This window comes from Eleutherodactylus coqui, chromosome 1 (genome assembly GCF_035609145.1).
Source record: "Eleutherodactylus coqui strain aEleCoq1 chromosome 1, aEleCoq1.hap1, whole genome shotgun sequence".
Lineage (NCBI taxonomy): Eukaryota > Metazoa > Chordata > Amphibia > Anura > Eleutherodactylidae > Eleutherodactylus > Eleutherodactylus coqui.
The window spans coordinates 231,403,869-231,548,047 of NC_089837.1; positions in this window are offsets into that span (position 1 = coordinate 231,403,869).

Consider the following 144,179-nt stretch of genomic DNA (forward strand, 5'->3'; position numbering starts at 1 on the left):
AGGTGTGTTTTTAAGGCGCATCTGAATTTCAGTGCATCGGGGATTGTCTGGATATGTTGGGATAGTGCGTTCCAGAGGATCGGTGCTGCTCTAGAGAGATACTGGAGGCGAGCATGTGAGGATCAAATTAGAGGGGCATTTAATTTCAATGTGTTGGCTGATCGGAATGTGCGGGCTGGGTGGTGTACAGACAGGTGCAACAGTGCGAAGACATCTGAGAAGCAGCTGGATAGGAAAATTAGTCTAGCTGTCACATTTAGTATGGATTGGAGAGGGGAGAGTCTGGTGCACAGAAGGCCAATGAGCAGCTAGTTACAGTAATCGAGTTGGGAATGGATGATGGCGATAAGTGTCTTTAGCGTGTCCGTGGTGAGAAATGGCTGGAGATGCAGGTAGCATGGTTCAGCCAAGGATTGGATGTGGGGCGGGAAGGAGATGTCGTAATCCAGTGTGACCCCAAGACTGCGGGCATGCTGTTTGGAGGTTAATATGATGTCAGATACTGGAATGGAGATGTTGGGCATAGATCAGTTGGAAGGCGGAAAGACAAGGTGGTCAATTTTTTGAGAGGCTAAGTTTGAGAAAAAGGGTGGACATATTATTAGAGACAGTAGACGGACAATCGGTGATGTTTTGGAGGAATGGTTCAGAGATGTCGCAGGAAGAGGTGTCATCAGCATAAAAATGTAATTGGAGGCTGAATTTGCAAATGGTTTGTCTGATTGGGGCTGTGTAGATAGAGAAGAGGATGGAACCGAGGACTGACTACTGAGGGACCCCAACAGTGAGAGGAAGTGGAGAGGAGGTAGAGCCAGGGAATGGATATGCTGAAAGAGCGGTCATAGAGATAGGGAGAGAACCAGGAAAGAGCAGTGTCCTTAAGGTCAATAGAGCACAACATCTTATTCTGAAAAGTTAGGTATGCCTTAACCACACAAGGAAGACTTTGGTTTTATGTGAAATAACTCCACGGATTCTTGCAAAATCAGGTTGCTATTGGAGATTACTGTAGACTGTGGAAATGTACCATAGATTAAAAATAGTTGCAGCTTCCATTCTCAGTTAATGATCAGAAATATAAACCTTTCTGCATGGAAACCTATGCAAATGTGTTTGCATGAATAATCATCAATTTCACACATGAGAAGCAATAATGTTATAGTTTATTGTTTTGAAATTCACAAAGAAATCGTTGTTACATTTAATTTTTATGGAAATTTAGCAAATTTAGCAAATTTGCTGCATGTGCAAAGTACCTTAAAGGAAATGTTATCCCCTTTATATTTTTTTACTGATTAAAAGCAAATAGGACACCATATTCCATTTCTCTAATCAGTTTTTATTTTTTGATTGTAAATTCTTCTATTCTATTGTCTATATATGACTATGGACTATTCAACTCATCCTTTCCATGCCGGCGAAGATGGCAGAAGACCATACTACACAAACCATAAGGATGTTAATGATTTGGTAAGAGATCTGAGTCTTACAAAAGCTAAAGCATAAATTTGGACATCCAGACTGAAACTGTGGAACTTGCTGGTAGATAGCGTGCAAATTACAAGTCAAAGAAAACCTCATCAAATGTTTTCTACCTTCTTCAACCTTCAAGATGTACTCTGTTACTGCCATGATGTGACCAGTCTATTCAGTGAAATTAGGATACATTGTAATGCACAGGATTGGCACCTTTTTATCGACAGTTCTCCCAAGACCCTTAAAGCAGTTCTGCTCCACAATGGAAATCAACTCCCATCCCTTTCAGCGGCTCACTCTGCACATCTCAAGGAGGAGTACAGTAGTGTCAAACTCCTGTTGCAGGTTCTGAAGGACGATCAGTAGAGTTGGGAGGTAATTGGAGACTTCAAGATGGTTGGTTTCCTAATGAGTCTTTAAGGTGGTTTCACAAAGTTTTCTTACTATCTTTGTCTTTGGGATAGCAGAGCCAAAACTGAACACTACCATCGTGACTAGCTTGAACGTATTGAGTTCATTGTCGGACGAAGCAGCATCAAGTGGGAACCCCTAGTAAATCCTAAGATTATTCTAATGCCACCTCTTCACATAAAACTCGGGCTTATTAAAAAAAAGTTTGTCGCAGATGAAACATCTACTAAACCTCTTCCCAAAGCTGACTGAGTCCAAGGTAAAATCTGTCAAATTTATGGGACCACAAATCAAGAATATCATAGAATTTCTGAAATATCCTGACATGCTCACAGAAGTACAGAAAACAGCTTGGAACAGTTTTGTTGCTGTGGTTTAGGGCTTCTGGGTAAACACAAAGCAGACACCATGTGGAGTTAGTGGAAACAATAATGAAGAAATACCACGCTATGGGTTGCAGGATGTCGCTAAAGGTTCATATACTGAATTCTCATGTACATAAATTCAAGCAGAACATGGGAGCATACTTCATAGAAACAAGGAGAAAGGTTCCATCAAGATTTACAGCAGTTTGAGTGTTGCTATCAAGGACAATACAATGAGAATACAATGGGGGCTGGTACGTGAAAGGGACCAAGTACACAATCGTCAATCAAAAAGAACCAGACTTTTTCATTAATTTTGAACTGCATGGATATACTCTGTATTGTATAATGACTTAGGCTCATGACTGTAAGTAATTTCTTTTCTCACTGTGTATGTCCTTGAAACATTCGAAATTCAAAATCATATATTTTAAATTAACAATGTCCTGACCACAAAAGCAAACTTTTTTCAAAATAAAAAGTTATTTTCCATTATATTTTACAATAAGCTAACAGGAACAAATAAACTTTTCTTAGACACAAAAATTGTGTTGCCCATTGTTATTATTGTGAATGGTAGATTCAGTGTTATCTACTGTATATGTACAAGTGGATATAAGAAGTCTGCACACCCCTGTTAAAATGCCATGTTTTTGTAATGTTAAAAAATCAAACAAAGATGAATCACTTCAGATTTATTTCCGCCTTCAGTGTGACCTGTTATCTGTACAATTCCATTGAAAAAAAACTAACTGAAATCTTTTAGGGAGGAAAAATAAAAATAACAAAACTAAAATAGTGTGGTTGCATAAGTGTAAACACCCTCTCATATTTGGGGATCGTATAATAGCCAATCGCATTTAAACTCATGTTAAATAGTAGTCAGTACACAGCTGCTATTATTTAATGTGATTCTGATTTGCCCCGTATAAAGTTCAGAGTTCTAGTAAGATTTGCCTGATGTTTTCTTAGTTGCATTTTTCAGCAAAAAACATGGCCTGTAAAAAGCTTACAATACATCAAGGGGATCTGATTGTTGAAAGGTATCAGTCAGGAGAAGGGGACCAGCCAAAAGATTTCCAAAGCATTACATATACAATGGAATACAGTGAAGACGGTCAAGAAGGTGCGTAAATTTGGCACAACAGGGACATTACCAAGAATTGGACGTCCCTTAAAAACTGATGAAAAGACCAGAAGAAAATTGATCCAGGAGGCTGCAAGGTGCTATAGAAATTCCTGACAAGTACTGGTTGTGTAGTGCATGTGACAACCATCTGACATATTCTTCATATGGGCTATGGGATTGGATGGCAAGATGGAACCCTCTTCTAACAAAAAAAAACATCCAAGCTCAGCTATGTTTTGCCAAAAGTTACATCTGCCAAAAGTATCTGGGAGAACGTGTTATGGTCTGATGAGACCAGGGTTGAACTTTTTGACCATAATTCCAAAAGGTATGTTTGGTGCAAAGCCAAAACTATGCATCACTAAAAGAACATCACACACATAGGGAAACATGGTGGAAGCAGCATTATGCTTTGGGGCAGTTTTTCTGCTGCTGAAACTGGGGCTTTAGTCAAGGTGCAGGGAATTATGAACAGTTCCAAATATCAGTGCAAATTTGATATAAAAACTTCAGCTCTCTGCTAAAATGCTGAAGATGAAGAGAAATTTTACCTCTCACGACCCAAAACATACCTTTAAATCAACAAAAGAATGGATTCGCCAGACGACATACAAGATGCCCTTGCAACCTGACAGATTTGGAGTGCTTTTACTAGGAAGAGTAGGCAAAGATTACCAAGTTAAGGTGTGCCATGCTCATAGACACTGACTCAAAAAGACTGAATGCTGTCATCAAATCAAAGGCTTTATCAGCAAAGTATTACTTTTGGAGTGTTCATATTTATGCAACCATATAACTATAAACCTCATTCACCCTCAAAAAACGATTTCAGTTTTTTATGGAATTGTATGGATAATGGGTCACACTGAAGGTGGAAATAAATCTGAAATTATTCATCCTTGTATGATTTTTGAACATGTTAAAAACACGGCATTTTAACAGCTGTGTGCAGACTTTTTATATCATGTGCAGGTTGTGCCTTTAATTGTAATCCAGCATATGATGGATTACACTACATGTCCGGACACCTGCACAGACACACAGAACACGTCACTGTTCACATCAATACACAGTGAACAGGACTGTTCACTTCATGCCTGGCCACCTGCACAGACACACAGAACACGTTGCACCTATACTAAACCATGCATGGATGCAATTGTAAGAGTACTGGGGTGGAAATCAGGGGGGCTGTTTTTTATGTGCAGCAGACCGGTGGTGATTGGCTGGCTTGGAAACTCCACACTCAGCCAGCTAAAACATCCCACACCTGTGGCTCCTGGAAACCCATAGAACTATAGGTCTCAGGAGCACAGTGAACAGTGTTCACTTTATTTGTTGGCTTAGTATGAGTACAGTGATACAAAATGTATGTGTTACTAGTACTACTTTAATATAAATGAAAAATAATAAAAACTTTAAAAAAAATAAAAGTGCTTTCTGTCACCATATTCTGAGACCCCTAACTCTATTTTTTCATCAACCATATAATACAGTGTGCGGGCTTGTATTTTGTGGGGCAATCTGTAGTGTTTATTGGTACTATTTTAAAGTACATGTGTTCTTGATCACTTCTTATTCAATTTTTAAGGGTGATAGGATGAGCCAAAAAAATGCAATTCTAATATTTAGTATTTTTTTCACAATGCTCATCGTGTGAGATAAAAAGTGCAATAATTTAATAGTTTAGACTTTTATGACCGTGACAATATGATTTTTTTAATTGCATAGATTTCAATGAGAAAAAGATTTGGAAAAAAAAGGGGACCCTCCTCTTGCTAACTGCCTAGATACCATAGTCTATGACAGGGGCTGATCATCCAGAAGGCCATCCACCATCTTCTGCAGGAGATTCAGGTATCAATTTGTGTTGAGAGACCCTGGAATGAATGCAGGTCCAAAATGTCTCTACGCATGTGTCAGAAGGAGGCCACTTTGAGTATGCTTTCATAACTTCAGTCATAGCAGCAGTCCCACGGGACTTATAGAGATGTGGAAAATGGATTTCTGCTTCACGCATGCTACTCTTCTACTTTTCAATTGAGTTTTACTTCCTATATCTTACAGGGGAGACAACACAAGGTTGAAATAGATGTTTCTGGGCACCCAGCCTACCATCGTGTAGTGCATCCATGCCTGTCGACTCAAGTACGCAATTGTTATATTAATTTAGTCTTTTTGACTAAGCCCCATATAATACACTCTATAAAGTACTAGCTGATATACCAAATTAACTTGGGCAAAGCTGGGTATAGGTATTTACCTGTTGTTCGCATTGAAAATTTTATGAAGTCATGATTACTTCAGATGAACTGAGGAATAAAATATGTATACACTTAGAGGAGCATTAGATTCTCCTCAGACTGCATGTACCAATGTCCCACTGCAGAATGTGACACCCCTCCCACTCTCCTCACTTTTTACCCTTAAAGGTAACCCCCCTTTTAATTCAAATTTAAGACCAGAATGGATGCTGCAGCCCCTTCTTAGCCTCAAAGGCTTGCTCCATCCCTGAAGTCCATGACCGCTTCCTTATACACTTTACAGCCTTTCAGTGTATGCACACAGAAGTCTAATATTTTCTCCTCAGTATATACACGTAGAGGTGAGGTACATTTTTCCCAGTATATGCACACAGAGGTTAGTTAGATTCTCCTTAGTATATATGCAAAGAGGAGCATTAGAGTCTCCTCAGTATATACACAGAGAGGTGAGGTAGATTCTTCTAAGTATATACACATAGAGGTAAGTTAGATTATCCTTAATATTTACACACAGAGATGAGGTAGATTCTTCTCAGTATACAAATCATTTCCCTAGGCTTTATAGTTGCCGAGAAAAGAACTATGTTATGCATTGTGGATTTTCACAGTTTTTCACGCTTACAATTGAATATTGAAGTTGCAACCACTGTATTTTTCCTATAAGGGCTCAGTCACACTGGCATCTGTACGCGCATAGTTTGAATTCAATGAATGGCTAAAGCGATGTCTTTGATTGGCTGAGCGCTGTGACCAATCACAGGCAGCGCTTAGCTGTCATTCAATGAATGGCTGAGCTCTGCCTGTGATTTGCTGAACACTCGACCAATTAGAACAGCCCTTTCTGGAGGCGGGGATTATTAAATCCCCGGCAACCAGAAAGTGCATCAGAGCAGTGCCAGCATGAAAGAAAGAAGATGTGCCAGAGCCCCAACAATGGCGGAGCGATGATATATATATATATATATATATGTATATATTTTTTTTTTTTATTTTTTTTACAACAGCTAGGTGTAAAGTCCTTACCCGAAAATAACTGGGGGGTTGTCTGTATCCCATTATTTTCAATGGGGCAGGCTACAGTAGCGCCGGCCCCATTGATAGCAATGGGCACAGAGCTTCAGTCACACACATTGTTAACATACGTGAGCGTTTCTTTTTCCGTGCACATAGGTGCGCAAAGAACATCACATGTTTGAGTGCTTAACATGTATGTATAATCTGCTATCCTTTTAACTGATGAAGAAGTTCTCTGACGTTAAAACACATTTTATTGCTAGCTTTATTGAAATAAAACCTGACTCTTATTTGTTGTATAAGCACTTTTTTGAAGGCTTGCTCTGTGCACCAGGATTTTTGTTCAGTGTTTTAAGTTGTCTCTCATGCCTCCTTAGGGGAAGGTGTTTCACCCTGTTGGCAGCACCTTTGTTTTACCCCTGACTTTATCTACTGCCAAGGGCACAACTGACACAACTGTATGAGGGCCTGTTTTTGCAGAAAAAAATTGTGTTTTAAATGGTGCCATTTTGGGGTACATAAATTGTATTGTATAACTTTCATTAACTTTTTTTAGGGGCATTGGGGGAAATAAGAAATTCCGCAATTTTTTTTTTTTTATTTAATTTTGGCAGAATTTAGCATGTAGAATGAAGAATGTGATTATTTTTTTTTCTCTGGATCAGCTAATTCTGGTGGTGCAAAGTTTATACATTGCTTTTAAGTCTTGCTATTTTTGTGCTCTAAAACCATCTTTTTTAAAGATGTGCTTTTGAGATACTGCATTCCAAGAGCCAGAACATTTTTATTTTTCCATCGAGTTCTATGAGGGATTGTTTTTTTAGGGATGAGCTGTAATGTTAATTTATCCCATTTTTGGGAATTTATAACATTTTGATCACTTTTTATTCCATTTTTTTCTAGAAGAAAGGTCAACAAAATCTGAAATTCTGGCACTTTTTCATGGCATTCACAATGCAATATAAAAAATTTGCTATTTTCTCCATTATTTCCACAGTTTGCCCTATATGGGTTAAATAATATGCTAATTTTTTATTTGGATTATCATTGATTCCTCTCAGTGTACTGTAATCCAGTATAACTAGATCCATCACTTCAATCATATATATGGGAGTATAATCTTTTATATGCACCACACCTGTCATATTACATTGCATCAATGCAAGATTAGACATCAAAGAAGTTTTTCATCAAATATGGATATCTTTATTGTTATATTTTATTCAGTACAGTGCAGAAACCATATCAAATCTTATAAGTACATAGCCGCATTATATTCCTGATTGAATCCCCTCAGGGTCATTGTATCCAACAGAAATACCCATTGCAATTCTTTTTTCTTGACATCTTTAGCCCTATCACCACCTCTTACCAAAGAGGGGACCCATCAATTACCCGAAATTTGAGTTGGCTGATTGAGTGTCCCCTCTCATGAAAATGTTGCAGTATCGGTAAATCTAAATTTTTTTGTTCGAATGGTGCTTTTCAGTTTAACTATCCTGCTCCTTACCTCCATGGTGGTTTCACCCACATATTGTAGTTCACATGGAAATGTTATTAGATACATCGCATGTAGAGATGAGCGAGCATACTCGCTAAGGGCAATTGCTCGAGCGAGCATTGCCCTTAGCGAGTACCTGCCCGCTCGAGAGAAAAGGTTCGGCTGCCGGCGCGGGTGACAGGTGAGTAGCGGCAGTCAGCAGGAGGGAGTAGGGGGGAGGAGGGAGAGAGAGATCTCCCCTCCGTTCCTCCCCGCTCTTCCCCGCCGCTCCCTGCCCGCCGCCGGCACCCGAACCTTTTCTCTCGAGCTGGCAGGTACTCGCTAAAGGCAATGCTCGCTCGAGCAATTGCCCTTAGCGACTATGCTCGCTCATCACTAATCACATGAGATGAGGAGCAGGCATAGCAACTTTTGATCTGAAAAACAGTACCTGTTTGCGAACGATGAAATTTGTTCCCCTTTAATAAATTCCCGCAGCATGAGCAGCCCAAACATGGGTAACTGCCCATCCTGCAGGGAAAAATGTCCTCTGCTTCAAATTCTCCCCCTTGTCGAATAATAATGAGTGTACTATCTTGTCTCATAGGTTATGGCACTGCTTATAAGACATGATTGGTTGATTCTGAAACTCATCAATATTATTCTTCAATTGCAAGATTAGCCAGTGGGTTCTCAAAATCTTTGAAACCTGCCTGCTCATTGGGCAATAGGTTGACACAAACGGTATCTGATTAAGGGTCTCGTCTTTTTGTTTTGGTACCAGGAGCATCTCCTTTTCAATATGTTTAGCCTTTAAAGCAGCATTCATAACTAAGACCTTAGGATAACCCCTATCCAAGAACTTATTACACATCTTTGTCAACCTATCATCCAATTTGCTATCCTTTGTAATACGTTTTACCCTTAAGAATTAACTCAATAATAATAATAATAATGCTCAATAATAACTCTTATACCTGAGTGTCTCCCAATTGCCTGAGGATTTCTGCCTCATATTTACTAGAATCCATCGCCACCACAGCCCCATGTTGATGGTCGGCTTGATGGTGATGGCTTTATCTTGTGACAGTGTACGCAATGCAAGATGTTCATTTCTGTTTAAATTACATTGTTTAGGATTTAAATTACTCTGCAACCACAATTTCCTAATATCTCTATTCACCAACTCAACGTACGTCTCTATAGTAGCTTACTCCCTCTGTCACCCTTTTCAATGCTGTGGTTGTCGTGACCACAGCATATAAAGGGTTGAATAGCAGGGAGCAGTACTGGGGTGTTATTAGGCATCTGGGTCCCTGCTGATACCGGCATGGTAGACCTGTGTCAGTATTCTGATGCAGTGATGTAAAAGGGCATATGCATGAGAATAAGGCCCCTTAATAACTGCCATAAGAGGTTCTTAAGGGATTAAATGGTTATATTGGAGTCTCTTCAATCAGTAATTCTACAGTCTACACTCTGTGGCACCTCTTTGTATATCCTAGTTTGTTAGAACAATGGAAGGCAGTTCAGGGGAACCATTACATCTTGTGCATCACCTTCTATAGATGTAGGTAATATTGACCTCCGGAAGATGAGATGTATTCAAAAAAAGTGCACAACGTCAATCAACTTAACGCATAGAGCCACCCTTGGTTAAATCTGTACAACTATAATGTACATTTAAAAACTGCAGGAATTATAGCACCTTCCCTACCCACCCACCCCACCCCATAAGTCATATCCAGCTACACTGATCACACTCAAAGCAGCCAGAATAGTCCATAGTCAATATATTTCTAATCAGGAACAAAATTACAGCAAAATGATCTCCATCATCAACCAAAGTAGCTATACCTCACTATTAGTTTGGGATGGGGTTCTTTGGTCCTACTAATATAATGGATTGTGATGGACACCCTACAGCTGTAATGGATCTATGCTTATCCTCTTTTACTTGCACCATGAACATTGTTGTCATAATGGCACACACATAACATCTGATGTTAATCAACCCATAAGAAATAGACCCTGGTGGAAAAGTCAACTTTGTTTTTTGTTGAACCACTAGATTCCAGTATAGTGTTAGAGTGTGGGCTCATTAGAGAGGCTCCTCTAGTACTGTGGTGAGCCGGGCTGACTTGGCTTCATCCTGATGCCTACAAGAACATTAAAAGAGTTATCCAATTCTATTGCCTTAAGAATAGGCTATTGGTGGGGGTCAAACTCTTGCCCCTGCTGCCGATCAGCTGTTGGAAGAGGCAGTAGCACTCTGGAAAGTACCATATCCAATGTATTGCTTATTAGACAGAACTGTACTTTACATAGTAGCCGTGCCTGATATTTTGGTTCAATCCCATTCTCTTGAATGGGGCATAGCTGTAATAAACTGCAATACCAGGCATAGCCTCTACTAAAAGTACACAGCTGTTTTTGATAAACAACGAGAGGTATGCAGTCTTTGCTGAGGCGCTGTGACCCCTACCATCTAAGGCAGGGGTGTCGAGATATGGACACCCACCAGTCTTCTGTTGATAGCCTACGCTAAAGCTAGGCCTCAATTTAAAAGAATGTGTACCTCTTTAATACAGCAGGGTCACAAGTTATGATCACTGCATATAATCACAGCCTCAGCTGCTGGTGACAGATTCTCTTAAAGTTCACCTCTATCTCTTTAATTTCATCAATACTATACAGGTGCGAAAAATCATATTACATAACAAATCTGTATTCATGAAAGGTTAAAAATTAGTTAATAAAACCTAAATTGATTTAGCTAGAAAAGTTGAACCCTAAACATGTCAAGCCATTCCTAAAATATCACAGCATCAATATTCATATATTTATGTATACAAAATAATGCTGGAGAATGAATCTCAGTCTGACATAACACTTAGATGTAATCCAGAGATTCTTTACTCTGACTAATTTATACGTTCTCTCTGAAAGTGATTTCTCTGCTATAGAAAGAATGATAGATTTCACGATGTTATGATTTTCTTTTCAGATGAAACCTATAACTCATTGGAACCAGCCCTTGCTCTGCTGAGCGCATGTGTGCTCTGCATCTAAATTTAGTATCTGAATCACATAGAGCACAGTGATAAAATACAAAGTAGTAGATACCATGAATTGCAAGTCATGTTACAGTATATACTATACAAGTATGCACAGTGTTAATACCATCATGGTACATACGCAAGTATCACTTTCCATGGAGAAATTTAAAAAAAAAACTTTAAAAACTCTAAAACTTTTAAAGAACTTCAAAAAAGAAATGACAATTATAGAAAAGCATATACAATTTACCTGCAACAATAGAGGACTTCAAGGAAGATAAGTAAAATTAAAACACTAATTTCAAATATTCAACTATGTTGTTGTTGTCCTCAAGCAGAAAAGTTGTGCTAATAAACTTGGTACCGCTACTCTTTCCACTGCGTCTGTTCTTGCAAAATTTAAGACTATGTTGTGGAGTATCGGATGCCAGATTAAAGAAATTTATGCAATCATAGCGTCTAAAGGGGAATATCTAAAATTTGTACATTTACTCTGCATGTACAATCGATGCTTCCCAGAAATAACTGAGATTCCTAGAAAAACAGTTTCTTACTGTAGTGGAGAAAAATATGAATCAGTATTTGCCCAATAGCAAATATAAATCAATGACAGCAAATATGGAGTCACATACCGATCAAATATGGAAGATAATATGGATGACATACAGTGTGAATATTATCTGTAATACAGGTGTGTTACAACACACTCCTGTGAAACTGGCCTTAAGGATTCCCTGTCACTAAACGGCATCACAGGCTGTTCTGATGCTGAAGCCTTTAACAATTGGTTATAATTCATGGGAGAGTTTAGCAAGTATTTTGTTAAAGTGACCCTACAAGAGAAATTAAACAGGACACTGTGCCCATTCATATAACTGGTTGTCCATGTCATGAATGAACATGCAGCAACTCTTCAGTCTCTGGCTAATATATAGAGTTCTTCAATTGGGAACCATATCTATTAAGCTAGAACTCCCTAAAACAGTATTAGAAAATGGGTTGTTAAACCAAACAGCCACTTCAATATGAATGGCATAACAAGACATTATTGGAGTCAAAATCTGTGTATAACTAGAAAAATTCTAAGCATTTCAAATATAGTGCAACATCTAATGTACAATTATAGTATGTAAGGAAGAAAAAGAAAATATATATTCATCCAGTTCAGTGTATTATCCTGCAATGTTAATCCAGAGGAAGGTAAAAAAAAAAAAAGGTAGAAGGCAATTTTCCTAATTTAGGGAAAAATTCCTTTCTAACTCCATGAAAAAAGATGAACTGGAAGCTGTTATCTAGATTGCATTCACATAAGAGAGAAAAACAAGTCAGAGTTTGTTAACACTTTTCGGACAATAGTCCTTACTAGAGATGAGCGAACACCAAAATGTTCGGGTGTTCGTTATTCGGAACGAACTTCCCGCGATGTTCGAGGGTTCGTTTCGAACAACGAACCCCATTGAAGTCAATGGGCGACCAGAGCATTTTTGTATTTCGCCGATGCTCGCTAAGGTTTTCATGTGTGAAAATCTGGGCAATTCAAGAAAGTGATGGGAATGACACAGAAACGGATAGGGCAGGCGAGGGGCTACATGTTGGGCTGCATCTCAAGTTCACAGGTCCCACTATTAAGCCACAATACCGGCAAGAGTGGGCCCCCCCTCCCAACAACTTTTACTTCTGAAAAGCCCTCATTAGCATGGCATACCTTTGCTAAGCACCACACTAGCTACAACAAAGCACAATCACTGCCTGGATGACACTCCGCTGCCACTTCTCCTGGGTTACATGCTGACCAACCGCCCCCCCTCCCCCCCACAGCGCACGCCAAAGTGTCCCTGCGCAGCCTTCATGCCACGCCACACTCATGTCTATTTAGAAGTGCGTCTGCCATGAGGAGGAACCGCAGGCACACACTGCAGAGGGTTGGCATGGCTAGGCAGCGGCCCTCTTTAAAAGGGGCGGGGCGATAGCCCACAATGCTGTACAGAAGCAATGAGAAATAGAATCCTGTGCCACCGCCATCAGGAGCTGCACACGTAGGCATAGCAATGGGGAACCTATGTGCCACACACTATTCATTCTGTCAAGGTGTCTGCATGCCCCAGTTAGACCGGGCTTTTTAATTCATAGACACAGGCAGGTACAACTCCCTATTGTGAAGTCCCTGTCGACCCACAGCATGGGTGGGTGCCAGGAAGCCACCGGCGGTACATAGAAATATCCCATTGCATTGCCCAACACAGCTGAGGTAGTAATGTCGTGCGTAATACAGGTGGGCTTCGGCCCACACTGCATGCCCCAGTCTGACCGGGGTTCTTTACAAGTGGACACATGTAGGTTACACTCCGTGTGCACCTACAGCATGGGTGGCTCCCTGGAACCCACCGGCGGTACATAAAAATATCCCATTGCATTGCCCAACACAGCTGAGGTAGTAATGTCGTGCTTAATGCAGGTGGGCTTCGGCCCACACTGCATGCCCCAGTCAAACTGGGGTTCTTTAGAAGTGGACACATGTAGGTTAAACTCCCTGTGGACCCACTGCCTGGGTGGGTGCCAGGAAGCCACCGGCGGTACATAGAAATATCCCATTGCATTGCCCAACACAGCTGAGGTAGTAATGTCGTGCGTAATACAGGTGGGCTTCGGCCCACACTGCATGCCCCAGTCAGACTGGGGTTCTTTAGAAGTGTACAGATGTATTAAAAACTCCGTGTGCACCTACAGCATGGGTGGCTCCCTGGAACCGACCGGCGGTACATAAAAATATCCCATTGCATTGCCCAACACAGCTGAGGTAGTAATGTCGTGCTTAATGCAGGTGGGCTTCGGCCCACACTGCATGCCCCAGTCAGACTGGGGTTCTTTAGAAGTGGACACATGTAGGTTAAACTCCCTGTGGACCCACTGCCTGGGTGGGTGCCAGGAAGCCACCGGCGGTACATAGAAATATCCCATTGCATTGCCCAACACAGCTGAGGTAGTAATGTCGTGCGTAATACAGGTGGGCTTCGGCCCACACTGCATGCCCCAGTCAGACTGGGGTTCTTTAGAAGTGTACAGATGTATTAAAAACTCCGTGTGCACCTACAGCATGGGTGGCTCCCTGGAACCCACCGGCGGTACATAAAAATATCCCATTGCATTGCCCAACACAGCTGAGGTAGTAATGTCGTGCTTAATGCAGGTGGGCTTCGGCCCACACTGCATGCCCCAGTCAAACTGGGGTTCTTTAGAAGTGGACACATGTAGGTTAAACTCCCTGTGGACCCACTGCCTGGGTGGGTGCCAGGAAGCCACCGGCGGTACATAGAAATATCCCATTGCATTGCCCAACACAGCTGAGGTAGTAATGTCGTGCGTAATACAGGTGGGCTTCGGCCCACACTGCATGCCCCAGTCAGACTGGGGTTCTTTAGAAGTGTACAGATGTATTAAAAACTCCGTGTGCACCTACAGCATGGGTGGCTCCCTGGAACCGACCGGCGGTACATAAAAATATCCCATTGCATTGCCCAACACAGCTGAGGTAGTAATGTCGTGCTTAATGCAGGTGGGCTTCGGCCCACACTGCATGCCCCAGTCAGACTGGGGTTCTTTAGAAGTGGACACATGTAGGTTAAACTCCCTGTGGACCCACTGCCTGGGTGGGTGCCAGGAAGCCACCGGCGGTACATAGAAATATCCCATTGCATTGCCCAACACAGCTGAGGTAGTAATGTCGTGCGTAATACAGGTGGGCTTCGGCCCACACTGCATGCCCCAGTCAGACTGGGGTTCTTTAGAAGTGTACAGATGTATTAAAAACTCCGTGTGCACCTACAGCATGGGTGGCTCCCTGGAACCCACCGGCGGTACATAAAAATATCCCATTGCATTGCCCAACACAGCTGAGGTAGTAATGTCGTGCTTAATGCAGGTGGGCTTCGGCCCACACTGCATGCCCCAGTCAGACTGGGGTTCTTTAGAAGTGGACACATGTAGGTTAAACTCCCTGTGGACCCACTGCCTGGGTGGGTGCCAGGAAGCCACCGGCGGTACATAGAAATATCCCATTGCATTGCCCAACACAGCTGAGGTAGTAATGTCGTGCGTAATACAGGTGGGCTTCGGCCCACACTGCATGCCCCAGTCAGACTGGGGTTCTTTAGAAGTGTACAGATGTATTAAAAACTCCGTGTGCACCTACAGCATGGGTGGCTCCCTGGAACCCACCGGCGGTACACAAAAATATCCCATTGCATTGCCCAACACAGCTGAGGTAACGTCATCTGTAATGCAGGTGGGCTAAAAATTAATTTGATTACACTGTAGGCGAGGGCCCACAAAAATTGCTGTATCAACAGTACTAATGTACATCCCAAAAATTGGCCATGGCCAGCCAAGAGGGCAGGTGAAACCCATTAATCGCTTTGGTTAATGTGGCTTAAGTGGTAACTAGGCCTGGAGGCAGCCCAGTGTAACGAAAAATTGGTTCAAGTTAAAGTTCCAACGCTTTTAAGCGCATTGAAACTTATAAAAATTGTTCAGAAAAATTATTTGAGTGAGCCTTGTGGCCCTAAGAAAAATTGCCCGTTCAGCGTGATTACGTGAGGTTTCAGGAGGAGGAGCAGGAGGAGGAGGAGGAATATTAGACACAGATTGATGAAGCAGAAATGTCCCCGTTTTGGATGGTGAGAGAGAACGTAGCTTCCATCCGCGGGTGCAGCCTACGTATTGCTTACGTATCGCTGCTGTCCGCTGGTGGAGAACAGAAGTCTGGGGAAATCCAGCCTTTGTTCATCTTGATGAGTGTTAGCCTGTCGGCACTGTCGGTTGACAAGCGGCTACGCTTATCTGTGATGATTCCCCCAGCCGCACTAAACACCCTCTCCGACAAGACGCTAGCCGCAGGACAAGCAAGCACCTCCAGGGCATACAGCACTAGTTCAGGCCACGTGTCCAGCTTCGACACCCAGTAGTTGTAGGGGGCAGAGGCGTCACCAAGGATGGTCGTGCGATCTGCTACGTACTCCCTCACCATCCTTTTACAGTGCTCCCGCCGACTCAGCCGTGACTGGGGAGCGGTGACACAGTCTTGGTGGGGAGCCATAAAGCTGGCCAGGCCCTTAAAGACTGTTGCACTGCCTGGGATGTACATGCTGCTCGATCTACGCACATCCCCTGCTACCTTGCCCTCGGTACTGCGCCTTCTGCCACTAGCGCTGTCGGCTGGGAATTTTACCATCAGCTTGTCCGCAAGGGTCCTGTGGTATAGCAACACTCTCGAACCCCTTTCCTCTTCGGGAATCAGAGTGGGCAGGTTCTCCTTATACCGTGGATCGAGCAGTGTGTACACCCAGTAATCCGTCGTGGCCAGAATGCGTGCAACGCGAGGGTCACGAGAAAGGCATCCTAACATGAAGTCAGCCATGTGTGCCAGGGTACCTGTACGCAACACATGGCTGTCTTCACTAGGAAGATCACTTTCAGGATCCTCCTCCTCCTCCTCCTCCTCAGGCCATACACGCTGAAAGGATGACAGGCAATCAGCCGGTGTACCGTCAGCAGCGGCCCAAGCTGTCTCTTCCCCCTCCTCCTCATCCTCCTCATGCTCCTCCTCCTGTACGCGCTGAGAAATAGACAGGAGGGTGCCCTGACTATCCAGCGGCATACTGTCTTCCCCCGCCCCCGTTTCCGAGCGCAAAGCAGCTGCCTTTATGGTTTGCAGGGAATTTCTCAAGATGCATAGCAGAGGAATGGTGACGCTAATGATTGTAGCATCGCCGCTCACCACCTGGGTAGACTCCTCAAAATTACCAAGGACATGGCAGATGTCTGCCAACCAGGCCCACTCTTCTGAAAGGAATTGAGGAGGCTGACTCCCACTGCGCCGCCCATGTTGGAGTTGGTATTCGACTATAGCTCTACGTTGTTCATAGAGCCTGGCCAACATGTGGAGCGTAGAGTTCCACCGTGTGGGCACGTCGCACAGCAGTCGGTGCACTGGCAGCTTAAAGTGATGTTGCAGGGTGCGCAGGGTGGCAGCGTCCGTGTGGGACTTGCGAAAATGTGCGCAGAGCCGGCGCGCCTTTACGAGCAGGTCTGACAAGCGTGGGTAGCTTTTCAGAAAGCGCTGAACCACCAAATTAAAGACGTGGGCCAGGCATGGCACGTGCGTGAGGCTGCCGAGCTGCAGAGCCGCCACCAGGTTACGGCCGTTGTCACACACGACCATGCCCGGTTGGAGGCTCAGCGGCGCAAGCCAGCGGTCGGTCTGCTGTGTCAGACCCTGCAGCAGTTCGTGGGCCGTGTGCCTCTTATCGCCTAAGCTGAGTAGTTTCAGCACGGCCTGCTGACGCTTGCCCACCGCTGTGCTGCCACACCGCGCGACACCGACTGCTGGCGACATGCTGCTGCTAACACATCTTGATTGCGAGACAGAGGAGGAGGAGGAGGAGGAGGAGGAGGAGGGTGCTTTAGTGGAGGAAGCATACACCTCCGCAGATACCACCACCGAGCTGGGGCCCGCAATTCTGGGGGTGGGTAGGACATGAGCGGTCCCAGGCTCTGACTCTGTCCCAGCCTCCACTAAATTCACCCAATGTGCCGTCAGGGAGATGTAGTGGCCCTGCCCGCCTGTGCTTGTCCACGTGTTCGTAGTTAACTGGACCGTGGCAGTAACCGCGTTGGTGAGGGCGCGTACAATGTTGCGGGAGACGTGGTCGTGCAGGGCTGGGACGGCACATTGGGAAAAGTAGTGGCGACTGGGAACTGAATAGCGCGGGGCCGCCGCCTCCATGATACTTTTGAAGGACTCCGTTTCCACAACCCTATACGGCAGCATCTCAAGGCTGATGAATTTTGCTATGCGGACGGTTAACGTTTGAGCGTGCGGGTGCGTGGCGGCGTACTTGCGCTTGCGCTCCAACAGTTGCGCAAGCGACGGCTGGACGGTGCGCTGAACTACACTGCTGGATGGGGCCGAGGACAGCGGAGGTGAGAGTGTGGGTGCAGGCCAGGAGACGGTAGTGCCTGTGTCCTGAGAGGGGGGTTGCATCTCAGTGGCAGGTTGGGGCACAGGGGGAGAGGCAGGGGTGCAAACCGGAGGCGGTGAATGGCCTTCGTCCCACCTTGTGGGGTGCTTGGCCATCATATGTCTGCGCATGGTGGTGGTGGTGAGGCTGTTGGTGTTGGCTCCCCGGCTGAGCTTTGCGCGACAAAGGTTGCACACCACTGTTCGTCGGTCGTCAGGCGTCTCTGTGAAAAACTGCCAGACCTTAGAGCACCTCGGCCTCTGCAGGGTGGCATGGCGCGAGGGGGCGCTTTGGGAAACACTTGGTGGATTATTCGGTCTGGCCCTGCCTCTACCCCTGGCCACCGCACTGCCTCTTGCAACCTGCCCTGCTGATGCCCTTGACTCCCCCTCTGAAGACCTGTCCTCCTGAGTAAGCGTTGCACACCAGGTGGGGTCAGTCACCTCATCGTCCTGCTGCTCTTCCTCCGAATCCTCTGTGCGCTGCTCCCTCGGACTTACTGCCCTTACTACTACCTCACTGCAAGACAACTGTGTCTGATCGTCATCGTCCTCCTCACCCACAGAAAGTTGTTGAGACAGTTGGCGGAAGTCCCCAGCCTCTTCCCCCGGACCCCGGGAACTTTCGAATGGTTGGGCATCAGTGACGATAAACTCCTCTGGTGGGAGAGGAACCGCTGCTGCCCAATCTAAGCAGGGGCCCGAGAACAGTTCCTGGGAGTGTTCCCGCTCCTGAGCAGGTGTCATTGTAGTGGAGTGAGGAGGCTGGGAGGAAGGAGGAGCAGCAGACAGAGGATTCGGATTTGCAGCAGTGGACGGCGCAGAACTGTGGGTAGACGATAGGTTGCTCGAAGCACTTTCTGCCATCCAGGACAGGACCTGCTCACACTGCTCATTTTCTAATAACCGTCTCCCGCGTGGACCCATTAATTGGGCGATGAATGTGGGGACACCAGAAACATGCCTCTCTCCTAATCGCGCAGCAGTCGGCTGCGACACACCTGGATCAGGAGCTCGGCCTGTGCCCACACCCTGACTTGGCCCTCCGCGTCCTCGGCCGCGTCCACGTCCTCTCGGCCTACCCCTACCCCTCAGCATGCTGTATTACCAGTGATTTGATTTCACGGGCAGCTAATAAATTGGCGCAAGACTGCAGGCCAAATATAATTTTTTCCCTTTTTTGAAAACGAAAGGCCCCACTGCCTCTAGTGAATGTATAATCTAAGTTTAATAACTGTGCTGTGTCCCTGCTAATGTGTCACAGAACGTGAGGGTAGCAGAGTTATTAACTGTGGCAGAGCAGGTATTTCTTTTCCCAATTAAGGAAAGCAAATGGCGAAGCCAGGAGTAAAACGTAGCTGGGTGCGTCTGATTTTTACAGGTTGCACACGCAGCCGACACGTGTCCACCGCCCTTAGGACGGACAGAGGCAGGACAAATAGAATTATTTTCCGTTTTTTGGCACCAAAAGGCAGCACTGCGTATATTCTATGAACATGAGAAGTTTAATAACTGTGCTGTTTTCCTGCTAATGTGTCACAGAACGTGAGGGTAGCAGAGTTATTAACTGTGGCAGAGCAGGTATTTTTTTTCCCAATTAAGGAAAGCAAATGGCGAAGCCAGGAGTAAAACGTAGCTGGGTGCGTCTGATTTTTACAGGTTGCACACGCAGCCGACACGTGTCCACCGCCCTTAGGACGGACAGAGGCAGGACAAATAGAATTATTTTCCGTTTTTTGGCACCAAAAGGCAGCACTGCGTATATTCTATGAACATGAGAAGTTTAATAACTGTGCTGTTTTCCTGCTAATGTGTCACAGAACGTGAGGGTAGCAGAGTTATTAACTGTGGCAGAGCGGGTATTTTTTTTCCCAATTAAGGAAAGCAAATGGCGAAGCCAGGAGTAAAACGTAGCTGGGTGCGTCTGATTTTTACAGGTTGCACACGCAGCCGACACGTGTCCACCGCCCTTAGGACGGACAGAGGCCGGACAAATAGAATTATTTTCCGTTTTTTTGCACCAAAAGGCAGCACTGCGTATATTCTATGAACATGAGAAGTTTAATAACTGTGCTGTTTTCCTGCTAATGTGTCACAGAACGTGAGGGTAGCAGAGTTATTAACTGTGGCAGAGCAGGTATTTTTTTTCCCAATTAAGGAAAGCAAATGGCGAAGCCAGGAGTAAAACGTAGCTGGGTGCGTCTGATTTTTACAGGTTGCACACGCAGCCGACACGTGTCCACCGCCCTTAGGACGGACAGAGGCAGGACAAATAGAATTATTTTCCGTTTTTTTGCACCAAAAGGCAGCACTGCGTATATTCTATGAACATGAGAAGTTTAATAACTGTGCTGTTTTCCTGCTAATGTGTCACAGAACGTGAGGGTAGCAGAGTTATTAACTGTGGCAGAGCAGGTATTTTTTTTCCCAATTAAGGAAAGCAAATGGCGAAGCCAGGAGTAAAACGTAGCTGGGTGCGTATGATTTTTACAGGTTGCACACGCAGCCGACACGTGTCCACCGCCCTTAGGACGGACAGAGGCAGGACAAATAGAATTATTTTCCGTTTTTTTGCACCAAAAGGCAGCACTGCGTATATTCTATGAACATGAGAAGTTTAATAACTGTGCTGTTTTCCTGCTAATGTGTCACAGAACGTGAGGGTAGCAGAGTTATTAACTGTGGCAGAGCAGGTATTTTTTTTCCCAATTAAGGAAAGCAAATGGCGAAGCCAGGAGTAAAACGTAGCTGGGTGCGTCTGATTTTTAAAGGTTGCACACGCAGCCGACACGTGTCCACCGCCCTTAGGACGGACAGAGGCAGGACAAATAGAATTATTTTCCGTTTTTTTGCACCAAAAGGCAGCACTGCGTATATTCTATGAACATGAGAAGTTTAATAACTGTGCTGTTTTCCTGCTAATGTGTCACAGAACGTGAGGGTAGCAGAGTTATTAACTGTGGCAGAGCAGGTATTTTTTTTCCCAATTAAGGAAAGCAAATGGCGAAGCCAGGAGTAAAACGTAGCTGGGTGCGTCTGATTTTTAAAGGTTGCACACGCAGCCGACACGTGTCCACCGCCCTTAGGACGGACAGAGGCAGGACAAATAGAATTATTTTCCGTTTTTTTGCACCAAAAGGCAGCACTGCGTATATTCTATGAACATGAGAAGTTTAATAACTGTGCTGTTTTCCTGCTAATGTGTCACAGAACGTGAGGGTAGCAGAATTATTAACTGTGGCAGAGCAGGTATTTTTTTTCCCAATTAAGGAAAGCAAATGGCGAAGCCAGGAGTAAAACGTAGCTGGGTGCGTCTGATTTTTAAAGGTTGCACACGCAACCGACACGTGTCCACCGCCCTTAGGACGGACAGAGGCAGGACAAATAGAATTATTTTCACTTGTTTTACAAGCAAAAGGCAGCACTGCGTATATTCAATGAATAATAACTGTGTTGTGGCCCTGCCTATACAATTCTTTCCCTGCAGTATCAATGGAGGGTGCAATGCTCTGCAGAGGCGATTTTGAGAAGCAAAAAAAAATGCAGCACAGCTAACAGCAGCCTGGACAGTACTGCACACAGTTAAATATGGCCCTAGAAAGGACCGTTGAGGTTCTTGAAGGCTACACTCACTCCTAACACTCTCCCTGCCTATGCAGCACTTCTGTCCCTAATGCCGGGTGCAACGCTCTGCAGAGCCGATTTTGAGAAAAAAAAAAATTGCCACTGCTAACAGCAGCCAACACACAGCTATCAGTGGCCCTAATAAGGACCTTTGGGGGGTCTTGAAGCCTACACTAACTACCAATTCTTTCCCTACAGCAGCTCCGGTACAAACAGCACTGTCCCTCATCTAACTCACACGGCATCTGAGGCGAGCCGCGGGAGGGGCCGACTTTTATATTCGGGTGACACCTGATCTCCCCAGCCACTCACTGCAGGGGGGTGGTATAGGGCTTGAACGTCACAGGGGGAAGTTGTAATGCCTTCCCTGTCTTTCAATTGGCCAGAAAAGCGCGCTAACGTCTCAGGGAAGGAAGTGAAAGTAACCAGAACACCGCATGGTGTTCGTTACGAATAACGAACATCCCGAACACCCTAATATTCGCACGAATATCAAGCTCGGAAGAACACGTTCGCTCATCTCTAGTCCTTACTCATAACATAAATTGTCTAAGAAAACCAAACCCTTTTATAATGTAATATAAATCATTTGATAATTAAAATCTGTTTGGAAAAAAAACCTTATTGCAATAGTAAAGCTAATAATGATAAATAATATCCTCTTTTATGTTCATACCGTTGTCAGGCTTCCAGCTGCCATGGGAACCCATTGGTACTTTGCAATCGCATTGCAGAGTACTGATGAATGACAGAAGGAGCCTCCTCACATTGTATTCTGCTTACATGCTTCAGTTGCTATTGCTTGTGGCATGTAAGGAGTTAAACTGGAAAGATCTGAAGTTTCTCAGCTGCTTTAATAGGTTTAAGCTAATTGGTTTAAAGCCCAGTAGTGAGGTCAGTAAAAAGGCGTATTGCTTTCTCCTCCTGACCCTCTACAGTTCTTCCCTCATTACTTTTTAAAGGGCCAACACTTTTAGTTTTCATCTTTTTACTATTAATATAGTTGAAGAACAGTTTAGGGTTAGTTTTACTCTCTTTGGCAATGAGTCTCCAACTTTACTGCTTTTATTTGCTTTTACACATTTTTTTTTTAGATTTTTTTTTAGTGCTTCTTCTCTGCCATCTTGTTTTAGTAGTTTAAGTGTTCTTTCTATTGTTGTTACTTGCCACCTTTACATCTTTATTGAGCACATTATTCTCTAGTTACTAACCCTTTTATCCCTGCAAGGTATAAACTGCTCACAGTAAGTATTTAAGATACTTTTAAAACATTGCCATTTTCTTTTTGGTAATTAAAAAAAAAAATTGAAAACAAAAGCAGTACAACGGTAGACATAAATGTACATACATTTACATATTATTTAACCATTACACATCATGATAAGAATAAAATTCAGTTTTCAAATTTCTAAGAATAGGTAAATAATGGAATAAATGAGGATAAGGGGCTGAGTAATGGATTCGGGTGTTAGGGTGAGAGTGATGAGGAGGTACTATAATGAGTTGGGGGATGAGACAATGAGTATCAATATGGTTGAGGCCCCTGCCAGAATAGTAAGTGTCAATCCTCTGACATAAGGTTATTATGAGCGCAATATAATTAGCAATAATATAAACCCAAAGACTTCTCACTTCACTTAGGTTAAGATGTTAAGATAGATTCAAATTTATTGTGAGATCAGTTGGCCCAGTTTAACAGTTCCTCAAACCTGCAAATTTTGTTAACCTTCGCTACCCATTGACTAGAAGATGGAGCTATAGGTTGAAGCCATAGGAGTTGAATTAATAGCTTAGTTGCAGTAATAGGATGTGTGATAAGATTACTCCTAGAGGGCCTATAAGAAGAGGGTTTGGAAAGGATCACACATTCACGAGAGAGTCTGAAAAAGCTATCAGATATGTTACATATAGTTTTTTCAATCTGGTTCCAAAGTGGTATTAAAACAGAGCAGGCCCACCAAATATGTGTCAAGGAACCTACTTGTTCATTACACCACCAGCATATATTAGATTTGGAAAGTTTATGCGAACAACCACTCAGGTGATTTATACCATCTAGTCAGCAGCTTGTAGAAGTTTTCTTGTAGTCTAATGCATTTAGAGTGACTATGTGAACTGCTTAGGATAGACTTTACCTCTTTATCTGACAACTCAACACCAAACTCCCTTGCCCACAATATAATGAAGGTCAGTTTGGAGTCGACTCGTGGAATAATAAATTTCCTTTTAAGGAGTGCAATCTTCCTACTGGTAGTGCATTAAGCTACTGTAATTCGTTCCAGTTCTGTGAGAGGACGGGATGACGGGAACTCAATATTTACGGAACGTGTTATAGAAGATGTTGAGAAATTGAGGATGTCTCAATTATGTAAGGGTAATAAGATCCAGTATAATCTTTCTATATCTGAGAATTTTGCCCTGAAGACTAAATCGGTGGTTATTAAGCCAGTAGATAAGGGGGAGCAGTGGTCATTTTGGATTTTGAGCAATACCCAGTCAAAATATACAGACAACTTGATGATAGTGATGTGTACAAGCAATTGAATGAGAATCCAAACAGTCACTTTCAAACACAACTATGCATCATGTATAATCATGCCCTGTTAGATGGTGTTATAGACAATGCATTGCTGCGGTTCTTAGATGTCCAGCATCCTTCCACAATTATTTTTTTGTTCGAGGGGGTTACTACCGACAGCAACAGGGCACCGCAATGAGCTCTAATGTAGCTCCGACTTACGCTAATGTGTACATGCGTAGGTTCGAGGAAGAGTTTGTGTATTCCTCAACATTCGCAAACCGAATTAAAAGCTGGCATTGTTACATAGATGACATTTTCACGCTCTGGGAAGGGTCCACTGTAGATCTTCAGATGTTCTGTGTGGCCTTGAATGGTATATACCCTGAATTAAAATTCACTTTATCCCATTCAATTTTTGGATGTTTTAGTCAGAAAAGTGGGTGATCGTCTACTGACTGACTTATACATCAAGGATATGGATCGTAATAGCCTTCTTCTTTATGACAGTGCACATCCTGCTTCAATAAAAAATTCACTTCCTTGGAGCCAACTTTTACAGGTCGGAGGGTTACTCATGATGACAGAGTTGATACCAGGTTTAATCAGATGTGCGAGAAATTTTCTACTAGGGGCTATCCAAAACCTCTTCCTAATAGGGCTAGGATGGAAGTTCAATCCTTTACCCAACAGGATTTGATAACCCCAAAACTTCTCACTAAGGCATGTAACATGATTGCTTTTATCTCTACCTTTAACAATCTTAGTCCAAGGGTCTCATCAATTATCCATAAACATTGGCCATTGGTAGTTGAGGCTAATGTGAATGTACCTGAATTTAAGAGATTTCCTTTACTGGCATATAAAAGGGGCCCTTGTATTGGCTCCAAGGTGACATGCGCATTTCTAGATAGTGGACAAGGTTCTACGCAAGTAACGCTGGCAGCTACCAAGAAGGGGAATTTCCCCTGTCTTGGGTGCTCAGTCTGCAGCAACCTCCTGAAAGGGGAAAGCTTTAGACATCCCTTTTGTGGTAATAAATATCCTATATGTGGGCGGTTTACCTATACTTCAAGCTTTGTAATATATTTGATAACATGCCCGTGCGGTCTCGTTTATGTGGGCAAGACTACTACAGAGGTCCGCTCACGTATAGTTAAACATAAATCCACGATCTGCAAGGGTTATAAGGATTTACCACTGCCTAAACACGTTAAGGCTGAAAATCATGCGATATGCCAGTTGAAATTCCACGTGATAGACCATGTCCCTGCATTCCCAAGGGGAGGCAACAGAGTGGTGCTGTTGAAAAGAAAGGAATTATACTGGATCTATGAGTTAGATACCATGTCAACTAAAGGATTGAATCAAGAATATCATTTTATGCCTTATATTTAGTGGTGACTGCGATGGACCTTGCACATCTAGTATCTATTAGAAAGATCTGTAAGCACTTGATATGTATTGTCTTAATGTTTCTTTTTTGTTTTTGCTCATAGATCTCGAATCACATGTCATTCGCTGTATCTGCCCAGGTATCTGGACTCTTCTTTCTGCATTTTTCTGTATATCCACACCTATTTTCATTGGGATTTGTATAAATAATTTTTTTGAGCATTATGGATATTGTACTGTGTTGTATACTATATAATTGATTAGTACTACACTTCTAAGGGGGTATATTCATATTATGTATATTGGGGTGATAGATATTATGGTGTGGTCTCCCTCATATTATTGTCTTCATTTTACACTATATTTTCCCTGCTCAACGGGATATAATAAGTATATATTTTTTTAAATAATGAGATCTTACCCATAGAAGTGAAGTGGGGTTATCCATTTTTATTTACTATGACATTTGAATATTATTGATACAGTTTTGATCAGTCTGGTAAACAATTTATGTGGAGTGGCCGCTTCAGCCATGAGGCTCAATAAGCTGATTGAAGTTGATCTTCTTCAGCAGAGGGGACACTGGGCGCATGCACTCTGGCCATCTGTATTGTCCGTGAGATTGATGCTCATCTTGTGAGACTTGTAGAGTCTCGCTCATATGCAGTTGGTCTATGAAGACGCCGGCGTTATGCCGGTATGATATAGTCCACTGATCTATACATCGGATGCCTGGAGCAGATTAGCCTTACTGCATGCGACCTATTCTATGTATGTATATATGTTGCACATGTTTTCATGTATGTCTGTAATTAAGGGTTAACAGGAAATTGGTGGGTGTGTCTTTTTAGTACTTGTTGCTATTTAAACTGTGCTTGTACTAGTTATGGTGAGCTTGACAAAGATCAAATTGGGAACTGAAACATCGCACTTTTTTGTACTATGGGAGAATAAATTTACTTTTATTTTCTAGACCCATTGATGCTGCTACGTCTTCTACATATAGGGAACTCAATATTGAATCTGTCCAAATTTCAGCCCAAGTATACTGGGAGGATAATTGCAATTTTTTTGCTGTGTGTGGGGAAAGTGTAATTATAAGGGCCGTAGTGTTACCATGCAGGGCAGCGCAGGGTCCCGCGGTCAGCGCGCGCCACCCCGGCGTCGGCTCCGGCGTCCTGGAGCCCTGACGTCGGGGCTCTACCGACGACGTGGAACGGCTGGTGTGCAGCGGTGTGGGCGTGTCCTCCCATAGCGCGCCGCCCGCACTCCTCCCTCTCTCTTGTGCAGTAGTGAGGGAGCTGGCTCCTCCCACTCTCCGGCACGGGGCGGAGTCTTTCGTTTATAAGGCTGGCTATTACCTGAGCTCACTGCCAGTTATTGGTTCTGTTAGCCACTAGTCAGTTCTGCCTGTGTCAGTCAGTCAGTACTAGTTGCTAGTCAGTCTCTTTCTAGTGTGCCTTTTACTCAGTCTGTTCTGCTTCTGTCTGCTGCTAGCTAGTCTGTCTGCAGCTACCCTCAGCTAGCCCTAGTTTGCCAGTCAGTTTCCTTCAGCAGGGACAGTGGGGTGCGGGAAGTTCAGGGCACCCAACCTGGCGCTCGGGGGTCAGAGTGCAGTAACACATAGACTTCGACACGTTGACTTTAAAGTTAGAAAAGGAGGCATAGGTTTGTAGGATCGCATCGAGATTTGACAGGCCCTGCTCTGGGTTAGTTATTATAAATAAAATATCATCTACAAATGCTGCAGACTTTATAAAGTCGCTGTGATCGCAACGAAACGCGTTGTACAAAATTTTAATGTTTTGTTATGGAATTAAAGGAAAAGATTACTGCTAAATTGAGGATTACAGTGGCTCTCTCTTGTTGTAGCGCCAAGCCTCTTTTTTACATTTTTTTCCATATTCCCATACTAAAGAGGGTTTGTCTGGGGATAGTTTGTTTCTAAATGAGAAGATATACTTTTGACTGCTGCTTGACTATCAGGGAGAGACTCGTTTAATCTCCAACTCCATGCTCCACGAGATGAGGAGGTGGGGCTTTATGAAATCGAGACAGGGGCATGATCAGACACCATTATATTGCCTATGTTTGAACACCTAATCTGGTTTCATGATAGAAGAGGAGGTGAATATATAGTCTATTCTTTGGTACAAACCATGCACTGGAGAATAAAAAGAATAATCCTTCACTTTTGGATTTAGCATTCTCCAGACATCTGAGATTTGTAGGCTCTGTAGCAACTTATGGAGTTTTTTGTGAGCTTGTTGAGAGATCTGAGACTTCCCAGAGGAGGAATCCAATAAAGGATTTAGTGTGAAGTTTAGGTCAGAGCCTATCACTATTTTACCCTCTTCAAAGGGTGAGAGTTTATTTAGGGCATTTGTAAGCCAAGATACCTGATGTTTATTTGGTGCATAAAGGTTGACTAGGGTATACGTTTCTGCGAAAATTTTGCCTTTTAGGAAAAGCATATGCCCCTCTGAGTTGGACAAGCTGCGGTCCAAGACGAATGGGACAGATGGGTGTATCGCTATGGCCACTTCTTTTGCAGCACAGGTGGGATGGTTGCTAAAATACCAACTGTCATAACACTCTACTCTTCTTTTGCAGGGAATTTAAGCCTTTTGTGTTCAGAGATGTGAGGATGATTTCGTCCATCATTCTAAATTGGGCGAGAAGCTAGTGTAAAAATTGTGGTAAGACCAGTAAGAGTATCTCACTGCAACCTTCAAGAGAAAACAACTCTCTTCAGTAAGGGTTAGAGAATTGGGTAAGGGGTAAATTACGAGGTTTAGAAAAAGATAAAGCATTGCGACACAAGCCAAAACTCAAGGAGCTTGAAATGTTTGCAACGTTTACTGACGACGACTTAGTCGAGGGATTAACTTAAAGTTTAATCAAAACATAGCGTGCACCTACTATAACAGCAAGCGATTACTTTGAGTTAATTATTTGTATCTGTTTTTGTATTTCTTTGGTGATAAAATAAAATTTGCTTGCACTCCTCTCCTACTCTTAACAAGTCACACAAGCAAAAAGTAAGTGGGCAGCTTAACAAAAAAAACATTTCAACTGGCTACCAGCTATACATCAATATCGTTCATAGGCAGTGAGGCAACACTATTAACCACATAAACCAAGGGGATCAAGTTGCTACAAAATAGCAAGGTTAGCATGTTTTCGCCCCTGAACACTTTGGCGCAAGTGCCCAAACTTCTCCCCACCTCTGCAACTGCAGCATAGCAGATATAATCAGGATGACACAGGGGGAACAAAAAGATACCCCATGAGCTGACATGAGCCAGCCCGAAACCAGAGGAAGGAAGGGGGGAAGAGGCCAGACACAGCTGTCCACTTCTTCAACAGCTGAATCCCGTAGGCCATCAGTACAGACCCCCAGTGAATTCTGGTAAGAATAGCATAACAGAACATGATACATCAATAATGAAGACTGATGCTTATCATAGGAAACAGTCCATAAGTCAGGTCCACTGCTGTAAGATGGACAGTTCTCCAAGAGGTAGGAATGTTATCTGTAGCAGATGAAACTTGGTTTTTTTAACTGTAAAAGAGATAATAAGAGCATATAGATATAAAGAGAGAAATATGACCAACGAGGTCACCTCCCAGCATCGGAAACAAGCATGAGGTCAGGTCTTCTGTCTGGTAACAAACTATTTCAGTTTTAGAGGGGTGTACTACCGGCAGCGTCAGGGTACAGCAATGGGCGTGAACATTGCGCCAATGTACGCTAATGCGTACATGAGGTCATTCGAGGAGGAACTTCTACAGTCATTAGAACTTTGGCCGCTAGTCAGCAAATGGTATCGATACATAGATGACATTTTCCTAATATGGACAGGTAATGATGAGCAGCTTCACAGATTCTGTGATGAAATTAATACCCTGGACACTGACCTAAGGTTTACCGTGAATTATTCACTCACCAACATCCAGTTTTTGGACGTTATGGTGATCAAAAGAGCGGGTAGACTTTGTACAGATTTATTCGTGAAAATAACGGACAAAAATAATATCCTCAGATTTGAGAGTAATCACCCGAGAAGAACGCTTGAATCTCTCCCCTGGAGCCAGTGCCTTAGGGTAAGAAAAGTAACTGATGATGAGTTTGTCGATACACGCTTGCAGCAAATGGCCAAAAAATTTCTAGATAGAGGGTATCCGCAATCCTTAATTAATAAGACGGTTGAGAAAATTAAAGCCACACCAAGATCTGAAGTACACAAAATACAGAAGCGTCAGGATAGTAATAGGATCCCTCTAATTTCTACTTTTGGCCCTGAAAGCGAGAATATCAGGAAAATAATCAAGAAACATTGGCCCATCATTGAGAAAGGATGCGACATCAGGGAATTCTCATCTCCCCCAATTATGGCCTATCGTAGAGGCCGTAATTTGAGGGATCATTTAGTGAAACCCTTTATCCCACAGAAAGAAGGCCCAACCCAAGTGTTAGCGCCAATTAAAAAAGGCAACTTTCCATGCTTGTCATGCGCATGCTGTGGGAATATGGTGAAAAGGGATGAGTTCTCACACCCCCTTACAGGGAAAAGATTTAAAATCAAGGGTAGATTCTCCTGTAGGTCATCATACGTGGTGTACCTACTTACCTGCCCATGCGGGATGGGTTATGTGGGTCACACCACTAGAGAGGTCCGTGAAAGAATCAATGAGCATAAAAGCACCATTCGGACAAACAACAAAGAGCTCCCCATCCCAAAACATTTTTACATTGGACACAATGTCACCAAAAGGTCTAAATTTGGACTATGATTTCATGCCATACATTTGACTCCCATTCCGCCTCAGAATAGGAATATGGGATACTGAACACTTATATAACATCTACCACATTATCCTTTGATGATTAATTTCTAATTGATATGTTCTTTTATATTACAGATCCTACATGATATGTTACCAAGGCTCCCTTTATCCGTATTGGTCTTTTTGGATACGGACATAGACGTCCCCCACGGTTCTCTCCATGTGCACGAAAATAGGAGAAGATAGAAATTTTTGAGATAAAGATATACACTTATGTATTAATAAATTTATATGCTAGTGATTATACACTCTTTCAGGACTTGCTAGTTTGCTTTACTCTGGTCAGTGTTCTTTTGATATGATATACTCTGTATTTAAAAAAAGGAAATCTCAGAATATTATGATAATATATGAAGGGGGAAGATCCCTTTAATAAATTTGAATAAGCATAATGAATGTGGTTGGAGTACTTTTCCTTTAACAGTCCTGATAAGTAAAAAGTATGGTAAAAATTCCCATTTATATAAAGGGTAGAGGTAATTTTTAACCTTAGGTCTGGTAATTGTGGTGAGTTTGGTATGTTGGATTACACCATAGAAGTTCTGCACACACGCATTGCAATTAGCCCGATATAGTATAACTAGCTGATATACCCGGCTTCGCCCGAGTTAATTTGGTACTGGTGTTTATCTGGTGTTCACACGGAAAATCTTATGAAGTCGTGGTTACTTTAGAGATACTGAGGAAAAACATATGTTCACCATTTTGCATAGTTCTCTGCGTTACCTAGGAAACACCACGTGGAGGTAACCATGCGACGTTTCCTTCATATAAAATGACATCAGGAAGTGAGAGAATTAGATTACGTACATAAAATTTGGACACTAATTCTTTTGCGCTTAGAATTGAATAATCGAGTTGGGACCCATTAACTTTTCCTATTTATGACATAATCAATGCTCGTGCCAAATTTCCCATTTCTATGACACCGGAAAGAGAGAAAATTACATTCCGCACGTAAAATTTGGACGCTAATTCTTTTGCGCATAGAATGGAATAATGGAGTTGGGACCCATTAGCTTTTCCTATTTATGACATAATCAATGCTCGTGCCAAATTTCCCGTTTCTATGACACCGGAAAGTGAGAAAATTAGATTCCGTACGTAAAATTTGGACGCTAATTCTTTTGCGCATGGAATTGAATAATCTAATTGGACCCATTAGCTTTTCCTTTTTATGACATAATCAATGCTCGTGCCAAATTTCCCGTTTCTATGACATTGGGAAGTGAGAGATTTAGATTATGTACGTAAAATTTTGACGCCAATTCTCCTAGCGAGAGTGGAGGGAGATAAGTCCTGATAGATCTGAATTGTTGATCCTTGATAACTCAGTTGGTCTCTGTCTCTGGAAGAGAGAAGAATTGCCTGTGTGTCATTGAAGGAGAGAAGCCCATAGATTATATCCCCTCGTAGATCTCCCAATTTTGATTTTGGGGCACAGCACCCTGTGATTTCTCGCAACAATGACAGTGCCAGCTTTCTCCTCCCCCAAGAGATCTGCAAATATAGTAGACACCATCTTCCTAAGCTCATCTGATGAATGTATCTCAGAAAGACCTTTGATCCTGATATTGCACTTTCTACTCCTGTCCTCTTGGTCCTCTATTAAGGTCAGAGCTCTATTAATTTGGTCTCTCTGAATCTCCACATGGTCCGATCGCTGGTTTGTGATATGATGGTGGCGTAAGAGTTCTCTAATTCCTCTACTCTATTCCCTATGTGTAGGATTTCTGTTTTTATTTTATTCAGCTCTGAAATAACTGGTTGAATAGTTTGAGCCAGAGCTTTTTTGACAAATTCTTTTGATATGTCTGCTCTGTGAGGATTATCTTGTTCTCTCTCATTTTCATTCTCTATATCTGAATCTTTTGGGGCTTCCTCTTCATTTGAGAATGATGGGTTCTTTTTGGAGGTGCCAGCAGGGGAGTTTGTGCTTCTCTTTTTAGGTAGCGTTGTAAGTCCCCTTGGTTTTTTGCTAATGACTGAAGCCCAGAGGCTAGGCTGGATCTCTCCTTCCCTGTCTTCCCCATCTTACTTCCTGATAAATCAATGCAGCTGTATAGGGTGTGTAAGGAGATCAAAGCCTTATTGATCTGTAACACAGTTATTGAGTAGATATAGAGTGTGGTTGTCTGTCAGTTCTCTCAACCTTAGCGAAATGCGTTAAAGCTAAAAAGTCTCTTAGAGCAGAAGGGACATATTGGTGGGTCCCAAAAGCCGCTACCTTCCAGAGTGAATCTTCCTCTATCAGAGTCGGTGGTGCAGGGTCGCAGATAGACAGATGTATTTTTAAGCTTTTATACTGCTGTTTGGGCATGATGCATGAGGAGAAGTCACCTGATTCATAACATCACTGCTATGTAGGGCACAATGTTTTGGGAGTCGTAAAACATTCTTCCCTGCTTGCTAAGTGCTGTTCAGAATTAATTCCCTGCACTCTTTAGCCAGTAAGGTGTTTCAGTATCTTCACTTTTATGGGTGACAGTGCTCTGTATTGAACAAGTGCAGGGTCAAGTTGAAAAACTGCTCCCAGGGTCCTAGGATGGACAGACCCAGTACTCCTCAATACACTTCTATGAGGAGGGAGTTGTGAGGGGTAGGCTATGAGCAGCACTGGGATTTATCTCAACAGGTCACTTGTTTAGATCCAGTCATAGCATCTGTCTCCACTGCTCTCACACTTAACAGTCAGCTCAGGCTTCGCTCCTGTCAGCCTCCCTGCCATGAGAGATTCTTACCTGTCCTGTGCTGCTCTGCCTTAAGGAGCTCTTCTTACCAGTGACCTCTGGCAATGCTCCTAGAGTCTCAGAGTAGAGTGCAGGACCACGGACACCTCCACTAAACTCATCACCTCATCATAAAGACAGTACTCAGGTAGGGAGCACCGTTACTCCCCGGGTAGTCTGCGTCTGCTCACCTCGAATTCTGTGACCATTTTGTGGCCTGTTTGTTGTGCTATCCTGTGGCCTCCTCCAAATTGAGTTCCCGGGTTTCTGCTGAGCAAGGCCTAAAGTGCCACAGGTGTTCCGAGCAGCCGGAGATGGCTGTAAAGCCCTCTCTCTGTAGCTTAGTAGCTCCATAGGTAATCTGCTTTATCCTCAGCAGGATTTAGAGTCTGAAAAAACCCTAAATAGTAGGGTTTAGTGAATCCTGCGGGAGTGCTCTATCCCTGCACGTCTGACCTCATTGAAGGCTTAGCCACACCCCCAAATATTCCTATTTTTGTTTGAACTCTTGTTTTTAAGTACATTGCTCCAGTCAGAACAATATAGGACATATCTAAGCTGATCAAGATTTGCATTGGCCCTCTGACAGAACTCCCTATTGAAAGACGAGTGGAAATATTTTACATTGCGTTCACTATTTCCCAAGTCCCCTCTGACCTACACATTTATTATTCTTTCAGGTCTGTTGGTTAATATTAAGTCCAAAATGACCGTCCCTCTAGTTGGATTCAGCACAAGTTGGGAAAGATAATTATCTTAAACCCCATTTTAATACCCATGCAGTGGGCACACTCTAGTATTAAAACAGCCCTGCAGAAAGCCCTAGTGTCCTTCAATAGACCCTGGACTGTCTGCCCATTCAAAGTATGTCCCTTATCACATAACACAGAGCATACTCGTTAAACATATAGCAAAATACACAAATTTAGTTGTGCAATAACTTATTCACTAATGATTATATCCTAGAACAATTCTGCTGCATAGGATTTATTTTTAGTGTTACTAAATGAGAATGTTCCCATGTGTTCTAACAGTACATTATATTGGATGTGTGAAATGTAAAGTACTTTAAAATGAATTAAACATATTACTGTAATGGTGGCACATGTAGGCTGAGTAGAGTATGACTGGTGGTTACTACAAGATGTCCCACTCGCTTGAGAACAGGAAAAAATTGTCTATAGCCCCAACACATTTTAATGAAATTTGGTCAAAGCATACCTTGCCCAATGAGAATTAAGAACCCCTCATAACATGTGCTGGGAGTTTCCTCCATTTGTGGACAAACACACCTGCACCCAATGCTCCGTATTGCTGAATATTCTCGTAAGCATGTCACTGCAGTAATTTCTTGTGCGATGTTAATTTTCAGTTCTGGGATAGTTCAGGGCTTACTCCAGTAAACTTTCCACTTCAGGAGGCAGCACAGGTTCCTATTAACTACATGACTGAAACCAAATGTGACTGTCAGGGTGGCATGGTATGCCGAGCAAGACAGCCATGCAAGTTGCAAAGACTAACCATTCTGTCTCCCTTGCCAGTAGCTAGCACTGTGTGGATGGTGGGAGTGGGGTTATGGAGTGGTTTACAAACACTTTATGAGGGGTTCATAATTTTCATTAAATAAGATATGTTTGTATTGATAAGAAATTGTATTGAAATGTGTTCTTGTAGTCTTGCAATTATAGCTGATTTTTCTGGACCTCCAGCAAGTATAATACCCTATATCAGCATGTGGATTTTTGAGATGTCAGAGACACTGTCCAAAAGTCCCAGAAGATACATATATTCCAGTCCTATACTGGGTGGGGTTGGTGTACAGTATGGTAAAGACCAAGAGCAGACCACATCAGCCATGTGCACTATAGTTGAGAAGCAGAGTAAGTTACCAACGCACTCAAGTAAACAAGGTGCCACCACACTATCAAGACCCTTGTAACCTATGTAACCATAAATTGGAATTAATTGTTCATTGAGTTGGCACACTGGCCTGGAAAAAAGTGCATTCCAAAGATGGAGTCCAAGAGATCCTATTTCCTGGCTTTGACTACCCATCCTGAGGCTGAGTATTTGCTTAGTCTGAGTACATTAGAAATGAAACAGTTATGCCTAGAAATAAAAAAAAAGCTTTATAGATAGCTTTGTAATAAAAACTAGTTCTATTTTGTAGTTTACTAATGTCATATAGTATATCTACCTCGTAGTATATGTAATAGGAACCCATAGGAAAAATAATAGTTAATTAAAGGGATTATCCAGGCAGTGCCCACCAGGATACATTGGGGTCAGAGCAGAAGCATTGGCTCCACGCCTGTGTAGTGGCCAAAGCTCGTAATTGCAAGCAGATTTCTCATTGAAATCAATCAATTGAAATTAATGATAGCAGCGCCTGGAATTACATGCACTGACCACAACACAAGGGTTGGAGCAGTGTTTCCGCCCTGACTCGGTGTATCCAGGTTGGCGATGGCTGGATAACCCCTTTACATTTAGGCAAGATCAAAGCAATAAAACAACATTCAGATATTCCATGAACTTTTGTGTACCTGCAAACATTGAATTGTCCAGATTGTAAGAGCAGGTTACAATTTTATCAAGTAACGCACCAACATGACAGCAATACAAGTACATGTAAATATTCATTAAATCTAGGCTACTTGATGCAGACATCGCAATAATAAACAAAAGTCAAAACATCCAATATATACATTATTATATTAGAGAACTTTATGATGGAACACTGTAGAAATGAGTTTAATATGACAAGCCGACATCTTTTTGTGTGTTAAAGGGGTTGTCTCGCGAAAGCAAGTGGGGTGAAGCACTTCTGTATGGCCATATTAATGCACTTTGTAATATACATCGTGCATTAAATATGAGCCATACAGAAGTTATTCACTTACCTTCCCTGCGCTGGCGTCCCCGTCTCCATGGCTCCGTCTAACTTCAGCGTCTAATCGCCCGATTAGACGCGCTTGCGCAGAAGGGTCTTCTGCCTTCGGGTCTGTCCGGCAGCAGCGGCGTTCTGGCTCCGCCCCCTTCTACGCATGATCGCATAGCTCCGCGCCCATCACGTGTGCCAATTCCAGCCTCCTGATTGGCTGGAATCGGCACACGTGATGGGGCGGAGCTACGCGATGACGCGTAGAAGGGGGCGGAGCCAGAACGCCGCTCGTGCCAGACCGAGCCGAAGGCAGAAGACCCTTCTGCGCAAGCGCGTCTAATCGGGCGACTAGACGCTGAAGTTAGACGGAGCCATGGAGACGGGGACGCCAGCGCAGGGAAGGTACCGTATATACCGGCGTATAAGGCGACGGGGCGTATAAGACGACCCCCCAACTGTCACCTTATACGCCGGTATTCAGTGGAGAAAAAAAAAAAATTTTATTACTCACCTCCCCCGGCGTCCTGTCGCGCTCCGGCAGGATGTCGCTCGCTCCGGCAGGCTGTCGCTCGCTCCTCGTCCCCGCCGCAGCATAGCTTTCTGAATGTGGGGCTTGAAATCCCCGCTTCCAGAAAGCTAATACACACGCCGGCAGCCATGACATCATTGAATGGCTGTGATTGGCTAAAGCACACGTGGCTTCAGCCAATCACACTATTCAATGACATCATTGAATGGGTGTGATTGCTAACACGTGCGCCTTCAGCCAATCACAGCCATTCAATGATGTCATTGAATAGTGTGATTGGCTGAAGCCACGTGTGCTTTAGCCAATCACAGCCATTCAATGCTGTCATGGCTGCCGGCGTGTGTATTAGCTTTCTGGAAGCGGGGATTTCAAGCCCCGCATTCAGAAAGCTATGCTGCGGCGGGGACGAGGAGCGAGCGACAGCCTGCCGGAGCGAGCGACATCCTGCCGGAGCGCGACAGGACGCCGTGGGAGGTGAGTAATAAAATTTTTTTTTTTTACACTTTTTTTTTTTGTATTACCGGCGCATAAGACGACCCCCGACTGCAGAGCAGATTTTTCGGGGTTCAAAAGTCGTCTTATACGCCGGTATATACGGTAAGTGAATAACTTCTGTATGGCTCATATTTAATGCACAATGTATATTACAAAGTGCATTAATATGGCCATACAGAAGTGCTTCACCCCACTTGCTTTCGCGAGACAACCCCTTTAAGACTGAATAGGCTTTGTGTGCCAAATAGTTTAGAAACCTTTAATTATCTGGCTTATTATGCATCACTAATCGTCATAAGTATATATTTTCAGAAAGCATCATCCCATTCAAACACACTAGTTTGCTTATTTGTAGTACAAGCTGCACAAAAACTTTGCAGTCAGACGATTTACATACAGCTGAATATATACTTTCTAAGGAATGTTTCCAACAACATCAGAAATCATAGACTCATAAAGGCTTCACATAAAACTTTCCAACACCAAACCTAATTTAAGGTATGCGAGAGAGGCATCTGCTACTCTATCCTGTTAATGCTTAACAGCAGTGGATAATGCAAAATCAGCTGCTTTTCTGGTGTCTGGGTATTATTTGTAATCCTTGTTATGAAACACAACACTGTTTTAATTGAAAAAAATAATGAGGATGTGCTGTGAGGAAAACGAATAAATGGATCCTTTGCAAAACAAGGTCAAACTGAACAGGCTTAAATGCCACATTTCAGTGCTGCTTGGTCCAGATTGTCTTTCATCTTTCATGCACACTAGGGATGGGCGCATTTGCAAAGGCTTGACATTAACAATGAACTGTGTAATGCAGAGCCTCCACCACTGCAATTTATAGCCAACATACATAGCGTATTAATAATGCTTAATAATTCTAACAGTTGTTAGAGTGATGGCTCATTTATTTAATTACTGTGCACCTAGCGTTTCTTTCCCCATCTGTGCTTAAATAATACTTGAATAGTTTATTGAGTTTTATTTCAAAAATGTAATGTAGCCATATTTTAGAATCTCTGTTATGGTCAGAAAACTTTGACCCCACATTACTTTACAGAACCAAGTTCAACCACCCTAAAACACTAGAGAGATCAGAGTTTGGCTCATTAGAACCATGGTAGTCAGGGCGTTGTGGACATAAGATAAGAGATTTTTATTTGTTCCAAAACATCTAAAATAAAAACATAGCGCTGCGGAATAAGTTGGCGCTATACAAATAAAGATTATTATAAAAATTAAGCAAATTTGTCAATAAGTATAAATAAAACAGAAAAATCCTACTGTTCTGGATCCAATGGAGACCTCTATACCTTTGAAACTATCCCACTTCTACTTTTTGTAGGTTAGGAAGAAAAGCATTTGGATGGAAAAGAGTATCATTTGACTGCAGGATAAGACTGCACAGAGTTTGTTTGTAGTCTGCAACCATATAGATCCAACTACTGCATCTGCAAAATTTCTTGAGGTTTTTTGAGTCATTTGAAGCAATAGTTAAAAAATGATATATATTCTTTCTGGTACATAAATATTGTGTTAGTGCCAAATCATACAATGAACTTTAATTTTTGTATTTTTTGCTTAATCCATACCCTTCATTTAGTACTTTATGTGTATTTGTAGTTAGCCGCTATACTTTTCTATTTGTATTCATAAGATAACACTGAAGAAGCATACAAACTTGTTTCCCTATGATGATGCCTTTAAGCTTGAGTACATTCTTTTTACAAACACTGAAATGCAGAATAGAAAATAAGTAATTTCTCTGACCTGCTATGGCATATAAGTAAAACTATTTCACAGGTTTCTTTGCTACAACGATACCAATTCTATCTGTTTTTGTTTGCAATTTAAGTCATTGTAATGAATATTAAGGATAATTTAAAACAACTTAAGAGCAAAGAAAAACATAGAATCAAACAAAACGAAAACTTTTAAGACTATACTGTGAGTTTTCACCTAAGGGGTCTATGATTGGTCTCAAAGATTGTAGATTCAAACTATTATCTGAATATGAATTACTTAATTGTGATTAACGAATGCAGTTTCAAGGAAAAGTAAAGGCACCCTTTGGAATTTCCTGACTTTCAGCATTGATTACTCATAAAATGTAGTCAGATTATCATCTAAATTACAACTGTAGATGTAGTTTGAGAGCAAGTGAAACACGTGGGCTGAGGGCACAGCACTTCTAGTTGCTAAATGATTAAACAAAGGAATTATCCTGTTCTTTATTATTATATAAAAAGAGCCTTCTAATGCATTTTGAGGACGCAGCCCCTTCAGAAACGGTTGTGAAAGTACTGAACACATTTGCTTTGCTCAATTAATTTTCTTTAGTTTTGTTGTGCTATTGTTTTTTAATGTTTTGGTGCATAGTTTATATTTATGTTTTTGTCATATTCTGTAGTATGCATTATTTTGATTTTGTCCTAGTATTTATATTGTATTTTTGTTTCTCTTCCTTTTCTACTCATTTTTCTATTTTCCCTCTCGTATTTCGCTTTTAATGTATTTATTACTTTTTCAGCTGTTTCAAAAATGCACCAAAAGCACAAAGTGTCAATGCACCCTAAGGGCTCCTTCACACTGGCTGAGGCGATATCAGGCTGTGCAGGGATGAAGGGAATCCCCCTCTGCAGCTGTCACAGCCACAGCAGAGGATTATAGAGTTATCCCATTGTTTTTAATGGGGCTGGTGCTGCTGTTGGCCTCACTGAAGACAATGGGCGATCTTGTAGAAAGATAGGACATGCAGTGTTGTGTTTTTGGCATCGCATCAAGGTGCCATGCGGGAAAACATTGCTAACATGAATGAACCCATTCAAAAGAATAGGTTTCATATTCGTGCAAAACTTGTGCATCTCGCAACCCACAAATCTCGTGTGATATTCTCACCAGTGTAAAGGCAGCCTAACTGTCTGAAAGAGCAGTTGTGAAAATGAACTGAAATCATAGATTCATGGCAGGGTATTCTTACTGTAAAATTTCATCCGCTCCACTGTTGGAGCCTCTCCAGGGCATAATGTATTGCGTTACTGCCTTTAGCCATCAGATGGCACTGTTGTACAATGGCAGAAAAAAAAAGCCTCCCCTAGGACACCCTGAATCAAAAATTGAATTAGAAATGGTTTAGGAGGTTTCAGGTAAAAGTCACAATGTGTGCGGCAGCTATCATTACTGAAGGGGTTGCCATGGGTCCTGTTGGCCTGGGCACACAGAGTTTGCACCCCCATTACATACTAAGGCAGCAGCACATGACACTGCCTTATTTTCTAGCTAACTCATTTGGTAGTAGTACACCATAATTGCCTATTTAAATGGCTTAAATTAGCCTTCGAATCTGCATAAAACAGTTATGCCTTTGGATTTTGGTGTGGATTTCCACAGCTGTGGATTTGGCTGTGTTTTGTGGCATAATTTCATCCAGTGTGAGAGGTCCCTAATTGCCACAGGCAGAAGGGAATAAAAGACTGTCATTCTTACATATACAGTTGTATACTTTTTCTTTTATTTAGAAAGTATAATACTGGGACTGTTTATGTTGTTAGAGCAGCAGATAAAATTAATCTCACATTTATGCACTGTATATAACCCATAACTGAGTCTCATTTATACTTGTTTGCCAAGTAAGACAAGAATAATTTCCCTTTGCTATGATTACTATTAGCATTTTCAACGCAGTTTTAAATTAGATATTTATAACATCAACATTTTGGCTGCGGCAGAAAAGTAATTTCCTGTCTTATCTATCCATGCTTTAATTTCCATCTAAACATTTCTTTGCTTACATTGGAAGCGCAATCTGTTAATTAGTTTTTTACTTTGTAATATTTGCATGTTTTTTTAGTGCAGCAAGGAAGAGACATTTTTACATACAGACAATATCCCATATATCATATTATGAGAGACATTTAGTACTAAAATTGAAATGTCTACTTACATACAATAATCCTGCTCAATCCTCTGTTGTATTATCAGGTGCACTTTGGTCCCCTAAGTAACGCCTCAATTTCTTTGCCTAGGTATACACCAGCAGATAGCTGCGACCTTTTGACTCTACCCCCCCCCCCCCCCCCCCCGCTCCTCCCTGCTCACCGCCGCAACTCACCCACGCCGGCAGACGAATCTTTAGAGACGAGCAGGCCGGTACTCGAATAAGGCAAAGGCGGTACTCGAATAAGGCACTACTCGCTCATCTCTAATCCTTACTTCCAATTCTATCCGTCCAGTTTTGTCTGACTCTTGGATACTTTGTAGGCCAGTCCTCTCCATGCTTTTCTATTTTTTATGCCTGATGTCTATTCCTGTGTCCTTCTTGATGGTGTCTTTTGTCTCCCCTGTTCCCTTTTACCACTGACCATTCTAAGTAGCATCTTTTTCTCTAAAAAGTTTACCCTCATCATGTGTCCAAAGTAAGTCAGTCTCTGTCCTATGATCTTGCCTACCTGGGACACCTCTGGGTTGATATGGTCCAGGACAACTCTGTTGGTGATCCTAGCTATCCAGGGATTTGTAGAAGTTTTCTCCAATACCACAGCTTGAAAACAATTTTTCTTCCAACTGCTATCCTAAATATCCATGTCTCACAACCATATGTTGCAATTGGGATGGCTGTGAATAACCTTCATTTGTTGGTGACTGAGACATTCTTGCACTTCTATATTAGGTCCATGCTCACCATGGCCGTATGCCCCAATGCTAATTGTTGCTTTATCTCAGCTGTCAAGCTGCCACTATGATTGATGAGGAACCCAAGGAATACAAAACTATTAACCACTTCAATTTCCTCATTGTTGACCTTTATGTGGACTACATTGTTGGCAGTGGTCATGATCTTTGTCTTTTTGAGGTTAAGGTGAAGTTCCATCTTTTCACTTTCTTCTTTTAACTTCAGGATCAAGGTCTTCAGATGCTCTCCTATCTCTGATAACAGGGTTGTATGGTTTGCGTATCTTAGAATAATGATGGTTTTTCATCTATTTTAAACCCAATACCCTGAACATTTTTAAGTCCAACTACCTTGTCTCATTCAGCCTTCTCTTAGCCTTAGCCTCTCTCCTTTTATCAGCAATCTGGAGGGTGGTTGCAATTAGCCAGCTCCCACTTTGAACTGGCTTTTTGTATTGCACATGTTCTTGAGCGATTTCAATGGTTTCCTTTTAGCTCTGCACACAGTTTGTTTGGGTCCCCACTTTCCTGCCTGAGCAAGTCAAACCGGTTTCTCACCTCAACTGCATATTGTGCAGGGATCTTGCTTGTCACAGATGGGAGAGGAGTCTCACATACACACGCTGCCACCACCAGCTGTTAAGGGAAGCTGGGACCCAGACTATAAATTATGAACACAATCTTTAGAGTTTATGGTCTGTTTAAAATGGACAAGGCTTAACTAGCTAGTCTGGCATAGCTTGACTAGCTAGCATAGTCTGACTTTGACTATAAGGAGTTGATTATCCAGTCTGCACCTGGTAGTGTTTTTACAGAGAAAATTTAACCTTTCCATTTCTGCTGACAGAGAATATAGTTGATTGGTTGTGATGCTGCCCATTTGGGGATAGCCAGGTGTAGAGGCATTGTTTTGGCTGGGTGAAGAAGGAATGGGTGATTTTAAACTTGTTCTCCTGGCAGAACTGCACAAGGCGTTCCCTAGCATCATTCCTTACCCGTAGACTGTGTATGCCGACCACTCCAGTATCCCCTCCTTCTCCAAAAGAAAATCATCCATGATGTAGATAATATCCTTTTTGGGGTTCTGTCAAATGCACTCTGGACCTGGGCATAGAAGTCCTCAATGTCCTGCTCTGATGCATCTGCTGTTGGTGCATAGACTTGGATGTTGGTCACATTCAGAGGTTTTCCTCTGATACAGATGGCATGACCCTATCATTGATGTACTTGGGGATCTCTATGCACCGTGCAATTTTTTTGTTTGCCATAATGTCAACCCCTTTTCTTCTTTACATCTAGTTTCCCAAGTAATCAATAGTGTAGTCATCTGAGCTGTGGTCCCCAAATCCAGTCCAATGCAGTTCACTGACTCCCATTAGATCCGTACTCATTCTTTCTCTGTTGATAATGTCCAGTTTTCCAATGCTCATCCAACTCATGTTCCATGTTCCAATGGTACACTGTTATTTGCATCTCAGATAATTCTTTTCACCATGGACTATATCAGCAATTGGACTCCCTTTGGGTTTTCCCTTCTTGTGTCATTCTCATTGTCCTGACTAGAGATGAGCGAGCACCAAAATGCTCGGGTGCTCGTTACTCGGAACGAACTTTTCGCGATGCTCGAGGGTTCGTTTCGAATAACGAACCCCATTGAAGTCAATGGGTGACCCGAGCATTTTTGTATTTCGCCGATGCTCGCTAAGGTTTCCTTGTGTGAAAATCTGGGCAATTCAAGAAAGTGATGGGAACGACACAGCAATGGACAGGGCAGGCGAGGGGCTACATGTTGGGCTGCATCTCAAGTTCACAGGTCCCACTATTAAGCCACAATAGCGGCAAGAAGCGGCCCGCCCCCTCCCAAAAACTTTTACTTCTGAAAAGTCCTCATTAGCAATGCATACCTTAGCTAAGCACCACACTACCTCCAACAAAGCACAATCACTGCCTGCATGACACTCCACTGCCACGTCTCCTGGGTTACATGCTGCCCAACCGCCCCCCCCTCCCCCCACAGCGCACACCAAAGTGTCCCTGCGCAGCCTTCAGCTGCCCTAATGCCTCACCACCCTCATGTCTATTTAGAAGTGCGTCTGCCATCAGGAGGAACCGCAGGCACACACTGCAGAGGTTGGCACGGCTAGGCAGCGACCCTCTTTAAGAGTGGCGGGGCGATAGCCCACAATGCTGTACAGAAGCAATGAGAAATAGAATCCTGTGCCACCGCCATCAGGAGCTGCACACGTGGGCATAGCAATGGGGAACCTATGTGTCACACACTATTCATTCTGTCAAGGTGTCTGCATGCCCCAGTCAGACCGGGCTTTTTAATTCATAGACACAGGCAGGTACAACTCCCTATTGTGAAGTCCCTGTCGACCGACAGCATGGGTGGCTTCCTGGAACCCACCGGCGGTACATAAAAATATCCCATTGCATTGCCCAACACAGCTGAGGTAGTAATGTCGTGCTTAATGCAGGTGGGCTTCGGCCCACACTGCATGCCCCAGTCTGACTGGGGTTCTTTTCAAGTGTACAGATGTAGTAAAAACTCCGTGTGCACCTACAGCATAGGTGGGTGCCAGGAAGCCACCGGCGGTACATAGAAATATCCCATTGCATTGCCCAACACAGCTGAGGTAGTAATGTCGTGCTTAATGCAGGTGGGCTAAAAATTTATTTGATTACACTGTAGGCGAGGGCCCACAAAAATTGTTGTATCAACAGTACTAATGTACCTGAAAAAAATTGGCCATGGCCAACCAAGAGGGCAGGTGAAACCCATTAATCGCTTTGGTTAATGTGGCTTAAGTGGTAACTAGGCCTGGAGGCAGCCCAGTTTAACGAAAAATTGGTTCAAGTTAAAGTTCCAACGCTTTTCAGAGCATTGAAACATATAAAAATTGTTTCGAAAAATTATGAGTGAGCCTTGTGGCCCTAAGAAAAATTGCCCGTTCAGCGTGATAACGTGAGGTTTCAGGAGGAGGAGCAGGAGGAGGAGGAGGAGGAATATTAGACACAGATTGATGAAGCAGAAATGTCCCCGTTTTGGATGGTGAGAGAGAACGTAGCTTCCATCCGCGGGTGCAGCCTACGTATTGCTTACGTATCGCTGCTGTCCGCTGGTGGAGAAGAGAAGTCTGGGGAAATCCAGGCTTTGTTCATCTTGATGAGTGTTAGCCTGTCGGCACTGTCGGTTGACAGGCGGGTACGCTTATCTGTGATGATTCCCCCAGCCGCACTAAACACCCTCTCCGACAAGACGCTAGCCGCAGGACAAGCAAGCACCTCCAGGGCATACAGCGCTAGTTCAGGCCACGTGTCCAGCTTCGACACCCAGTAGTTGTAGGGGGCAGAGGCGTCACCGAGGATGGTCGTGCGATCGGCTACGTACTCCCTCACCATCCTTTTACAGTGCTCCCGCCGACTCAGCCTTGACTGGGGAGCGGTGACACAGTCTTGCTGGGGAGCCATAAAGCTGGCCAGGCCCTTAAAGACTGTTGCACTGTCTGGGCTGTACATGCTGCTCGATCTACGCACCTCCCCTGCTACATGGCCCTCGGAACTGCGCCTTCTGCCACTAGCGCTGTCGGATGGGAATTTTACCATCAGCTTGTCCGCCAGGGTCCTGTGGTATAGCAACACTCTCGAACCCCTTTCCTCTTCGGGAATGAGACTGGGAAGGTTCTCCTTATAGCGTGGGTCGAGCAGTGTGTACACCCAGTAATCCGTAGTGGCCAGAATGCGTTGAATGCGAGGGTCACGAGAAAGGCATCCTAACATGAAGTCAGCCATGTGTGCCAGGGTACCTGTACGCAACACATGGCTGTCCGCACTAGGAAGATCACTTTCAGGATCCTCCTCCTCCTCCTCAGGCCATACACGCTGAAATGATGAGAGGCAACCAGCATGGGTACCGTCAGCAGTGGGCCAAGCTGTCTCTTCCCCCTCCTCCTCCTCCTCCTCATCCTCCTCCTCCTCCTCCTGAACGCGCTGAGATATAGACAGGAGGGTGCTCTGACTATCCAGCGACATACTGTCTTCCCCCGCCTCTGTTTCCGAGCGCAAAGCGGCTGCCTTTATGCTTTGCAGGGAACTTCTCAAGAGGCATAGCAGAGGAATGGTGACGCTAATGATTGCAGCATCGCCGCTCACCACCTGGGTAGACTGATCAAAGTTTCGAAGGACCTGGCAGATGTCTGCCAACCAGGCCCACTTTTCTGAAAAGAATTGAGGAGGCTGACTCCCACTGCGCCGCCCATGTTGGAGTTGGTATTCCACGATAGCTCTACGCTGCTCATAGAGCCTGGCCAACATGTGGAGCGTAGAGTTCCACCGTGTGGGCACGTCGCACAGCAGTCGGTGCACTGGCAGATTAAAGCGATGTTGCAGGGTGCGCAGGGTGGCAGCGTCCGTGTGGGACTTGCGGAAATGTGCGCAGAGCCGGCGCACCTTTACGAGCAGGTCTGACAAGCGTGGGTAGCTTTTCAGAAAGCGCTGAACCACCAAATTAAAGATGTGGGCCAGGCATGGCACGTGCGTGAGGCTGCCGAGCTGCAGAGCCGCCACCAGGTTACGCCCGTTGTCACACACGACCATGCCTGGTTGGAGGCTCAGCGGCGCAAGCCAACGGTCCGTCTGCTCTGTCAGACCCTGCAGCAGTTCGTGGGCCGTGTGCCTCCTATCTCCTAAGCTGAGTAGTTTCAGCACGGCCTGCTGACGCTTGCCCACCGCTGTGCTGCCACGCCGCGCGACACCGTCTGCTGGCGACGTGCTGCTGCTGACACATCTAGATTGCGAGACAGAGGTTGAGGAGGAGGAGGAGGAGGGTGCTTTAGTGGAAGAAGCATACACCGCCGCAGATACCAGCACCGAGCTGGGGCCCGCAATTCTGGGGGTGGGTAGGACGTGAGCGGTCCCAGGCTCTGACTCTGTCCCAGCCTCCACTAAATTCACCCAATGTGCCGTCAGGGAGATGTAGTGGCCCTGCCCGCCTGTGCTTGTCCACGTGTCCGTAGTTAAGTGGACCTTGCCACTAACCGCATTGGTGAGGGCGCGTACAATGTTGCGGGAGACGTGGTCGTGCAGGGCTGGGACGGCACATCGGGAAAAGTAGTGGCGACTGGGAACTGAGTAGCGCGGGGCCGCCGCCGCCATCATAGCTTTGAAGGACTCCGTTTCCACAACCCTATACGGCAGCATCTCCAGGCTGATAAATTTGGCTATGTGGACGGTTAACGATTGAGCGTGCGGGTGCGTGGTGGCGTACTTGCGCTTGCGCTCCAACACTTGCGCTAGCGACGGCTGGACTGTGCGGTGCGAGACATTGGTGGATGGGGCCGAGGACAGCGGAGGTGAGGCTGTGGGTGCAGGCCATGAGACGGTTGTGCCTGTGTCCTGAGAGGGAGGTTGGATCTCAGTGGCAGGTTGGGGCACAGGGGGAGAGGCAGCGGTGCAAACCGGAGGCGCTGAACGGCCTTCGTCCCACCTTGTGGGGTGCTTGGCCATCATATGTCTGCGCATGCTGGTGGTGGTCAGGCTGTTGGTGGTGGCTCCCCGGCTGATCTTGGCGCGACAAAGGTTGCACACCACTGTTCGTCAGTCGTCAGGCGTCTCTGTGAAAAACTGCCAGACCTTAGAGCCCCTCGGCCTCTGCAGGGTGGCATGGCGCGAGGGTGTGCTTTGGGAAACACTTGGTGGATTATTCGGTCTGGCCCTGCCTCTACCCCTGGCCACCGCACTGCCTCTTGCAACCTGCCCTGCTGATGCCCTTGCCTCCCCTCTGAAGACCTGTCCTGAGTAGGCGTTGCACACCAGGTGGGGTCAGTCACCTCATCGTCCTGCTGCTCTTCCTCCGAATCCTCTGTGCGCTGCTCCCTTGGACTTACTGCCCTTACTGCTACCTCACTGCAAGACAACTGTGTCTCATCGTCATCGTCCTCCTCACCCACAGAAAGTTCTTGAGACAGTTGGCGGAAGTCCCCAGCCTCTTCCCCCGGACCCCGGGAACTTTCGAATGGTTGGGCATCAGTGACGATAAACTCCTCTGGTGGGAGAGGAACCACTCCTGCCCAATCTAAGCAGGGGCCCGAGAACAGTTCCTGGGAGTGTTCCCGCTCCTGAGCAGGTGTCATTGTAGTGGAGTGAGGAGGCTGGGAGGAAGGAGGAGCAGCAGACAGAGGATTCGGATTTGCAGCACTGGACGGCGCAGAACTGTGGGTGGATGATAGCTTGCTCGAAGCACTTTCTGCCATCCAGGACAGGACCTGCTCACACTGCTCATTTTCTAATAAAGGTCTCCCGCGTGGACCCATTAATTGGGCGATGAATGTGGGGACGCCAGAAACGTGCCTCTCTCCTAATCGCGCAGCAGTCGGCTGCGACACACCTGGATCAGGAGCTCGGCCTGTGCCCACACCCTCACTTGGCCCTCCGCGTCCTCGGCCACGTCCACGTCCTCTAGGCTTACCCCTACCCCTCAGCATGCTGTATTACCAGTGATTTGATTTCCCAGGCAGGAAATAAATTGGCGCAAGCCTGCAGGCCAAATATAATGTTTTCGTTTTTTTGCAACGGAAGACCCCACTGCGTGTATTCAATGAACAAGAAGTTTAATATCTGTGGTGTGGCCCTCAAAAAGTGTCACACAAGTATAGTGTAGCAGAGTTATTAACTCTAGCAGAGCAGGTATTTGCCAGTCAGGAAAGACAATGGCGCTAGGCTGCAGTAAAGCGTAGCTGGTTGCGTCTGATTTTTGTACGTAGTACACGCAGCACACATGTACACGCAGACCTTAGGACTGACACAGGCAGGCCAAATATAATTTCTTTTCCTTTTTAGCTTAGGGAAGCACCCACTGCGTATATTCAATGAACAAGAAGTTTAATATCTGTGGTGTGGCCCTCAAAAAGTGTCACACAACTATAGTGTAGCAGAGTTATTAACTCTAGCAGAGCAGGTATTTGCCAGTCAGGAAAGACAATGGCGCTAGGCTGCAGTAAAGCGTAGCTGGTTGCGTCTGATTTTTGTACGTAGTTCACGCAGCACACACGTACACGCAGACCTTAGGACTGACACAGGCAGGCCAAATATAATTTCTTTTCCTTTTTAGCAAAGGGAAGACCCCACTGCGTGTATTCAATGAATAATAAATGTCTTCTGGCCCTGCCTACACAATTCTATCCCTGTAGTATTAATGCCGGGTGCAATGCTCTGCACAGCCGGTTTTGAGAAAAGAAAAAAAATGCAACACTGCTAACAGCAGCCTGGACAGTACTGCACACAGATAGAAGTGGCCCTAGAAAGGACCGTTGGGGTTCTTGAAGCCTACACTAACTCCTAACACTCTCCCTGCCTAACCCCCACTTCTGTCCCTATTGCTGGGCGCAATGCTCTGCAGATCCAATTTTGGACAAAAAAAAAAAAAATTACTGTGCTAACACAGTACTGCACACTAGTAGATGTGGCCCTGAGAAGGGCCGTTGGGGTTCTTGAAGCCTACACTGACTCCTAACGCTCTCCCTACAGCAGCACCAGCAGCAGCACTTTCCCTCAGATAAGTCACAAGGCATGTGTGGCGAGCCGCGGGAGGGGCCGATTTATATACTCGGGTGACATCTGATCTTTCCAGCCACTCACAGCAGGGGGGTGGTATAGGGCTTGAACGTCACAGGGGGAAGTTGTAATGCCTTCCCTGTCTTTCAATTGGCCAGAAAAGCGCGCAAACGTCTCAGAGAGGAAACTGAAAGTAACCGGAACACCGCGTGGTGCTCGTTACGAGTAACGAGCATCCCGAACACCCTAATATTCGCACGAATATCAAGCTCGGACGAGTACGTTCGCTCATCTCTAGTCCTGACTGCTTTGGACTCTCTCTCGCTCTTCCCTGATTGTGTTATTGATGCTGTTCAGCCTGGGTGGCCCACTGTAGTGCATCATGTGTGAAGCATGTTGATTATGATCCACAGGGTTTCATGATAAAGGACATCCGGTCTTTCCCGAACTCATAGCAATTAACCACATGACCCCCACTTTTGGTATATCATGTGTTGCCATCCTCCTGGCACTTTGAGCTGACTATGGGAAGAGAGGGAAATATCCTGACTACGGCAGACAAATTTGTTGGCACCCAACAGCCAGGGCACCAGCTCCCTAGATACACTTCTGGATAGATGACTATGGATCTGCATTACTTATATGCATTTTGCAAACAGCTGCAGTAATGCTTTACCTCACTATGCCACAATTTACTTGTCATGGATTTAAACCGAATACATGAGAAAAAAATGACATTGTGCCCCCATATGGGAAGGACACAAATCTACAACATAGAAACATGCATGAGACCTAAGGTAAGATTTCCAAAAAATATTGAAAAAATAAAATATTATTATCCACTACAAATATTAATATGCTATTACAAACTAACATTAGGAATACATAACTAAAATTAAACATCTATTCCATTTTAAAAAACAAATTAGGAAGATTCTCACCGAGTAAATTTCTTATTAATCAAAGAAATGTTGTGGCTTCATTATACAGATCATAAAACTGTTACACATGACATATGCAGAAATGGTATTACAAAAATTATTTAACTGATGTTTAGATCATAAATTAAGAAACCAAACTAATTAAAGTGTCAAGTACCTTTTCTTCTATTCATATTAGACAATTTAAGAATGGCAAATATAACATTTATATTTTCTTCTGTAGTGTTCAGCGAACCAAACGAGTAGAACCTTGTTTGGGTAAAAGATTGCTAAAAGTTCAGTTTGGCATGCAAGTGAACCAAACTTTTAGCAAAGTTCTATCCAGAACAGAATTCTACTTATTTGATTCACTCAAAATTAGTGTTGCTCACCTTGATTGGCCTTGTGTTTACCTGACAGAATTTGTCATTGTAACGTTTCTGACATTTCTTTTAAAACAAGCACCACTCCTGCCATCTTCCAAGTCACAATTTTTGATCTAGAAGACCCTGTCTGCTCCTTCTTTTGTTTTCAGTTACACCCCTGTACTATGATTGACACCTACACAACTGTACACAATGTTTTGCCAATTTATGAGATGTGTGGCTGTATTCCCATGCAACTTGGGAGGATTTGGTTGCAATGGGAACCTTCTAGAAGGCAAAATAGTGAAACAGATTTTTACTCCCATTGATTTTAATGAGAGTTGGAAGAATGCACAATGATTTTGGTTATGCATAGTGTATTGAACATTTATTTTCAATCCACTTTGCCTACTTTTCAGAACATATATTGCTTTAAAGCCATATGAAAATTGAAGTTTGAATTTCTCAAGAGAAAGGTAATGATGGCTGTCTAAAGAACAAAACGTAAGGTAAAATTTAAGTATATAGAATACCTAGCCTTTATCTACAAAAGAGGTTTACCACTAAAGGGTTTTTCCCACTAAAGTAAGTAGTAGGATATGACTAGCATATTGCATAATTTACTGAATGATGATGGTTTGACTATTATGACTAATCTGGGCACTGTTGCTCCTTCACCAATTTTTCCTGCAAACCAGCCTTGACAACTACCAGCTTCAGTCCCTTCCTTCTCCCACATTTATCATATCGTTATGGAACATCATGTAGCTAGAAAACAGAAGTTCTCCATCAGTCCAGACCTATGGAAGACTACTCTACTCCTCGTATCACTATTTGCGAGTCCGTACTGAATGTTGTTCATCAGTTCAACTACCTGGGGTGTATCATCTCCTCAGATGCCAAGATTGATAAAGAGATAAACAACAGATTATTAAAGGCAAGCGACACTTTTGGCAGATTATACAAAACTGTGTGGTGTAATAAACACCAGAAGAAAAGCACAAAGATCAGTGTGTATACAACTGTCATATTGAGAACTCTTCTATATGGCTCCCAGTCATAGGTTATTTATCGTCACCATCTATGCCTCCTCAAGAATCTCCATCAGCGCTGCCTCCATATTATTATTAACATTTATTTATACGACTTCATTATCCACGCTGAAGTTGTCAAACAGGTGGAAATCACCAGTATTGAAGCCATGCTGTAGAAGATGCAATTACACTGAACATGACATCCCTGGCCAAAATTGCGTTGCATGGTGAGCTCAGTACTGGACATCGAAGCAAAGGTGCACCAAAGAAAAGGTATAAGGATTCTCTGAAGAAGTCCCTTGAAGCCTGACATAACCAGGAGTCTATTCTAGCTTTCACTCATGAAGCTTTGAGGCACATTATTTAACAAGCTGCCTGTTTTGATAATACTGACCTGTTTTGATAATACTGACCAGGCTGCTCTAGAGGACAAGAGGAGATAAAGAACGAACTAGGATATTGCAGTACCCAATTAGGGACAAACTTTCCCCTGCAATCACTGTGATTGGCTCTGTGCATCTCAAATTAAAATCCCTAGCCATCAGCAAGTCTGTAGTAGACATGGCCAGCTCCCTATTTAAAGGGGTTGTCCCGCGCCGAAACGGGTTTTTTTTTTTTCAATAGCCCCCCCGTTCGGCGCGAGACAAACCCGATGCAGGGGTTTAAAAAAAAAACAAAAACGGATAGTACTTACCCGAATCCCCGTGCTCCGGTGACTTCTTACTTACCTTGAGAAGATGGCCGCCGGGATCTTCACCCTCGGTGGACCGCAGGTCTTCTGTGCGGTCCATTGCCGATTCCAGCCTCCTGATTGGCTGGAATCGGCACACGTGACGGGGCGGAGCTATGAGGAGCAGCTCTTTGGCACGAGCGGCCCCATTCAGAAGGGAGAAGACCGGACTGCGCAAGCGCGTCTAATCGGGCGATTAGACGCTGAAAATTAGACGGCAGCATGGAGACGAGGCCGCTAGCAATGGAACAGGTAAGTGAATAACTTCTGTATGGCTCATAATTAATGCACAATGTACATTACAAAGTGCATTAATATGGCCATACAGAAGTGTATACCCCAACTTTGTTTCGCGGGACAACCCCTTTAAATCTTCATGCACAAAGCCAAGCAGCAATGGCATAGCATTAAATAATGAGATGTTTTGGTGAATTACTGAATATAATGCTGAGATTTGTTAATAAAATAATGCTCATTCCTTATATACAATTAAGGATCATTTGGAATCTGTAAATCTTTAAGTATGTTCAGTTTAGAGATAATAAAAGTCTAAACGTTCCCTGTTTTGGTTTAAGGTTTTTACCACCACTTAGTGTAAATTACTGAGTTGTAATATTCTACAGCAGAAAGCATCCAGTATGATTTCTGAAATAGTGGAGATTTTGTTAGTGAAAATATTTTTTGCCATAAAATTGCATGAAGGTACACAAGTTATACTTTTTGAAAGCCTGTTAGCAATGTATAGGGTTGCCACCTTTGTCACCAAAAATACCCTCCTAGGTAAATGAGCACTGTGGTTGAGGGGCATTGCTGCAGAGTATAAAAGATTTTGCATTCATTATTCCACCTGGAAATGTATGAATAAACTGACAATTGGCTGCTATCATTCTTATATTGTGGTGCTATGTATTAGCTGCCTTCTGTACTCCAGCTGGTGATGGTCCAGTAATGAGGCACTACCATGTTTCCTTGAAAATAGGTCCTACCCCAATAGTAAGACCTATCGGATTTTCAGGGGAGGCTTGAAATATAACGCCTTCCTGAAAATAGGACCTAGCTCAGGTGCCGCCCCCCAAAAAAACCAATACTCACCTGGTCGGCGGCGTCCCGATGGTCTCCGACGTTGCTGCAGCATCCCTGTCTGTCTGTTTAGCTTCTGCTGGTGACGGGGCTTTGAATACCCTGCCTCCAGCAAAGCTAGCCCTGTGATTGGCTAATCTTAGCGCCATCTGCAAATCACAGCTAGCGCTTGATGAGTCACTCACAGCCATTCAGTGGATGACATCACTGAATGGCTGTGATTGGCTGCTGGCACTATGATTAGCCAATCACAGCACTCGCTTTGCTGGAGGCGGGGTATTCAATGCCCCATCACCAGAAAGAAGCTGAGCAGGCAGATGGGGAGGACACTTGCCGCAGCGCCGCCAGAGACCATCGGGACGCCGTGGACCAGGTGAGTATAAGAACTCCCCCCCCCCCCCGAAAATAAGACACTGTGCCCTTTTTGTGTCTTATTTTTGGGAAAACATGGTAGCTACAGGCAGCCCCCATATTGGGAAAATAGCTGATGACACCTTTATGAAAATGCATGGGTTGTGAATAGAGATGAGCGAGCACGCTCGGATAAGTCAGTTTCTCGAGCGAGCCTCGCTCTTCTCGAGTAACTGCATTCTTGTCCGAGCGTGCTCGGGGGGGGGGATAGCGGGGGGTATGAGGGGAGAAAGTGAGATCTCTCCCCCCCCCACTATCCCCAGCCGCCCCCCACTCACCCCTTCCGCTCTCCCCGAGCACGCTCAGACAAGAATGCAGTTACTCGAGAAGAGCGAGGCTCGCTCGAGTATCATCTCTAGTGGTGAGTGGTTTGCGTCTCATGACATGTATGTATATATATATATATATATATATATATATATATATATATATATATATATATATATATACATACACACACAGCAGGCTTGAATATATAGCAGACTCAGCTGCAGTACACTTCTATATAATGCAGTTATGATGGAACACTCAGATACTAGCTATACACAGCAATTGTGATTACAATGCAGTAACCTCAAGGTGTCATCGTCTCTGACTGGGGATGTCAATTTTCATTTTTCTCTGTATCCCCCCAGATCGATGTGACTGCTTGCTCCAGCCAAAACCCATTTCTGCACACTCTTTTCATGCTGCTGCTACACCTCATAATACCACATAGTACTTGTGTTTCTTTCCGTGGCCCAAAAAATAATAGTTTCTCTTAAGTTGCACCAGAAAGTAATACTGTGACTGTAAAAGGTGTACTTTCTTTGTTCTTCCCCACTCAGTACATCCATTTGTGGTCTTCCTGTGTTTAAACTAATTCATTTCAGTATGGTTTACAGTTTTTGAGGAAGTGGAATATGAGTATCTATGTTATTTTATCTATATATATAAAATTGACTGTATGCGTGTCTGTCTGTCTGCGTGTCTGTCTGTCTTTGTCCTTTATGCGCTACTACACCATTCATCCGATCGCCATGAAACTTTGGAAAGTTGTTGAGTACACTCCTGGGAAGATTAGAGGCATAGTACATTTATGCTATGATAAATGGCGCGCGTGCGAGCGTCGTCGACAGTTACGCCCCCCCCCCACGTAGATCGTTCGGATTTCCATCATTGCCACTAATTCTCTCACTTCCTGATGTCGTAGAAACATGAAATTTGGCACGAGCATTGATTATGTCATAAATAGGAAAAGTTAATGGGTCCCAACTCGATTATTCAATTTTAAGCACCAAAGAATTAGCGTCCAAATTTTACGTACAGAATCTAATTTTCTCGCTTCCCAATGTCATAGAAACTTGAAATTTAGCATGAGCATTGATTGTGTCATAAATTTGAAAAGGTAATGGGTCCCAACTCGATTATTCAATTCTATGCGCAAAAGAATTAGCGTCCAAATTTTACGTACGGAATCTAATTTTCTCACTTTCCGGTATCATAGAAACGTGAAATCTGGCACGAGCATTGATTATGTCATAAATAGGAAAAGTTCTTAGGTCCCAACTCGATTATTCAATTCTAGCGCAAAAGAATTGGCGTCGAAATTTTACGTACGGAATGTATTTTTATCACTTTCCGGTGTCATAGAAACAGGAAATTTGGCACGAGCATTGATTATGTCATAAATAGGAAAAGCTAATGGGTCCCAACTCCATTATTCAATTCTTTGCGCAAAAGAATTAGCGTCCAAATTTTACGTGCGGAATGTAATTTTCTCACTTTCCGGTGTCATAAAAACGGGAAATTTGGCACGAGCATTGATTATATCATAAATAGGAAAAGCTAATGGGTCCCAACTCCATTATTCAGTTCTATGCGCAAAAGAATTAGCATCCAAATTTTACATACATAATCTAAATGTCTCACTTCCCAATGTCATAGAAACATGAAATTTGGCAAGAGCATTGATTGTGTCCTAAGTATGAAAAGTTAATGTGTCCCAACTCGATTATTCAATTCTAAGCGCAAAAGAATTAGTGTCCAAATTTTATGTACGTAATCTAATTCTCTCACTTCCTGATGTCATTTTATATAAAGGAAACGTCGCATGGTTGCCTCCACGTGGGGTTTCCTGGGTAACGCAGAGAACTATGCAAAATGGGGAACATATGTTTTTCCTCAGTATCTCTAAAGTAACCACGACTTCATAAGATTTTCCGTGTGAACACCAGATAAACACCAGTACCAAATTAACTCGGGCGAAGCCGGGTATATCAGCTAGTATATATATAAATATATAAATGAATGACTGTCTGTCTGTTCTTTATGCATTACTACACCATTCATCCGATCGCAATGAAACTTTGGGAAGTTGTTAAGTACACTCCTGGGAAGATTACTGGCATAGTACAACTATCCTACGATAGGTGGCGCGCGTGCAAGCATCGTCGACAGTTATCCTCCCAGACAAAGATCGTTTGATTTCCATCTCAAGCACGAAAGCAAAAGGCATTACGAGTAAGCATGTTCAACTACAAAATAATGCATCCACCGAATGTTTCACAAGACAATTACTGGATATTGAGAATGCTGAGGTAAAATTAAAGCTGTGCTGTGATTGGTTGCTATATATTATACTGCTGAGGTAACATGAAAGCTGCGCTGTGATTGGTTGTTATATATTATACCGCTGAGGTAACTTAAAAGCTGCGCTGTGATTGGTTGTTATCTAGATATATAAAAACGAATGTATGTATGTATGTCTGTCTTCACAGCAACACGCGACGGGTAAGCTAGTCTATATATATAAAAATGAATGTATGTCTGTGCGTCTGTCTGTTTGTCCTTTATGCGCTACTACACCTTTCATCCGATCGCCATGAAACTTTGGGAAGTTGTTGAGTACACTCCTAGGAAGATTACTGGCATAGTACATCTATCCTATGATAAATGGCGTGCGTGCGAGCATCGTCAACAGTAACCCCCCCCCTCACGTAGATCGTTCGATTTCCATCATTGCCACTAATTCTTTCACTTCCCGATGTCGTAGAAACATGAAATTCGGCACGAGCATTGATTATGTCATAAGTAGTGTGGGGGGTCTCAAGGGGACCCGTCAGCTGATGCTGTCTGCTTCCCAATCAGTTTGAATCATGCGAGTATACTCGGAGTTCAATGGACACCACACCGTATGGGTTTTCCAAAGAAATGCCTGTTTATTATACAATGTATTCAATCTTTATAAGGTTCTATAAAGCGAGTGGCTTTATGCCAGATACAATTAAAATTAATAAGCACATATATTGATTTAAAACATCTCAGCCTCTTATCAGTATGTCCTCCTCTGTGCAGGTGTTAGTCGGCAGGTACGTTCCTGTAAGCTTGTTAGTAACTTTCAACAAAAATCATCTAAAGATAAGAACAGGACAGAAACCTTGTGGTAATCCAATTAATATTTCCAGGTGGATTATTCTATCTGAAATCTAACATATTTCTTAAGTGAAAGTTGAGAACCATACAAATATATATATATATATATATATATATATATATATATATACTAGCTTACCCGTCGCGCGTTGCTGCGAAGACAGACAGACATACATTCGTTTTTATATATCTAGATAACAACCAATCACAGCGCAGCTTTTTTAGGTTACCTCAGTGGTATAATATATAACAACCAATCACAGCGCAGCTTTCATGTTACCTCAGCTTTATAATATATAACACCCAATCACAGCGCAGCTTATATGTTACCTCAGCAGTATAAAATATAACAACCAATCACAGTGCAGCTTTCGTGTTACGTCAGCAGTAAGAGAAATAACAACCAATCACAGTGCAACTTTTATTCTGCCTCAGCAATATAAAAAAAAAACAACAAATCACAGCGCAGCATTCATTTTACCTCAGCATTCTCAATATCCAGGAATTGTCTTGTGATACGTTCGGCCGATGCATCATTTTGTAGTTGAACACGCATCCCGTTGCTCGGAATGCCTTTTGCTTTTGTGCTTGAGATGGAAATCAAACGATCTTTGTCTGGGGGGGCATAACTGTCGACGACGCTCGCACGCGCGCGCCACCTATCGTAGGATAGATGTACTATGCCAGTAATCTTCCCAGGAGTGTACTCAACAACTTCCCATTAACTTTTCCTATTTATGACATAATCAATGCTCGTGCCAAATTTCAAGTTTCTATGACATTGGGAAGCGAGAAAATTAGATTCCGTACGTAAAATTTGGACGCCAATTCTTTTGCGCTTAAAATTGAATAATCGAGTTGGGACCCATTAACTTTTCCTATTTATGACATAATCAATGCTCGTGAAAAATTTCAAGTTTCTATGACATTGGGAAGCGAGAAAATTAGATTCCGTACGTAAAATTTGGACGCCAATTCTTTTACGCCTAGAATTGAATAATCGAGTTGGGACCCATTAACTTTTCCTATTTATGACATAATCAATGCGCGTGCCAAATTTCCAGTTTCTATTACATTGGGAAGCGAGAGAATTTGATTCCGTACGTAAAATTTGGACGCTAATTCTTTTGCGCATAGAATTGAATAATCGAGTTGGGACCCATTAGCTTTTCCTATTTATGACATAATCAATGCTCGTGCCAAATTTCAAGTTTCTATGACATTGGGAAGCGAGAAAATTAGATTCCGTACGTAAAATTTGGACGCTAATCCTTTTGCGCTCAGAATTGAATAATCGAGTTGGGACCTATTAACTTTTCCTATTTATGACATAATCAATGCTCACACTAAATTTCGAGTTTTTATGACATTGGGAAGCGAGAAAATTAGATTCCGTACGTAAAATTTGGACGCTAATTCTTTTGCGCATAAAATTGAATAATCGAGTTGGGACCCATTACCTTTTCCTATTTATGACGTAGTCAATGCTCGTGCCAAATTTCATGTTTCTACGACATCGGGAAGTGAGAGAATTAGTGGCAATGATGGAAATCGAACGATCTACGTGGCTCTGTACGTGTCATAATAGAGCCTTAATGACATCACAATGCAGCTTTAACTGTCAGACATCCAGTGATGGAAATCAAACGATCTATGTGGGGGGGGCATAACTTTCGACGACGCTCGCGCGCGCGCCATTTATCGTAGGATAGTTGTACTATGCCTATAATCTTCCCAGGAGTGTACTTAACAACTTCCCAAAGTTTCATGGCGATCGGATGAATGGTGTAGTAGTGCATAAAGGACAAACAGACAGACAGACAGACAGACAGACACGCACGCACACAGACATACATTCAATTATATATATATATATATATATATATATATATATATATATATATATATATATATATATAAATGTATTATAGCAGACAAGCAAAGAGACAAAATGGAGTCTTTGTAGTCCATTTTTAAAGCGTCAGCCCTTACACGTATTTGCGGTTAAGCTTAAACCTTTAGCAGAAGAAGACGCAGATTATAAACACATAATTATTCTGTGAAATACACTTATCTTTCTCTATTTAAAAGCATAAACTAGAATTACCCCTCATATTAGGAAAAGCTAATTCTGAGCGCAAAAGAATTAGCGTCCAAATTTTACGTACGGAATCTAATTTTCTCGCTTCCCAATGTCATAGAAACTTGAAATTTGGCACGAGCATTGATTATGTCATAAATAGGAAATACTAATGGGTCCCAACATGGTTATTCAATTCTTTGCGCAAAAGAATTAGCGTCCAAATTTTACGTACGGAATCTAATTTTCTCACTTCCCAATGTCATAGAAACTTGAAATTTGGCACGAGCATTAATTATGTCATAAATAGGAAAAGTTAATAGGTCCCAACTCGATTATTCAATTCTAAGCGCCAAAGAATTAGTGTCCAAATTTTACGTACAGAATCTAATTCTCTCACTTCCTGATGTCATCTATATATATAATAATGAATGTATCTCTGTTTGTCTGTCTGTCCGTTATGCATTACTACACCATTGATCCAATCGCCATGAAACTTTGGGAAGTTGCTGAGTACACTCCTGGGAAGATTACTAGCATAGTACAACTATCCTACAATAGGTGGCGCGCGTGCGAGCATCGTCGACAGTTATGCCCCCGAGACAAAGATCGTTTGATTTCCATCTCAAGCACAAAATCAAAAGGCATTACGAGTAACGGGATGCGTGTTCAACTGCAAAATGATGCATCCGCCGAATGTTTCGCAAGACAATTGCTGGATATTGAGAATGCTGAGGTAAAATGAAAGCTGTGCTGTGATTGGTTGCTATATATTATACCGCTGAGGTAAAATGAATGCTGCGCTGTGATAGGTGGCTATTTTTTTATATTGCTGAGGCAGAATAAAAGTTGCGCTGTGATTGGTTGTTATTTCTCTTACTGCTGAGGTAACATGAAAGCTGCGCTGTGATTGGTTGTTATCTAAATATATATATAAACGAATGTATGTCTGTCTGTCTTCGCAGCAACGTGTGACGGTTAAGCTAGTTTACTGTAAAAGAATCAGTTGCAGACAATGTAACTCTTGATTGTTTTGTTCAATTTTGCTGCATCTTGACTTCACTTTACACATGAATTTAATGCTGTAAGTCCTAATTGATTTGTTATGACCATTATAAAATCAATAAATATTTTGTTAAGCAAAACGTAATAGTAACCGCCCTGTGTGTTCTCACTTACACATAGTGCTCTTCTGCATGACTCCACTGAGATATAGTTTCCTAAGCTATGACCCTAATTAGAAAATTGTTCTCCCATAAACCCCCCACTTTGACAACTGCCATCCATCACCCCTTTTTATGAGTACAATGTGTAATGAAATTATTTATGTGTACAATATGTACAAAACATAATGATGTTATTTAAAACGTGGGTACAAATTATAGCTGTATTATATGTCTATTCAGTATATTTGCACTATACGTCTGGTACTACATAAACACATTGCATGACACTTTAACCCCTTTAGTGACGGCCCTATCGTAAAACTACGTCCTGCTGTTGCAGGACGTGTATGGAGGGAGGTAGCGGCGCTATCTCCCTCCATACAGCGTGGGCATCAGCTGTTTATTACAGCTGACACCCACGGGCAATAGCTGCGCTCGGCCGTTCGGCCGATCGCGGCTATTAACCCTTTAAATGCCCCGAACGCTGTTCGGGGGTCCCGCACGGCCCCCCCGCGGTGAGATCGGGGGAGCCGTGCAGGTGTCATGGCAGCCGGGGGCCTAATGAATGGCCCCAGGGCTGCCTTTGCAGACTGCCTATCAAGCCATCCACACAGGGTGACTTGAAAGACTGCCTGTAAAAAAGCAGTATGACGTAATGCTATAGCATTACGTCATACTGCAGGAGCGATCAAAGCATCGCATGTTAAAGTCCCCCAGGGGGACTTCAAAGTAATGTAAAAAAAATAATAATAAAGTTTTTTTAATTGTTAAAAAAAAAAAAGTTATAAAAGTTTAAATCACCCCCCTTTTGCCATATCCATTATTAAAAAATCTAAATCATAAAATAAAAATGTGTATTTGATATCGACGCGTCCATAAAAGTCCGATCTATCAAAGTAGTGCATTATTTTTCCCGCACGGTGAACGTCATCTGAAAAAAAAAATAAAGAACGTGAGAAATACACTTTTTTAGTTACCCTGTCTCCCAGAAAAAACGCAATAAAAAGCGATCAAAAAGTCGTATGTATTCCAAATTCATACTATCGGAAACTTCAGGACATCCCACAAAAAATGAGCCCTTGCTCAACTACGTCGACTAAAAAATAAAAAAGGTATTGCGCGCACAGAATGACCGCAGAAAATAATTGAAAAAAATTAAATATCTTAAAAAAATATATAAAAGTACTACAGCAAAAAAAATACTATATACATTTGGTATCGTAGCAATCGTACTGACCCATAGAATAAAAATATCAGGTCGTTTTTGTTGCAATTTGTGTGCTGTAGAAACAGGACGCACCAAAATATGGTGGAATGTCGTTTTTTTTTTCATTTCTCTCCGCTAAGAATTTTTAAAAAGTTTTTCATAAATTATATGGTACAATAAATAGTGCCATTGAAAAATACAACTCATCCCGCAAAAAACAAGCCCTCATACAGCGACTTCGATGGATAAATTAAGGAGCTACGTAGGAAAAAACAAAAATGGAAAAAAGCAAAAAAGCTCCGTCACTAAGGGGTTAATTTATGGAGTGTATGACCCTATTTCTTTGCATTGCAAGACATCATTGTCATATTTGTATTAGGACCTCATTATCTTTCCGATGCATTTTTTTCTGTGCTGCTCATAGTGCATACTCCATGACAGACAAACATACTTTCTGTATAAAAGCTGTGATCAGTATATATATTTCACCTACCACATCCTGCTCTCATTTAGCATACCTGTGGGATTCACTGAGTTATTAAATGTTTGTGCAATGTAGAATGAAAACTGCACTTCTGGGTAAATCAAGAACTGCTTGAGTTATATCAAAGAAAAGAAAAACTGTACATGCACTGCTGTTTTTTTAGATAAAGAGTGGGCTCTCTGAATCCATTCCTCTGGTGGACCCTGTATAGCCTGCTCTGCCGCTGTTTCAAAGTGTTGGAAAGAATATTTAAAGAAAAAAATCAATCACAAATCTGTTTTGACCATGTTCATTGATTATCATAGCTGTTCAACAATACAAGCAAACACCCAATGCACAAGTATACAATAACTGATGATTTTTTTTTAGCAAAGCTGAAAGGCCAACATAGAAAATGTTAGGTCAAATTTGAAAATCTCATTGACCAAAGCAAAATAATTAAAAAGTGTATCGTTATTACTGTTTCAAGCATGAGATCCTGCAATTAGGCTAGGAATACACTGTGATTTTTGCTGCAATGGGAGAGGCAGGTGTCGCATGAAAAAAATCACCATACAAGCATAACCTTATGCCCCATTTACATGCAACGATTATCGCTAAAAATTTGTTTAAACGATGGCTTTTGAACGATAATCGTATTGTGTAAATGCTTCCATCTTTCACTCTTTGGCTGAAGAATGATTTTTAGGTGAGCATAAGATTCATCATTCAGCTGGAGAGAGATAGGTAGGGACCGCACACTGTGTTCTCCATGGGAGCAGCTGAATTACATTGCATTCAGCTGACAGCCTGCCGAACCCATGTGAAGTCAATGCAGCTGAGTGCAAAGTCCAGACCACATGCTAGGATTTGCAAACAGCTGCTGAAGGCTCATTTGCATGCAAATGAAGCTGATAAAGTGCTAAAGGGCATTAATGACCATTAATACTTTAAGCAAAAAGACCGCTAAAACTGTCAATCTTTCAAGCATTGGAAAGATTGTCTTTGCATGTAAATGAGCCTATAGTCGAACCAGATTAGACTTTCACACATTTATTTTTATTGACCGTTGAAAGATATATTCCACAGACAAGGTTTTATTGTAAATGCAAAAACATAGCAACATAGAAGATTGATGGTAAAAAAAGATCACATAGTCACTTTAATCTGCCCTTTAGGCCTCAGTCACACGGGCACATCGGCACCCGTGTTACTGCAGGAAGGAGACGGGCGTACCTGAAGACGGCCGGCTCTCTGCAGCGCCGGAGGAAAGAACATGTGACGGGCTTCATTGCCGGTCATGTGTTCTTTCATCAGCGCTGGAGAGAGACAGCTGTCTTCAGGTATGGTCGTCTTCTAACTGTCAGTCACACAGGCGCATCGGCACCGGTGTACGGATGCCGATGCGATGTCCGTGTGACTTAGCCCTCATACATTATTTCCTTTTCCTCTTAGGATAGATATATGCTAATCCCAGGCATGTTTGAGTTAACTAATTGTTGATATTCCAACCACATCTGCTGAAAGTTTGTTCTATTGTCTACTACTTTTTAGTAAAAAATATTTTCCTCCATTGCTTCCAATCTTCCTTCTCTAAGAAGACAGCAAATGGAAAACTCAGTGATCCAATCTATAGAAATTTTAGTCACTGGAGTAGTTAATAATACAACTGAAAAAGTAGCTGAAGCCTTTACTTATAAATTTCTCATATTGTCAAGTCTGAGAAAGAATTAGGCTGGTTTCATATTATGCTTTATAAAAGGATTGCTGGTTCTGTCCTGGATTCTGTTCTCAATGCAGACAACTGCATGGGGATGGAAAACAGTACAGAACCTGGATTGTACTATAGGACATAATATGTCAGTCTCCATTTCACATTGTTTCCGTCCCTGTCAGTCTTTTACGCTAGAGAGAAAACCCCCTTAATTATAAAATCATCATTAAGCTAGATCATTGGTAATTTTCATGAATGAAATCTGATTTATAGTAAAACTAATAGGAATCAGTGTGTATTTGCTGTACTTACAAAGATGAACCTGGCAAGACTTGTTTACTAAGACATGCAAGTAATAGACGTTTGCTCCAGATGGAAGTAAACCTTTGCCAGTAAGTCAGTTTCTTATTCTATTGGGCCTTACTAGTGCAGAGCAGATCTGCTTAGATAGCAGTCAAAGTACTAATAGAGCAGACTCGGGGAAATGACTTACTTCTGCCCATAACTATACTTGTCACTTGTAAATATCAATCCTATTTTGTAGAAGTACAGCACATGTCCTGCCCTACAATCCTTTGACTGCACTGAAAAATAATTCTAGCAAGTATTGCAGATTTTCTAAAACCATCTCTATATAATACTTGCACTGTGTATCCAGACACAATATTAGTTTCAGCTTGTTCCTTTCAACATTAAAAACATGGGTCTAAGCCCCCAAAGATATTCACCTTTGCAAAGCAATTTCTGATGATCGACTATAAGGAAATAGATTAGATGTTTTTTTGTCTGTGATAAATTCTACCAATCCAAAATCACTGGGTCTCCATAAAATTCTGTATCATAATAGGTAATTTTGATATATCTGTTATATAGTGCTTTCCTCTCTGATCTATGCTGTCTGCAAAGGCTTATTTTAAGTTTAGAGTATAATCTTAAATGTATAAACTATTTTACATCATTTATTTTAAGAATGCGCACCATGGAATTCTCCATCATATAAAGTATAGTAATGAGCACTGACATATTTCATGGTGCCATACACAGGTATTTAGAGCACAGAAAAAATGTATGCACTTACCTGAATAAATATACTTACATTTCAGATAATATTTTTCGAATTTGCCCACCCTTTATGCACATGCCTATAAAACTGAATAAACAAATACTGTAAATTGCATAAAATCACAGATACTACTAACTGTTACTAATCTGTGGAAGTGGAAAAGAAAATCCTAAACCATTATCTTAATAATGTAAGCACATCAAATAATAGTAAATAGTGTTTATTTGTGTTTGCATGTTTCACAAAATTCTTGTTTTATTCTTAACTGATCTATGGAGCCAGGCGCCATTATGCATTATGTCCATACTGAGAATATTTGGTATGTTAATGTCATCTCACTTACCATCTCCGTGCAAGAAGGATCGCTCACATTTACAAGTTACAAGTAGAAGTCTACTTCTGAGCACTAAAGTTATGTCCCTTGTGAATCCAGGCTTCCAGATGAAAGAGATGGAGCTTCTTCAACCAGTACTGGGGGGTTCCCTAGAAAAAATGTGAATATAAAACAAGGCAAAAATGTTATCCTGAGAAAATGTCAGTCCTGCATTATATATTAAAAAATATCATGCATAATCTTTAGTTTGATGTTTGAAAGTAATAATTTGTAATATTCTGTACTACATAATATCACATATGGTGCAAATACTGTATATGAGGCAATCAGTAAAATATGTTGAAACCTATATTGTCAATACTTTTTGACTATTACATAAAAAAGTAACATAATTTGTTGGATGATTTCAGAAAGCAATGACATCAGGGGTGTATACAGCAATGGTCCCAAACCAGTTGTTTAGCAGCCACAAGTAGCCTGCAAATCTCAGCTTTGTGACTTGCTATAGGAACCTTGAGTCATGACCATGTAAGGTGTAGAAAGAGGTCCAGTGTGGATTCATTTGAGACTGTTGCTTTAAAGCTTGAAATCGTACAGTGGGTCCTAAAAGTCTTCAGACCCATTCCCTTTTTTTACATTTTGTTATGTTGTGGCTTTGTACATTTTTTTTTTTAAATCAAGTTTTCCCCCATCATTATGTACTCAACAACACATAATGACAAAGTGAAAACAGAATGGTAGAAATCCTTGTAATTTTCTTTCACTGAAAAACTAACATATTGCATTTGTATCAATATTCAGACCTTGTACTGATACTAGTGATGAGCGATTATTGCAATAGTTGGTTTGGGTTGGGATCGGGCCGATTGCACCAGAATCATCGTGAATCCGGAAAGTCTATTCCAACTCCCATTAAAATCAATAGGAGTAAAAATCGGATCCACTAATTTGCCTTTCAGAATGTCCTTAATTCAGCAAAAGCTCCCCAAATTGCATTAGAATACAGCCACACATCTGGAGAACACTGTGCTACTCCCAAGAATTGGTAAAAATGGTGTACAGTGGGATTGGGTTTACTTAGGGTTGTCACTTAAGACAAAAGAAGGTCAAACGTTGGTTCTCCTAGATCAAAAATGACGCCAAGCACGCTAGCAGGTGTGCTGCCTTTCTTAGATTTTGCAAAAGAAAAATTCTACCAGGTGAACAGAACACCCAAGCACAGGCCTTCACGAAAAACAGTAGAGCTGCCAGAAATTACACCAAGGAAGACAGTAGGTGGGGTATATGTTACAAAAGTAATGTTATAAATTTTGCAATTGAATAGAACACCTAAGCATGGGCCTTCTCCAAGGAAAAGGAGTATAGCTACCAGAAATAATGCCAAGCAAAACAGCAGGTGTGGTGCTTTTTTTTTTAAAAGAAATGTTATAAACTTTGTAGATGACAAATTCTATCAGGTGAACAGAACACCCAAGCATAGGTCTCCTCCTTCTACTCCAAGGAAAAGCAGTAGAATTACTAAAAATGATGCCAAGGAAGACAGCAGGTGAAGTATTTTTTTAAAAGCAATGTCATAAATTTGGCAAAGGATCAATTCTGCCTGCAGAACAGAACACCCAAGCACGGGCCTTCTCCAAGGAAAAGGAGTAGAGCCACAGCTGTTTCTTATGCTTTATTATTTCCATATTGACATCTTTTTTATTTGGGGGGGAAAGTAGGAGGAGGAAACATGGCAGAAGCAGGAGAGGGAGAGCAGCAGCACCACCACCAGCAGCAACAGCAAAAATAACCTGAGGACACTTTGATATATAAATCTATGCTTAGTCATAACTATTTGAAAATTCCCAGCATGCTAACTAATCACTGTAATCTGCCATGTGGGTGCACAAGTCAGATGAAATCTAAGCGTAGGATCAAGGAGGATGGTCACCCAGTAATGATCTGATGTTATGATGTGGGGTATACAGTAGCCCTTCTGCAAACACTGCAGTAGAAAAGCACTCACATGCCTTAAAGTGCCTAAGGGTAATGGCCCACATTCCTCAAGATCAGATTTAAGAGTATCCTCTGGCTGGTCCTGCCATCCACGGAGAGCATCTGAAGTTAGTGATAGATAAAAGGAACTTTGCGTAGCTTGCTTCGCTGCTTCTGGACCTATATTATCCCCCTTCTCTCCCTCATCTTCTTTCTTCTCTTGTTCTTCCTCTTCTATACTTCTCATGAGTGGAGAAACATGTTAAAGAAGGCACCCCTCTTTTTCAGCTAAAGCCACCCTCCCTACAGTGTTGAGTAATTGTGAATTAGCCAGACAGTTGGGAAATTGGTTTTACTTCCTCCTAGAGATGAGCGAGTACCAAACGCTCGGGTGCTTGTTATTCGAGTTGAGCTTGTCATAATATTCGAGAGCTCTATTCGAGTAACAGACCCCGTTGAAGTCAATGGGGGACTCACTCTTTCTCTCTCTCTCTCTCTCCCCCAGCAAGCCACATACGTGCACATATGGCATGTCACAGCAGGAAGTGGTAATGCGTTGAGGGGTCAAAACGGGGAGTGATCGAACTCGGCGTGCTACTCGCTCGAGTAACAAGCACCATCCAGTATGCTAATACTCGAATGAGCATCAAGCTCGGATGAGCATGTTCGCTTATCTCTACTTCCTCCTCTTTCTACTCCTGTGCCAACACATCATCGTACTTGAGGCTCTGTACCATCTGTTCCAGTAGGCAGACAACAGGGATGGTCATACTAACCACTGTATCATTACTACTGACGGTTTTGGTTGCTTCCTTAAAGCAGGCTAAAACTGCACACACATCCTTGTTGACACCCAACAGGTGTCAAGTGCCTCACCATCATATAGCCTCTGCTACCAGCATACACCATCTGGTACTCCATAATTGCTCTTTACTGCTGGCTTAGCCTCTGAAACATATGTAATGTGGAATTCCACTGTGTAGGCATATCACAGATGAGGTGGTTTGGTGGTAGCCTGATCTGTCCCTGCACCTTGGACAAGAGGCTACTGGATGTGAATGCCAAAAGTGCGAGCAGTTTCCTGACCTTTTCCAGCAGTGGATGTAAAACTAGGTAATTGCTTAGGAAGTGTTGGACTACCAGGTTTATAACGTGGGTCAGGCAAGGTACTTGTGTAAGATTTCTGAGGCAAAGGGCTGCTAACATGTTTGCCCCATTGTCACACACGACCTTGCTTCAGCTTGTGCAGGTTTAGCAATGTGTCAGCCTGGGCCTGCAGAGCCATAAACAGCTCTACAGCCATGTAGCTGTGTTCCCCTAGACAGATTAATTTTAGCACAGCATGGCGGCGTTTCCCTCATACAATGCGGTTTTTGTCATATACAGATATTTGTGCATATGTGAAGGGTATTCAAAGGTGGTAGGAAGAGGAGGAGGAAGAGAATGGAGGAAGAAGAAGGAGAGGGAAGAAGGCACAGATGCAGATGAATGTTCCACAACTCTTGAGGGCCACCATTTTTGGCTTCATGCCCCACCTCCAGGGTATTTACCCAGTGTGCTGTTAAGGATATATAACTCTCCTGTCCATGTTTTCCGGACTACATGTCTGTGCTCAGGTGCACCCCACCACTTACAGTTCTGTAACAATACAGACACATTATCACTCTCATGGAGGTGCAGGGCAGAGATGGTTTTTTTTTAGTCAAATAAATGGCAGCTGAATATCTGATACTGTGAGTTAGCATAGAGCATCAAATTGCAGAAGTTGCCTGTGCCCACTTGCCTTAAGGGCAATGTTTACGTCACCAGGAGCTGTGCAATGCTTGCATTCAGGCTCCATGCTTGTGGGTGGTTAGGGTGGTAATTTTGTTTTATGCTCCCATAGCTGGGGATAGAGGTCTGGCTGCTAACCTAGGACACACTGGGATAGGGGATAGATGTCAATGTCAATTATGATAGTGCTAAGAGTTGTGGCTCCACTGCTGCTCTCCATTTCCCTCTATTGGCTCTGAAGCCTGAGGCAGGTAGTCAGTGCCAGACGAGAGGCCTAAAATAGGCGTGCTACAGGCCCTAAGCAAAACTGCCTCTGTGTACTCACAGGCTATTGCATAAACAGGGAGAGATGGAGGAAGAGGCAGCTACAGCAGCAGAAGAGGGAGCAGGATGAGGTTGACTCCTTACCTTTCTGCCCATGTAGGCCCTCTAAGGCAGGTGGTGGGAGTTCATGTGGCTGTTCATACACATTGTGTTCAGGCTGTTTATATTCTTTAAACACTCGCTACAGTTCTTATAGATGACCGTTGTTTGGTTAAAACCTGCTGTTTCAAAGAATGCCCAAGCTTTACAAGCTCTGTGAGCAGACCTAGTTGTGGGCCTAATATTAGGCCACCTGCACACGGGCGGAAATCCCGCGGCGGTATTTCCCGCGGGATTTCCGCCACTGAAAGTTTGCATAACAGTGCATTACAATACGCACTCCTATGCAGACGGCCGCGGTTTGGCCGCGCGAAATCTCGCGCGGCAAACAAACCGCGGCATGTCCTATTTTTGTGCGGGGCATGCACTCACCCGGCCGCCGGCTCCGGTCTGCGCATGCGCCGGCTGCGCCGCAGCCGGCACATGAAAGAGCCGGGGCCGCCAGGCGCGGGTGAGCACGCGCTCGTCCCTGCAGGCTCTCGGGTCGGGTCCCGCGGTGAGAATTCTCGCTGCCGGATCCGACCCGCTCGTCTGCAGGCGGCCTTACTGTTGCTAATAGTAGTAGCTGATGGTGACAGTACAGCCCTTTTGTTTTTCTGAGCCACCCTATACCCTGTTAGTATGGCATTTCTCCACAATATCTGCCTCTTCCTCCTCCCTCTGAGTGTTGCTATGATGACTCTCACAACCTCTCCATGTTAGGTCAAATATCTCATCATTTTACACCTTTTCTTCAATTACTGAGTGGATTCTATGTTGTGCTGAGTACTGGGAGCTCACACCTCTTTTTATTTTTCCACATGAGTACACATTGCCGTGGAGGGCTGACCCACCCTCATCTTTTACTTCGGAGAAAAAAAAATAGTTGGGCATCAGTGACTACAATATCTTCTTTCAAAATATATTTATTAATTTCCTTATTTAGCATCACATATATGAAATAATGTACTTGCATTATAGAATTAAGAGATAATGCAATGTGTCATGTTGCATACTTGAATTACCAATTGAGCGAATCACTATTTACTAGCCGCTAGCCGCAAACAGACGGCTAGACAGGTTATAAAATAATCAAGTATATAACCAACTCGAACTGAATATATCTCTCTGAAAGGCCAGCCTCTGGCCCACATATTGAGGCGACAAAAATGATCCTATACTGTAAGCCTTTTGGCAGGTCTCCCCAGAGAGATAAACATGTGAGCCCATACTGTTTTAAGCTAATTTTAACTATTGGACAGGGCTAAACAAACAAACAAACAAAAAGATAGAAACAAATTAGCAAGAAAGAGAAGATAAGAGAAAGGCAGGTAGAAAGAGAGAGCAAGAGATTGGTAGAGAAGGGTAATGGGAGAGGGATAGGGTATCTGGGGTTCTCTCATCCTCCTAACAAGGAAATTAATGGTCGGCCCACCGAGTCCTCCAATGATCTTCGCTCGCATCCCTCAGATCGAACCATCAGAAAGCCACTTAGAAAACACCAGCGAACCTCTGAAGTCAATCCAAGTGGCCCATATGTCATAAGTGTTAGCTGGTGTCAGACCGAAGTCCAGGTCAGAGCTCCTGAGATCCTTCATGTATTTAATAAGGTCCAGGGCTTCCACCCAAGCAACCCTCGAGATCGATCCCCCCCTGTCTCCAGTGCTGGGGAATGATGTGTCGCGTAGCCATAATGAAGTGTCTCAGTAACCCCTTCTTAGCTAGAGATATAGATCCTAGTAACATGGAGAGGAGAGCAACCTCAGGGGATAGCAGCAGGGGAAATCTACACACCGCCCCGTACAGTCTGGTAACATCGTCCCAGAGGGAGGCGATCAGCGGGCAGCTCCACCAGATATGGTACATTGTGCCTACCTCAGAATGGCATCTCCAACACTCGTTGGATACCTCCGGGAAGATTCTATGGAGTTTGTCCGGGGCCCTGTACTATTGCGTCACTATTTTGTTGTTTAGTTCCTGAGCTTGGGCTGATATTGACAATTTGTGTGAAAGGATATAGGACTTGGTCCAGAGTTCTTTGGAGAAGTGCTTACCAAGCTCCTCTTCCCATCTTGACTCCCATCTCAGCCAGATCCCCCGCGCCCGTTCATTGATCAACAACTCATACAGCAGGGAGATCATGTGTGTGTGTGTGTGGGGGGGTTAACGGCGACACAGAGTCCCTCAAATGAGGTGAGTTCTTCTAAAAGTAGCTCAGGGGCTTTAAGAGCCCTTATATAGTCCCTCACCTGGAAATACTGCATCCACGCTCCCGGTTTTAATCTGGTGACTACAATATCTTGGTCTTCTCCTTCTCTTTGTTTGGACTACCCCATTGACAGCCATTACACTTAATGATCAAATAGCTCCTCAGATTGATCTATGTGGACCTCTTTGGAGTGTGAAGGGGAAATGGCATGGGGTGAAGTAGAGGGGGTTGTGCTCATGGCCAAGTGGTACAGACTGATTGCTCTGTGCCTGCGACTGTGAAGATGAGTAGGTGGTGGTAGTTATGGCATGCTGTATCATTCATTCTATGACCTGTTCTGCATGCTGTGGATATAATGCATGGGCAGAAGCACATCTAAATAATGGCAGTGGGCTTGCCTCACCTCCTGCAAAACATGGAGCCATTGCTTTACTGCGAGCCGCTTGAAGTGCCAACTTGGCCTGTCCTCCACCACCACCATGACTATCGACATGTCCCCTACCTCTTGATTTTTTTAATATTTAGTAATTTTTAACTTTTTTTCTATTTAGTTCTTAGTTTGGTTTAACTTAACTCTTTTGTTAACTTTTTAGTTTGCAGAGAACCATTGGCTACTGCGTAATGTATGCAAGTAATTGATCAGACTCGCAACTTTTAAAAATGTCTGAAGCTGCAAACACACACTATATGTTTTAGCTGTCTTCCTATTTGGGTTTTTCTTTTAATTCACAAAAACCTGCTGACACCTTCCTTACAATGCACTAGGCTGCAATCCCAGGGCACCACAATATGTGAGAAGTGAATATATTGGATATTCCCTGTTTTGCGGTTCCCTACACCTCACTTTACGCATGCAAATAATTTGTATTGGCCAGACTTGTGAGTTTGAAAAATGTCTGAGGCTGTAAACACACAGTATGTGTTTTGGCTGTTTTCCGGTTTGGGTTTTCTTTTTAGTTCACAAAATCCCCCTCACATCTTCCTTACAATGTACTAGGCCACAATCTTGGGGCGGGACAATATGTGAGAACAGAAGTCCACAGAGTATAAATTGCATATTCTGGAATTTCCCTGTTTTGCAACAATTCCGTTCCCTACACCCCCACAGGTAGCTGCATAATGTATGAAAATAATTTCAGTTGGCCAGGCTAGTGATTTTGAAAAATGTCTGAGGCCGTAGTGAACTGCAGTATTCCCCATGCAACAGTAAAGTTTGTCTATTTTCTGCTATATATGGTGACACCAGCAGAAATATGCGCTCTGCAGAGTATCTCTCCCAAAGCCCACGGGGCATGCTTTGTATAGACATATATAGTTGATACTACTTCTCTGGTCCCAACAATACAAACTTGATCTTCTCTGCCAGTATACAATTTTTCATACCAGCACCAATATATGCTCTGCAGAATATCTCTCCCTAAGTACAGAGCATGTTTTTAATAAGCATATATGCTTTAGGGAGCTTCTATTTTCCCCCTAATATGTTGCAGCTTCACTGTCCTTTGCTGAGCTGTAACATGGCAGCTGCTGACACAGGGACTATGTTATTTATGTCTGGGTCATGTGATGCAGACGTCTAATAAAAGTCCTGCGCATATGCAAGATGGAAGACACATTTAGTCACTTCATCCACACAACCTGGCTACTGATTGGCTGCAGTCTGACCTCTGTAGGAGGCATTGTGGGAAATCCAATTTTCCAGTCTCTAATATTAGGTTGGACACACCCAATTCAATTTGGGTAAAATCAGGGTGATTTTATCACCCAGCAAATCACAACAAGCAACACTACTCAGTACTGAGATGAAGCAGCTTGGCAGTGATTATAGATTTCAGTCTAATTGGGTATAATGCCACAAGGTTTGCACACCTGGATTTGGAGATTTTTGCAATTCTTCTCTGCAGCTCCTGTCAAGCTCTGTTAGGTTGGATGGTGACTGTCCGTGGACAGTCATTTTTAGGTCTTTCTAGAGATGTTTGATTAGGTTCAATTCCGGACAGTGGCTGGAACATTCAAGGACATTTACAGAATTGTCCTTAAGTTACTCCTTTGCTGTCCTAACTGTGGGCTTAGGTTCATTGTTGGAAGTGAAGCTTCTGCCCAGTACTTTGAGCTGTGAATCAGATTTCCATTGAGAATATTTCTCACTTTACTTAGCTTAGCTTTCTATCTACCCAGACTGGTCTCATTGTCGCAGCTGCTGAAAATCACCCCCACAGCATGATGATGCAACCACCCTGCAACACTGTAGGGATATTATTGAGCAGGTGATGAGTAGAGTGATTAGTGATATATATTCGGCTCAGGACTTCCATACCTGATTTTAAAAATTTTTCGTGAATCAGAACAACCGATTCCAACTCCTATTTAAATCACATGTGAGTAAAAATAGGCTTCAGTAGCGTGTAAGTTTTTTATGAATGTGGATCGGTTGTTAACATGCTTGCTTTTTAGCGCTGGAGTCCTAGGTTCAAATCCCAGCAATGATAACATCTGCATAAACTTTGAAAAACTCTATCCAGATTTTGCCCTTGCTCAGTTTTCAATCTACAACTCCAGCACTGCAAAGCAGCAGTGCTAACAACTGAGCAACCACACTTATCCTTTCTGCTCTAGAGAAGAGGATGAACAACACATAAAGAACATAAAAAATATCCAAATGTTGCCCGCAGTCAGATTTGAACCTACAATTTTGCTCTACTGCTTTGTAATGCTGAAGTTGTAGGTTCAAATGTTACCAAGGACAACATCTTGATGGAGGTTTTCAAAGTCCATGCAGATGTTATCCTTGCTGACATTTGAACCTAGGACCCCAACCTAAAAAGCAACAGTGCTAACAGTTGAGCCACATTCATAAAACACACACATCTTCAAAGCCACCTACCTCTCTTCCTTATTTGTAAAAAGATTTTCTGGTGATTTTTAGAACAAATTCGGTCGGGATCTGATTTGGGAAAAATTGGCACGATTGTATTGCCTGGCTAATCACAACACGCAAAACTAGTGATGAGCAGTGCATGGTTTCCTCCAGACATAACATCCGTTTTGTATAGGCATATAAAGTTGATGCAACTTTTCTGGTCTCTCCAATATAACCCACTGTATCCTCTCTGCTGGTATACAATTTTTCACACCAGCAGCAATATATCATTTGCAGACTATGAGACTCACACATTATATGAGTATAAATTGTCAGAAAAGTATCCTTTTTAACTTACATGTGCTTGTTGTTAAAGGGTGTGTCCAGGATTAACTTTATTTTTAGCATTACCGATAAGTGGGTCTGGTCCTGAAAATAAAGCCTCTTTCTAATGCATTTTTTTTACAATTTCAGTTCTGCCATAGCTAGGTGTGCTTACCATTATTAGCAGACAGATGATGGTGTCTTGTGACTGGTGTATGAACAGGAAGATTATGTACGGGTTTAGCCTGTGGAAATTGCCTTTAGGAACCTTAGGTGAGTGAGCCACCCCCATCCCGGACAAGGAACAAGGGAAAGCCCCCTCCTCCAGGTTAGGGGAGAGCTGGTTGCAGAGTGCATAAAGGGCAGGCACAGAATAAGTTTAACTCGTTAAACAAGTAACATTTTAACTAAGCTCTAAATGGGCATAAGGCTCTCAAAACTGTGGGCATACCCAACACCAATCCCGCCCGACCTGTGTCATATATGTCCCTCCAAAGACGCCCCTTAGACTTTTGGCTCATGTGTCTATGTCCACTCAGAGCCGAACTGGGGTGTAAGCCGATCCAGTTGATCATCTGGGTAGGCCTGTCTTTGTCCAAGTTCGTCTATGACGGAGTGGCAGACCTCCTAGAGCAGAAGGAGGTAGACCTCAGCAGCTTGATAGGCCTCCCCCAGGGTTCTGCCTGAGAAGGATCTATCATGGTGCTGGAAGCTGAGGAAAAAAGGGAAGCCCCATTTGAATTTTACATTGGCTGTTAGGAGAGCCTGAGTCACTGGTTGAAGTGATCTGCATTTTGCGAGTGTAGTGGGAGCAATGTCCGCATAAAGTTGAAATTGAAGAAACAAATTAGGGATTTTTGGTGGCTGGACAAATAAGCATGACGACTTCTGATAGAGGAGTTCTGTGTAGTATCAGATTATCTACTGGCATCCAGCAAGATTTTTGTGTTTAAACTTCATTCTCCCCATCTGGTTGCCTTCCCAATGTAGTGCAGATCATTTTGAGTGGTGACTTACCATGCCTAGGATCTTCCGTTCATCGCGCCCTGCCATGGCCTACATATCAGCGGAAGCCTAGGGCTATTCTGGCTGTCTGATCTAGTGGGGATGTCATTTACAGATTGGGCCTGGTGTTTGTTTCCAAATAGTCTTTAAGTTGTTCTGCTGTTTGGGTAAGAAGTACTGGGTCTCTCAGAAGGGATTCGTTTAGGCGCTATCTGGATCTTAGGTGAGTGTTTGCTGTCCATAGAATAGAAATTAGTACTATGTCATCATCCGACCATGGGCAAGAAATGTTTCTGATCTGGGCTAGGACTGGAAGGAGGGAACTCGAGATTAATATATAGTCTAACCTTGAGTACAAGTGGGCTATCAAGGAGTAATAGGAATAGCCTCTTTTGGTGCCATGGAGTTCTCAAGATGTCAAGGAGTTTTTCCATCGTCTTCTCTGGGCTGTGGAAAACCTATCGGGATTTGAAGTGGTTCTGTCCAGTCTGGGCGAGAATGGAACGTTAATGTCTCCAGCCCAAATTAATTTGGCTGCTGTTAATTGTGCACGCTTGTGGCTCAGAAGTGGGAGAGTAGGTAGTGAGTTCTCTGAGGCGGCATATACGTTAACAAATACCACTTGTTGGTCATATAGCATCCCCAAAACTGTGCAGAACCATCCCTCATCATCTGTGTCTACTTGGTTTATGTGTAGGGGCAGGGAATTGTGAAAAATCATCAGCACCCTTCAATGTTTTGTGGTAGCAGATGCAGCAAAGAATCTTTAGTATTGTGGATGAAAATAGCTGGGGGAGGAGAACTGGGAGAAGTGGATTTCTTGGATGAATATTATGTCTGGGCAGTGTTTTCTATATGATAGAAAGGCCTGTTTTTTTCTGGGGGGGAGTTAAATCCCTATACATCATGTGCCACGATATGGACCATAAGGATGGGAAATGAACAGCCTGTGGACACCCCTAAAACCAGATCCCCATAATAACATTCTGGGGAGTTGTGTAAAGTTGGCCTGGCTTGATGACCTAGTGATAAGAAAACAAAACAGTAGCTTACAGTTCAGACTTGGTAAAGTCCAGAACTGTAAAACAAGGAAGTGAATCCTAAGATCCAACCACAGATGATTCATCAAAACATTGGGTCAATATTGAAACAAGCATAACTGGAAATCCTAAGCTTCCAGTCATACTTTGGACATCTAGACTCTCCAATAATTTCCCTACCTTTAAATTCCCTATGATAGCTGCTATAGTATAGCATGTGAAAAAAAGTAATTTCATTGCTTAATCTCCTTCAGTTCTGAATTCTTAGGATGCCTTTGGAGGTATCTCGGTAGTTGATCCCAGATGTAAACCTGGACACCTAGTTTGATAGAGGTATCTCTAGGATAGATGATCTATATGAAGGACTAATGCTCAAGTCATTTGCCCAACTAAATGAAGGGTTCCAGATGCCTCAAAGTGAGTTTTATAAATATTTGCAGCTGAGGATCTCTGTAGCATGTGCAGAACTAACATCAGGCCCTTTATCATGCACGCCTCCTTTCAGGGCTAGGTGGAAGGAGAAATTCCAGAATGCTTCAGTGAGGACCAATGGCTGTGCACCTTTCAATTAGAAACCAAGACAAAATTATTATATAGATGGTATTTGACCCTGTATCATTAAAGATATTCCCACAAAATTCCAACATATGCTGGAGATGTAATGAACAGGTGGGTTCTTTGCTTCACATTTGGTGGTTATACACACCTATCAAGAGCCTGTGGGACCAGACCCAATTAGTTCAATTTTACAAGTAGACGTAAATTGGGGCCCAAGTGTTTGCCTACTTTCTCTTGTCTTGGAAGGATGTTTGCTGCACAATTGTTTTATGATCTCTCATATACTAACAGCAACTAGATCAGCTATAGCTAGGAAATGGAGATCCCCGGCTCCTCCCACTGACTAAAATTTTTATGATACTCCAGCATAATTGCCTAATTAAACATATGATTGCCACTAGATTAGGATAACTAAACAAATTCAAACAATGTTGGATGCGGTGGCTCCATTTTTCACAAACAAGTATATACATAACTCATTATGAACCTAACACAGGAGTGATGTAAGATCCAAAACAACAGATTGAGTTATCATATTATATTATGTATGAATGAACATACATTAAAGGGGTTGTCCCGCGAAACAAAGTGTGGTTTAGACGGGCTTGCGCAGTCCGGTCTTCTTCTTTTCTGAATGGGGCCGCTCGTGCCGGAGAACGGCTCCTCGTAGCTCCGCCCCGTCACGTGCCGATTCCAGCCAATCAGGAGGCTGAAATCGGCAATGGACCGCACAGAAGACCTGCGGTCCACCGAGGGTGAAGATCCCGGCGGCCATCTTCACAAGGTCAGTAAGAAGTCACCGGAGCGCGGGGATTCAGGTAAGCACTATCCGGTTTTCTTTTTTAACCCCTGCATCGGGTTTGTCTCGCGCCGAACGGGGGGGCTATTGAAAAAAAAAAAAAACCCGTTTCGGCGCAGGACAACCCCTTTAATATCACTGTATTTCAATGAACACTGTTTTGTACATTTTTTGTCAAACTTTGGAAAAATCTATAAAAATTTTGGTAAAGAAAGAAGTTGAAGGATTCGTTAAACATATTTATTACTAGGCTTTATTAGAGATGCTCTTTTAAATTTTATGTGCATGCAAAAACGGTCTCTAAACTCAAGTCCACTCTGAAAAATGTAAAGAGGATTCCTTTATTAAGGAGAGAAGAACTTCCTCTGGCTTCTCTGTCAATAAAAATCATGACAGAACAAAGGAATATTTGCATTTTAAAGGGGTTGTCCCGCGCCGAAACGTTTTTTTTTTTTTTCAACCCCCCCCCCCCCCCCCGTTCGGCGCGAGACAACCCCGATGCAGGGACGTAAAAAAAAAACCGCTCAGCGCTTACCTTAATCCCCGCGCTCCGGTGACTTCTATACTTACCGGTGAAGATGGCCGCCGGGATCCTCTTCCTCCGTGGACCGCAGCTCTTCTGTGCGGTCCATTGCCGATTCCAGCCTCCTGATTGGCTGGAATCGGCACGTGACGGGGCGGAGCTACATGGAGCCCCATTGAAGAATGGGCTAATTTGGCCATCGGAGGGCGAAAATTAGTCGGCTCCATGGGAACGAGGACGCTAGCAACGGAGCAGGTAAGTAAAAAACTTTTTATAACTTCTGTATGGCTCATAATTAATGCACAATGTACATTACAAAGTGCATTATTATGGCCATACAGAAGTGTATAGACCCACTTGCTGCCGCGGGACAACCCCTTTAATAGCTCTCTCTGTGGCCTTTCCGACTACCCAGATGCTAGATCCCTTGCAACCCAATTTTTTGACTTTATGAAACTCCCATTACTTTTAGAAGAAAAAGAATCACTCTTTTGGAACTTACAAAGGTTCTGTTCTCTATTCTTAACAGAAAGGCTCTGGATCCAGATAGCATTCTGATAAGATACTACAAATAATGTCAATCATTTCTTTCCAAATTCCTAATCGTCTGTAATGATCTGCTGAATGGTGCTCATTTCCCTGCTCAAGCCTCAGAAGCGCACATCTCCCTTATGCCTAAAAAAGGGAAAAGAAAAGGAACTGCACCCCTCCTTAACACAGATGTAAAATGGTAGGCCAAACTCCTAGCTTAAACTTATTCTATCCAATTGAATCAGCCCTGAACAGGTAAGCTTCATCCAAAATCATAAGGGTAAACATCATTTATCCAGGCTTATTCATCTCTTACACCAGGGGTGGGCAATTAATTTTCCCATGGGGCCACATGAGAAATTGGAATGGTTTTAGAGGGCCAGACCAACATACGAAGGCTCCATGCACATTGCCTTAATGGGACCGTATTCCAGCCGCCCGATTTGCGGCCAGAATACGGCCGCCATTGAAAATGAATGGCGCTGTAATACGGCGCGGTGAACACCCGGTGTTTCACCCCGTTTTACGGCGCGGCCCCCGTGTCTGCCAATGGAGAGGGGAGCGGTAAGGAGCACTCCCATCTCCACTCAGAAGTTACAGTGGCATCACTTAGGGCTCATGTCCACGGGCAAAATGAGATTTAAAATCCGCAGCGGATCTCCCGTGCGCGGATCCGCACCCCATAGGGATGCATTGACCACCCGCGGGTAGATAAATACCCGCGGATCGTCAATAAAAGGGATTTAAAAAAAAATGGAGCATGAAAAAATCTGGACCATGCTCCATTTTCGTGCGGGTCTCCCGCGGGGTCGGCTCCCGCGGGCTTCTATTGAAGCCTATGGAAGCCGTCCGGATCCGCGGGAGACCTAAAATAGGAATTTCAAGGATTTACTCACCCGCAGCGGGCCGCGAAGCTCTTCTCTTCCTCACGGCCGCATCTCCCTTGCTTCGGCTCGGCGGATGTGCCCGGCGCATGCGCGCGGCACATCGATCACGTGCCGGCGACGTGCCGCCGGCGTAAGGAATTCATCCGCCGGCCGAAAAAGAAGATCCGGCCGTGAGGAAGAGCAGAGCTTCGCCGCCCGCTACGGATAGGTAAATTCCTTTTTATTGTTATTTTCAGCGCTCACGTCCGCGGGGCAGGAGGGACCCGCTGCAGATTCTACATGTAGAATCCGTAGCGGGCCCGATTTTCCCCGTGGACATGAGCCCTTAGTTTCGCTGCTTCCCGTTGCTGACACCGGACTCATTGGTGAGTCACCAGGACACTCTTTGCGGGCCGGTCCGAGCTATTCAGCGGGCCGGATGTGGCCCGCGGGCTGTGCTTTGCCCAGGTCTGTCTTACACTATATAAACCTGCACAAAATTCCTTTAGGTCTCATGTCTACGGAGAAATATCCGCAGCGGATCACCCGCACGCGTGATCTGCGCCCCATAGGGATGCATTGGACAACCACAGCTAGTTAAATACCTGCGGATGTCTTTTCCCCCTGAGGAGTGGATTGTATGTGTGGGAAATCACCCGCACCATGCTCCATTTTAGTGCGGGTCTCCCACGCGGACGGCTCCCGCAGGCTTCAATTGATGCCTATGGAAGCCGTCCGGATCCGCGGGAGACCTAAAATAGGAATTTCAAGGATTTACTCACCCGCAGCGGGCCGCGAAGCTCTTCTCTTCCTCACGGCCGCATCTCCCTTGCTTCGGCTCGGCGGATGTGCCCGGCGCATGCGCGCGGCACATCGATCACGTGCCGGCGACGTGCCGCCGGCGTAAGGAATTCATCCGCCGGCCGAAAAAGAAGATCCGGCCGTGAGGAAGAGCAGAGCTTCGCCGCCCGCTACGGATAGGTAAATTCCTTTTTATTGTTATTTTCAGCGCTCACGTCCGCGGGGCAGGAGGGACCCGCTGCAGATTCTACATGTAGAATCCGTAGCGGGCCCAATTTTCCCCGTGGACATGAGCCCTTAGTTTCGCTGCTTCCCGTTGCTGACACCGGACTCATTGGTGAGTCACCAGGACACTCTTTGCGGGCCGGTCCGAGCTATTCAGCGGGCCGGATGTGGCCCGCGGGCTGTGCTTTGCCCAGGTCTGTCTTACACTATATAAACCTGCACAAAATTCCTTTAGGTCTCATGTCTACGGAGAAATATCCGCAGCGGATCACCCGCACGCGTGATCTGCGCCCCATAGGGATGCATTGGACAACCACAGCTAGTTAAATACCTGCGGATGTCTTTTCCCCCTGAGGAGTGGATTGTATGTGTGGGAAATCACCCGCACCATGCTCCATTTTAGTGCGGGTCTCCCACGCGGACGGCTCCCGCAGGCTTCAATTGATGCCTATGGAAGCCATCCGGATCCGTGGCACACTCGCAGCTGAATTTCTGCTCTGCCGCAGGAGAGCAGGAGTTCAAAAGAAAAAGAGTGCACAGCGCATGTGCGCAGCATGCTGCCGGCATGCCGAGCACATCCGCCGGGCGGAAGAAAGAAGATTCGGCCGTGACAGAGAGCAGATCCGCAGCATCCAGACAGGTAAGTAAAATGTTATTTTCAGGCCTCATGTCTGCGGGAAAGGAGGGACCCGCTGCGGGATTCTGCATGGAGAGTCCGAGCGGGCCTGAATTTTCCCGTGGACATGAGGCCTTAGTCTTACTAAATTGAAAAAGCATTTGTGAATAACACAATAAGCAAATTTGGCTTTTCACCAACCTTTATCTCAGCTATATTTTCCCTTTATACATTTCCTATCTCAAGACTGAGAGTTAAGACTGGAGACTCTGATCCAAAAGATTACTCAAACAAAAGAAATTTAGCTCCTTCAGATAGACAGCCAAACCTATTCTATGTTGCAGCGGTTCTAGGATCTACTCCTGTCTAGTAAGCTGGTACAGGTTTGTATTTGTTTTGCCATCTTCTGGCTCTGGTGGGAGTGGTATTAGGTGAGACTTGCTGTGGGCAATTTGGAAGAACTATTTAACCTGGCCTGGTGCTCAGCTCAGTGCTGTTCAATTTTCAGTTACCTCTAAATAGCATTTAACATTATTTGTGGCATTAGTATTCTTCCATAATCACAGGGGAGTATGGCCAAATTCACTCACCAAAAGTAGAAGTAGGACACAGATAAGGATTAGAGATGAGCGAGCATACTCGTCCGAGCTTGATGCTTGTTCGAGTATTAGGGTGCTCGAGATGCTCGTTACTCGAGACGAGCACCACGCGGTACTCATCTCGATTAAATGACCACTGACCATTGAATTCAATGGAGCTGGCAATACAGCCGGCTCCATTGAAAGCAATGGGCTGCCGGCGAGCGCGGGATGAATTTTCGGGAAGGGCTTAAAAATAAAAGCCCTTACCTGAAAATCATCCTAAAATGTGTAAAAAAAAATTATACTCACCTTTCCGCTGCAGCCGGAGTTCAGCCGTGTCTGGCCGGCAGTTCTCCTGAACTGCTCTGAGTAGTATTCAGCAGCTGGGGATTTAAAATCCCCGCCTGCTGAATGAGCGGCCTCTGATTGGTCACAGCCTCACCAATCAGAGGCAGCTCTCACTCACACCCATTCATGAATTCATGAATGACAGCTGAGAGCTGCCCCTGATTGGTCCCTGCGCTGAGCCAATCAGAGGCAGCACTCACCCATTCATGAATTCATGAATGGGTGTGAGTGAGAGCTGCCTCTGATTGGTGAGGCTGTGACCAATCAGAGGCAGCTCATTCAGCAGGCAGGGATTTTAAATCCCCGGCTGCTGAATACTACTCACAGCAGTTCAGGAGAACTGCCGGCCAGACACGGCTGAACTCTGGCTGCAGCGGAAAGGTGAGTATAATTTTTTTTTTATTTTTACACATTTTAGGATGATTTTCAGGTAAGGGCTTGTATTTTTAAGCCCTTCCCGAAAATTCATCCCGTGCTCGCCGGCAGCCCATTGCTTTCAATGGAGCCGGCTGTATTGCCGGCTCCATTGAATTCAATGGGCTAACATCGTTCTTCTCTGCCACAGCTGTTACAGCTGTGGCAAAGGAGAACGATCTTTATGCTGACAGTGCGGGATGGGGGTCTCACTCTTGCCACTATTGTGGCTTAATAGTGAGACCTCGGAGCCCGAAATGCAGCCCTGCATGTTGCTCCTTGCCTGCCCTATCCATTTCAGTGTTTTTTACATGACTTTGGTGATTTACTAAGATTTTCACAAATGAAAACCTTAGCGGAGCACCAGTCATATACAAAAATGCTCGAGTCGCCCATTGACTTCAATGGAGTTCGTTACTCGAAACGAACTCTCGAGCATCACTGAAAGTTCGACTCGAGTAACGAGCACCCGCGCATTTTGGTGCTCGCTCATCTCTAATAAGGATGTGGGATACACAGCCAAGAAGGTTGTATATCCTGCCTCCTTGTCTGTGTCCTACTTCTATTTTTGGTAAGTTATTTTGGCCATACTCCCCTGTGATTTTGCAATTTTCTCCCTTTTTCTGTGATTTTTTTGTAGTATTTTTCCATCTTTTAAACATTACAGTAAAAATGGTTATACAGATGCTTACAAACATTTACTGTTTTGTTTGTAAAGCTATACTTGTGTGACCTTACTGGTAAAAAGATGTTTAGTATAAAACTCATAGTTTGGGTTCCCATGGGTCCCTATGTTAACAAATAGGAGTGAGAATTATTACCCCTAATGGTAAATCTATTCTTTAGGACCTGTTTACCATATTTCTTTTCTTAATGATCTTTTTAGGTTCTATGAATTTTTAATCAGCTCTGGAAAATTATTTATTAAAAATGTATATTGTGGTGTTATGGAATGGTACTACTGGGACAAAGAGACGTAAAGATAATAAAGACTGCTAATGTGCACAATGAACTCATGACACTAATTTTAGCCAGTTAGCAAGCCTTTTTCAATAAACAACATTAATGTATAAGGAGTTAATTCGGAAGCTCTACATGGCACCTTAAAACTGAATTGTTCAAATGTTTTAAAGGTAAAGTGATAGTATTATTATAAAATGAATTACAAAGGGGCATAACACAAAATGAGTCCAAAGCTAGGCAAGAAAATACTCATCAGAAATTCCTTGTAGAAGTTTTAAGTACTGTATTTCCTTACAATCAAACTGTTGGAAGACTTGCTGTAATAACTGATCCTTCTTTCAACATTCCAATTATATGTATATCAGTACTTATAAGGGTGACATTTGAGACATATTTGGGATGTTGAACGCCATTCTTATGATACCTGTCTGTTACATCCTGCAGGGAGACAGGGGCATCGGCGCCCGAATGCACCCGTGTGACTAAGCCCTTCAGCAGAACAACAATTTGCCTATCATATGATTTATATAGCTCATATGCATAAATGGCAGTGTTTAAATTCCACTACTGGACTCAAAGAAGACTAGCTGCCACTGTCTGTGTTACTAGAAGCACAGTCCCCTTCTATTGTGTCCCAGTACTCTGACCTTATTTAGTCATTAATATGATGCATGATCTAGTGTTTATGTTAAGCCCTAGTCTAATTTTAATTTAATCCCAATAAATATCATTATTGTAATGTGTCTATAACTGTAAAGGGCAACTACTTATAGTTGGAAGTATGGATGAGTATCATATGGCACTGTTAACACTTCAGAGCCTAGCACCCTTCAAATTGCGAGATCATCACATAAAGAATTTAGGCATCAACATTACAAAATCTCTAGCTGAGCTTTTATCTCCTAAATACTCCCCAACATTGGCCAAAATTAAAACACACCTCAACTCAATCACTATCTTTGTGCTTTCATGGGTGGGGAGGAAAAACTATATTAAATCTTATATTGTAAACCAAATACTCTGTCTTACAGATGATATCTATTTATATCCCTCAATCATTTTTTGTGCAGTCCCTCAACAAACTAGACCCAATTTGCAGGTTAGAAAAATTAACATCCTGGGAAGGTAGACAACATCTTAATTTTACACATACTGGGAAGCCTTCAAAAACCTTCCAGCTCCAAAGAAGCTCTAGCTTTAGTTCCCCTACTAGAACCCACAGCTAATGAAGCTAGCTCTATTCTGTTTGTGTTTATTCTTCACTCATGAATTCCTTAATAACCCTTGGAGCTTGCTATATTGCACATCAAATTGGTGCACTTTTTGGATGTACAACTTTGTTTTGTTTTTTATTGCAAATATTTTTCACCTTTTTTATCTCTTATTCACATTGTACAAGCTAATAACAATGTACCTCTAAGATAAAATGATTGCCATGTCAGCCCCAGCTTATTCACTTTTCGATACCCATGTCAATCCCATTTTGAACAGTGTACATGTTTATTCTTGTTTTCAATGAAAAAAAATTGCAAAAGTAAAAATACATTAGAATGTGGTTTTATTTTAAGCATCATGAAAAGTTATTACCAAAGCTAAAATTTAAGTTGAAGTGGTTGTACAGGATTAGAAAAAAATGGTCTGCGTTTTCCCCAAAACAGCACCTTTGGGGGCGTGGCCTGCGACCAAGATGGCCGGTCGCACTTAAGGGCGAGCACCCACTGGCGTTTTTTTACCTGCGTTTTGCGTTTTGCGTTTTTCCTGCACAGGCATAGAGATAACATGTGTTCCTGTCCACTGGCGTTTTTTTTGCGTTGCGTTTGCGTTTTTAACATAGGAACTGTCAGTTGCATATGTGTCCTTATTTTTCTCTTAATGCACCCATGAATGTCAATGGAAATTAACGGAAAAGGCGCGAAAACGCCACGAAAAACGCCGCGAAAAACGCACGGAAAAATCGCGGGAAACGCGGCGAAAACTCTGCGTTTTTTTCCCGCGGAAAATGCAAACGCCAGTGGGTGCTCGCCCTCAGTGTAGCTCCCCAGGGGATTTTTATTATCCTGTAATAATCCTGGCCTAAAGCACTCCACTTACCTCCCTGAGGCACCGACGGGACCTACTTACCCTGCTGCAGCTGCGGAACAAGAAACAGCGGCGCCTCTGGGTTCCCGCTGGACGGCGGGAGACTCGGGACGGAGCCGCGGGGTGACCACCTGCCAACGCCCTGCCGGCACTCTCGGCCGCGACCGGCGGCGCCGCGTGACAGAGCCTCCGGACGCATTTAACCCCGACACACCAGAGAGACCGGCTCCCGGCACCTGAAGCCGGCGGTGCAGCGGCTCGGGACCATCGGCGGCGCAGGCGGCCGCGCTGCATCACATCGCCTGGGCCCCCCTCGCGAGCAGTGCAGACACACACAGCCCCGGAGGGGCCATCTCCCGGTCTCCGACAAGACATCTCAGCGGAGGCGCCGGAGACCTATTGGCCTGCTGCTGAGATTCTCCTGCAGCGTCCCGCTAACGGAGCCCCGGACGAACCCGCTCCCTGCTGGCCCTGAGCGCACCACGGGCTGGCCTTCTTCTCCTGCCGGACGGGACCCAGTGGATCGGTGGCACGCCGACCGGAGCTGCAGCGCTGCTGCATGGTGCCGACCTGCCTGCCGACACATAAGATCCGTGGCAGAGCTCATCCACCGCTGGGCCCCTGCTCTGAGGGACCACGAACTGTGAGTAAAGTCAGGGGGGGGTCACTGCCCGGGAGATTGACATCCCATAAGCTGCGCTCGAGGAGGGGGTCGCCCAATACTGGGAGCACCCCCAGATAAGGCCCTTGGCAGAACACTCCATAAAGGAAAATAGAGATAGCACAGCAACCCCTCACAAACCCGTGCACCCGGGATAGCCTCTGACAAACGGCGCATGTGAAGGCAGCCGAAACAACAAGCCCATTAAGTCATCTATCTGTTTGGGACCCGAGGGCTATTCCCCAGGAGCCACTACAGGACCCACATTAAATCTCTGGGGCCTAGTCCTCACGCCTTCTTCCACTACCATCTCCCACCAGACCGACTGGTCTGTAGTCCAGGCCCCTACACAACGATCAAGGGCCCACATCCTCAACGGCCGGTTGTATCCAGCTAACGCCGCTGAGTGCTTCAAGACACCCAGCTCCACTAACAGCACGAGCAGGACCCCTCTTCAGCCCTATACATTCTCTCTCAATAACACCGCGGAGATATACTCCGACAGCTCCAACCATCCTCCCCGCTTAATATTTGTTCAACATGAGTACCCGAGCCAAGGGTGGCACTGCGGCCGAAAAACTTAAAGAATTCTCCAGGACAGAGACACCTGAACACACACCACGGCCTGCACGTACCACCCAGGCGAGAGAGAACGAGACAGACCCAGGGCAATCCCCAGAACCCACTATGCGGCAACTTCTTGAAGCCATTAATATCTGCAAATCCTCCCTCACGGGCAAAATAGACAAAATCAAAGCAGATGTCTCCCTGCTGAGACAGGACTTACAAAATATGCGAGGCAGAATGAGCGAGATGGAAGACCGCGTTTCCAACATTGAAGACTCCCTGAAACCACTCCCGGCAGCAATACACAAAGCTACCAAACAGTCAGAATTTTGCCAGTCCAAGATGGATGACTTGGAAAATCGCCTCCGCCGTAACAACCTACGGATAATCGGCTTGCTGGAGCGAGCAGAAGGCTCCCATCCGGAGTCTTTTACGGAGAACTGGCTAAAGTCTTTACTAGGGAATGACATTTTCTCAGCCTCCTTTACCGTAGAGAGAGCCCATCGTGTCCCGGCTAGACCCCCACCCCCGGGTGCCCCCCCCGCGCCCCTTTCTGGCAAGGATTCTAAACAGCAGAGACCGTGACACCGCACTGCGTCAGGCCAGACTTAAAGGCCCACTTAAACACAACAATTCGTTGATCTCCATTTTTCCTGATTTTTCCGCGGATTTACAGAAGCAGAGAGCCACCTTCATAGAGGTCAAGAAAAAATTCAAGGACAGGAATATCCCTTACTCCATGGCCTACCCAGCCCGCCTGCGCATTGTAGCGGACGGGAAAGCCCTCTTCATGCAATCACCAGCCGAAGCCATGGAGTGGCTCCAGATGCATCCTACACCATCCGCGGACGCTGGATCCTGAACACGCCGTAGCTATACTCTAAATCTTATTTGTAATGTTATTCTGTAATTCCCCTGGCCTACTGGGAACAATGGGCAATTAATATTCAATAAGTCCCTTATTGGGACCTCAAGGCACAAAACCCACTAGTCTCAGTCGAGGCCACCACTTCCCTTAAGGCCACAGGAATTTCCCATATTGGCAACAACCGTTACTCTCTTGATAGAGCGTAACTTAAAGATTTCCTCTTGACATTCCCGTTATAATTGTTAAACGGAATGTCACATGTTGACTGTTTATGTGATTACAGTTCAGTTCTTGTTAAATCCCCGGAGAGTCTGTGCCGGTGCTACTATCCCTTTAGTACACGCAAACTGCCGCCGCTCTTAAATGCCCTACCCGTGAACTACCGGGTTTTTTTTAACCACTTAAATGGCGTTAACATGTTTTAGCTGGAATGTGAGAGGTTTGGGTACCACCGCCAAGCGCAAGGCTGTGTTTTCATGCGTTAAACAATTTAATCCTCACATTGTATGTTTACAGGAAACTCACCTCACCACAGAAAGAGCCGAACTACTCAAAAAACCGTGGGTCCAATGGGTAAGCCACTCCTACCACACCTCCTCCTCCAGGGGAGTTTCACTCCTTATTCACAAAGCAGTAAGATGGAACCCAATTAGCACCCGTAGAGACCCTGAAGGGAGATTCATTTTTACATATGCTGAAATAGACTCTAAGCCCTATACCATCTTATGTATATATAACCCACCCCATAACAACCAGTATCCCGTACAAGCGGCCATCGCATTCGCCCACCAATATCCCCTAGCAAGCGTCATCTGTATGGGGGACTTTAACCAAGTAATGGATTTAAATATAGATAGGTTCCATACACCATCCACAGCCCCTACCACTGCTAAATCCTCTCTGCAACAGCTTACTGATAGTGTAGGATGGTTAGATTTCTGGCGCATCAGTCACCCCACTACCCAGGAATACACCTGCCACTCCCAGGGACATAACTCTCTGTCCAGAATCGACTACATATTCGGCTCCCCATCTCTAGCAATCTATCTCTCCAATATAACACACTGCCCACGGGGCATCTCGGACCATTGCCCGATACTATTAACCTTAAAATTCCCCCAAAATAAAATCATCCCCAAATGGAAAATACATACATTCTGGCTTAAACTTATCGATACCAACGACCAAACACCCGCCCACATATCAACCTTTCTAGACGTCCACAACAACAACACCCACTATGCCCTGAAATGGGATACCCTCAAAGCTTACCTCAGAGGCTGTCTTAAATCCACCATCACTCATATTAAAAAATCCACATCCCAGTCTGACCGCGACATTGAGGCCCGGGCTACAGAGGCAGAAAAACTATACATCTCCGACCCTACAGACTCCAACAAAGTGGCATGGCTCGGCATGTCCCGCCTGCATAAAATTCAAATCCATGAAAAAACCAAACGTAAATTATTCTTCACCAAACAATATTACTTTGAACTGGGGAACCAATCCAGCCATCTTCTGGCTAACCTCATCAGGCGGGAGGGCCACTCTAATACCATCCTCAAAATTCAAAACACACAAGGCGAGACGCTCACCGACGCCCAGTCCATCACAGAACGATTTAGAGAATTCTATGCCAATCTCTACAGCTCCTCTACTAACAAAACCACTTCAGACACCCTCAACTACCTCCAGGATCTGATATTCCCAACACTCGAGGCTGAACAAATAGCGCTTCTAGAGGCCCCTATTTCCCTAGAAGAAGTTCAGCAAACCATCCAAGACATGGCATTGAACAAATCCCCAGGCCCAGATGGCCTCCCCATTGAAGTATACCAAAAATATAGTGAACATCTTACCCCACTACTGCACGAAACACTACTTCAAGCCCAAATAGGTAACTCCCTTCCCCCCTCATTTTATAAAGCCACCATAATCGTCTTACTAAAGCCCAACAAAAACCCGTTGGACTGTAGCTCCTATCGACCCATTTCGCTAGTCAACGCAGACTACAAAATCCTAACCAAAGTCCTAGCAACCAGACTAAACCAAGTCATCCTTTCTATTATACATCCAGACCAGACCGGCTTCATGCCAGGGAAATCCACAACGATCAATATAAGAAAAGTCCAAACCGCCATTCAGATTGGTACCAAATTTAATATGCCCTGGGCCCTCGCATCACTGGACATGATGAAAGCCTTCGACTCCCTGGAGTGGAGCTTTCTAGAGGCCTGCCTTCACCGCTTCGGTTTCGGTCCCCAGTTTATACACTGGATCAAAATAATATACAAATCCCCAAGCGCCAATGTAACTGTAAACGGTATTCCATCAGCCGACTTCTCATTGACCAGGGGCACCCGCCAGGGCTGCCCACTATCCCCGGCTTTATTCGCCATAGCCATAGAGGCGCTGGCGATTCGTTTGAGAGCCACTCCGGCCGTAACCGGAATCAAGTGGGGAGGCCTGGAGAGCAAGGTGGGCCTTTACGCGGATGATACGATCCTGTTCTTGTCAAATCCAGAAACCTCCTTCCCCCAGGCTCTACAACACATTGACAAATTTGCCCAGTATTCAGGCCTACAAGTCAACTGGTCCAAATCCACGATCCTATACATGGACCATAACCCTGTGATAGACCCCTCAGTAGCTAGATATGGCCTGGCGGTGGTATCAACGTTCAAATACCTAGGGATAAACATAACCCGAAACCACAATAGAGCCCTAGAAGAAAATATTAACCCTCTATTTGAGACCATAAGACACAAACTTAAACAGTGGTCCAGGTTGCCCCTATCAGTTGCAGGTCGCATAAACCTAGTCAAAATGGCTATACAACCGAAATATTTATATATACTACAGCACATGCCTATGATCGTCCCCAAACGGTATTTCCAATCCCTAAACTCCCACATCTCCTCATTTATATGGGGCTCATCGAGACCCAAACTAAATTTAATGTCACTACAGAGACCCAAGAATCAGGCGGGTATGTCCCTCCCAGACCTCAGATTATATTATCTAGCTGGTCAACTCCGCAATATTCGTCCATGGTTCCAAAACACAGTAAAACCCATCACAGATCAATACCTGGAACATCAAGTGAAAGGCAACAATCTGTTGGTGTACTTAGAGTTCCCCGAATGCTCAAACCCCTCAGATTTATTACCACTCCACAGATTGGCGCTGAGTGTGTGGAGAGAGACAAAATCTATCCAGAGTTTTGACGATACGGTATCCGATCTTCCTCTCTGGGATAACCCAGGCCTGGCGGCTCTGCAGTCAGTCCCAGACCCCCAATACTGGAGGAATTTGGGGGTCACCTCACTTAAAGATGTATACAAAGACGGTGTATTCCCTACATTCACTCAACTGCGCGATCTAATACAATCCCCGCACCTCCAGCTGTTCAGATTTTTTCAACTTAGGCACGCACTGACCACCCAGTTTCCCCCCAACTCTACTCAGATATCCAACTTCCCTACCATCGGAATCCTTAAATCCCAAGGACCCAGGGGCTTGATTTCGGCACTTTATACACACTTACTTTCAGCCAAAACAAACCTCCACCCACTTCCAGTCTTTAATAAATGGATACTCTCCATCCCATCTCTCACAACTGATGATTGGACAGACATCATGGAATCCCATTTGTCTGTCTCGCCCGCCGTGAATAATAAATTGATTCAACTTTATATAATCCATCAAGCTTATCTCACCCCCAACCGACTATACCAAATGGGTAACGCCCCATCAAATTCATGCCACAGATGCCATCAACCTGGGGCGAACTTCTGGCACTTAATCTGGGACTGTCCACCAGTAAACAATTTCTGGTCCGACATTCCAGCCTTTACAAACGCACTTTTACTACCTCCATTTAACATATCAATGGACCCCAAAGTAATTCTATTCGGCCTACTGCCGGAAGATCAATGGCCCAAATACACACGCATCTTCCTCAAGAAAATACTGTTTCTGGCCCGCAAAGTAGTGGTACTGCACTGGATGGCTGCAGACCCACCCCTACTAACACAATGGATAAAACTAATAAACGATGTCACTCCATATGAAAAAATCATCTACAAGAATAGAGGATGCCCGGGTAAGTTTCAAGAGATTTGGGGCCTCTGGCTCATCAACCGACAAACTTTATCATCAATATGAGTTCTATCCGGGCTCCCACCCCTTCCCTCCCCCCTCGGCATTTCATATTTCCCTCATCTCTCCCTACATTCCACCCGCATCTTTAATGCATTTCCCATTTTTCTGCCAGGTACTGAGCGGCTGCCCGGCACGGGCTCTCCGACACTCTCTCCCCCCTTTACTGTTGTTCAACTGTTTGACTTGAAACTAAGCAAAACAAAACAAAAAGCAATGTTTCTCCCTTGTTTATTGACCAATTTATACAGGTGCAGTTCAGCATTAAATGTACTTTTACGTATATACGATATTTGTACAGATACAATCAATGCCATGTACAATATTCCTTTTTTCATGCAAATGTGCTATGTACCGTGATTCTGTATTTTGTTAAATAAAACAAAGTTAAAAAAAAACCAGCACCTTTCTTATCCATGGACTGTGTCTGGTATTGCAGTTCATCCTCATGTAGACTAGGAAAGAAATAAAGAGCTGCAGTAGGTCTAGATTGCTTCGGGCATCTCTACATATTATACCTTCTAAGGCCTTAGTCAGACGGGCGTTTTTTCGCGCGATTTGCGCATGCGCATGCGTCCGGCGATTTTTTAAAACCATTGCTTTGCAATGGTATCGGACACATGAGAGATTTTTATGCGCTCGTCCGATAAATTATAGAACAGAAATCGCAGATCGCACCTATCTGCGATTCCTGTTCTCTTCTCTATATGCGCTCAATGGGGCCGGCGGCAGCAGCGCTGACCCCATTGAGAACATATAGAAGACAAATCATTCTTCTCTGCCACAGCTGTAACAGCTGTGGCAGAGAAGAACGATGTTTGCCCATTGAATTCAATGGAGCCGGCAATACAGCCGCCTCCATTGAAAGCAATGGGCTGCCGGCGTGCGCGGGATGAATTGTTGGGAAGGGCTTAAATATATAAGCCCTTCCCTGCAATTCATCCAGAAAAGTGTTAAAATAAAAAATATATATATACTCACCTGCTCCCGACAGCCGGAGTTCCGTGCGGCCGGCCTGCAGTGGGTGTGAAGGGGGTGTGAGTCAGACCTGCCCCCTGATTGGCTCAGCGCTGAGCCAATCAGAGGCAAGTCTGACTCACACCCAGTGGGTGTGAAGGGGGTGTGAGTCAAACCTGCCCCCTGATTGGCTCAGCGCTGAGCCAATCAGGGGGCAGGTCTGACTCACACCCCCTTCACACCCACTGCAGGCCGGCCGCGCGGAACTCCGGCTGCCGGGAGCAGGTAAGTATATATATATTTTTTATTTTAACACTTTTCTGGATGGATTGCAGGGAAGGGCTTATGTATTTAAGCCCTTCCCGACAATTCATCCCACACTCGCCCGCAGCGCATCGCTTTCAATGGAGCGGGCTGTATTGCCGGCTCCATTGAATGCAATGCGCTGGACAGCTCCGGCCCGTTTCTAATGAAACGCGGCTAGGAGCAGATTTTCGGGCGATTTTCGGGCACCGGTCACGCGATTTGCGGATGCGCATCCGTCATGCGATCCGCAAATCGCGCGAAAAAACGCCCGTCTGACTAAGGCCTAAGAAAGTAGTTGTGAAAAAGTCTAATAACAGCAAGCAAGAAAGTCATAAAAGATTTAAAACTTCCTCTGAAGCTTGCTGGTTTTTCAGATAACTCCTGCTGCTGGTAGGAGGAAATTCAGTAATGAAATAGCAACAGGTAATTACTATTTAGGCTAAGTAAAGTTGTCTAAAAATACAAGTTATTACTGTGCCTTTATATTTAATATTATTTGTGGCATTAGTATTCTTCCATAATCAAAGGGGGTATGGCCAAATTCACTTACCAAAAGTAGAAGTAGGACACAGATAAGGATGTGAGATGCACAACCAAGGAGGTTGTGTATCCTGCCTCCTTGTCTGTGTCCTACTTCTACTTTTGGTAAGTTATTCTGGCCATACTCCCCTGTGATTTTGCAATTTTCTCCCTTTTTCTGTGATTTTTTTTAGTATTCTTCCATCTTTTAAACATTACAGTAAAAATAGTTATACAGATGCTTACAAACATTTACTGTTTTGTTTGTAATGCTATACTTGTGTGATCTTACTGGTAAAAAGATGTTTAGTATAAAATGCATAGTTTGGGTTCCCATGGGTCCCTATGTTAACAAATAGGAGTGAGAATTATTACTCCTAATGGTAAATCTATTCTTTAGGACCTATTTACCATATTTCTTTTCTTAGTGATCTTTTTATGTTCTATGAATTTTTAATCAGCTCTGGAAAATTATTTATTAAAATGTATATTGTGGTGTTATGGAATGGTACTACTGGGACAAAGAGACGTAAAGATAATAAAGACTGCTAATGTGCACAATGAACTCATGACACTAATTTTAGCCAGTTAGCAAGCCTTTTTCAATAAACAACATTAATGTATAAGGAGTTAATTTGGAAGCTCTACATGGCACCTTAAAACTATATTGCTCACGTTTAAAAGGTAAAGTATCATTATAAAATGAATTACAAAGGGGCATAACACAAAATGAGTCCAAAGCTAGGCAAGAAAATACTCATCAGAAATTCCTTGCAGAAGTTCTAAGTACTGTATTTCCTTACAATCAAACTGTTGGAAGACTTGCTGCAATAACTGATCCTTCTTTCAACATTCCAATTATATGTATATCAATACTTATAAGGGTGACATTTGAGACATATTTGGGATGTTGAATGCCATTCTTATGATACCTGTGTGTTACATCCCTGCAGGCCATGAAAACAATGACCTATACAAACGCAATGTAAATGGCAGCCAGAAATGAAAAGGAGAGTTAAGGACATGCACACATGCCCAGACACCAACAAACATAAAACAAACATTCATACAAACAACCACAAAGGCAGCACCACACCTTACTAATTATGCTACACTACCAAACAGGTGTAAATATCTAATCAGTGCATAGGAGGTAGTAGTTTGTATTTTGGCCAGAATATGTAAGCTGACAAGCCCATGTCAGGGGTCCTCATCTTGTAAGTCCCTACTTTAACAAGTCAACTTAAACCACAATAAGGGAACCCTGCCTACAAGCAGGCAATTGTTCCAATAGGGACAGACCCACAGTGGAGCCTAGTGGTCTGGCTCGCCTAGATGGTAATAGGCAGGAACATCAGAAAAAGGAAATACAAAATTGGACAGTTAAAGAACAGATATATAGTAAAAATGTAGACCAGTCGCAATTTTAGAGATTAATTAAATAAATATTTAGTAGATTAGACAGGTTTCTTTCAGCTAGGTCAAGAAGCTAGGCCATTAAATGAACTGCATCTTTAGCCTAAAACAATTAACTACTTTTAATTCAATAAGGCACTACCACAGGAATCTAATTTGAATAGCAATTTTACAAAGACTATGAAATCCTGATAATGCCAGTAGCTCACTATTCATAATCAGCTTTTACACACTCTTGGAGCTTAGCCATTTTTAATTAAAACACTTTGCTGACCTACTTGTATAAGCACTCATTAACCCAAACATATCATTGAAAAAAGGTGTAATTTTACATTTAACAAAATATAGATTTAATTTAAAATAAAGTCATTAACAGAATTTGTGATCATGAATCCTAATTTTAAAATGGGCAGAATCTCTTAACAAGTTTGCCGAGACAAATACTTTAAGAACAATATTTGAAAATATCACTCCTTTACAATTTTTTTGTTATCATAAGGCATAATTGTTCTTTAGGCCTCAGTCACACGGGTGCATCGGCACCCGTACACCGACGCCGATGCGCCCGTGTGACTGACACCAGCAGACGGCCGTCTCTCTGCAGCGTCGGAGGAAAGAACATGTGACCGGCTTCATTGCCGGTCACATGTTCTTTCCTCCGGCGCTGCAGAGAGACGGCCGTCTTTAGGTACGTCTGTCTCCTTCCTGCAGTCACACGGGCGCATCGGCGTCAGTGTACGGGTGCCGATGCGCCCGTGTGACTGAGGCCTTAAAGCGTAAAGCATGTTTTGATAGAGGCATATGACATTTATGGCATATCTGGCATATTTATGGCATATCCTATGACATTTATGGCATATCTGTAGGATGTGCCATAGATGTGTGAAATAGGAGTAGGTCCCATTTTTGGGGTCAGCCCCTATGCAGATAAAGTGGTTATAGATGTTACAGTTTAGAAAGCAACCTAATGGAAAGTAGATTGGTCAAATAATTGTTAAGTTTACCCCCACAACCCCAAGTACATTAAATATCAGACTTTACCCAGATATTGATGTAATAAACTACCATGATCGGAAAACATTTCTGGTTAGTTAGAATCAAAACACTCTCCTTGCTAATAGTTAATGTGCCAATAAAGGGAATCAAACAATCTTTACTAGTAATGCAAATAATTTTGGTGAAAAACTGCATGAAATAAAATATTTGTTTTCTCACATTTTTGTAAAGATACAACCAAGAAGTAACCATGATACAGACAATTATACAACACAGACATTCATGTCCTTCCTTAATTCTTAAATGAGGCAGTACATAATATATCTTTAGTTTTGCCACAAGCATTTCTCCATTACAAAGTCAATTTATCATTTATTTAACAGAATAAAAGATATTTTATGATGTAAGTTATGTTTTAGCCAAATAATAATTCATCTTTTACTGTAAATTAGATATGTAAAATAGGGGCTGAATTGGTAATTTAAAGTCTTTTTATTACTCCAGCAAATTAACCATCTTATAATTCATTGTACCAACTTCTTTATAGGACATCAATATTTACTCTCAAATCTTGAGTTACCATTAATGAATACATTAACATGCAAACCCAACAATTCATCTACCACTCCAAACAATGATCAGGGCTGTTTTTTTCTCTTCTTTTTTTTCTTCAATGAAGGGAATGATCTGGATAATTAAATATTTTTTATGTGAGATAATAAAGTTTAACCTTAACACTTACCTGACTTTTCAGATGACTTCTCAGAACAAGCTGCCATAAATGAGTACGTTAGGAATAATGCTATTTTTGGCCATTATATGACTTACAGCCTGCATTTATCACCATTTCCCGTTCTCTGCATCTCACCCTCCTTCTTCCTCTCCCTTTTTCTCTCCATAGACTTCTATTGACAGCCTGTGATATCATCATTCTTCAATTCCTGTTGTTCACCTTATTATCTCTGTTACTAGAGGTACTAGAAGGAAGCACACTTGACAACAGACAGTAGACAGCAAATTAGAAGGAATGCCGACCAATAAGGACCAGAACTTTATAGTGATTTTTCAACACAAAAATGTAATTTTAGGTAAATAATATGAAATGTATTTTTTCTAGCTACCACATTGCCTATCATATAAGCCAAAGTTCTTTCAAATATCAGTGCCAATTTTTACAATGCAAAGCATCCTACAATGTGAACCAGAACAGAAAATGTGCGTGAACTAAAAGCAAGAGATAAAAGGGGGGAACAGCAACAAATGAAGCTAACAGCACTGATTAACAAATGTCTTTGTTTCTGATTAGTAGGTGGTATTTTTTTATTGTATGTCTCCAAAATGTAAACAATTACTGATATTCCAAACAAACTTTGCTTTTCTGACCAATACAGTATTTAAATGTACCAATTTTCAATGAGAAATTTGCATATTTGGGTGACATAAAATCTGGAAAAAACAATGTTAACTAAAATTGATGAGTATGGCTAGGAGATCATTCAAGACTCCTGAGTAGTGAATTCTTTATTTACCTAATAGGTCTCCAAGCCAGTTTTATGAAGTTTCATGCTATCTTAATCTTTGGGACACAAAGGCATACTACTAGGTGGGCCTGACCAATAGTGGCCAATATCTGTGTGCGGAGAAACGGCATCAAGTGAAAGCCACTGGTGGATCCCCAAAGTATGGTTATTATGCCCCTGCACATCAAGTTGGACCTTGCAAAACTATTTGTTACAGCTCTAACTAAAGAGCCACACAACTTTCAAGTACTGTCAAATCTTTTTCTTAAGCTGTCAGAAAAAAACGTAAAAGCAGGTGTCCTCACCAGACCACCAATAAAGACATTTCTTAAAAACCTCCTTAGTAAACATAAGACAGCTTGGAACGGATTTGTGATGGTGGTTCGGTGCTTCATAGGCAATATTGTAGACTATGTGGAACTGGATGACATTCTGCTAAAGCAGCATGTTACAAAGGGCTATAGAATATCCCTGCATTGATACTCATCAAAATAAATTCAAGAATAAAATATGATTGGACGAAAACTCCCAAATAACACTTGCCAACAAAAAAAATATTTTGGAATGTTTCCTTAACTTCATGAGTGAAATCTTACTAATCTTGGGGTGAGAACAACAAATATGACAAAGAAAAATTTTTATTAGCTCTAGTTTCTGTGATATACAATAGGTGGAAGTACAGTATGTTATAGTAAAGGATTAAGAGAAAATGATATAAAAAGTGCATTTTAATTTTTTTTTTAATGACAGTTACATCCTAAGGCCTTAGTCACACGGGCGTTTTTTCCCGCGATTTGCGGATCGCATGACGGATGCGCATCTGCAAATCGCGTGACCGGGGCAGAAAAATCGCCCGAAAATACTGCTCCTAGCCGCGTTTCAATAGAAATGGGCCGGATCTGTCCAGCGCATTGAATTCAATGGAGCCGGCAATACAGCCGACTCCATTGAAAGCAATGCGCTGCGGGCGATCGCGGGATGAATTGTCGGGAAGGGCTTAAATATATAAGCCCTTCCCTGCAATTCATCCAGAAATGTGTAAAAATAAAAAAATATATATATATACTCACCTTGTCCCGGCAGACAGAGTTCAGCCGCGGACGGCGGCAATTCTCCTGAACTGCTCTCTCTAGTATTCAGCAACCGGGGATTTAAAATCCCTACCTGCTGAATGAGCTGCCTCTGATTGGTCACAGCCTGACCAATCAGAGGCAGCTCTCACTCACACCCATTCATGAATTCATGAATGGGTGTGAGTAAGAGCTGCCTCTGATTGGCTCAACGCAGGGACCAATCAGGGGCAGCTCTCACTCACACCCATTCATGAATTCATGAATGGGTGTGAGTGAGAGCTGCCTCTGATTGGTGAGGCTGTGACCAATCAGAGGCAGCTCATTCAGCAGGCAGGGATTTTAAATCCCCAGCTGCTGAATACTAGAGACAGCAGTTCAGGAGGACTGCCGCCTGCCGCGGCTGAACTCCGTCTGCTTGGACAAAGTGAGTATATATATATATAGATTTTTTTTTTTTTTTTACACATTTCTGGATGAATTGCAGGGAAGGGCTTATATATTTAAGCCCTTCCCGACAATTCATCCCGCAATCGCCGGCAGCCCATTGCTTTCAATGGAGCCGGCTGTATTGCCGGCTCCATTGAATTCAATGGGCAAACATCGTTCTTCTCTGCCACAGCTGTTACAGCTGTGGCAGAGAAGAATGATTTGTCTACTATATGTTCTCAATGGGGTCGGCGCTGCTGCCGACGGCCCCATTTAGTGCATATAGAGAAGAGAACAGGAATCGCAGATCGCAGATAGGTGCGATCTGCGATTTCTGTTCTATAATTTATCGGTCGAGCACATAAAAAGCGCTCATGTGTCCGATACCATTGCAAAGCAATGGTTTTATAAAACCGCCGGACGCAAGCGCATGCGCAAATCGCGGGAAAAAACGCCCGTCTGATTAAGGCCTAAAAGTTCTAAATTGATGGAAGTATTCCTGGCAGGTGGCTCGGTGTGAAGAGAATCATGTGGTGACTCCATGAGATCGTTTTCTTTTGGCTTGTCTCTTGTAAGTGAGTTCCGGAGCATCCCTACTCACAGGCCAGTAGTAATCCACAAGCATTGCTTCATTCCAACGGCCCTGATATCTTTGTTCCATTACAGAAATATCCAGGTGGAATCTTTCTCCGTGTTCATCACTGACAACTCCACAACTAGGAGGGAAAAAGTCTAGGTGGGAGTGGGGAAAATGGATTTTAAAGGACATGTTGCACCCGAGGTGATGGTATTTTTCCAGAAGTACTGTCACTAACTGAGTGTAGTTATCATCTCTTTTATTGCCTAAGAATCCATTAATAAATTCCTTTAAGGCTTGCCAAGCTTCTTTTTCTTTTCCCTCCAAAACGTGGTCAAACGCAGGATCCTTTACAAGTTGTCGAATTTGTGGCCCAATAAAAATACCTTCCTTAACCTTTGCATCACTCAATCTAGGAATGGGCGAACATCGTTCTCCTCTGCCACAGCTGTGCCACAGCTGTGGCACAGCTGTGGCAGAGGATAGCGGGCAGCGCTGGGCCGTTTAGCTGAAAACGCTGCTAGGTGCAGATTTTTCAGCTAATCATTGGCCCTAGTCACGCGATTTGCGGATGCGCATTCGTTATGCGATCCGCAAATCGCGGGAAAAAACGCCCATGTGACTTAGGCCTAATACAGTACATTAAGAAGGTAAAGATTTTCAATTCACTACTCAACAATATTTTTGCTTTGTGCTCAAAATTAGCATATGCTTATGTATTTCCATCTGCTGAATTCAAAAATCACCTTAAAAATGACCGATTAGCTCTGGCTTTGGACATACAGTGACATGTCATTTTTTGAGAGTTTACATTTTTATTTTGTTGGAATTTTTTTTGGGGGGTGGAGTTGTCACACCTCTCAACTGACATGCGTTCTGCGAATCGGTGTGTCCTAAAATTATTGGCACAGCCGCATCAAAAACGGACATGTGACCGATCCCATTGCTTTGCATTGGGTCTATAAATCTGCAGATCGCAAACGCGTCTGCAAGTCGGACCTAAAAACGTCCGTGTGACCGAGGCCTTAAAGTGATGTGGGTTTCTTGAGCTTGCCTTGGCAGTGTGGAACCATTGAGAAGAGTGTTTAAAGATAGAGTATGATGTCTTTGCACCTCTTATAATACTGTAAAGGAGTAGAAATCCATCCTGCCCTGGGCTCTTCTAGAGGGAAAAACTGTTGACTACTGACTCCAGTTATGTCAACAAGATAGGTGCAATCAAATCCGTAGCTGCCTGTGAATTGAGGGAGGGAAGAGTAAGGGACTCTAACAAAATATGGAAAGCTGTGTACCTATCAACACAGTTCAAGGGTAGGGGGGCAAAGTTTGTAGATCTTAGGTTTAGAACTAGAGTTATTTGAATGAGGATTATGTATTATCATAAAGGACAGTTTACCTCTATTCTCAGTTTTATCCTATTTTATAATAATATCCCCAAATTTATTCCAGCTTTTTATTTTATTATAGTCATAGTAATGCTGGCATAGACCAAATACTTTGTGCACGGTTTCTATAGTCATATGCCAGAATATTTATTGCAAATATTTATTGCTAGTCCACTGCATTCTTTCATCACTCGTACTTCTTTGTGTCTTTTTGGTTAATATGGGTGGGGACATGTGGCTCCAATATCTTGCCCTTACATAAGCAGCATATTCAGCTGAAAGATCTGTTTTAACCCCGCAACAGTCATGTTAAAATTTGAAAAACCCTCCAAAAAATGCCTTGTTTTTGTTATAGATTTTGAATTTTTTCTCATGTATATTTATTGCAGAAAATTTTTAGCCCCTTAGTGCAATAACTAATTTTAATCTTAAGAGCCAGTAAATCGTATCCTCCTTTGTGTTCCAGTAGTCATAACTTTTTTACTTTTTCGTCATTGTAGCTGTATGACACCTTGTATCTTGCGGGACAAATTCTAGCAACCAATTTCGGGTACACATAATGTACTGAATAATTGTATTCACATTTTTTTTGCTAGAGGCAATGGAAAAAACAAATTTTTGCCATTGTTTTTTGTTCAGCCTGCAGTATAAATATATTGCTACCTGTCACATCTGACCTGAGCGTAATTCACACCAGGATGAATGGAAATAGAAGGGAAATGCACACAAACACAAACAGAGAGCGAAAAATATTTTTTATGAGGAAGAAAGATGATCAGAAAATGGATGCCATTTTTTTTACAGAATTTTCTGTGCTAAGTAAATAATATAATATTTTATAGTATGGGTTGTTATGAATGTGGCGATACCATTTATGTCGATTTTTTTGGTGTTCTTTTTATTTTTTAAATATTTAAAGCCTTGTCTAAGACCCCATTCTCGCAGGCATATTTGCACATGCAAAATTTGCGCATGCAATAAGCAGAGAATAGAATCCATTGATTGATTCAATGGGTTGGTAAACATGCACGTATTTTTCCTGTGCATTTCGATCGTGGGAAAAAAACGCAACATGCTCTATTTTCTGCGCATTTGCTCACTAAAAGTCATTGGGGATGCATAAATGCATGTAAAACATGCTAGGAGATGTGTGAAACACTGCAAAAAGAAAACATCTAGAACTCATTAGACTAATTAGCCATTTCAAGGGGTGCATCCTTGTTTGCTGCGTACAAATAAACAGACCTTGCTGATGCAAAACGTACACTAAAATACGATAATATGCATGCAAAAAAACATCATTCATACCACAAATATACAGTGCTCAGACGTGCGTAAATACACATACGCTCATGTGAAGGGCGTCTAAGACCAGATTAACATGGGTGTATTTGTCCCATTAAATGTTTGCATGTACAATACACAGAAAATAGAACCCATTTATTTCATGTGCATATTTTGCATGTGATGGAGAGATATACAGGAGATCTCTGCTGCAAGCTGATCGCCCCCCCACCCACTGACTGAGATGACAGCTATAAGTTCAGTATTCCGGACCCCACTTTAAACAGCTTTAGTTCTGTAAGGCCTGATTTACATGGATGAATTTGGGCAGTACACAGAAAATAGAATCCATTGATTTCAATAGGTGTGTTCACATGTGTGATATCAGGCCGAAAAACTTGTCAACGCGCGTTTTATATGTGGATGCGAGGTGTTTTTAATTCAAAAATGCCTTACATCACTTCTCGGAAATTGTGATCCTCAGGTGCGGATTTCACGTGCACCAGAGGATCGCAAGTGTTCAGCATTGTTTTCAATAGGAAACATCACATTGCACTTGCGTGCACATGACACATCATGCGATGTGTTTTACTGTTCCATTGAAAACAAAGGGTAATGCGTTCCGAGGGAATGCATAAAGATTGGACATTCAGCTACTTCTTACCTCGCAGCATCGCTGCACGGGAAAAAAATCGCTCATGTGAATGACTCCATTCAAAATAATGGAGCTTTTATTTGTGCATGTTTTGTGCATCTCACAACACACAAAACCCGTGCATGATTCGCACTCGTGTGCCTGTAGCATGAGGGAAAATCCTAGCTTTAGAATGACACCAAACGCATGTTGGTAGCCCTGATAAAGCTAGAGCTAAAGCTGTTTAATATAGAACAAACTCTGTTGGGCCAAAACTATAATGTCCTTTTATTTGCAGAATGAACAGAGCTCATCCTAAACTGTAGGGGGGTTAAGAATCAGAAGAACAAAAACGTTGAGACTACCACTACTGGCAGAAAAAAAATCATAAATGATCAGACTAAGGCCTCCCTCACGATTTAAATTATGGCGCTTTGCCACATTTTACTTTCGTTTTTGACTGCAGTGATGCTGCGGTAAGGTTGGGACATCGTCACAAAAATATCAATAGTCGATAGCATCGACAATTGCTGAACAAACTATCGATTATTATAAAATATCGGTGGAAAACCATTGATATTTCGATTATCGACTTTTTAAAATGCTGTATAAAAATAAAACAGGTCTAGGGTTAATAAAGCAACACAATCAACAACAAAAATTATAGTTTTCTGTTTTAACTTTAAACTGTTGAATTTATTATTAACTTCTTACTATTAATAACATGAAAATATATTACAGTTACAAATGAAAATAAAAAATTACAGATGAAACATAGAATTAAAATTAGGTATATGAAAAAAGTTTTTTATCATTGGCATAATTTCACCAGCTTGACCGGGAGTGCAGAAAGATGATTGGACACTGAAATAAGGTCCTGTTAGCTACAAGGAAGCCAGAAGATGGACGCTGGACCTGACGGAATGTGAGCATTATCTCTGTGTGTGTGTGTTTGTGGAGCTGCCTGCCCTGCATTTTTTCAAGTTGCCGCTGAGGAACCAACGGTCTCCATGGCAACTTGTAAACAATGCAGGGCCTGGTAACACGAATGCAGTGCCCCGAACGCAATTGTAATTGCGTTAGATGGGTCTCCTATCTTTCCTATGGGCACTGCGTTCACGTTAGACGCTGAACGCACGACATGTCACGTCTCCTTTTCTGGACGCGACCTTCGTGCGTTCACAGCAGCCCTCCATCTGCATGTGGAAATGCTTTCATTTAGAAAGTATTGCCCACAACCATCACGTTAGACACAAGCATTCAGAGCCTGCGTCTAATGTGATGAACAAAAGCATGTGGATAAGGGGCCGAAGACCCCACTTTTTCTGAGAGCCGTTTTGCCTGAAGCAAACCTTATTGGTGACAAAGAGTCACCTCACACTTTCCAAAAGTTTCTAGAACTTGTTTATAAGTTCATTAGTGCCTAGAGCAAAACTACATCCTGTACAACACAAAGGAAAGGGCGGAATGTAAAGAAAGAACATCTGGTCACCGGACCGCAAGACACGTTTCTTCTTTACAAAAATCGATATTATATCGACTTAAACTATCGATGTTACCGATATATTGGACATGACAATATCGATGAAAAGTATCGCCAAAGCATTAGCGATATATCCATATATCAGTTTTCGATGTCCCAACCTTATGCTGCGGCCGACGCTGGCTTCTAGCACTCCTCATCATTGATGACGAGCACTAAAAAGACAAAAATAGAACAGACACTGCTCAAAAAATCACGACGCTGAAAAGCACTGTGATTGAGCGACTGTCTGAGCGGTCAAATTGAAACCAATGGAAGCGTTACATCGTGATTAGCGTGGTGCTTAAAGCGCTGCGCTAATCGCAGTACAGAATGTCTGTGTGAGGGAGGCCTAAGGGCTCTTTCATACAGGTGTTGTTTTCACACAGAATAGGCGTGTAAAAAAATCAAATCGTGCCTAACTGCTCGAAAAATAGTGTGGCTGGGCGATTTCCAGCTATCAAGCCCCAAGCTTAATTAGCAGTGAAATTGCCCATTCACATGATCGGATGTTGCGTGTTGCATGTTATCCAGCTCCCACAGGAGTCTATGGAAACTCTTGCGCATCACGCACCAAAGATAGGTCCCGTCCTATCTTTTCATGCAACATGTCCGATCTTTGTAAGGGCTCTTTGACACTGTTTTCGCGCAGAATAGGTGCATGAAAAAATTGTGTCTATTAGAACTAATGGTTTCCTATAGAAACATTCAGCTGAAGACATTTTAAACGTGCAATAAGCCGCACCATTGGGTAGGACATGCATGCGCACCATTAGATAGGACATGCATGACTGCAATGCTTGCATCTAAGGTCCGAGCTGCATGAAAAGATAGGACCTGGCCTATCTTTGGTTCGTGATGCACAGGAAAATCCATAGACTCCTATGGGAGCAGGAGTTCAGATGTGTCTCCGACGCTCAGAAAAGAAGAGTACAAGTCATTAGGAGGATTTCTGCCGACCGAGGGAATTCCAACCTGCAGCCGTGCGGCTAAACCCAGAAGCACATTTGAAATGTCCTCCTGTAAACTTCGGAAGACTCTGTTACATTCATCATAAAGGTGCTTTCAGCTCATCATTCTGGAAATGTTCTTTTGTGTCTCTGCAGAGTTTGCGCCATGTCACTAGGCCTACTGTGCATGCCATTGTGGTCTCGGCTGGAAAATTGTGGGTGCGTGCAAGCATGTTTTGTTAGTGTGATGCGGTCCACTGTGGCAATGCAATAGTTAATTCTTCCTTGTCTTTGAACTCTGTTGCCAGCTCATTAGATTACCTATTTAAACTCTTGCACTTCATTCATGCCCTGCCTGATAGTCAATGCAGTTTGCTCCTAGTTATGGGCTTTTGAAATAGCAAACCGTGTCAACCTTGTGATATCTAGCCTTGTCAAGCCAAAGTTTCCTCAGTTCTGCCACATCATTGCCTATACCAGCTAGGCTCTGCTACATCTTTGCCAAGTGTAGTCTACTCAGCTGCGCTGCCAAGCTACCCTGTGTTTACACGTCTAAATGGGGCTTTCAGGATCCACTAAACAGTACCTAAGGTAAGTGTCATTGCAAATTTGAACCATAAAGCCAAGATTGTGTACCGAAGCTTGATATAATCTTTTTGCCATTGGAAATGAAGAATGTCTTTGCTAAAAGTTATTGTTATTTCATCAACATTCATTTGGACCTTAAAAACAAAACCGTATATTACAGTTAGAGATGAGCGAACGTACTCGTCCGAGCTTGATATTCGTGCGAATATTAGGGTGTTCGGGATGCTCGTTACTCGTAACGAGCACCACGCGGTGTTCCGGTTACTTTCAGTTTCCTCTCTGAGACGTTAGCGCGCTTTTCTGGCCAATTGAAAGACAGGGAAGGCATTACAACTTCCCCCTGTGACGTTCAAGCCCTATACCACCCCCCTGCTGTGAGTGGCTGGGGAGATCTGATGTCACCCGAGTATAAAAGTCGGCCCCTCCCGCGGCTCGCCTCAGATGCCTTGTGAGTTAGCTGAGGGAAAGTGCTGTTCTATTGGAGTTGCTGTAGGGAGAGTGTTTGTAGTGAGTGTAGGCTTCAAGAACCCCAACGGTCCTTCTTAGGGCCACATCTACGTGTGTGCAGGCTGCTGTTAGCAGTGGAGAATTTTTTTTTTTTCTCAAAATCGGCAGTGCAGAGCATTGCACCCGGCATTAGGGACAGAAGTGGTGCTTAGGCAGGGAGAGTGTTAGGAGTGAGTGTAGCCTTCAAGAACCTCAACGGTCCTTTCTAGGGCCACATTTAACTGTGTGGAGTACTGTGCAGGCTGCTGTTAGCGGTGTTGCTTTTTTTTTTTTTCTCAAAATCGGCGGTGCAGAGCATTGCACCCTGCATTGATACTACAGGCACAGAATTGTGTAGGCAGGGCCACAACACAGTTATTAGTCATTGAATAGGCACAGTGGGCCTTTCCTTTTAAACAAAAGGGAAAAAAGTATATTTGCCCTGCCTCTGTCAGTCCAAAGGGCTGTGTGTACGTGTGTGCTGCGTGGAGAACGTAAAAAAATCAGACGCAACCAGCTACGGTTGAGTGCAGCCTTGCGCCAATTTCTTTCCTGCCTGGGAAATACCTGCTCTGCCACAGTTAATAACTCTGCAACAGTAAAGTTCTGTGACACTTTTGCAGGGCCGCAACACAGTTATTAAACTTATTATTCATTCACTAGAGGCAGTGGGCCTTTCCTTTTAAACAAAAGGGAAAAAAGTATATTTGCCCTGCCTCTGACAGCCGTCAGGGCTCTGGGTACGTGCGTGCTGCGTGGAGAACGTAAAAAAATCAGACGCAACCAGCTACGGTTGAGTGCAGCCTTGCGCCAATTTCTTTCCTGCCTGGGAAATACCTGCTCTGCCACAGTTAATAACTCTGCAACAGTAAAGTTCTGTGACACTTTTGCAGGGCCGCAACACAGTTATTAAACTTATTATTCATTCACTAGAGGCAGTGGGCCTTTCCTTTTTAAAAAAAGTTAAAAAATTATATTTGGCCTGCAGGCTTGCGCCAATTAATTTCCTGCCTGTGAAATCAAATCATTGGTAATACAGCATGCTGAGGGGTAGGGGTAGGCCTAGAGGACGTGGACGTGGCCGAGGACGCGGAGGGCCAAGTGAGGGTGTGGGCACAGGCCGAGCTCCTGATCCAGGTGTGTCGCAGCCGACTGCTGCGCGATTAGGAGAGAGGCATGTTTCTGGCGTCCCGACATTCATCGCCCAATTAATGGGTCCACGCGGGAGACCTTTATTAGAAAATGAGCAGTGTGAGCAGGTCCTGTCCTGGATGGCAGAAAGTGCTTCGAGCAACCTATCATCCAGCCACAGTTCTGCGCCATCCACTGCTGCAAATCCGAATCCTCTGTCTGCTGCTCCTCCTTCCTCCCAGCCTCCTCACTCCACTACAATGACACATGCTCAGGAGCGGGAAGACTCCCAGGAACTGTTCTCGGGCCCCTGCTCAGATTGGGCAGCAGTGGTTCCTCTCCCACCAGAGGAGTTTATCGTCACTGATGTACAACCATTGGAAAGTTCCTGGGGTCCGGGGGATGAGGCTGGGGACTTCCGCCAACTGTCTCAAGAACTTTCTGTGGGTGAGGAGGACGATGACGATGAGACACAGTTGTCTTGCAGTGAGGTAGTAGTAAGGGCAGTAAGTCCGAGGGAGCAGCGCACAGAGGATTCGGAGGAAGAGCAGCAGGACGATGAGGTGACTGACCCCACCTGGTGTGCAACGCCTACACAGGACAGGTCTTCAGAGGGGGAGGCACGGGCAGCAGCAGGGCAGGTTGCAAGAGGCAGTGCGGTGGCCAGGGGTAGAGGCAGGGCCAGACCGAATAATCCACCAACTGTTTCCCAAAGCGCACCCTCGCGCCATGCCACCCTGCAGAGGCCGAGGTGCTCTAAGGTCTGGCAGTTTTTCACAGAGACGCCTGACGACCGACGAACAGTGGTGTGCAACCTTTGTCGCGCCAAGATCAGCCGGGGAGCCACCACCAACAGCCTCACCACCACCAGCATGCGCAGACATATGATGGCCAAGCACCCCACAAGGTGGGACGAAGGCCGTTCACCGCCTCTGGTTTGCACCGCTGCCTCTCCCCCTGTGCCCCAACCTGCCACTGAGATACAACCCCCCTCTCAGGACACAGGCACTACCGTCTCATGGCCTGCACCCACACCCTCACCTCCGCTGTCCTCGGCCCCATCCACCAATGTCTCGCACCGCACAGTCCAGCCGTCGCTAGCGCAAGTGTTGGAGTGCAAGCGCAAGTACGCCGCCACGCACCTGCACGCTCAATCGTTAACCGTCCACATAGCCAAATTTATCAGCCTTGAGATGCTGCCGTATAGGGTTGTGGAAACGGAGGCTTTCAAAGCTATGATGGAGGCGGCGGCCCCGCGCTACTCAGTTCCCAGTCGCCACTACTTTTCCCGATGTGCCGTCCCAGCCCTGCACGACCACGTCTCCCGCAACATTGTACGCGCCCTCACCAATGCGGTTAGTGGCAAGGTCCACTCAACTACGGACACGTGGACAAGCACAGGCGGGCAGGGCCACTACATCTCCCTGACAGCACATTGGGTGAATTTAGTGGAGGCTGGGACAGAGTCAGAGCCTGGGACCGCTCACGTCCTACCCACCCCCAGAATTGCGGGCCCCAGCTCGGTGCTGGTATCTGCGGCGGTGTATGCTTCCTCCACTAAAGCACCCTCCTCCTCCTCCACCTCTGTCTCGCAATCTAGATGTGTCAGCAGCAGCAGGACGTCGCCAGCAGTCGGTGTCGCGCAGCGTGGCAGCACAGCGGTGGGCAAGCGTCAGCAGGCCATGCTGAAACTACTCAGCTTAGGAGATAGGAGGCACACGGCCCACGAACTGTTGCAGGGTCTGACAGAGCAGACCGACCGCTGGCTTGCGCCGCTGAGCCTCCAACCGGGCATGGTCGTGTGTGACAACGGCCGTAACCTGGTGGCAGCTCTGCAGCTCGGCAGCCTCACGCACGTGCCATGCCTGGCCCACGTCTTTAATTTGGTGGTTCAGCGCTTTCTGAAAAGCTACCCACGCTTGTCAGACCTGCTCGTAAAGGTGCGCCGGCTCTGCGCACATTTCCGCAAGTCCCACACGGACGCTGCCACCCTGCGCACCCTGCAACATCGGTTTAATCTGCCAGTGCACCGACTGCTGTGCGACGTGCCCACACGGTGGAACTCTATGCTCCACATGTTTGCCAGGCTCTATGAGCAGCGTAGAGCTATCGTGGAATACCAACTCCAACATGGGCGGCGCAGTGGGAGTCAGCCTCCTCAATTCTTTTCAGAAGAGTGGGCCTGGTTGGCAGACATCTGCCAGGTCCTTGGAAACTTTGAGCAGTCTACCCAGGTGGTGAGCGGCGATGCTGCAATCATTAGCGTCACCATTCCTCTGCTATGCATCTTGAGAAGTTCCCTGCAAACCATAAAGGCTGCCGCTTTGCGCTCGGAAACGGAGGCGGGGGAAGACAGTATGTCGCTGGATAGTCAGAGCACCCTCCTGTCTATATCTCAGCGCATTCAGGAGGAGGAGGAGGAGGAGCATGAGGAGGATGAGGAGGAGGGGGAAGAGACAGCTTGGCCCACTGCTGACGGTGCCCCTGCTGCTTGCCTGTCATCCTTTCAGTGTGTATGGCCTGAGGAGGATGAGGAGGAGGAGGAGGAGAATCCTGAAAGTGATCTTCCTAGTGAAGACAGCCATGTGTTGCGTACGGGTACCCTCGCACACATGGCTGACTTCATGTTAGGATGCCTTTCTCGTGACCCTCGTGTTGCACGCATTCTGGCCACTACGGATTACTGGGTGTACACACTGCTCGACCCACGCTATAAGGAGAACCTTCCCAGTCTCATTCCCGAAGAGGAAAGGGGTTCGAGAGTGTTGCTATACCACAGAACCCTGGCGGACAAGCTAATGGTAAAATTCCCATTCGACAGCGCTAGTGGCAGAAGGCGCAGTTCCGAGGGCCAGGTAGCAGGGGAGGTGCGGAGATCGAGCAGCATGTACAGCCCAGGCAGTGCAACAGTCTTTAAGGGCCTGGACAGCTTTATGGCTCCCCACCAAGACTGTGTCACCGCTCCCCAGTCAAGGCTGAGTCGGCGGGAGCACTGTAAAAGGATTGTGAGGGAGTACGTAGCGGATCGCACGACCGTCCTCCGTGACGCCTCTGCCACCTACAACTACTGGGTGTCGAAGCTGGACACGTGGCCTGAACTAGCGCTGTATGCCCTGGAGGTGCTTGCTTTTCCTGCGGCTAGCGTCTTGTCGGAGAGGGTGTTTTTATTGCGGCTGGGGAAATCATCACAGATAAGCGTACCCGCCTGTCAACCGACAGTGCCGACAGGCTAACACTCATCAAGATGAACAAAGCCTGGATTTCCCCAGACTTCTCTTCTCCACCAGCGGACAGCAGCGATACGTAAGCAATACGTAGGCTGCACCCGCGGATGGAAGCTACGTTCTCTCTCACCATCCAAAACGGAGACATTTCTGCTTCATCAATCTGTGTCTAATATTCCTCCTCCTCCTCCTGCTCCTCCTCCTGAAACCTCACGTAATCACGCTGAACGGGCAATTTTTCTTAGGGCCACAAGGCTCACTCATCTAATTTTTCTAAACAATTTTTATATGTTTCAATGCTCTTAAAAGCGTTGAAACTTTAACCAATTTTTCGTTAAACTGGGCTGCCTCCAGGCCTAGTTACCACTTAAGCCATATTAACCAAAGCGATTAATGGGTTTCACCTGCCATCTTGGTTGGGCATGGCCAATTTTTACTGAGGTACATTAGTACTGTTGGTACACCAATTTTTTGGGGCCCTCACCTACAGTGTAATCATAGCAATTTGTATGTTCTTCGCCTGCACTCATGGTACAGAAGTGTGTGTGGGGTTGGCCTACACTTTAGCTACATAAATGTAACTTGGGCCTTGGCTATACTGCAGCTACTGACATGGAACGAAGACTGCGCTCCCACTATACTGCTGCTTCGGAATTGTTACTGGGGCCTGTCTTGAGTGCTACTATTACTGACATGGAACGAAGACTGCGCTCCCACTATACTGCTGCTTCGGAATTGTTACTGGGGCCTGTCTTGAGTGCTACTATTGCTGACATGGAACGAAGACTGCGCTCCCGCTATACTGCTGCTTCGGAATTGTTACTGAGGCCTGTCTTGAGTGCTACTATTGCTGACATGGAACGAAGACTGCGCTCCCACTATACTGCTGCTTCGGAATTGTTACTGGGGCCTGTCTTGAGTGCTACTATTACTGACATGGAACGAAGACTGCGCTCCCGCTATACTGCTGCTTCGGAATTGTTACTGGGGCCTGTCTTGAGTGCTACTATTGCTGACATGGAACGAAGACTGCGCTCCCCCTTTAATGCTGCTAGTGATATGTTAGTGGGGCCTGTCCTAATGCTACGGCTGAAATGTTACGAATTCTGGGCTCTGCCTATACCGCTGCTAATGGTATGTCTCTGGGGTCTGTAAACAGAGGCTTCCCAAAGACATGATGGCGGCGAGGCCATTTCCCACCAACGCGGTTACTGTTAAGGTGCATATAACCACGGACACGTGGAGAGGACACATAGTGCCTCAAAAACATCCCCCTCCTCCTCCAACAGGGAAAACATTCTTGGCAAATGCCTTTGCATTGGTTCGTCTGGTGGCAGTCCAAGAATTTCACCTTTACCGACACTACAAGAGAGCCCCCCCACCATCCCCCCGCCACGGGCCACTTAATGCTGGCCACATTCCGAAAACCAACAAAATAAAACCGCGCTACTAGGTCCGCAGTCACCACCACATTACCACCAACGCGGTTACTGTTAAGGTGCATATAACCACGGACACGTGGAGAGGACACGTAGTGCCTCAAAAACATCCCCCTCCTCCTCCAACAGGGAAAACATTCTTGGCAAATGCCTTTGCATTGGTTCGTCTGGTGGCAGTCCAAGAATTTCACCTTTACCGACACTACAAGAGAGCCCCCCCACCATCCCCCCGCCACGGCCCACTTAATCCTGGCCACATTCCGAAAACCAACAAAATAAAACCGCGCTACTAGGTCCGCAGTCACCACCACATTACCACCAACGCGGTTACTGTTAAGGTACATATTACCAGTCTGACTGGGGCATGCAGACACCTTGACAGAATGAATAGTGTGTGGCACATAGGTTCCCCATTGCTATGCCCACGTGTGCAGCTCCTGATGGCGGTGGCACAGGATTCTATTTCTCATTGCTTCTGTACAGCATTGTGGGCTATCGCCCCACCACTTTTAAAGAGGGTCGCTGCCTAGCCGTGCCAACCCCTCTGCAGTGTGTGCCTGCGGTTCCTCCTCATGGCAGACGCACTTATAAATAGACATGAGGGTGGTGTGGCATGAGGGCAGCTGAAGGCTGCGCAGGGACAGTTTGTTGTGCGCTGTGGACACTGCGTCGTGCGGGGGGGGGGGGGGGGGTTGGGCAGCATGTAACCCAGGAGAAGTGGCAGCGGAGTGTCATCCAGGCAGTGATTGTGCTTTGTTGTAGCTAGTGTGGTGTTTAGCAAAGGAATGCCATGCTAATGAGGGCTTTTCAGAAGTAAAAGTTTTTGGGAGGGGGGTGGCCCCACTCTTGCCGCTATTGTGGCTTAATAGTGGGACCTGTGAACTTGAGATGCAGCCCAACACGTAGCCCCTCGCCTGCCCTATCCGTTGTTGTGTCGTTCCCATCACTTTCTTGAATTGCCCAGATTTTCACACATGAAAACCTTAGCGAGCATCGGCGAAATACAAAAATGCTCGGGTCGCCCATTGACTTCAATGGGGTTCGTTGTTCGAAACGAACCCTCGAGCATCGCGAAAAGTTCGTCCCGAGTAACGAGCACCCGAGCATTTTGGTGCTCGCTCATCTCTAATTACAGTGCATTAGTAGCTGCCATCACAAAATATATACAGATGTAATATATAGATGAACACATTTAATAACAGAAATGACAGTTTGCAAAACAAAATGTGAGTATACCATACGTTACAGAATTCTGCTACTATGCAGACTTATGAACGGCATGATAACATTCTAAAAGGAATTCTCACCTTTGCAAATAAAGTTTATTGTGAGCAAAACATATGGCAAGATGTTAGTGCATTTATAGTGGCTGCAATATTCTGTTGACAACTAAAAATAAAATAGTAGTTAAACAGGTGAACCAAAACAGAATACCCTCAAATACTACAACTTCAACTAGTAGACGATGCGTAACAAAATACTTTCCAAGAGAGGCGGCATTTACTGCATCATCACGAGCATACTCGTTATGTTGATTGGCTCTGGTACTTTGATCAACACTGAGGAAATGGAATAATACACAGTCACAAAGAAAATTAAAAAATCAATGCCAATGGCCATACTTACTGATACGAAGATACATAATGGCAGGTATACATCACTTCCCAAAATTCTACAAAAATTGATATAAATCGGACGGTATGGCACTATATATAGCCTAGAAGTCACATAAGCATGACGTTACACCTGAGATCAAACCAGAAAAGGGTGGAGAGAGAGGAATCATAATCCAGTGTGCAAACCAGGTTCACACAAAGACTGGTGGCTGGAGACCAAATAAGACGTGTATGCTAGGGAAATGAACAAAAAACTATCACAAATACATATCAGGTTTGAAAATGAAAAAATAATATGAAAAAACAACAAGAGAAAGAAAGAAAAAAAGAAAAATAGGAAGCCAATAGTAAAAAAGAGAAAGAAAGCATTGAAGTATTATAAAAAGTCAGTGGAACCTTCTATTCCCAGTTGGTCTCCCATACTTCCCAGACATCAAGCTATGTAGCTTCAAAAACATAGAGAGATGGCCATGGCCAGAGAACAGTAAGAGAAAGTAAGGAGAAAAATATAATGAAAACAGATAGACGAGTAAAAAAACAGACCAAATAAGGTCGATTTCACATGGCCGCGAAAATCCCGCACAAATATGAGCCCAATTCTTTTGAATGGGGTCATACACATGAACGATGTTTTCCCGTATCTGATACCATGATGCGGGAAACAAATCGCAACGCGTGCTATCTTTGCGCATGTTCTCGCATTGCATTTCCCACTGTCTTAAATGAGGCCAGCAGCATTGCATCACATGCTCGGTGGACGCGGTGCGATACGATTCGAGGTTATCCCATTGAAGTACAGTAGCCTGTACTCTGAAAGTCAAGAACCTACTGAATAGATTTGTGATAGTTTTTTTATCGTTTCCCGAGCGTACACATCTTATCTGATACCATTCTCCACCTACCAATGTTTGTTTGAGCCTACTTTGCACACTGGATTATACTTCTTTTCTCTCCACCCCTTTATGGTTGGGTGTCAGGTATGACTCGCTTATATGTCTTCTAGGCTGCACTGTTATACCTCCTGACTGATGTCATTTATTTAGCACCTGTAGTTAGTCCTATTTGGAGTTTATGGGATTATCATTTTCATTGCTATGTATTTCATTGATTTATTTTGGTTTGTTACTTTGCTATTTACCCTGTTGTGAATTACCTAATCTTTTCTTTTGGTAATTGTGTTCTACTGTATATCAAATCACATATATTATGTGGTTCTATGGGCACACCTAGTAAAGATTTGTATTCTTATATATCTCACATTATCTCATGTGGCTAGCTATACTATAGATGTTTTTTATAATTGTATCTTATTATTCTGTACTCTATGTCTCCAATATTGTGACTACTACTATAAGGCAATTAATTGTTTTTATTAAGCTGTGCTTTATCTTAATTTATTTTGTATTCTGATCATTTGTTTTGCTCTTTTGCTCCTAGTGTTTGATAGAGGGTCATACTAAGGAAACGTCCCACTGTTTGGACTATCAGCTTAATAAAACTGACAATGCTTGAATTGCATTTTGGAGTGCAGACTTGTTAATCTTGTAGAATTTTGGATTGAAATTCTTACTCTAGCACCCACTTTATTGATGGCAGTGCTGTCAAGTATTTGATTCTACATATAAAATGATTCTAAGAGTTAGACCTCCTTCACACCTCCACTAAATATTTCAGTTATTCTGCTTTATCATAGTAGCTGAGCAACAAGAATAATAGAAATGCGGATGTGGCACATGATGGGCATGATGTGCTGTTCGATGCAAGTTGTGTATGGTAAGTGTGCACCTGGCCTAAAGGCCGCTTTAGACACAATGTTTATCGCTCAAAATTCGCTCAAAAGGCACCTTTTGAGCGATAATCATTGCGTATAAATGCGCGCCCAATCGTGCACTGTTCGTTCATAGCTCATTTTTAGCCAGCTAGAAATTAGCGATGAGCCTTATCAGCACCGCATGCTGATATCTAAGCAAGTGGTGCTGATAACTTTCTTTCAGCTGGTATCCCGCTGGCAGTTCTCCGCGGGACACAAGCTAAAAGCACCAAGAACAAAGCAGTTGTTTGCATAAACAAAACAGATGCATTGTTCTCGAAGCTATCACAGGGGTATCCAGCTCCACCTGCATTAACTTTTTAGTAGCTAATTAGTTACTTGGAGTTATTCAAAGATGATCGCTCCAAATTGTCACTTAAATTGTCAAATTTTGAGTGATCAGCGTTCCGTGTAAATTGGCCTTTAGTCAAAGGTTTCTGTAATTTATAATCTCCAATTTAATGCCCCAGAGCATTAAACACACCCAGCGCCATTGAAACCAATAGTACGTTTTAAGAAAGATTATAGAGATTCAAATTAATAAACATGTCTGTCCACATTAACCCTTTCCAATCCAATTTGTATCTTGGTTTTCCTAGGGAGCTTACTCTTTCTGCCATTATACAATGGCGCTATCTGCTGTCTAATGCCAGTACTGCATGAGGTGACACGTTGGATAGGTTTTCACAGCAGAGAGGCTGGCAATATACAGTAAGAGAACCCTGACAGATGTCTTTCAATATCGGAAATATACAGCCTTAAATCATAATGTCTTTAGACGTCAGTGGATTGGAAAGGGTTAAACGATGTTGGCAATGTTGCCATGAAATTTCAAGACTGCTATATTTGACATTCTCTTTAAAAATGTGATATGTAATTTGCAGAGATAAATAAGCAAGATTTATATGTAGACTTTATATATTTTCATATTCACAGTAGTGTTTGGTTGGATTTAATTCAACACTTTCTTAGAATCTGGTCTACTTCCAAATAACTAGACCTAAGCAACATTACTATTGATTTGTCATTTTAACTACTTGCAAGATATTTCAATAACCTTTTTGAAATGTACAAAGACTGAGAAATACTGACTAAAAGTAATGCTAAGTAAGTTTATACAATTTTTATAAGGCATAAAGTAATCTGCAGAGCTAGGCTTTCATACAGGGTCACGCAACATTCAAGAAGAAAAGCATGCAACTAGGGTTTAATATATTTAACTTGTATCAATTTTCTATTAATATAAGAGAAATGGAAATATTCTGAATTATTATTTCATATCTCTCTAAGTTCATACATGACTCCAACCAAAGAATTTAATAAGAAGTCTAAATTTATTCAACTTAAAAAGAATTTGTCTGTGTACATTCGGTACATGAAATTACAGATTTGTCATTTTAACAGATTAATAATGAATGAATGATTGATGACATTTTCAGACAAAATTCATGAAAAAGAACAAACTTTTCATAGTTTTCTAATAAAAGGAGCAATAGAAAATATGTAAAAATCATTTGACAGTATTAGCTCCAAGACTCTTTTTCTTTTAGACAATATAGCACAGGAAAACATCCACATTTCAATGCATTGTGCCTGTGATGTCAGCTTATTGAGCCCTGCTACGGATTAACCCCTTAGTGACCAAGCGTGTTTGCGCCTTAATGACCAGGCCAAATTTTGGAAACCTGACATGTGTGACTTTAACATAGAATAACTCCGTAAAGGTTTTGCATATCTAAGTGATTCTGACATTGTTTTTTCGCCACATATTGTATTTCATTTAGGCGGTGAAAATAGTCCAATAGAATTTGTGTATATTTATTAAAAGCTCCAAAAATTGGGAAAATTTTGAAAACATTTTCAATTGCAATATATCAAATATGTGCAAACATACTGTAGAAATTTTTGATAAGATATAGATTTCCATCTGTTTACTTTATTTTGGATTTAACATTGATTATCAACATTTTGAGGAACACTTTGTTTTCCTGCACCAAGCCAAGATTGAAAAGTCTCATAGGTGCCAGAATGATAGATACCCACACAAATGACCCCATTTTAAAAACTACACCTCTTAATGTATTCACTGAGGGGTGTGATGAGTATTTTGGCCCCACATTTTTTTTTCAAGAGTTAATGCAATTTAGAGGAGAAAAAATAAAATTTCATATTTTTGCAAATATGTCATTTTAAAGGCAGTTTTTTTCTATAGTGCACATGAGAATGAGAATTTACACTCCAAAATGGATACCCCTGTTTGTTCTGTATTCAGAGACATACCCATTGTGGCCCTAATATTATGTCTGTATGCACAACAGGGCCCAAAACGAAAGAAGCAGCCAGTGGCTTTCAGAACAGACATTTTGCTTGAAGGTGATTTAGGCCCCATTGCCCACTTGTAGAGCCCTTGAGTGGCCAAAACAATATAGAACCCGCACAAATGACCGCATTTTGAAAACTAGACCCTTTAAAGAATTAATGGTGGGGTGTATTGCGTATTTTTGCCCTACAGTTTTTGAGTAAATTTAGGCAAAGCAAAAGGAAAAAAATGAAAATTTTATTTTTTTTGCCAATTTTGTCATTTAAAAATTTTTTTTTGTACACCACCTATATGAATGAAGACTTGCACCCCAAAATGGATACCCCTGATTATCCTGTGTTCAGAGACATACCCATTGTTGTTCTAGTATTATGTCTATATGTACAACGGGGCCCAAAAAGAAGGGAGCAGCCAATGGCTTTCAGAACAGAAATTTTGCTTGAAGGGGATTTAGGCCCCATTGCACACTTGTAGAGCCCTTGAGCTGCCAAAATGATGGAGAACACCCACAAATGAACCCATTTTGAAAACTAGAACCCTTAATGATTTCATCTAGTGGTGTGCTGCATATTTTGACCCTACAGTTTTTGAATGAATCTAAGCATAGCAGAAGGAAAAAATTCTAATTTCCATTTTTTGCCAATTATCTCATTTTAAAAACAATTTTTTTTGTACAGCACACATATGAATGAAGACATTCACCCCAAAATGGATCCCCCTGTTTGTTCCGTGTTTAGAAACATACCTGTTATAAGCCCTAATCTTCTATCTGTATGCACAACGGGGCCCAAACTCAAAGGAGAAGCTGGTGGATTTCAGAACAGACATTTTGCTTGAAGGTTATTTAGGCCCCATTGCCTACTTGTAGAGCCCTTGAGCGGCCAAAGCAATAGAGAACCCCCACAAATGACCCTATTTTGAAAACTGAACCCGTTAATGAATTAATCTATGGGTGTACTGCATATTTTGACCCCATCGTTTTACATGAATCTAAGCAAAGCAGAAGGTGAAAATTACGATTTTCATTTTTTTTGCAATTGTGTCATTTCAAACACAGTTCTTTTTGTATGGCGCGCATATGAATAAAGATTTGTGCCCCAAAATGGATAACCCTGTTAATCCTGTGTTCAGAAACATACCCATTGTGGCCCTAATTTTCTATCTACTGTATATGCATAACGGGGCCCAAAATGAAAGGAGCAACCAGTGGCTTCCAAAACAGAAATTCCACTTGAAGGTGATTTAGGCCCCATTGCCCACTTGTAGAGCCCTTAAGCGACAAAAACAATATAAACCCCCCACAAATGACCCTATTTTGAAAACTAGATCCCTTAATGAATTTATCTGGGGGTGTACTGCATATTTTGATTCCATAGTTTTTGAATGAATCTAAGCAAAGCATAAGGAGATAATTACAATTTTCATTTTTTTGTTCAATTGTGTAAATTTAAAAACAGTTTTTTTTGTACAACGCACATATGAATGAAGACTTGCACCCGAAAATATATCCCACTATTTGTCCCGTGTTCAGAAATATACCCATTGTGGCCCTAATCTATTTACAGGACACATGGCTAGGCTTATAATTGAGGGAACACCCATTGGATTTCAGGGCACAACTGAACAAATTCCTTGTGCAGAAAAAAAATCTTAGATAAAAGTAATAATGTGAACTGTGTGGTATCTGAGGGGTAATTAGGGGGCCCTGGTTGGGATGAGCACATGGGGCAATAAAACTGGATATTCCTCCTCGGAATATCCTTTTTCGGGGGGGTATTTCTTCACCCCCGTGGCAGGGATGGGGTGTAAAAAGTGGCGCTCCTTGAGGTTTCGTAAGCTTGCCGAGGTGCATTGGTCTCACACAGAATGTGCTCAACAAGCTGCTCCTGGAACTGCAGGAAGGTGCTCATTCCTGGGGCTTCTTGTAAATTATGTATTACAGGTCGCAATCTGAATAACGCCGGGCTCACACGGCCGAATGTGGAATCCGCTCGTGGAGGCCGACAACGGATCCCAGCTGTGAGCCCGGCCGTGGCCCTGCGTATGGCCACGTAATGTACTGCGCATAGCTGCGTACTTACACAGGCGGTCATGTGCAGTACACCTTTTCTTGTTTAGATTTCCCCCACCATCGCTCAGCGATGACGCGGGTACCCGCAACCCATACACAATGTAGTTGTGTATGGGCTGTGGTTATTTCCATGACAATACAGCACAAAGGGCTCTTTGTTGCAGATATCTATGGTAAAATAGAATCTGCTGTGTTCTGTTTTCTGCAACTGGATTACATAATTCCGACAAGCTAATGTGAGCGGAATTGTGTAATCCTCGCATTTGATTGATCCATGTATTATCGCGGATCAGATGCATGCGGAATGCTCAATTTCTATCCAGTCGTGTGAGATCGGTCTAAGGTAGATAGCTACCTTTTTATCACGTGCCATGGGACCGTTCAACAAGGCCCCTGCTCAATGACCCAGGCTCTCAGCAACCTTTCGTTCGCAAGGAGCAAGGAGATTTTACATTTCCCAGCCCCTTCCCGGCTCTTGTACAGGTGTCCGGCATTTTTCCAGCATGGGCATGCACAGGAGTCGGGGAAGGTCCATTAAGGATGATTGCATCAGGGTTTGAAATGTGGAGGCGTCTGGTAAGACATTTCATCTCTTTTCACTGATTGCATTGCTGAGGAGAGATGAAACTTCAACTTGAAAAAACTTTTACGTGATCACCATTATCCATTGGATAATGGCGATCATGGGAGCAGAAACCGCATACCGCAGCCCCCTGTGACATCTCCAGACTCTCAGCTACCTTTGGTAGCCAGGAGCAGGGTGATTTTAATTTTCCCAGGCAATCCTTGGTGCTATACAAATAAAGATTATTATTAATATTATTATTTTGTGCATGCGTCCGCTATTATGCTGATGGGTGCATGTACCGAAGCCAGGGTAAGGTCCACAGATAAAGAACCCATCTGGGGACAAATCCGGGGACCTTGGGTATGTCATTTCATCTCCCCTCATGGATACGATCCGTAAGGGGAGATGAAACTTTAACTTTGTAACTTTCCATGATTACTGGCAGGTCTAAATTGTAGGGGAATATCACGGATGACCGAGGTGAGTATGAGTATGATCCGATCCATGAGGGGAGATGAAACTTTAACTTTTTTCACTTTTTTTTTCACTTTTCCGGTTCCCGGTGAAATCTCCTGCCTTCCGGCAATCTTCAGGAGCCAGAAAATTTTAAATTTTCTGGGTCTCCCAGCCTGCTGCGCATGTGCGTGATATCATGCATCTGGCATGCATGCACAGAAAAGTGGGGTCGGGTCCTGGAGGACCAGATCACCGCGGGACAGCACGGAAGACGGGGGTGAGTAATCTCAGCTGCCCTGATGGATCCAATCCATAAGAGCAGCTGAATCTTTAAGTTTTTTTTAAACTTTTTTGCACTTTAATGCGATCGGTGGCTATCCATTGAATAGCGCCAATCGCACTGCTGGAGGGGCTCACCACGGCCCCCCATGACAGCTCCATGTTGTTGGATACCACTGGGCACCGACAGCATGGAGCAGTCATGTCCATAGCCCACGTGGCTTTAATACCCACACGAATCATGTTTTAACATCCTCAGGGATTAAAGTCCACTTAAGGCGCATTTACACTGGATGATTATCGCTAAAAATTTGCGAATCGGCGATCATTTTAGCGATAATTAGTGTGTGTAAATGGGCGCAGGACACCCGCTTTTCAGGCACTTTTAGCTGATCCTTAAAATCAAGCTAACCTAAAAATCATCACTCACTTTTATCAGTGGTTTTCCACAGGGGAGTGCTGATAGCATTGTTTCCCCATGGAGAACAAAGGATCTGAGGGCAGATAATAGCCTATTATAGGCAGATAATAGGCTATTAGCTGTGTTCAGGGAAGGCTTCATTTGCATACATAATTGGTATTTAAGTAGCTGAGTAGCTACTTAAATACCAATTATTTTTTATGCAAAATAATCGCTGAAAGCTGTTGCTCAAACTGTCCTTTGAGCGATCTTTGAGCGATTATCTGCTCGTGTAAATGGGCCTTTAGATAGAACATAAAAACACTATGGGCTGGTCACTAAGGGGTTAGGAGTCTTCTGTATATGTAAGGTCTAGAGGCCATTGTAGTAGGGTTGTCAGCTGTATACTATAGCAGACACCTACTGCTGATGAAGCAGGCTCAGTTCCCAAGCTAACTCTATACTCCATATTCCCCCTGCACACTTCAAATGTTGCCAAGGAGTTTAGGGTGTTAAGTCAGCTTCAGCTTAACTGTGCATTTGGTCTACTTTGACTCTGATGGGGCAATTATGGAGGGGTTTTAGTTCCCCCCAGGCCTGTGCTCCATGCTGGCCAATTTCAGTGCAGTCTCCTTCTGAGATGAAGTGAGGACATCTTTGATTCTGGTACTGTGGTTCTTTCAGTCGTTCTTCAGATAAGTTCAGAGATTTATTACTGAGATTTATTATTTGAGGTTTGTTTTGCCCTTATGGTGGTTTTTCCTTTGTCATTTATCAGGGTTAGTAAGAGACAGGAGGGTGGATGCATCCCTATCAGGGTGGACCAGCCATGAGTAGGCAGTGGTTGTTACCCTTTTGTTTATTTTTTCCTTGTACTACAGGGGGTTCCTGTTAATGTGTTGCGAACATTGCCAGAGAGTTTACATTTTGGTTTACAGTTATTACACGCACAAAGCAGACGTGACAAATTGACCAGCCTATACTGTTCTGTAGGATCTTGTAAGTAGTACTATGGATCCTATAGAGGTCTTGTCTAATCAGCTCAAGGCATTAAGGTTGCCAAGGTTAAGCAGCAGCAAATGGTTCAGTTGGGCTCAGTGAAAGAACCAAACTTGATTTACCGGACCGGTTTTCAGGTAAAACTACTTTTAGGGAATCCTGCATGCTGTTTTTTTAGATTGACTCTCATCAGCTGAAGAAATGGGGGTGCAAAGAGTGGGGATTATGATTTCTAGATTACATGGAGACCCGCAAGCTTGGGCCTTTTCTTTATTCCCTACGTTCGATACTTTGTCATCTGTGGATAGTTTTTTTTCTCTCTCGGACTGGTTTACGATCACTCAGACAGGGTGTCATTGGCAGAGGAGAAGATCAGGGCTTTGCGTCTTACATTGAGAATTTTCTTGTGGAGTTTCGGCACTGGGTGACCGAGACACAATGGAAAGATCCAGCTTTACATAGCCAGTTTTGTTTTGGCCCTTGTATGCAGAAGTGTTCTTGGTTCAGGTGGGTGAATTACCTGATTTCGTACAGGAATTTGTGGACATTTTTTTTCCGAAGAGGGAGCAGGGAGCATCAAAAAGGGGATTGTTCCATTGAGCTTGTCCCAAGCTACAGGCTACTCAAAAGTCGCTTGTACAACTTAACGGTATCTGAAAGACAGTCCCTTAGGGTGTATATATAGGACAGCTTTAAAAGGGGGCATATTTTCATCCTTTTAATTCTCCGTTGGCCGTAGTTTTTTTTTTATTAAGAAAAAGAATTGGGGGAGGTGGGGGTTGCGGACTTGTTTCTAAATGAACAAAATTATGAAGTGAGATCCACACCATAGCCACTTATCCCCGATCTTTTTAGTCAGCTATCTGGGGCTCGCTGGTTTACTAAATTAGATTACGGGGTGCTTATAATTTGATTTGAATCAAGTAAGGAGATAAATGGAAGACAGCTTTTAACACCCCGAAGGTACATTTTGAAAGCATGATTATGCCTTTTGACTTAAGGAATGCGCTTGCAGTGTTTCAAGCCTTGATAAATGAAGTTCTGACGTTTATCGGTTACTTTGTACTCGTGTATTTGGATAATATTCCTATTTTTTCTCCAGACTATGAATCTCATGTTTCTCATATTTGTTTTGTGCTCTGTGCATTACACAAGAATAAATTATTTGAAACATGTGTCTTTGCTGTTCAAGACGTTTCCTTTCTGGGTCATATTGTCAACCCAAATGGATTCAAGACTGGATAAGACAAGAGATTTCTGGATTCGACAATTATTATCGCAAGTTCAGTCAAAGTTTTTCTCGGGTGGTTAAACCCCTAATAGACATGACTAGGAAGGGTTACTTACCATCAAAATGGTCTCCAGAAGCATTACAGTCTTTTCAGTCGTTCAAAAGAAGTTTTTCAACCGCTACAAGCTTGGTGCAGCCAGAGGTGTCCAGGCCTTTTTTCATAGAAGTGGACATGTCAGGGATTGGGGTGGGAGCTGTTCTTTCTCAGGGCATGGTGCAGAACCTTCGTTCCTGCACTTTTTTTTCTCACAAACATTCTCTGCTGCTGAACAAAATTATAGAACATGAGACAGAAAACTGTTGGCCATCAAGTTAGACTTTGAGGATAGGCGTCATCTCCTTGAAGGGGCAAAACATAAAATGACAGTGTTTATGGACCATAAATACTTGATCTACCTTAAATCAACAAAAAGGCTAGATATGAGACAGGTGCAATGGTCCTTGTTCTTTTCACATTTCAACTTTGTAGTCATATACTGCCCCGGTAGTGAAAATTTCAGGGCGGATGCTTTGTTCAGTAGTTTGGCTCCAGCTGTTGTAGATGGATCCCCGATGTCAGTTCTCGCTGAAGTTGCAGTAGTAACAGCGGTGTCCCTGGATTTGATGAAGCAGATACATCAGTCTCAGGAGTGGGCTCCATCGGGGTTTCCTGAGAGAAAACTTTTCGTGCCACTACATTTGCGAGCTGTGTCCAAGATACACAGTTCGGTGTTGGCAGGTCATCCCAGAATAAATAATAGTAGAAAACAACTGGCTAGAACTTTCTGGTGGCGGTGGCTAAATAGGGATGTTTTTTGTTTTGTTTCTGCATGTGAGGTATGTGTGAAAACCCAAACACTTCCTGCAGGAAGTTTGTCACCCCTGCCTGTCTCAGAAAAACCTTAGACTCATTTGTGCATGGATTTTATTACGGATTTGGCAAGGGGAATACAGCCACCTGGGTTGGTGGTCGATCGCTTTAGTAAGATGTGCTATTTTGTGGCACTACCCAGTCTCTCAAATGCTATGACTTTGGCAAAATTATTTATTTCTCATGTGGTAAGATTACATGGTTTACCGGTTAACATGATCTATGGCCGGGGAGTACAGTTTGGTTTAAAATTTTTGCAGTGTTTGTGTACTCTTTTGGGAATTCAACTCCCCTTTTCCTTTGCATATGATCTACAGGCTTATGGCCAAACAGAAAGGTGTAATCAAAATTTGAAGCAATCTTTGCAGTGCTTTGGCTGAGTTCGCCCCTGAACAATAGGTCTTTGGAATCTACAGGTACTTTGCCATTTTTTTGTAACAAAGGATTTCTTTCTTGTTTTGGTTTGCTTACTAATACACATACAGAGGTACCAGAGGAAGGGACGCTTTCCTCTAACATTGAGACGATTTTGGAGGAGGTCTAGAAAAATCTCAAGAGGACCATAAGTAATTACAAGCGTGTAGCTGATTGCAGGCATTTGATGGGGTTTGATTTCTTGATCTGAGACAGAGCTTGGCTGTCTACCAGGATTATTAAACTTAAACAACAGTCCTTCAAACTAGGCCTGCAATTTATTGGACTGTTCAAAATCAGTGAGATCAATGCCGTTACTTTTAGGTTGGAGATTCCAGACTCCTTGAGGATAGCTAATGTGTTTCTCAAGTCTCTACTAAAACAGTTTATTGATCCTGGGTTTGTTTCGTCCCCTCCTGCCCCCTCCTGAGTGGATGGAGATCTTCAATTTGAGATTATTCACATTATAGACTTCCACTATGTGAGGAACACACTACAGTATTTGGTTCATTGGCTGGGATATGGGGCAGAGGAATGGATGTCATTGCAGATTGTATCATAAAAAGGTATCAAAAACATAACCCTGGTAAACCGATGCCCGAGGGTCAAGAGGCCCCCATCTAGAAGGGGAGGTACTGTTGTGTCAGTTTGAGCCTGACTGTGCATTTGGTATTCTTTGACTCTTATGGGTGTATCAGCTGGTCTGGGTTCTGTGCTGATCAATTTCAGTGCAGTATCCTTCTGCTGTTTAGTGTAGATATCTCTGGATCTGGTTTCGGTGGTTCTTTCAGGTAAGTTCAGAGATTTATTACTTAGATTTATTCTTTGAGGTTTTGGTTCACTCTTATGGTGTTTTTTCCTTAATCATTTATCAGGGTTTTTGTTTTTTTAACTTTGTTTTATTGATCACTTAATAAAATTAGGTATACAAGTGCATCCCATATGTCATTATTGGTACTATGGCAATAAACTCAATTGCACAATTCTCACTTGCTTCTTCGTATAATTTACAACTTCCATTTTCTGTTACATGTTTCTCATGCACCATTATAATAACAATAAAACATTTTCAATCTTCAGACAATGAATAACCAATAAACAACGAACGAGTCTGCATTAGTATTGGTTTACTTTTGCGGCTATAAAGTGGCATTAGTGCTATCATACAGTAGTACAGCTACCTGCCCAAAGACCCAATTTTTTTTAAATTAAGCTGAGCAGCCCTGTGCTGTTAAATTACTTTTTCATATGGCAGTATAGTATTGACCAGGCTTTTCTATCCCAATACAGATGGAGATTCGTCAGCCATCCATTTCATGGCAACTACTTTCCGAGCCACAAACAATACATTTCCCAAAAAGATTTGCATGTGATGACGCCATTTTTCATCCTCTACCAAGCCAAATATTGCTATTTTAGGATCCCCAGTGATTACATATGAAGAGGGCAAAAGCTCTGAAAAAATGTTATCACCTCTGTCCAATACTCCCTGATGTGTAGGCAGTCCACAGAATGCCAGAAGTCAGCATTCACACGGTGACATCTATGACACTCTGATGTCTGAGTCCTGCCCGTTCTATGCAGTCGTATGGGTGTGATATAAGATTAATGTGTTATATGTAGTTGTATTAATCTTTACTGCCAGGGATACTCACAAATGGAACTCTAGAATATCCTGCCAGTCTTCCAATGTTATTTCCAGAACGAGAGCCATTTATTTTGAATGGCTAGTGGGGTGTAGCCAATTCTCGCTGGCAACAGGTGCATATACAATGCAGAGATCAATCCTTTAGGGCCTTGTGATTTGAGATTTCCTATAACGGGGTATTCAGAGATTTGGAATGCAGCAGCAGGGAACTGGGTATGGGCAGCATGTTGCAGTTGAAAGTTCCTGAAGGGTTGGAGGTGGGATGTTTGTATAATTGAATATAGGAAATTAACATATTGGTCCTATATATATCTCGCAGCTATATATATATCCTACCTAGTACTGGGGGTCATTTATCAGGGTTAGTGAGTGGCACAGGCACAATGGAGCATGTGTCCTTATCAGGGCGGGCCATCCACGAGTATCTCAGGGTTGTCACCCTTTGGTTCCCCTTAGGGAAAGCGTCCCTCTTTTGTTTATTTTTTTTTCCGCAGACTGCAGGGGGTTCCTGGTAGTGTGGTGTTTGCAATTATTGCACGCACAAAGCAGATTGTCGGGGATCAAACCTGGGACCTCCTGTGCTCTAGTTGGTGGCTTTCACTATTGAGCCATCCAGCCTTGGACAGTTCCCCTGCATCACTCTAGCCTTGTTCTTTTTTTCCTGTGAGTCTAGTCTCATCTGACTCCCTATCCTGGCCCAGCCCTGCCACTAATTGGGAATTCTTATGAAAGCCTGACCCTGTCTCAGATCCAGCACAAGATTATTGTGCCCCAAGCCTTGATCAAGCTTCATTACTACCTGCTCCTCTCTTATCAAACTGAGACCTTCTAAAACCGACTTCTGGCTTCCCTTCTGACAACGCTACCCACCTCCTCCATTTGTATCACGACACGAGACCTCCTGTTGCTAACCCCTAGCTCTAACCTGGCTACTTTGCAGACATGCAGCTGCTATACCTGAGGCTCCAACCTAGTGCCTGAAACCGCTACACAGATGTGACATAGGGCTCTTCCATACACAAATTTTCAGGTTTTTCAATGTGTGCATATAAAAAACACCATGCCTTTCAAGTATTTACAAACACTTTTGGTGGCATTATTTATTTTGAACTAATGATTTTCCTGGTATTTTTAAAGTCCTACAGAGAAAGTTATGGGAAAATACTAGAATGAATGTCATATCTAAATTGTGGTGTTTTTTTTCAAAAACAGCAAATAAACAGTCTTCATGCTCCTCCCTCCATATCTTTCACTCTTGTGCTTAAAGTACTGAATATCTCTATATTGTATCAGCCATGAGTGTTTCACTCTGTCCTTGTTGCAAAGTAATATTTGGCCTCTGTATTTCTTTATGTTTTGATAAAAAGAGATTGCTTTAAAAATTAGAACCTATACTGACTTTTGCCACATTTTATACAGGGAAGTAAGTAAACTTAAATAAGACATGATAGCTGAATCACTAGCTATTAGACTGAAAGGGAAAGTGAACATTATATTCCCCAATACATGGACTGGGATGTATGCTTTGTAAATAGTTGCCTGTTTCTTTAAATTGACTTATTTTATTGTATATATGTATTCTCTTTTAATTTTTTAACTATATATGTTGTATTGTATTGCATTTATATGTATACAGCACCTTTTCAGATTAATTGGTAGTGGGCCCAGTGAGGTACCACAGCTCACAAAATGCGGTAGCTGGGCAAAAGAACGAGAGTCCCGTGGCATACAACTCCCTGGAGGAGGCATAGAGGTTAAGCTAAGCCAAGGAAGAACCTAGCATCCTCTAGGAGACAGAACAAAGTGATACTAATATGCTGCACCATAATGCTGTCAGGAGGAGAGACAGCATTATGAAGAAAGTGGCTTTGTACAAATCAGAGAGTGTGGGCAATAGGTGTCAGATGTCAGACCTGTTTGCAGTACACCTCTGCAAGAGTTAAGGCTGGTTTAGACACAGTGATTATCGCTCAAAAAATCTTTTGATTGATTTTCGTTGTGTTCTATAACAGCGCAAGGTGATTGCTCAAATGTTGAGCGATCACCTTGCGCTCCAAGCGTAGGATGCTCTCCGCTCGCAGCGCCCGGCTGTGATTCTGCCGGGCGCTCGGAGCGGGGTATGGAAAACAGAGCTGGACAGCTCTGTTCTTCATACCCCGCCTGTCATCAGGTAGCAGGATACAACTGAAACAATAGTATCAGCTGTATCCCACTGTGAATTCCTGATAACTGATTGCTGATCTTTCAGCACGTTGAAAGATCAGCGATCAGAGATGGCTAAATGAAAACTGCACGATGACGCATCACGCTCATAATCTAAAGTCCGACAGGCCTGAGACTGCTCCAGGGTTTATAAGGTTCTAAGAGCTGCTTGTCTTTCAGCTTCTTGATGCTTCTTGCCTCAGTGTAATCATCAGATTCTTGAGTTCTAGTAATTTTCGCAACTCGCGCTCTGCTAGAGCTATGTGCTACATCTGACTTGTGCAGCAAATTAGAAGAAAACCAAAAAATAGATAGGAAATACAATTATCAAAAGGAAACCATTTCATACACAAAAGGCGCGCTGTGATTGGTTGGTATTCCTGAGGGCTTAGTCACACTGGCGCATCGGCGCCCGTGTTACTGCAGGGAGAGGATGGCCGCACTTCAGGATGCACGTCTTTCTGCAGTGCCGGGGGAAATAACATGTGACCGGCTTCATTGCCGGTCATGTGTTTTCTTCAGCGCTGTGGGAAGTCGTCCGTCTTGCAGTACGGCCGTCTTCTTCCTCAAGTAAGGGCTCAGTCACACAGGTCGATGCGCCTGTGTGACTAAGCCCTTATAATGCTGAGATAAAATAAAAGGTGCGCTGTGATTGGTTGCTATGGGAAACACAGATTTTCTTTAAAATCTCAATCCATGTTAATGTGTCTTTTGTTCAAGTTTTAGTCCCAGGCAACGACAGGTTTCCTTAGTAGCTTAATAATCATGTACTTGCGGCAACGACGTCTGCCTTCACGTGTCTGGCCGTTTATGTAGGCGTAGCTTATGATGTGCACGCCTTTCCCCACTTCTGCATAGGTGCGCCTGCGCATCACCAAATAAACCTGTCTTGTCGCACGCCCTAGAGAACTCTGAACTCTGCTAAATTTCATCAAAATCGCTTTAGTGGTTTATCCGTGAAAAGGTAACAAACAGACAGACGGTTACTTCTGCATTTATAATATTAGTATGGGTAAATATAACAAAAACGAAGGGGCATGGTGAAGCCTATAGGGTGTTCTAACACTCATACACAGATTCAAATAATTTCCTTTCTATTTTTTATTGCTGGCAGAATGCTTTTATATTGATGTCAAGATTAAACTGGATGTTACAGGCGGACTCTGCTGAATGGGTGATTTCCTATGTAAGTGGAAATCCCTTTATAGCAATAGAATATTAAAAAGGAATCTTTATGTCACAGTTAATCCCTTTCCAGCATCCTTTAATGTTATGGCTATAAAGGGATTTCCTCAAACATATGGAATCATCATATCAGCAGTGAATCCTTGGCAGGAAACAACAAATACCTGCATTAATGACTAGCACCAACATACGTGTTTTATTTAATAGTCAACATTAAATGAAACGTTTGTTTGTATGCAACCAACAAAATAAAGAAGCCGTGCTCCAGCACCTTCACTGAGCTGTGCAAGGTTTGTTCTCCCATGGCTTATACAGCAATGTTTCTAATCCTCATTGGTGTGGAAGGCAGGAGTTGTACCGCCATCGATCAGATATTAATGGCTTATTCAACAGATAACCCATCACTATATCAGATTGCTTTAAGAGATAATCTGCAGCTAAGATAAGAGGGAGCTGAGCTACTTACTGCATACATCTGAATCCTGTAAGAGCACTCTATATAGTAAGCTCCCTTGGTTGACCTCACACGGACGTAAGTGCAAAAGCGCTTCTGATAGCGTGACATTTTGCGCTGTGAAGGTTATGTTATTGCATGCGTTTTAATGCATTTTACCGTACTTTTTGTGCTGCCAGGAACTGTTCACATGTCCCAGGCCGTGATTTAAAAGGCTGTAAAATCGTGCAGTTCATTTCTCTGTAAAATCGCGCTCCCCCATAGACTCCTAAGGTGCTTTAGGTGCGCAAATGTACACAAAAATAGATCACATTGCATTTCATGAGAAAGTCTTCATGAACCCATTGAAAATGTATTTAAGATGTGAAGCAGTGTTTGCCCGTGCTTGAACAAATACTGTGCGTATTTGCTCAGGCAACACTCGTTGCGGTGAGCGGGGCAATCACCCCCACCCTGATTTAAATGGCTATTAAGCCAAATTACGTGCAGGTGTTAGTGGGTATGCGTACCCCCATAGACTCCTATGGGGACCTTTGGTGCGCAAATACGCTCAAAAATAGGGCATGGAGAAATGTGCATGCAAAAAAGAACAGTGAGAATAAACTTATTGAAAACAATGTGTTCTATTCTATGCCCAATGTGCATGCATGCACACCTGTGAGAATAAGCTCTTAAAAAATAAAAGAGAGAAAAGCCATACTTACACTTTTCCAATCACTTCCATGGTCCTGTAGTGCCAGTCGGAAGTGATTACAGAGGCCATGTACTATTCAGTGCTCACATGATCATTCAATAATCATTATTCACAGCAGGCATCGGTGTATGAATGGCAGATGACTGCTGCTTTTTTGTTTATTTTCCACTTTTCTCTGCACTGTCTTATTTTTAAATCTTGAGAAACCCCTTTTATAATGCCGCTATGCAACTGTCTTACAATTTTTTTCTTACATATCAAATGTTCAGCAATATAAAAAGGCAAAAATAATAAAGTATAGATGCACTTTCAGGTACCTTTTTACTAATAAACTGCATTGAAGAATAATTTTCTGGCCATTATATGACTTCCACAGTATATGCCATCTTTACCAGTTTTCTGTTCTGCATGCTGTATCTCTTATTTTCAGATTTCTCTGAGCTGGTGGAAGGAGACTAGCTGCTATGATGTCTGCCATAGACTGCACATTTAAAAAACAGCAGATTCTGCTCCATAACTATAGCAAACAGATAGAAATAATAGCACCATTGAAGGCATTGTACAGAAGCATTGAGCAGTGTAGATGTGAATTCAGTAAATCACTTGTTGTAGAAGCCATACCTGCGTGAGTCTCTCCCTCTGCAGCAACTTCATCATCCTTCACTCTTCCCCGTAGACTTCTATGGGCAGCATGAGACTTTCCTCACTCTCACTTTGTGTGTTCCATCTAGTTATCTCTGTTATTAGAGACAGACTTCACATGACATCAGACAATGGACAGCAAACTAGAAGGAAGGGAGACCCCTAGTGGCAATATTCTAGAAGGCTTTTTCCGGTAAAAAAAAAATTACCAATGTATAATATAGTGATTTAACTATACATAAAGTGACACATCATAGTGATTGAGGGAGTAAAAAAAACTGAATAAATAAAATGTTCTGGTAATATTACAGAAAAATAAGATTCCTTTTCTCCCAAAAGCAATTATATTAGCTAACACTGCTGTCATATTTTGTATCATAATATAATCCTTAGTTACCTTTCTGGATTTTCAATTTGATAGGAAACAGTATTCTGCCATATTTATATATTGGCATTCTTCCGAGAAGACTAAGTGAATGAACAAAGAATAAATAATGTAATTCTCTTCTGGAGTAGAACGTCTTCTGTTTAATGCCTGGAGAGAAACAGGAGAGACACATAATTAAGGTTCAGTAAATGCACATGGAAATGTGACATTTTCCTTGACTGACACCAACAGCACAGAGAATAATAGATTTTTCACTTTCTGTCAAATAAGATTTTGGTTGTGGTCAAAATTACTAGTCTAACGGAACATGAGTCTAATAAATATTCCTCATTCGCTGGCATGCTTACTCCTCCAAGGGACAAATGTACACACAAGTCAACAGGAATTTTAAGTTCCAGAGAAATTTATATTGCAAGCTTAATTCACTGAACTCAAATGAAGTGCAATAAAAATATATTTTATTAGTTTTCACCTTAATTTGGCATTGGAAACGTATTAACATAGACAGATTAATATCAATATGCTGCGAATCACTGTATGTTAAATGTATGCTAAAATACTAATTTAGATGGATGCATAGAAAAAGAAAAGGGCGTATAGCATAAATGGGCACTTTTTCTGGTGTTTTCCTGGTGTTCTCAGACTAGCAACATATACTCTTCCCTCCCTAGTTTGTAATTTTTTTTCCTTTCTTTATATTGCTTAATATCTAGGATTTGATATAACAGGAAAAAAAGTAAGTCCTTCATTTACACAATATTAAAGGGACTATACATATTTTTTTTACAACCCCCTTATTTATAAAGAAAAAGAGGATTATCCTATCATGTTTTTAAAAAATATATTACCTCACTTTCTAAGCTGCCCACTCATGTAAGCATTGCAGTGACACTCAAGTCACTACATGCACAGCTTACCCCAGACTCGTGATGGCCTCGAGTTGCAATAATTTCCAGTTGGTCTCTGCTGGTCCTTTTTTCTTTGAGGCCTTAGTCAGACGGGCGTTTTTTCCCGTGATTTGCGCATGCGCATGCGTCCGGCAATTTTATAAAACCCTTGCTTTGCAATGGTATCGGACACATGAGCGCTTTTTATGCGCTCGTCCGATAAATTATAGAACAGAAATCGCAGATCGCGCCTATCTGCGATCTGCGATTCCTGTTCTCTTCTCTATATGCGCTCAATAGGGCCGGCGGCAGCAGTGCCGACCCCATTGAGAGCATATACTAGACAAATCATTCTTCTCTGCCACAGCTGTAACAGCTGTGGCAGAGAAGAACGATGTTTGCCCATTGAATTCAATGGAGCCGGCAATACAGCCGGCTCCATTGAAAGCAATGGGCTGCCGGCGATCGCGGGATGAATTGTCGGGAAGGGCTTAAATATATAAGCCTTTCCCTGCAATTCATCCAGAAATGTGTAAAAATAAAAAATATATATATACTCCCCTTGTCCCGGCAGACGGAGTTCAGCGCGGTCGGCCGCCAGTGGGTGTGAAGTGGGTGTGAGTGAGAGCTGCCCCTGATTGGTCCCTGCGCTAAGCCTATCAGAGGCAGCTCTCACTCACACCCATTCGAATGGGTGTGAGTGAGAGCTGCCTCTGATTGGCTCAGCGCAGGGACCAATCAGGGGCAGCTCTCACTCACACCCACTGCCGGCCGGCCGCGCTGAACTCCATCTGCCGGGACAAGGTGAGTATATATATATTTTTTTATTTTTACACATTTCTGGATGAATTGCAGGGAAGGGCTTATATATTTAAGCCCTTCCCGACAATTCATCCTGCGATCGCCCGCAGTGCATTGCTTTCAATGGAGCCGGCTGTATTGCCGGCTCCATTGAATTCAATGCGCTGGACAGCTCCAGCCCGTTTCTATTGAAACGTGGCTAGGAGCAGTATTTTCGGGTGATTTTTTGGCCCCGGTCACACGATTTGCGGATGCGCATCCGTTATGCGATCCGCAAATCGCGGTAAAAAACGCCCGTGTGACTAAGGCCTGAATGTGTATTCACTTTATGATAGTTCCGTGGACATTACTTCCTTTTACAGACATCTTTTACAGTATTCCAGCTGCTGGTTTAAATGCCTCTTTTCTAAATTTTTATACTGTTGGCAGAACATGTGATTGGCTGGAAGATCCATTCAATCAGCATCTGCCTTCTCATAAGAACATGCACATAATTGGCTGAAATAAACAACCAATTGTATGCATGTCATGGAGAACAAGTAAAGCCAATCAGCAGACTCTAGACCCACAAAGAGCCTGCTGACTGGCTAAATAATGGTGTAATACAGCATCAGATACAGTAGATTGGCAGTGTAAGTACATGCATTACAATGTGGATTATCCATTTTGCACATTATAATACTGTACACAAAAACTGTCACCTCAAACATTACTATTTCTAGGACTGGGTATCTGCTACAATCTTCTTATATATGCAGCTTTCAATCCACAGAACTAAAACCACAGCTACACAAAGGTGAGCCCAATGCAAGCAGCTGTCCACCCTTGGTACCACTCTTGGCACCACAAGCAAACAGCTGATATTGCCAGGGGGAACTGCAGTCAGTTGGACATTTTCCTTGCAAGGTCTGTAATTGCTATAATGTAGTATTATAAGATACTATATTATAGCAATTCACTTGAATGGCCATCATATAATTACAAGGAAGGCATGCAGTCTACCCAGATGGGAGGCGCAAAACAGTAAACTTCTTAAGGACACAGCTATTTTTTTTTTACTTTTTATTTTGTCTTCCGGCTTTCAAAAAATCCTAACTCCTTTATTTTTCCAAAGACATAGCTGTATGAAGGCTAGTTTTTTGCAAGGCGAGTTGCATTTTTCAATGGTGCAATTTCATGTATCATAGAATAGATTTTAAAAAATGAAGAAAATGCTATTGAAACTTTCTTTTGGTTGATTTAATGATTTGAATGTACAGAATTTTGCAGTGTTTTTTTTCCATCGATGAAGCTGTGTGAGAAAAGTGATTGCCACATATGGAGTGGGAGGAGCTCCCAAGCCCTCTCCATACAAACCCTGCACGATTTTATCACCTATGTGAATGCACCTATAGGGCGGAGTCAGATGAGTGTTTTTTTACGCACGCCTATGTGCGCAAAAAAAAGCAAGTCTGATAGAACCACTGGTTCCCTATGGTGTGTTCACATATCCGTCTTTTACAGGTGCAAAATACTGGCACCTGCAAAAGGTAGAACTTGCGTGCAGCGGCAAGGTCCGTGCTGTGCGTAAAGATTCCTCTCAGGGAGTCCCCTCCTAACTCAACACTGTGATAGCCAAGGGCGTAACTATAGAGGATGTAGGGGATGCGGTTGCACCCGGGCCCAGAAGCCCTAGGGGGCCCATAAGGCCCCTCTTCTCCATATAGGAAGGCCAGTATTATGAATAAGGCGTTATAGTTGGGGCCCTGTTACAGGTTTTGCATTGGGGCCCAGGAGCTTCAAGTTACTCCTCTGGTGACAGCACTATCATAGTGTTCAGTGATGATGGGACTCCCCGCGGGGACGAAAGAATCCCCTGCCACAGCTGTCGCAAAGGACCAGAATGGCATCCCATTGGCAGCCCCCAGTGATTTTCGGGGAAGGGCTTGAAATATAAGTCCTCACCTGAAAATCATCCCGTGCTGCTGTTAAAAATAAAAAAAATTTTACATCACCTCTCCGCCACTGTGCAGCTCTGGCGCATCTTCTTTCTGGCTGCCAGCACTGCTCTGAAGCACTTTCGGCTGGCCGGGGATTTAAAAATCCTGAAAGTGCTTCAGAGCAGTGCCGGCAGCCAAGAAGAATGCATGCCTGAGCCCCGACAGTGGCGGAGAGGTGATGTATATTTTCTTCTCTATTTTTTACAGCAGCTAGGGATGATTTTCAGGGAAGGGCTTATATTTCAAGCCCTTCCGCAAAAAGTCACTGCAGGGGTTTGCCTGTGCCAGCCCCATTGAAAGCAAAAGGCATGGATATACGGTCAGGCGCATTTCGCACATCTGTGCAGCACTTTCTTTTTGCGCACATAGATGAGCAAAAAAGAAATGCTAGTCTGGCTGAGCCCTTATAGTATCAACTTACAATGGTTTCAATGGACGTCTAGTTACCAATTAATATTGTATCTTGTGGGATCTTTGTACAATCATGTGGTCCCTCCATGTGCAATTCACATGCCAATATATTTTATTTGTGAGAGAAAAACCTTAGTATATTGGCTTCTTCAGACAGGCTTATATCAATCAGGTTTTATGGGTTCCACCTGTTCCACCCTGTCCCGCCCCATCCCATTGCAAACAGTGTTAAGGGGCAGAGAAGTGGCGGGAGCTCAGTGCACTGCTCTCGGCGAAGCCCGCCTCCTCCCTTTACAGAGAGGGACAGCGTATATCGGCCGGGCGTGAAAACACCTTTCTGAATAAGCCCTAACTCTGTATGAAATCAGAGGCACAAGGTACAGCATTACCCATAGATTTTTATTGGTACTGCATTACAGATCTGTGACACAGATTCATAGTATAGCTATGTGCATGACACTTTACACATATAGACACAAATATACAAATAATTCTTGTGTTTCTGAAAATGTGTCTACCCTATGTATAAGGAATCTATTTGGAATTAATTATGATTTTGATACGTAGAACAACAAAAAATAATAATATCACTGCATTTTCTTGTGTCTGTTTTCTTGATATTGCTTTCATGAAAAATGGCAGTCACTGAGTAGCTGATAATGTCATGTAATTAAGTGCTTTGGCTTTCTTTCTGTTCTGTGAATAGCTGGTTGTCATACACAGAAGGTTAGATAAAGATGATGGCTAAATATATAAGATGTTCTAATCAATCTGACATTTATTTAGAGAAGCCAGAGGATGGGCGAGGGCCTCCTTGTTTTATTGAAAAAAATGCTAGGTAAAGTTGGTGTGAAAAAGCCTTCATATTTTCGACATGTTTGTAAGCGCCTTACATATAAATCAACATACTTAACCAATTACATATTTACCCTATGCAGACCAGATTTTATATGAAGGTTTAAGGCCTCACTCACACAGGCATTGCTGAAAGTCCCGCGATTTCAATCGCGGCACTTTGGCACTAATTTACTTTAGCTTTTGACCAACAGTGGAGTTTACCTTACCTCATCATTGATGACATGCTCTAAACATCAAAAATAAAACAGACTCGAAAATCAAAGTGCAATTGAACGGCTGTCTGAGGCTGTGTGAGAGGCCCCATTGAAAACAATGGGAGACACTGAGATTGCTAAACACTGAAAAAGACGTCTGTGTGAGGGAGGCCTAAAAGTAGGACCATATATATCAAACTTTTGGTAAAAGCACAGAAAAAATATAAAATTTCAATGCAAGTGTCCTTCGTTAAAATGGATTGTTTATGGTTCAATGCAGCCCATAATTTTAAAAATTTTTGCATTTACACTTAAAGAAAAATTACACTTAAGAAAAAGATGTTTCTATCCTCAGATATTCCAGGACTAATGTTAAGGACCTATTACATGCAAGGATTATCACTCAAAATTTGTTCAAACAGCCAAAAGTGAACGATAATCATTACATTTAAACATGGACAGTTGTGCACTATTCGTTCAATTGTTGTTCAGTGCTGGTTTTTAGTCCGCATAAAAACCATCGGCAAGCCGCTCAGAATTTGTTCCATTTGAATGTAATTCACTCAGTCTTTTCAGCTGTTAAGGATAGTTTTGTTTGCCTTTCATACACAATGAGTGCAGTGTTTACGCATGCTGGGAGGAGACAATGGAGTGTACCAGCCAGATAATCCTTTGCACAAACACTGAGCAAACATCTGCTACTGAGTTTACTTTAGCTACTGAGGGAAAATAGAGTTGATTAGGTGCAAGTTATTTTATGCAAAAATGTCGTCAATTTGTTCAATAGTTTGGCCATTTAAGTGATAATTGTTGCATGTAAAAGGGACTTTAAAATAGCACCACCTGCTGTTTCAATACTAAGTCCACCTCCCTAAGGTGACTTTTCGTTATGGCAGGAGTTGTGCAACCAAAGATAGCTTTGTAGCACTGTGACTTTGCACTCACATTGAAGTGGGGGTTGCAGTGTGAGTCACAGGATGCTGCAAAAGTGGGTTGTAGGTTACAAAAAAAATCCATCAAGGTTGGATTGTTTGTAACCAACAACTTACAATTGTAGCAACCTGCAGCTTGCACTGTGACTCTATTTAGCTCAATGTGAGTGCAGGGTCGCAGGAATATACAGTGATATTTGGTCTTACAACCCTTGAGCCTTAGCCTAATTGTTCCAAGCTGGTCACACCTGCTCCGTCTTGCTTTCTCTGCTCTAGATATGTGGAAAGATCGCCTGTGTGTTCACTGACTGCTTCTAAAGTTGAAGCATCTTGTCTGATGTCAGATGAGATGCTGAGTAAGTAATGAGAGTGAGACGTTGTTACTGCTGAGAAGCAAGACTGAGTAGATGTGTCTACCTTTGAACATTTACTGAGGTGGACCGGACATATAAAGGTTCTTTAATAGAAAAAAAAAAACAGCTGACACTGTTCTAATCTTAGCCCTGAAATATCTGGAGATAGAAACATTGTTTAATAAATGCTTAGAATTATGGGCTGGAATTATTTGGAGACAATATATTTTGTGGGATACCAACTTTAATACATAACAGATTTCTGGCAATGAGCTACAGTAATTGTATAAGCAGCATCAATTGAAATCAAGAGGGAAATCTCTATTAACCCGTTAGTGAATGGCCCGTAGTCTTTTTATGTCCTGGCTTTGTAGGCTTCAATCTCCATGGATAAGATCCATGAGGGGAGCTGAAACTACTCACCTCCATCCGATGTCCCGCGGTGTGTTGGTCCTTTGTTAAAAAAAAAGTAAAGTTTTTCCAATGTGTGTCCAGAATAAAATAAACAGATGGAAATATGTATCTTATCAAAAATTTGCACAGTATGTTTGCAGATATTTGAGATATTGCAGTCAAACATGGAAAAAAATTAACCTTTGTGGAGTTATTCTGATCATTAAGGCGCCAACAGGCCTGGTCACTAAGGAGTTAAATCCATGAACTCTATTAGAATGTGGAAATGTAAACTATACAATCTCTTTAATTTCCACTGATTTTATTGAGAAAAAGATAAGCAAGTTTTTATATGCTGATCAGCTAGAAAATTCCCCTCACAGGAGGTGCAATAATGTAGTTTCATAATAAAAACAAAACATTTAAACAATTAAAGGGGTTGTCCCGCGGCAGCAAGTGGGTCTATACACTTCTGTATGGCCATATTAATGCACTTTGTAATGTACATTGTGCATTAATTATGAGCCATACAGAAGTTATAAAAAGTTTTTTACTTACCTGCTCCGTTGCTAGCGTCCTCGTCTCCATGGTGCCGACTAATTTTCGCCCTCCGATGGCCAAATTAGCCGCGCTTGCGCAGTCCAGGTCTTCTCCTGTTCTCTATGGGGCTCCGTGTAGCTCCGTGTAGCTCCGCCCCGTCACGTGCCGATTCCAGCCAATCAGGAGGCTGGAATCGGCAGTGGACCGCACAGAAGAGCTGCGGTCCACGGAGGCAGAGGATCCCGGCGGCCATCTTCACAGGTAAGTATAGAAGTCACCGGAGCGCGGGGATTAAGGTAAGCGCTCCGGTGAGCTTTCTGTACGTCCCTGCATCGGGGTTGTCTCGCGCCGAACGGGGGGGGGGGTTGAAAAAAAAAAAAACCCGTTTCGGCGCGGGACAACCCCTTTAACTTCCACACAGGGTCCCATTTACAGGAAATCTAACAGATATTTCTGTTGTTCTCTTTTAGTCTTTCTCTCCGTTTGAGGGGAATGTGAAATCAAGATTAAAACTATGAAAGACGGTAGGGGGAACAAGGGTAAGGACTTCAGTTTCTGACATATGTTCTGCCTTACACATTCCTTGTGCTCATTTTCTATCCCATATTGAGTACTCTAGGCAGTCCAGGTATATCCAGGGAATTACACCATGGTTGCCACGTTTTTAGGAATAACTCAATTTTGTCTTCTCTCTTGGCCAAGAGTTTTTCATATAGCATCATTCTTTTTTTTTTTTCTTTTTTTTAACAGATACATTTTTATTGGGTTTTACAAAATTTAGTTGTGTTACAAGTCAATTCCTTTCTTTGAATTATACATTGGTAAGGAACCAAATTTCTCAAATGCCAGGTGTAGGACAGTTGTTAGTTTCACAACAATGTACATAGCATACGATAAAGCTAACAGTTTCTATTGACTTTTCATAAAACAGTATTTATAACGCCGAGGAGACTTCTGAAAGGGAACTTTGAAAACAGTTCAGGGTTAACTCAAAAAACGTTAAACGGTCTTCTTACATCACGTCCACAATTGTCCATCAGTGTGAATTTTTTAGATATCTATTTAGCAAGGGGTTCTTTGCATATATCTGATCCAGGGGTTCCAAGTGCGAAGAAAATTGGACATAGAGTCCCCAGTTAAGGCAAGTATCTTCTCATATGAGCAGTGATCTGTCATAATATCTAATACCTCAGATATTGTGGGAGGAGTTGTAGATCTCCATTTTCTAGTTATGGACAGTTTTGCCACCATCAGCAAATGGCATACCAGCTTTCGGTTGGATAGGGGTATATCATTGCAGTTCAGTAGTAGTAGCGCGAGTTCTGGAGACTTAGGAACCGGGTGGCTCGAAATTCTCTGAACTACTTGGAAAATTCCTCTCCAGAAGGGTTGTATGAATGTGCAGTCCCAGAATAGATGGATTAAGGAGCCCGTTTGACAGCACCCTCTCCAGCAGTTTTTGTCGAAGTTCGGAATGTATCTTGCTAGTCTAGAGGGTGTGTAGTACCACCTGGTTAAGGTTTTATAGTATATCTGAAGTAGATCTGCAGACAGGGTAGATTTATTTGCCCAGGAAAAAGCTGTTAGCCATTGACCAGTAGAAAATGTTTTCCTTAGGTCTGATTCCCAGCTCAAGAGGTGCATTCTCTTTTTTGAGCCTAGCTCTCCTGCAAGTATACCATAAAATCTCCCTGTCAGCGATGACTTCATCTGTTTTTGATCGGAGATTAGAGATATTAATTTGGCAGGTAGAGTACATTTTTCTAGATGACATGATGTCAGGCAGGATCTTATCTGATAGTATGTGTATAGCTCGCTGGAGGGGATATTGTACTTGCCTTTTATTATTTGAAAGGGAAGAATTTTCCCCTCTGAATATAATTCTGAGATATATATTATGCCTACTTTCGACCAAGCTGAAGTTGAGAGACCTGGGATAAAATATGTAAGGGTCTCGATTGGGAACTTAATTTCTTTTTCACTTAAGCTCGCCTTTAGTTTTAGGTTGCAGATGTTCCATGCTTGTAAAGTAGCTAGCATTGGGGGAGACAGGCCCTGTATATTTAAATCTAAGGGAGGGTGAGAGACAGATGCAGTTGATGCGGCCGCGAATAGAAGAGAGTTTAGCCCTCTGTTTTTGTTGAATTGTTTTTCAATATAAAGCCATGAGGGGAGAGGGTGTATCTCATTAAGCCAGGACTTGGATGTGTTTAGGTTTATGGCCTGGCAGTATGCCCATAAATCCGGTACTCCTAGGCCCCCCTGCCTACGGTTGAGAGATAGAATCGAGGGCGCGACTCTAGGTTTTTTGTTATTCCATATAAATCTGGATAATTGTTTTTGGAGTTCCATCACTTTGGTGTGCGGTATTGGAAGAGCTATTGTACGGAAGATGTACAAAAGTTTGGGTAGTATTATCATTTTATATAGCGTGATTCTCCCAATCCACGAATACTCAAGTTTACTCAGAGAATTTAGCTCCTCTTGAACCGAGAGGCACAGGGGGTCCAGGTTAGTTGAGATCATTTCTGCGAGTGGGTAGGAAATAGTTATCCCTAAGTATGGAATTGAGGTCTTCCACGTGTATTTGAATTCAGACTGGATGGCTTGTTTCAGCAAGGAGGGGATATGTATTCCTAAGATTTGGGACTTATTTATGTTTATCTTGTAGTAAGATATGTTACTAAATTCTGTTATAATGTTTTGTGCTGCTCTTAAGGATTCTAGCGGGTTGGATAGTGTTAGGATTACATCATCGGCATATAATCCGATCTTGTGTTGTCTACCTCCACTGGGGAAGCCTCTGATGAGAAGTGAGGTCCTGATTAGCTCTGCTAAGGGTTCCATCACCATTATAAACAACAATGGCGAGAGGGGGCAGCCCTGCCTTGAACCGTTCGTTATCAGGAAGGGCTTGGACAAGGTCCCATCTATCAGCACTCTGGCGGATGGGGAGGAATATAAGGCTTTGATTGCTCTCAGAAAACTACCTCCCACGCCAAATTTTTCCAGGGTGGCGAACATGAAACCCCAATGAAGTCTATCAAACGCCTTCTCCGCATCCAGGGCAAGGAGGAGAGAAGGCGCTTGACTCGACCCCACCCCAGCCAGGAGGTTAATAAGCCTCCTTGTGCCGTCAGATGCTTGCCTGCCCTTAACAAAACCCACCTGATCACTATGTATTAAATTTGGTAATATTTGGAGTAGTCTTAGCGCTAGTATTTTTGATAATAGTTTTGTGTCAGAGTTGAGGAGGGAAATGGGTCTAAAATTTGCGGGTGTATCTGTTGGTTTTCCGGGTTTGGGGATCGTGACAATGGTTGCTTGGAGTATTTCCGGGGGCATATTTCCTGAATGCATGGCTTCATTAAAGATAGGTGCAAGGTAGGGAGATAGTGTTTGAGCATATGTTTTATAATATTCGTTTATAAAGCCGTCTGGCCCTGGCGATTTATAGTTCTTTAGTAATTGTATTGCAGAGATGACTTCCTCTTTTGAGATGGGATCATCTAGAGTATA